The sequence below is a fragment of the Oryctolagus cuniculus genome, chromosome 9 (genome assembly GCF_051225735.1).
Source record: "Oryctolagus cuniculus isolate XC-2025 breed Fujian yellow rabbit chromosome 9, ASM5122573v1, whole genome shotgun sequence".
NCBI classification, from domain to species: Eukaryota; Metazoa; Chordata; class Mammalia; order Lagomorpha; family Leporidae; genus Oryctolagus; species Oryctolagus cuniculus.
Window position 1 is genome coordinate 42,146,081 of NC_142875.1, and position 144,179 is coordinate 42,290,259.

Sequence of the window (144,179 nt, forward strand, 5' to 3'; positions counted from 1 at the left end):
CTGCTGTGGTGGCTTTTCTCATTATACTATGACTCTAGATTAAGTGGGCTGTCTCTTTTGGTGAATCTCTAGAGGCTTGTGGTGGGTGTGGCCAGAGAGCTCTGTTCAGTTCTTCAGGGTTAACACCCAGGTTTTTGTGGTAAATCTTCTCTCTCGCTCTTTTTTTTTTTTTTATTCAGAAGGGAAGTAATTCTGCTCAGCTGAGCTCTTCTCCTTGATGGCAATCAGTGCCTGAGCGCTAGCCCCAGTGGGTATAATATTTGTCTGCTCTGTCCGAAGGACCACACAAAAGATCTGTTCAGTCTTCAGTGTAAGCTCAGATTCTCCTGCAATGTCTAAAACCGGGTAGCCAAAAGCCACCTGGATTTGTGGCATGTCCCACCGAGACTACTCACACCTCAGCCACACCGTGAGTTCTCCCACACACCCTCAGTTTTTTTTTTTTTTTTCAAAGTTCTGGTTCATAAGCTTCACACATTCACTGGGTCTTAGTCTCCTGTTATTTCTTCCCGCCAGAGACAGGTTTTTCTGCTTGGCTGAGGGCATAGCCCTGAGCTGGTGCAGCTGTTATGTATGTCCAAAATGGCACCTGCTCTATTGTCTCGCTTGCCTTTTAAGGTGTGTGGAGAGACAGAATTGTGTCTGTACTGGTCCCTTTTATTTTTTTTTTTTTCTCTCCTGTAGTTAGGCTGGTGTACTTTCCCCCATGGGGCTTCAAGCCTCGTTCCTGAAAGAGCTAACTTTCATAAATTCATCAGAGAAGCTGTCTTTTTCTAATAAACATGAATTTTCTTCTCCTTTCTCAAAAAATTAAACTCATTAGAGAATCATCAAATATACAGTCAGGCTTCAATTATACTAATATTAAAAATTTATACTACATATATCAATGTACTTAGCATTGTTAGTATCTCTTGGATTTTTTGTGTATATAGTGTATACTAATGTATGGAGTTAATATTTTGGATTGATGTGCATGTATGTTCAGTCACAGCTGTGTGTTATTGAGTCCCCAGTTCTCAGTTTTCTCCTGAAAATAGCGAAGATTATGACCATCAGTCATATGGAAAAATTTATTCGTATTTATCAAAACTTTTATTTGTTTGATTTTATAATCTGAATAAATAAAATTTAAATGGAACAGTTGTTTATAAGAACTTCTTAGTTAATTATTAGGTGAATAAACAATTATTGTTTTAGAATCAGGGAATCATCAAACCTTTTGCATTTCATTAAAACTGCTAAACTTTGACATTGCTGGTTGACAAAGCTGGTCTTGGAGGGGTCCGTGCCTGTCAGTATATCATTGTGAAGGGCTAGGATGTTGCAGACCAATACTTAGTTGCAAGGATGAAAAACAAAAACCTGGTAAGATGATATTTTTCTTATTGCTAAATTTAATCTGAATCTGCCTTTTAGATTTAAACACTGGCTCAAGGGGAGCATGGACATGGATAAAGACAAATACAAAGACTATCAAGTGTTAAAATCCTCTCAGAACTTGTTGCCTCAGCATAATCTCTGTGGAACTATGGAAAAACCACTAGACTATGCGTTGGAAAGAAATCCATGACACATGCTTCCAGATTGAGCTTGGATTTGTAGCAATGTATTGTCCTTCTCAAAGGAGACCCATGCCATTTTATGAGCTAGCTCTAGAATGATTACATACATCAGACTGCATCTTTGATTTATTGGATAAAGACCAGTTTTTCTCTCTTTCCTTTCACTTTTTCCTTCCTTCTTTCTTTCCTTCCTTCCTTCCTTCCATTCATCCATCAATCCATCATTTCTTTTATAGTATCATCTGGCACAATGAAGCAGTAGAATAAATGCAATTATTAACTATTACTACAAAAATTAAGACAGTTGCAACTATACTTACTCTAAAGGATTATGAAACATAACATGCTGATTAGAGGAAATTATATACAGTCCAGCGTTATTTCTAGCATATCGCTCAATAACTGTTCAAATACCAGGAACCTTGTGATACCTCTCTATATAATATAGACACCATCAATATAATTTCCACAAATCCTGAACTTTGTAATATGCTTTTTATCTTTGATGCTATGAGTTAATAACTACCATAGTCAGAAAGACTTAGATGCTATAATTTTTTATAAAATTTAGCTAAAATATAATTCATATTTCAGATGTTCCCTATGTAGATAGAGGAGACAGCAAGATAGTAAGAGGGAAAGGAAAATAAAAGTCATGCTTTCTGACACACTAGGGAGATCACCTCAGTTCTGTTATACCTGAAACTGGTAGATTTGCTGTGTATGATGTAATTGTTTAGTAAGCTGGAGGTCTGAAAAGGCAAAGATCAATGTGAAATGAGATTGTTTGAAGGAGTTAAGAAAAAACAAAACTTGAATTGGGATTATGAGGAATAAGTAGAATTATAGGCGTAAAGAATAAAAAGGAATATCTCTAGAGAGGAAAGCATGCTTAAATACAGTGAGCCCATGTTATATGCAGATGACTTGATGTTTTGGTGACAGGAAAGTTTCCCTTTGGGGCAGACACCAAGGTATAAATTAAAGCTCAGGATATTTGCTACGGGATGCCCTTGAAATCACTATCCATGGAAGGGCAAGGAAGAAGCAAAAATTGTCAGGGAAACTTTTTCAGCTTAATGCATTCTCAGTGTTGAACTCAGCTAAACTTATGGGGAATTTGAAATTTCAAAGGTGAACCAAATTGAAAAAATATAGCAAGGTTTTATATACCTGTTAAAATCAGTCATTGGATGCTACTGGCCTATGAAAGAGCTGTGTTGTGGGACAAATATTTCTTCATCTAAAACAGAAGAAGCAGGCTGATACCTGTGAGTCATATTCTTCCAAAGTCATACCAGCTGGGGATTAATGTCTTTATTTCTGAAGGGATATTTGGTGAGAACATCAGAACCCTATGCATCCTGTAAGGCCAGTTTTCCTTTTATTCATGATAACATACATTTCAAATATAACAGAACACATTCTTTCCACATAAATCGTTATTAAAAATATTCGTATGAAATCATTTAGCTTCCTCTATTTACATTTTGTTGACTATGATGTACAAATCAGTTTTCATTAACATTGTTGGAAGCACTGTTTCTGAAAAATTAACTGGCCTCTATCAAAATACTCTCATACAAGATACAGTATTTGCAAACATCATAATATGGTCAACAATATTTGTCAGCCCTATGCTGTTTATCATGGAACATGCTCTCCTCTCATTTAAACACAAACAGAATGTCATTTCTTCCTGAATCCCTGATTAATTCTGTTCTCAGACTCTTCATTCTTGGTAAAGTAGAATTTAAAAAAAAAATAGCCATCCTCCTATAATATTAACGTGATTAATAATAATAATACCTATCATTTTAGGATTGAAATATTCTGGAAATGTATATATATATTATTCTTCACAAAACTCCTACTTAATAAATGCAAAAAGGAACTTCAGAGAAGTTGATTATTTTGAGTACTAATACAGAACTTAGAATATATAAGGCAAACATCTGAATTCAAATCCATTTTGTGCTAGGACAGCTCATTTTTTACCATTATATTATCCTGACTCAATCAAAGCAATTGATTTAATATACAAAAATGTAAACCTTCAGGTAGATGTCCCTTAAGGTTTGCTCAGGCAAGAAGTGTAAAAGTAAGCCCAGAGACCAAGTGAAAGTATTTTGAAGTTATAAATTAAGTTTAACATTATAAATGAAGAGAACTTAAACAGCTCAGCCTTCTTTCCCTTCCACATGGATAATTCCCCACCATGAGTAGCCTCAGGTAGATGCACAAAGACTCCCTGATTTTGGTTTGATCTCTGTCCTTCCCTTATCACAAGCAATGTTCCTTTGAACCTTTTGGAGGTCTACAGTTCTTAGCACCAGACATGAGGGAAAAGCCTATATACATCTTGAATATGGACTTGGAGACGTTTGAGGGAAAATTTTAGAGCCCTGGGTGCCTGGAGCAGTAGAGACTCGGTTGTGTTTCAGCTGAAATGATATACTATTTAGTTGCTATAAACTCCTCTTCCCGTGAAGAACTGCAGAGCTAGACAGAGGCTCTGGCAAGATCTTCTAATGCATGGAATCCAAAGAATACTAGGTCTTGCTCAGTTCTCAGGCCAAAACAGACAATTTTGAACAGAGTTTTAGGAAGAATTCCACTGTTATAAGGACCCCTAAAGTCATTTAACTGAATCCATTCATAGGCCTGCTCATTAGGCAAAGCGTTAGTAAAGATTAATAAAGATTTTCTATACCACTGAATAATTAGATACTCTAGTCTTAATGAATTTTTCTAATCTTGTATTTTTTGAAAGAATAGTGAAATGTAAATTGTGGAAATGCACTACTGTAATGAAGGAAATTTGAAGTTAAACAATGCACTGAATTGGGGCATCCTTTAGTGATCAGCTGGAATTTTATGAAGAACTATTAGATCTTGGTTTATTTTCTAATTCTTTATTACTGGATAAAGAATATTAAGAAAAATCCAATATAAACCAGTGTAAACAGAACTCTCATTCCTTGATTCATACAGTTGAAATCAATGAAGACAGATGAATGATAAGTTCTTTAAAAATATGCTAACATTACAGCCTCCTCAGGTACAGATGGTGAGAGCCAGGCAAACCTAACACATATGTCAACAGTGAAGCAATTCAGTTTTCTATTCCTACAGCAGTTCTGAGACAAAGATATATGAAAATGTATTGACTTGAAAAAAAGAAATTAATTAAAAATGGGAAATGCATAAATGTGGAGGCTGAAGAATTCTCTGGGGTCACTGCATTCTTGCCAAGGAAAGTTTCCTTGGGTTCTTTCTCTGAATGATACTCTCTCCTTTCTAACTTAGTGTGACTGAAATGATTGTCCCAGGCAGCTTTGTGGCTTAAATGTTTTTTCACTACCTGTTCAGGTAATCAGTCAGTGAACAATGTGAATGCAATTGCCTCTGTCAATTAAATTAGGTCAAAAGTGTAACAGCAGTGAAAAAAATGAAAAGATTAGACAGTTAAGTGAAAGCCCAAGACACTAGAGCACCTTATGGTTTGAGCAAACAATTCACTACACAATTTCTAGAGAGAGTAAGCTCACAAACTGTTAAATACTGTTTTCCTTTGGGTAAAATTTTAATTAAAAAAGCAGCATGGATGCAGATTTCAGATCGTCACTATTCAAATAGCCGAGAAAGCTAAGTGAATGTTAAAACCTTACAGTATACAATTTGAAAATATATTTTGCATGTATATCAGTGTGATTTGATCAAAATTTGTAATACCACAGAACAACAGAAAGCCAGGATAAAGTTAATCTTTGTGTGATATACCATGGGGAGCTGTTAGAGGTTTGGTCCCCTTGGTTTGGTAGGAGTGGTTCCAGAGAAAATTATAATGATAATTAAGTAATTCTAAAATTGCTTTCATAGAACCTATTCAAATGTCTTATTTGTCTGAAAAGCAGTTATCAAATGAAAAATGATAAATGATAAGAAATTTTACAGTATCGAGGAGATCTTAAGAATTATCTACATAAATAACTCACAGGACAGGAAAACAAAAGCAGTAAACAATGTAAAATAAATAAAAGTTGATTAATTAAAGAGTTTTCTTTATTGAAGAGATTTAATTCTTTGGCATTATTTATAATGCTGAGTGAAAGTGGCTCTCATTAAATGATAGATAAGCTCCTAAGGAGCCTAAAATATAAGAAACACCTTAAATATTTAGAATTGTACTTTCATAATTCTGAGCTTTAGTTCATATAGTTCATTTTAAAATACTGTACCATTTCTAGAAATAAACCATACAAACTGCCCAATAAACATAGGCCTTATTTTTCTGTTTCAAGAAGTTTCATTATGCCCAGAGAAATATTTATCATTCAAAAAAATGCAGTGCATAAGCATTGAATTTAGCGTATATATTACAGAGCTTTCCTTGTTATACCTTTGATAGTGTTGCTAACAAAAGCATTTTCCACAATGGAAAATGTAGGTAGTCAAAAATTTATTTATATGAATTATACACATACATAAACTAGGCATACAGATTTATGTTTTGTATGACCCTTTTAACTCTCTGTACTTGCTGTTAAGTTGTATATTTTTCTATGGGAGCACGTAACTCATGAGAAAATGACTAACATTGAAAACTCAGTTAAGTCTCAAAAATAGGCATTAGTTCTCAGACATAACTCTCCTTTTGGGAAATCAAAGTTTTTATTGCTGGATAAATTAATGTTTCAAATGTATGAATACAGATGCTGTTTGCAAATTTGTCACAATCTGTCTCCCAGCAGAAGAATTTATACTGTATACAGTAATAGAAAACAGAAAACTGCATATTTCACTAAATTGCAGCTGTGTGTGGAAGATTTATGTGATTATTCTTTGTCAGTGAAACATGTAGTGAAACACCCATGTATTTCACTGGAGTGTTGTAAATGGACCATGTATATTTATTTTTAAACTTATTCTACATTTATTCCACAAAATATATAATGCCCTTATCACACTAAAAAGTACCGTACTAAATCTGTTCAGAGTAATTTCATTACTTCAGAAGCCAGTTTATATTTAAAATACCAAATAAGATTTTAACATTCAACTTCAGAAGTATAACTTACATCATTTTCTACTCTAGCATTTTTAGACCTTCAAACTTTGTTAACATCTAACAAAATGAATTCTAAATATATAAAATAATCCATCAAGTCAGTTGTTATTGCTAATTAAATCTGAGCGTTGTGGGTACAAAGGCAAATATATAAGGAGAGAATTGCCTAATTGTTCATGTCATGTACATATACTTATACATATACATATACTTACATGTGAAACTCAGTCATTTTGCATAAATGGATTATATCTTGTGTGATTATTGTATGGGAGAAGCTTAATATTAAACAGTATTATCTCATAGTACTGGAATAATTAAAATATGTTTTTGCTGTTCATATTCTAAGTCAGCAAAGAAGAGTAGCTGTTTTCCCAAGAAATTTGGAAGTTAGACCTCCTCCAATATCCAAAAACATTAACCTATAAGATGAAATTGATGTCACTAGAACACATGCCCAAAAATGTCATAATACCCAAGAGTCATGAAACATTACAGTTGGAGATCCAATATCAAAGTCATTTCTAAATTTTTTAAATAGACCATAATTTCTATTTTAAATCAAATTGAAACTAAACTTTCAAAAACAATTATTAATCTGTAGTTTGAAAGGAAACTTCCTGAGAAAACTTGAAGAATAAATTAGATCATAAATATTTTTGCTCCAGTGTCTAACAGATTAAATTTAAAAATAGTCATGTTTTGAAAATACTTGCTGGAAAAAAAAAAAAAACACCAAGATCATCCAAATGAGGAATGGTTAAAACCTTACATTATAAAACTTGCAAGGCAGCAGCAGAAGAAAGAGAAGACTCTTGTTGTAAGACACAAGACTGTTCTCAAACTAAGTCCTGCTCTCCAGAATAGGTATTTAAAAAGTCAACAAAATCATAAGCAATTTCAATAATGCCCTATTTTTTTTTTAAAGTGAATCATTAAAGTCACTGTTTTTTTCCAAGGGAAAAGGCAAGGACCAGATGGGAGAAGAGAATGATAGAACAGGTGATGTGCCCAACCTAACCACACATTTACTGATGGAAGTGTAGGATACAGAACATCACAGTGAAGTGAATAAAAATAACAAGTCATGACTCTAAGCTTCTACATATGAAATAAATACAAGCTATATTAGTAAAATGAATCAAATCAAATATATCATATAATATCAGAAACAAAAGAAGAATCCATGTCTCAAAAAAAGCACTTCTTAGATATTAAAAAAAAAAAAGTGGGTTTGGGTAGGGAAATGGGTTTAACAAAGACCTAACGGGAACCATATAGATAATAATGAATATATCTTCTCAGTTTCAGCTCAAGTAGTTTGCAAGACATAATGTAACAACATCTTAATAAAGAAAAAAAAAGACAATACAAAAGTAAAAAGAACAAGAAAGTATTTTTGTCCCTAAAGGAAGAAAATAGGCAAAGAAAAGGAAGAGAGAGAAAGAAAAAAAAAGGGAAAAATGGAAGAAAAATATGTTCCATGTAGAGGAACACCAGCAAGATGTCAGAAAAGGAAGCTTTGGACCCCTCTTCCTGCCCCCAAAGACACTGATGAAGGCAGGATGATTAATAGTCAAATTTCCTTTGTGAGAAATTCAGAAACAAACTGAAAGATTTGCTATGTGTCTGGTCCGTTTTGTCACAGCCTGAGTGGAACTTCAATTGAAGGCTTGTGGTTCTTCATTCTTAAGAAAACAATAACTGAAGTAAAACATTTATAAGAGGGATTCAGCAATGGACTCCACCAAGCAGAAGAATGGATCAGTAAATCTGAAAGTTACTCAGGATCATTCAGTCAGAGGAGTTCCCAAATACTCAAAAAATGAAGAAAACGTATGAGCATAACCTAATTGACCAATATATGTAATATGAGAATCTCACAAGAAGACAAAATGAAACATTTATAACTGATTTAAAAATTAATGACTGTGGATTCCTGCATCCCGTATCAGAGTTTCCGAGTTTGATGCACAGCTCTGGCTTCCAATTCCAGCTTCCTGATAATGTAGAACCGGGGTGGCATTGTTGATAGCTCAAATTATTGAGACCTGGACTAGATTCTGATTTGGGCTCCTGGCTTCAGCCTGGACCAGTCTCAGCAATTGCAGGCATTTAGGGAGTGACCAGTTCATAGGAGATACTCCCATTCATGCATTCTCTCTCTCTCTCTCTCTCTCTCTCTCTCTCCATCTCTCTCCATCTCCCCCTTCCCTCCTTCTCTCCCCTCCCCTCCCCTCCCTTCTTCTTCTTCTCCCTCTCTCTTTTCTGCCTTTCAAATAAAATTTTGAAAAAATGACTAGAAACTTCTGAAATCTGGGTAAATAAATGAACATTTGGAACCAAGAAGTCCAAAAATCCCAAATAATTTCCACTCAAATACACAGTAAAACAAAGAAAAGTAATGTATATGAATATAATTGACATCTTGAGATTTGATTATTATTTATAGCCTTGTCTATACACCTATGAAATATGGTCTTTCTACTTGTTTATTTAGTAGAAGATTGAGTCTGTGTTCAAAGTACGTTATTGCAAAAACTAAAAGGAAAAACAGGAGGAGAGAGGGAGACAAAGTGGGAAGGTATTATTAAAGACTTAAAATTGTATATATTTAAATACATGAAATCTGTTTATATAAATAAAAATACACATGCCTAGTATAAGAAATACTCAAAACTCATTGTGAATTTTGAAAACAGCATGACAAAGGACACTTGTCATATATAAGAAATCTGTAAGACTATATGAACATTTCTCAGAGGCTTTGCAGGCTGTAAAAGTATAGGCTGACATATTCAAACTGCTGAAGAAAAAAAATTATCAACTGGGAATACTAAGGGAAAATTCTTCAAAAATTAAGGAGAGATAAAATATTTTCCAGAAAACTGGCTAATCTCAATCATAAGATATAGAGTGGCAGAATGGATTAAAAAATGACTCAAGTATATACTTTCCATAAGAAAGTCATTTTAGGATTTAAGTACATAGGGAGGATAGAAGTGAAGGAATGGAAAGAGATATTGTATGCAAATAGTAACCAGTAGAGCAAGAATGGTTATACTTACATTATGCAGACTGACTTTGAGTAAAAAAGTTCTACAAGACAAAGTAGTATATTATATAATGATAAACTTTCAATTATACAGATATAACAACTATAAATATATATGTACTCAACACCAAAGCACTTAATTATATAAAGGATACATATACAGAACTGAAGTAAGATATAAACAGCACTACATTAATATTAGGAGACACCAATACTCCACTTTTGATAATGAAGAGAACATGGATGGAAGATCTATAAGGAACAGAGGAGTTAAATATTGCAGATCAAATAGACCTAACAGATATGGAACGTTCTACTCAAAAGCATTAGAATATACATTTTCTCAAGTACACATAGAATATTCTCTACTGTAGGTCAATTGTTAAGTCTATAAGTCTTAATAATTTTAAAAATACTCATGAAGTATGTTTTCTTATAAAAACCAAATGAAACTGGAAATCAGTAGCAAAAATAATGAACATTTCACAAATATGTGAGAATTCAACATATTCCTGCAAAACCAATAGCAAGAAGAAAACAAGGTAAATTACAAAATGTCTCAAGACAACTGAGAATAAAATGCAGCACATCTAGATTTATGGGATACAGTCAAAGTAGTACAAATAACGAAGTGTAGAGTGGTGAATGTCTGTATTAAAAGGAAGAAATCTCTCAAGGCACTGGTGTTGTAGGATAGTGAATAAATAAGCTGCTGCCAAAGATGCTGGCATACCATATGGGCAGTGATTTGTGTTCTGTATTCTTTACTTCTGATCCATTTGTCTGCTAATGGTCTGAAGACAGCAGTGGAAGATGGCCCACATTCTTGGGCCTGTGCCACACACATGGGAGACCCAGATAAAACTCCTACTTCCTGGTTTCATCTTGGCCCAACTCTGGCTATTGTGGTCAAGTGGTGAGTAAACCAGCAGATGGAAGGTTCTCTCTCTCTCTTTCTCTCTGACTCTCCCTCCCACTTTTCCCTCTCAGTAACTCCAATTTTCAAATAAATAAATAAATAAATAAATAAATATTTTTAAAAATTAGAAGTTCTCAAACCACCCACTGTTACATGTCCATGAACTAGAGAAAAGAAATACTCAAAGCAGAAGGAAGGAAATAAGTATTACAGAAGATACAAAGAAAATGGAATATAGTAAAACAATATGAAAGAATCAACACAATGAAGAGACATTATTAAAAGGTGGAAAACTAGTAGGTAGACATACTAAAGAAAAATCAAAGTGAAAAATGAGAGGCTAAAGATGACAATTGATGCTACAGAAATAAAAGGATTATAAAGGAATACTATGAATAATGATATAACAACAAATTGGATAACATAGAAGGTACGAATATATTGTAGAATCTTAAGATATGCCCAGAATAAATGATGAAGAAGTGGAAAGTTTGACCAGAACTATGTAGTAGTAATACATCAGTAATCAAAACTCTCTCAGAACAAATGCCTTTTGTTTGGAAACTATTCCAAAAGAATTAAATAAGATGGAACGCTTCCAAACTCATTTTATGAGGCCTCATTTTACTGTGATATCAAAGCCTTAGAAAGACAAAACAGAAAACTGCATTATAAAATCTGTTGTGAATGGAGTTGCAACAATCCTCAACAAAATATTAACAAATCAAATCCACCAGTGGGTTAAAAGCATCATACAATATTGCCATCTAACATTGATTCCTGGGAAGCAAGGATAATTCAACTGAGAAAACTCTATTAATATAATAACATCACAACAGAATGAAATACTATAATTTTGCTTAAAGGGTAGAGTTCATGTTAAGCCTTTTCATATATTTTTAAAATATTACCTTATAGTGTACAAAAGTAACAGAATGGATTATATAGAAGTCCTAGAATTGCAGAAAAATTCATTCCAACTTAGCAGAAATTTATTACCTCATTCTTCAGTCACTTCCTATGCTATTTCTTACATTCATTCAATGCACACTATTTGATAACATGTTAGTGTTCTGAGGTAAATAGATAATGGTTAACAGCATCATATCATCTAATGAAGAAAACAGTCAATAATAATTATTATCAATGCTTGAGGATTTATTCAAGACTATGGTGATCCTAAGTCTTTTGCATACGTGATCTCATTTAATTCATACTACAGACTTCATACTACAGTAGAAAAATGGCTGGTTAGCAGATGGGAGTATATGGAAAAAAACAATGTCCCCTTCTTCTTTCCTAACAGAAATCAACCATAGTTAAAAACAGACTCTTAAACATTTTGAAATATTTTTGCAAATTCTTTTTCTGTCCGTAAGTGGAAATGTATGGAAATATTATTGCTTAGATACAGAATCTTTTTAAATTTTTATAATTCCTTTAATAGCATTTTTAGCCTTGATGAAATTGAAGAAATATTAAAAACTTTAAAATTATACCAAAATATGCCATATAAAATTTTACATTCTTTTTGTTTTTACTTGTATTGTTTTACATATTAGCATGCTTATTTATCTATCCCAATTGTTCTCATATTTATTGGTTTCAGGATCTCTTTCCTGCCTTAAAAATTATTGAGGACTTTAAAGAATTTTTGGTGAACAGTGTATATCTATGGACATTTTTCAATTAGACATTAAACTTGAGAGTTTCTAAAATAGTTTTTTAATCTATGTAGTCTAAATAAGCCAGTCTCGAGACAAATATCATATATTTTCCCTGAATCATGGTAACTAATATAGAGAGTACAAAAAAAGTAATATATATGAGTGAAATTGACATTTTGAGATTAGGTTATTGTTTATAATCCTGAGGAATGATGCTTATTTTACCTGCTTCTTACTGAATTCTTTATTTAGTAGAGGTTAAGCTTATTATTTTAAAATACATTGAAATTATGTCATTGCAAATATTACAAATAAGAAATGGAGGCAGAGGGATGTGAGTTTGAGGGAGGGAGTATATGTGAGGAAGTATCATTATGTTCTTAAAGCTGTATAAATGAAATGTATGGAATATATTGCCTTTATATAAAATAAATTTAAAAATTAAAATGATATCCTAAAATTAGTATATGTTACCAAATCATTTTATGAAATGACTATTTTCTAAGACAGCATATGTTGTGAGAACAGTAGCATTTTTGCAGTTCTCTGGAATTATGATTTAACTGAACCAGCTTCTGCACTTAATCTATTGCAGTCTGTGTCAGCATCTGAAATAGATGATGAAAGTCTAGGTTCCTACAGATTTGCAGTTGGAAAGGGAGAGAGAACACTTTACTAAATCAAAGCTCAAGGAGAGTATATTTCTTGATTTCTAGATGAAGTGTGAAATTATATCAATGAACTTTTCATATTCTGTTCTGTTAAAGTATGTTGGTCTGCGTTAAAACTTGAGTAGAACTTTAGTCAAGCCTGGTTTCTAACAGCCTACCTCAGTGATCATTTGGAAAATATTTGTTTCATAGAGTTGTATGATTCTTACAAATATCTAATAAGTAATTTAGCCTTTGTTCTTATGGAGGCATCTTTTTGTAGTAAAATATTGTCAGTTCTCAGGAGCAGACACAAGGTTTCTATAACTTTAAATTTTACTTGAAAGCTAGAATTTCATCATTGCTAATAAATGTTTTATCATTTTACATTAGAGGAAAATTCTCATTGAGCAATTTTGAGAAAAAGTCTGCCAAATACCAAGCAAATAACCGCTTTGTCAAGTATTCTTTGGATAAAAAGGTAAATTGTTGCTAGGTTAGTATACAACTCAATCAAGCATATTAAGACTTTTCTTCAAAAAATCCAATATATTTGATATGCAGCAGAAATGCATTATGTATATGTCTTATTTTGTTCCTTAGAATATTACAATGAGGTACCATCAAGGATAGACTTTTTTTTTTTTTTTTTTTTTTTTGACAGGCAGAGTGGACAGTGAGAGAGAGAGACAGAGAGAAAGGTCTTCCTTTTGCCGTTGGTTCACCCTCCAATGGCTGCCACGGCCGGTGCACCGCGCTGATCCGAAGGCAGGAAACAGGTGCTTCTCCTGGTCTCCCATGGGGTGCAGGGCCCAAGAACTTGGGCCATCCTCCACTGCCTTCCCGGGCCACAGCAGAGAGCTGGCCTGGAAGAGGGGCAACCGGGAAAGAATCTGGCGCCCCGACCGGGACTAGAACCCGGTGTGCCGGCGCTGCTAGGTGGAGGATTAGCCTATTGAGCCGTGGCGCTGGCCCAAGGATAGACTTTTAATAAAACATTTTTTTTTTCAATTTTCTTTCTTTTTTGAAAGGAAACTTTTTTTTTTTCAACTGAAATCTAGCTACATGAACAACCTTTAAAATACTATTGAGTGACACAGCCTTAATAAGTGCAAAAGAAGAAATAGTTTCCCTGATCCCTCTGTCAGGATTATCAATGCAAATTATATATAGTTAAGAACATGAATATTGTCTTAGTATTCTAATGAAAGTAATTTTGACTTTGCCCATTCCTTGAAAGAATCTCAAGTACTCTCACTGCATTATAGAATTTGAGAGCTGCTAGATGTTATATCTGAAAGGGCATTCTTCTTCTGAATTTAATATTGGTAATTTCTTGTTTATAAGAACTGAGATATCCTTTATTTTCTTTGTACTTTGCTATAATACTTCAGTAATACATAATAAGTAATATGCTTAGAAGATATATTTATTAGAGAGGGAGGGAGTGAGGAGGGGTAATCAATCTCATCTATTGGTTTATTCTCAAAATGATTACAACATCCAGGGTTGGAGCCAGGCCTGAGCCAGGAATTCATTCAGAGTCTCCTACATGTTTGGCAGGAATGCAAGTATTTTTTTGAGTCATCGTCTGCTGTTGCCGAGCACATTAGCAGGAAGCTGAATTGGAAGTGGAGGGAATCCCTAATAGTAGGCACTCTGGTATGGGATGTGGACATTCCAAGCATCAACTTGACATGGTACACCTCAATGCCTTCTCCAATAAGTTAACAGTTTAATAAAACAGTGATGCCATTTTCCTAAAACAAAGAGAATCCGGACTGGCACTGTGGTGTAGTAGGTTAAGCCTCCGCCTACAGTGCCCACATCCCATATGGGTGTGGGTTTGAGTCCCAGCTGCTTCATTTCTCATCCAGCTCCCTGCTAATGGCCTGAGAAAGCTAGTGGAAGATGACCCACGTGATTGGGCCACTGTACTCATGTGGGAGACGTAGAAGAAGCTCCTGAATCCGGCTTTCCATTGGCCCAGCTCCATCTCATGGGACTATTTGGGGAGGGAACAAGTGGATGGAAGATCTGTGTTTCCCTCTCTTTGTCTAACTCAGCCTTTCAAATAAATAAATAAATTTTTGGGAGAAGGAGCAGGAGATGGGAGGAGTGCGAGTGGGAGGGAAGTTATGGGGGAGAAAAGCCATTGTAATCCATAAACTGTATTTTGGAAATTTATATTTACTAAATAAAAGTTAAAAAAAAATAGAAATAGAGAAACCAGGAGAGATTCATTACCTAAAATGGTTTTTAATGAATAAAAACAAAGAAATGTTAAAAGTGAGGAATCAAGAATATTTTATTCTAGATAAGACTAAATAAGCTAGTTAAGACTAAAGAAGAGCTACATAAGAGATATCAAAGCAGAGAAAACTTAAAGGATTCATTTATAGACACTAGGATGCTAAACTCTTATTGAAAAGGAAGAAGTGTCAGACTATATATCACTTATTGTTCATGCTATTTTGTAGATATTTCTTAAAGCTTATAGAATCAGTCATCTTAAACAAATTTTTCATACTAACAAGAATTCTGGTGAAAAAAATCATTCTAAATGTCAAATTCTGGTGTCCTCAGTGACCAAATCTATGTAAGTTTCTTTCTGTCATGTCTGTATTCTTCTTCTTCCACAGGAACTTACATGCACAAGCCTTACAGAACTGTTGAAATTAGTGTAATTTGTTTGGGTATCAACATGCATCATATGGGTCAACAAAACATTCCTTATTTTTGACTTAGGAATATCACATTACTTTTTGACTATAAGTTAAATAGGTAAGGTACAGCATTCAATTTATTGATTAAAAATATAAAATTTAAATGACTATTGTAAATGGTCTTGAAGTGTCCCTAACACAGTCACCTATTTGTTATGTTTAATCTCAACAATTGCTTCTTATACAGTACTTACAGCCCTCTTGTTTTCTTGTGTCATCCTTTTAGTAACAAAGATTAAAATTTGAAGCTAACATTTTTCAACTGTGAAGTACTGGATCCAATTACTCACAGCAACTAAAAGCAGAGTTTATTTTAATAGGATTTGCAGTAAAACAAGGCATATAAAAATCAGATGCATAGGCAAAGACTTTTTCATCTTTAATCATTAAGCTACCAGTACAAATTGAGCCCTGAAGTTATTTCATTCCCAAAGGAGATCAGAGATTTAAAGAATTCAGGGGGATTAAACATTCGTGTTTGAGTGAACATGCAAAGTGTTTTTGTGCTTACTATCATTAAAATAGTATTTTCAGTGCTTTATTTTGAATGCATATACCATATACATTTTTTTCTTTCTAAAATGATGCCATGCAATTTTATCTAGGAGGTACTTCTAAGGGCTTGAAGAGTGACTGTTTCATAATTTACTCTCCCATATATTAATTTACGCATATTTAGATAAAAATTTTCCTCAGAATTTCCTTCTTTCTTAGACATTTCTAAGTCTGTAATTGTCCTGTTTACCTTTAATCTCAATTTTTGTGTGTGTGCTAAGGAACAAATTTGAGAAAAAGCCCCCATTAAGTTCTGGCTTTGAAGGTTGAGTTTTAGTGCCTGACTTTACGGGGACCTAGAAATCAACACTTAGAAAGTTTCAAAGTTTGTAAGTAGATAAAATGTTAGCAAGGGAAGACTTCCCTCTCTTTCAATATATTATTAATTTTTAAAAATGTGCTTTCTAATGTGCATAAGTGAAGTATGTATTTGTCAGCAGCGGCAGCTTAACAAACTAGATGCATAAGTAACGTAAGAATCATTATTATGTGTTGTAGGAGTCATGCCAATAAGTTCCTTCTTTTAAAAATATATGTTGAATGAATTTTATATTCTAGATCCCATTTTAGTGATAGCATTGTAAAATATAAACTAATTGAATATCAGTGATATCTAAGGACCAAAGTAGATATGAAGAGCTGAGAAAGAAGGCAAATATGTTTGAATATTACGCAGATTGACAGAAGCAACTTACCTGAATGCTAAAGGCTAAAGCAATGTATTTACAAAAAAGACATAAGGACCATTCAGTTCTAGCTGAAAATATTCATGTACTGAGCACTGTGTAAGGTGCATTACAAATTTTTTCTCATTTATTTTTACTGTTTAATATATGAGATAGTGTATCAGTTATTGTGTTCTCCAAGTAACAGAAAACACAGAGTCAAATTGGTTTAAATATTAAAGAAATTTAATATCTCACAATAATTGGAATTTCAGAGATAAGGCAGGCTTTCAGTATGGTTCTTTCTGTGACTCACTCATGTCATCAAAACTCATGATATTTTTGTGCCTTTGTTCTGTTTAGTTAACCCTTCATCTAACTTCAATCTTCATAGTCCAGTCCATGGTATAGATTGTCACCAGTGGATAATAAAGTCAAATGACTCCTTCTTTAGTGCCACTTAAAAGGGAATGGAAACAATTAAGAATATTAAATAAGACTTTTTCTTTTGTTGTGACTTGGTGTCTGTAGGTTACATGCCTACTCATGAATGACTGGCAGGGGCTAGTATAAATGACATAGGTTAAATTAAAATAACCAAGGATTGAGGATGTGGTTTTCTGAGCATTTTTTTTTTAGTTTGTAGATTCTGGAACAAAATTAATACAAATGAGGTGAGTAAATTGTGAATGGAGGATGATCAGGAGTTGATGGAAAAATATTTTATTACAAATGTTATATTATAATTAAGTAAACTGGGCCATATAAAAATTGAGTAATGTGCCCAAGGTCAGATATCTATATGAAGGAAATCTTGAATTTTAAATCAAAGTGATCTGGTTTCAGAACTTGTTGTTCTGAAAACTATTGTTGTTAGACAATAGCCATTAGGTCAAGATATGTCCTAGGACAACTCTGCTTACCAAGTCTCTAGTAGCCAGAGGCAAAGAAATCTTTGCTTCCAAAGATGGACAGAATAGTTTGTGAGTACAGAGCAGCATGTTGGATCTGCTGTGATCATCATATCATGGCACAATAAAATGATTAAATCAGCTTTATGCCCTATGCTGTTAGAGTATGATGAACTCAAATCCTCACTTGCCATTTGATTCCTGGCTTTTCCTTTACAATGTGGTGTTTCATAAGAAAAAATATATGACACCTAGCATTGTAATTTTAACTTTTGTTTTAAGTTTGTCTCCTATCTTGCCTTAAAAAGTGAAGCATTACAATATTAATAACAACATTTAACTATCTCAAATCAATCTCATTCATCTCTCTCCATCTCTAAGTTTAACTGTTTCCCTGGGTCAACATTTATCTTAGTCCTTTCCAAGTGCTATTACAATATAAGCAATAAAAATATATTTCTTACAATTCTGGAACTGGGAAATCCCAGATCAAGGCTCAGGCAAATTCATTGCTTGATGAATTATACTTTCTTACAGCTGGCACTTTCTCTGTGATCTTTTTTAGTAGAGGGGGTAAAGGCGTCCCCTGGAACCTCTCAGGACTTGTTTCCCAAAGGCCCCACGTCTTAATACTGTTATATTGACAATTGGTGAGAATTGTCCCAATGCTCAGGATCATAGATATTTTCATACTTTTTAAAATTTGCAAGTTGAAGAATATGAAATAGTATTTTCAAAACTTTAACTTTCAATTTCTATATTACCACTGAGGTTAGGAAATTTTTCATTCTTTTAATGAGTTTACTATTATTACTCTTTGTCCATTTTTTGGGCTACTGATTGTCTGCAATTTTTTTATTATGTTTTAGAAAGTATTTACTCTGGTTGGAAATCTTTTATAAATATACACTGTTCATATTTTGCGTTTTGGTTATGTAGGTTTTTTAAAAGTTTAATACATGCAAATTTAACAATACATTCATTGATTTATTTTTCAAGATCCGTCTAGTTAGCTTCTGCTATATTACATACACAGATCTGTTGATCAAGGCAGTCCTCCAAGGCCCCTGTCCACTGGGCCATGTTCTATTTATTCATTCATTCATTAATTTATTGATTGATTTCTAGGCAGAGTTAGACAGAGAGAGAGAGACAGAGAGAGAGTTATAGACAGAGAGAGACAGAGAGAAAGGTCTTCCTTCTATTGGTTCACTCCCCAGTGGCCGTCATGGCTGGTGCTGTGCTGATCTGAAGCCAGGAGCCGGGTACTTCCTCCCAGTCTCCCATGCGAGTGCAGGGATCCAAGCACTTGGGCCATCCTCTGCTGCCCTCCCGGGCCACAGCAGAGAGCTGGACTGAAAGAGGAGCAACTGGGGCTAGAACCCGAGGTGCTGACGCTGCAGGCAAGGATTAGCCAAGTGAGCCACGGCACCGGCCCTGGGCCATTTTCTTTATGTGTATGTTTAGAACACAAGTTCTGGATTTTTTTTTTTAAATAAGCCAGTCCTTAGACTTATTTTACAATGATTGAATTTAAAGGGACATCTTAATGTTTCCCTTTAGATAGAATGGAGGCTGGCTTATCACATGTTATACAATAGGAAAATTCATGAAGCTCAATATTCTTCAGCTTCAAAACAAATCCACAGTTTGTAGTATCTACCTGGGATCATGTTACATCATCCCCATGAAACGTGGAGGTAAGGGAAATTTTTCATAAACGTGCTGATTCACTTGGTGCTTGTTATGCCATTAACATAAAATCCTTTCCCTCTGGTCTGGAGTCTTTGGTCTTCAGTCATGAGTGGTGTTGATGTTACCTTATAAGAGACATAAAATTGCAAACACCTAGTGTGTTTGGTACTTGGAATACATCATAATATAAAAGAGACAACACCTTTTTTTTTAGTCATGGAATTGGTATTCTGGCCGAAAGGAAAAAAAAAGATAACAAGCAAATTGTGTAGAATACAAGAGGGAGTTTAGCGCAATGGAAAATACACAGTATGAAAGCAACTGGAATTGACAGTTCAGACACAGGGGATCACATGTTTTAAAATTTTGTTTATGAAATCTTTATCTTGAGGCCAAAATAATGCAAACCTAATTTCTTCTGGAAATTTCCAAGTTTTTAATTGAATTTTAGTTTACAGATCATCTTAAACATATTTTGTAGGAGTGATCAAACTTTATTTTTTCATGAGGATAACCATTGTCTTAGGTTCATTTATCAGATTGACTTAAATTATTTTAAATTGCAAGAACATTCCACAATGATAGATATGTTAAGTGTTAAAATATTGATACTAGGTGAATTATATTTTGGTAAAATTTGGCTTCAAATTAAAAACTAGTCATTCAGAGGGTGTGGTAGTTGTGGAGCAATAGATTAACCCACAACTTAGGACACCCACATCCCATATTGCAATGGCTGATTCTAGTCACAGCCCTTCTGCTTCAAATCTAGTTTCCTGCAGATGTGATCCTGGGAAGCAACAGGTGACAGTTCAAGTGGTTGAGTCCCTTCCACCAGCAGAAGACCTGGATGGAATTCTGGGCTCTAGTTTGCAGCCTGTTTCAATCCTGACCTTTGCAGGCATTTAGGGAGTGAATCAGTGGGTGGAGAATTGATCTGTTTCTCTTTCCTGTTTCTTTTTTTTTTTTTTTAATTTTTTGACAGGCAGAGTGGACAGTGAGAGAGAGAGAGACAGAGAGAAAGGTCTTCCTTTGCCGTTGGTTCACCCTCCAATGGCCGCTGCGGCCTGCGCGCTGCGGCCGGCGCACCGCGCTGATCCGATGGCAGGAGCCAGGAGCCAGGTGCTTCTCCTGGTCTCCCATGGGGTGCAGGGCCCAAGCACCTGGGCCATCCTCCACTGCACTCCCTGGCCACAGCAGAGAGCTGGCCTGGAAGAGGGGCAACCGGGACAGAATCCGGCGCCCCAACCGGGACTAGAACCCGGTGTGCCGGCGCCGCAAGGCGGAGGATTAGCCTAGTGAGCCGCAGCGCCGGCCTCTCCCGTTTCTTCCAGATGCTCTGCCTATGAAATAATTAAACTTAAAATAATAATTTGAAAATGTGTATACTTGACTATTGACACAACAGGTGTTCTGTTCTTTTAACAAAAGAAAATAATTAAGATGGTATTCAATCATTAAACTAATATTTGCTGGCCACGATCTTATCTTTTTACCTTGATGCAGATAGTATATCTCGCTTCCCTTAAATACTATCCACTAGACAAATTACATTAAATTTGGACAACCTCTTGAATATCAAATGACAAGAAAAAAGTTTAGTAGTGTCCTTCAACTGTATGTCACTGTACATATTCAAATCAAACTCAGTGCTTTTAAATTGAGTTTTACAGTTCTCAACACATTTAATAATGTTGGATTTTGGTAGTTCAATTTATTTTAAACAAAGAAGTGACATATAGTGTTTATTCTTGCCAACTAAAATATTTTCATAGGTATTTTATAGGGGTGGATGTTTGGTCTAGTGGTTAATATGTTACTTGGGACATCTGAATCCCATATCAGAGTCCCTAGGTATACATACTAGCTTGACACCCGATTCCAGAATTCTGCCAATGCACACCCTGAAATGACTAAAGTTAATTGTGTACCTGCCACCCATGTAGGAAACCCAGATTGATTTGCTGGCTCCCAGCTTTGGCCTGGCTCAGCCTGGGTTGTTACAAATGTTTGGGGAGTGACTGAGTGGATGGATCTACTTCTGTCTCTCTTGCTCTGGTTTACTCGTTCTCTCTCTCTGATGGTGCTATGGATTCATTCTGAGAGGAGGAGTGTGGTGGGGGCAAGAGGTGCGGAGTTACCACACAGACCTGGGGAGTTGGCTGAAAGCAGGCCAGAGCTGAGCAGCCCGCAGACTCATTTATTTCAGTTGGTACAGCAGCTTTAATAGCCAAGGCAGCCAATCTGGTCAAGGGGCAGTTTTTGCCCTAACCAATCACAGCCGGTTGCCAGGCAATATCCAAAGCCATTCAATCACAGCCTGTTGCCAGACAGACTCCATTGCCAGGTGGGTTTCTAAGCCATTCCTGAGTAACTGGCACTCACTTGCCAGCGTCCATCTTGGCATGGCCTTCTCATTCCACTACTCTCTCTCTCTCTCAAGTAAATAAATAAAAATTTTAAAATTATCTTTAAATGAAATCTAATCTCAAAATAATTTTCTCTCTTCAGTTGTATCTGGGTTCTCTTCAAATGCAGTTTTACAGCCAGCCCATTATTGAGGTGTTTTGACTACAGAAGATAGAGTGTCTACGTTCATCACAATTATTACCGAGGTGCTTATTATAGAGCCAAACATTGCACATATACTAATCCTAGAAGTTTGCAGTTTTCAATTTACTATAAATTGCCAACTTAGAATCAAAATGAAGACATTAAATAGAGGCAGGTATTACCCATTTGCTAAATCTTGGAATTTCATACTTTTCCTAGTGTCTTTGAGAATTATGGGCTAGTTCTAAAGCTTGAATTGAATTCCTTCAAAGTCCTGATATGTAAAGATTACAAGTCCTGGATTGCGCCACGGCTCAATAGGCTAATCCTCCGACTGCGGCGCCGGCACCCCGGGTTCTAGTCTGGGTTCTAGTCCCAGTCAGGCACCGGATTCTCTCCCCGTTGCTCCTCTTCCTGTCCAGCTCTCTGCTGTGGCCCGGGAGTGCAGTGGAGGATGGCCCAAGATCTTGGGCCCTGCACCCATATGGGAGACCAGGAGAAGTACCTCACTCCTGGCTTCAGATCAGCATGGTGCGCCGGCCACAGCGCGCTGGCCGCACCGGCGGCGAACCAATGGCAAAAGGAAGACCTTTCTCTCTGTCTCTTTCTCTCACTGTCCACTCTGCCTGTCAAAAAAAAAAAAGATTACAAGTCCTGAAATCTTCCTTATGTTACATTGTCCCCATCCAGGTTTGCAAACTGGAAACAGGTATCAATGATCATTTGAATAGTTTGGTGGTATTCAAAAACCAATGAATTAACACTGACCTATTACTTAACTTAGAGCTCTGCTTCAACTGTTGCTGGCTAGGCACCTTGCTCTTAAGCCACATGGAATTGACTATCTTTAACATCTCCTGTGGTTCCAAGATATTTTTAATTCTACAAACTGGGTGGAATATATCCAGAAGAGGAGTTTGAAAAAAGATGTACCCATTTGTTCAAGAGGCGATTTTAACCTTTTCATCTTTGTTTAGAAAAATTAATATGATGGGAACATGCATTCCATCATTCCATATTAACAATGCATTTCATATCAAGGTCATCTGTAATACCTAGTGCAGATAGTACACCTAGCACAGAAGTGTAGAATATTGGCCATGGGCACATAATTCAAGTTGAGCTGAAGAATTACATCCCCAGGTCTTTCCTCAAACTATGAGAAAAAGGATATATTACTTGATCTGGGGGCCCTGAAAAAAAAAAAAAAAAACAGAAGGCTAAATTGCATATGGTCATATCGGTCACTTCATATAGGGAGCTGCCTAAAAATGTAGCCACCATAGAGAACAGAGCTAGGAAATATGGAAGAAGGGAGCAAGGTAGGGGGGAGGAGGATGGTGAGGAGGAGGGAGAGGGAGAGGGAATATCATAGATCCTTGAAGGCATATTTTGGTATTTTTTCAAGCCACATCTTTCTTTTGAACATCTCAGTTACATTAATAAATCAATACATTCACTCTAGTTGCTGCTATTAAATTACCTTTTTTTCCCTTTAATTCTACTTCCCAAGGAAGCTGAACTAAAGAGCTTCCTTTATAAAATGTTAAGAAAATGTCATTGTTTCTGGAGCGAGACATCAAAGTCTCCTGGAGGTTATGATGGTTTAACTTAAAGTGTAGTCTCACCCAGAAGGGTTTTTTTTAAGCTTTATTTATTTATTTGAAAGTCAGAGTTAGAAGGAGATACTGAGAGAGAGATAGGGAGAGAGAGAGATCTTCCACCCTCTGGTTCACTCCCCAGTTGGCTGCAAGGAGCCAGGAGCCAAGAGCTTCTTCCAGGTCTCTCAGGCAGGTGCGGGGGCTCAAGGACCTGGACTATCTTCTACTTCCCAGGCCACAGCAGAGAGCTGGATCAGAAGTGGAGCAGCCAGGACCCAAACCGGCACCCATATGGGATGCTGGCTCTGCAGGTGCCGGATTACCCGCTACACCAGCCCCATACAGAAGTTTAGGTTACTTCTCTATCCCATACCATAAAGTAGGCACAAAATTATGATGTCCCTTTGAGAATTTTATTATGCACACAAATCATCAATTTAGGATATTTTTTAGGAAATAAGCATTATAGTACTAGGAAAAATAGGTGATGTGCACATGGAAGTAAACACACTGGAAATTACTAGAGACAGAGAGAAATGCAGAATGTTATGTAGATGAAGTTGAAAAAGCCCTCTTTGTGGTTATTTGTGCCTTTCCTGTGTTTAATCGCTTCAGTGGCTGTATTTATGTTGCAAATCAAGGAGGTATACAATACAGCTCTTTGAGCACTCATCAGAATGGAGAATTAATACAGCTGTGTATTTTCATATATTTTGATCATCAGTGTTGCTAACAGAAGATGCTGCTGCTCAAGTAGCCATAGATCTAGAAATAAGGGTAGGGGTCTGCTTAGAATGTACAAGAGGGGCTGGCGCTGTGGCACAGTGGATTAATGCCCTGGCCTGAAGTGCTGGCATCCCATATGGGCACTGGTTCGAGACCCGGCTGCTTCGCTTCCTACCCAGCTCTCTGCTATGGCCTGGGAAAGCAGTAGAAGAAGGCCCAAGGCCTTGAGGCCCTGCATCTGCCTGAGAGCCCTGGAGGAGGCTCCTGGCTTCAGATTGGCACACTTCTGGCCATTGCGGCCAATTGGAGAGCGAACCAATGGATGGAAGACCTTTCTCTCTCTCTCTGCCTCTCATTTCTGTGTAACTCTGACTTTCAAATAAATAAATAAATCTTAAAAAAAAAGAACATACAAGAACTGTATTAACTCTGGGATGAATTTTATCCTAATCTCACCATTTTTTTCCTGGCATCTGACTGTATCTTTGGGATGACAAAAGGTTAAGGGACTCATAGCTTGAAAGAAATATAACAGTGTCACTTGGGTGACCAATGAAGATGTGCATAGCCACAGTGTTTTCCCAGCCATGGTAGAGGGATACTAAAAACTAGTTGGAGAAGGTCAGTTGTAAAGTAATGGATAGAAGCATTAATAAAAATGTAGTTTACACTCTCACATGTCTTTTCAACATGTACTTATTTTTAAAATATAAATTTTCTAATAAATTGCATGTTACTTGGACCAGGAGCCATATTAATCTCTGTTTCCACTCAAGTTTTAATTTCATAGTTAATGAAACTTAAACTTGGAGAAATCTGATGATTTAATAAAAGCTAGTATGGTTAACATAAACCCAAGAGACTGCATCCACCAAAATAGCTATCTTGCAAGGTCGTAAAACCATGGGTCAACTGCTAGTCTTTTCCTAGCATGAGTGGAGGTATCCAGTTACTTGAGGCATCCACTGCCCTTCAGAGTCCAAATTGGCAGGAAACTAGAATCAGTAACTAGAGTCAAAAATTGTACCCAGCTACTCCCATCTAAGATTCAGATCTCAACCACTAGGCTAAATATTGACCTCATTTTTGTAATTTTGAAGTTTATGCAGCTCTTGGCAGGGGGCCCAATGAAAGTCTTTCAGCAAAGCTCCATAACCATGACTCCTTTCTCCCTTTCTCTTCTTGTCTATTGGAATGGGTATGGGAATTCCACCTCAACTAACCTGAAAATCTCATGACTCGTGTGGGAAAAAATTGAAAATGAATCTTGATGAAGAATGGGATGGGAGAGGGAGTGGGAGATGGGATGGTTGCGGGTGGGAGGGAGGTTATGGGGGGAAAGGCCGCTATAATCCAAAAGTTGTACTTTGGAAATTTATATTTATTAAATAAAAGTGGAAAAAAGTGAAAAATAAATAAAAAAGGAATGATGCAAAAAAGATTAAAAAATCATTTGTAAAAGTAGATTTTTAAATTTGGAATACTTTATATTGAAGTTTAAGAGAGCACAGTTATATTAAGTATCAAAATAAGCCATCTTTCTATATCAGAATTTGTTCTCAGTGTAATTAGTAGAGAATAACTTGTCAATATCAGAGCACTCTGTGAAATTTTGCTAAGCAATTTAAATGATTTTTTTTTTTAATTTTGAAGCTTTCTGTTCTTGGCTTTCTAAGTTCGCATTTAAGGGAAGTCTTTAATATTCCTAAAGAAGAAATTCTGTAAGTTAAAAACTCATTTAACAAAAACAGAATATGGTATAGTAGTATAATTTTTCTTCAAAACACAGAATTTATCTGAGGTCATTCCTAATGGTGTTTGCTGCTTTTCTTATACTTCACTGCATCTGCATTATTCCAAAAGTAAATTCTCAACATAAAGCCTAGTTTAGAATCCCACACTACCTAAAATTACTGGTTTAAGATGATAGTTTTATGTTCATTTTTTTTCCCAGTATGGAATTTACTAATGGAAGAGATAATAGTTCTACTTGGTATTTCCTTTGGTTTTAGTTGTCACTATAATATCTATTGTGAATAAATGTTTAGGAGTAATTTCGCCTTTTAAGTATCATAAACATTAACAAATGCTGTTTGATTCACTTACAAAATTACATGGGAAGAGCCATGAAATTTTCCTAACCTTTTCTGTAGCTCAATAAATCACAAACAGACAAGAAAGTTAAGCACTACTTCAGTGGAAAATCAGCAGACAGATGTAGCACACATTCCCCTCAAAATAATTCAGAACCTGTTTCAATTTATCAAATGCCTACTTTATCTGTCAAAACAATGTCCTTTCTCAAATAAAGGGCATTGTTTCTGTAGCAAGAAAAAGGTTCTGATGTATTGTTATCTGCAAATGGATGGCTGAATAATGGAACAACAGGCAGTGTTTCAAACTAAGAGATCAAAGGCCAGAATGCATTACAAATCTTGTTAAAATAAATGAGAGTAAAAGCATAATTCCAATAAAGACATTTATAGTCTTAAACAATCTCTCACTCTTTTTAAAAGAGATCTTTTAAAATGATCTCAAATCCCCTCACAGACACCGAAAGGCTTTTGCTGCTTCCCTCAAAGAAGTTCAATATTCAAAGCAATAGAAATCTGTAGGATTCTCATGTGTGCTTGGTATCAGTAACTTTTTTATGTGCTGGCATTGTAGAATTTTACCAGTGCTGCTAATCTAGCTTTTGCATTTGTCCATGTACATGCTATTCGAAGAAGAACATTTTTGTTTATACAGTATTCAAATTAAAGCATATTTTATCATGAAAATGCCTAACTTAATAAAGGTGTTTATTTTATGAAATTAATCTAAAAAATAATCTGCCTTATTGTAGGCAATTTCAAAGTAATCTCATAACTTGAAAAAATAGCATCTACAATGATTCTTGTTGTAACTTAAAGTGAAATATTTCCTACTTTGATAGCATCAAGGAAATTCAAATATAATTATACCAAGAGTGAACATTAAAGGTATGCTTTAACTTAGGCACACTTAACTGTCATGTGTAACTGTGGTAATGCTCAAAATATTTGTTTTAACCCAAACATGTCAGATATTTGTAGTGATTCCTAGAATCGTTGATACATGACAGACTACCCTGAAATTCTTTTTGTAGAATAGTACATTGTCTTTTTCTCTATTCCTGGGATTTGTTTAGGGTTTTTTGTTTTGTTTTGTTTTCAAAATGTGGCTATGATCTTTCTCAGTGACCAGAATTTATTATCAATGCAAACATATACAAATCTTGTCTAGAAAAGAAATTCTGCATTCCAAAATAACATGTGGCTTTTGATGATTATTAAATGCATGGATTCCTTACCATCTTATAGCAAAAGACTATGTTACCATATATAATCACACCATCCTATAGTTGAATAGTCTTCTGTGGAATTAGGAATGTGTAATTGACTACAGCAGTTAACTGAGAACAATTCCTAGAAATAAAATACCTTTTGATTTCAAATTAATATATAATATAGATTGTGGTGTTTCCTGCTTACCATTAAGATTATAAGATTGTGTAATTAGTTTCAGCTATTAAAACTTAGTTTTCTTACTTGTACCAATAAATACTTGAATTAAACAAGAGCTATTAAAAATATGAATAAATACGTCAGGAAAGAATGGCATCAAGTAAAAATTCTGACCATGCTAACACAAATGTTCCTGTAGTCATTAACATCCTAGGACAAGAGAGGTTTCTGTTAATTTATTTTTCCTGTTAATTTATTTTCTATTCATATTTCCATATAACTTATAAAAGGAGAATACTAATGTCCTTTAAAAATTCAGATCAAAATTATCTGTTGTCCAGTAGAATTTTTTTCAAAATGCCTCAGTATATAGCATAATCAACAATCCATGCAGTACAAATAACCCTTAATTTCTTGTTATGTGCTATTCACTGCACCAAGCATTAGAAATATAAATATTACTAAGACTTCATTCTGCCTTTAGAGAGACCAAAAATGCAGATTAAAAGAGTGCCTTGAAATTACTTGGTTCACATACTCTCTCATAAACTTAGGCATCTGAATTTAAAATAAAAATCAGGCTTCAAAATATTTTAAAGACTATTATTCTGCGTATGTTTTTATTCATTTTATTTTATTCAAAAAATAAATAATAAATGAACATTATTTTGTTCATAAGCCAATTTTTATATGCATATATTGTAGAGTATAGATGTGTGTATAGATATATTAATACATATAAGGCGCCGGCACCCCAGGTTCTAGTCCTGGTCGGGGCGCCGGATTCTGTCCTGGTTGCTCCTCTTCCAGTTCAGCTCTCTGCTGTGTCCCGGGAGTGCAGAGGAGGATGGCCCAAGTTCTTGGGCCCTGCACCCATATGGGAGACCAGGAGAAGCACCAGGCTCCTGGCTTCGGATCAGCACAGTGCGCCGGCCCCTGTGGCCATTGCGGGGTGAACCAATGGAAAAAAGGAAGACCTTTCTCCCTCTGTCTCTCTCTCTCACTGTCCACTCTGCCTGTCAAAAAAAAAAATACATATAAGTATTAATGTTAATTCATTCACTGATTTATCCACACATTCAGTTAAAATAATTGAGACTTTAAATCTTTAAATAGATGTGAATTCAAATTCTGCTTCAACTCCTTTGAGCTATATGACTTTAAATAAAGCAGTAAAAATTTCTATTCTGCAGTTTGTCTGTTAGAGAAATAGAAACCATATTATCTATTTCAATGCATTTTATGAGGTTTAATCCGAAAAATGCATGAAAAGTAAGTGCTTGATTAAATACGTAATTTGTATTTAGCAAATGGTTAACTATTGTAATTTTTCTTTCCAGTTATATTCTTATTTAGGCAGCTTAATGTTACATTTCCAATTTGGAACCAGATTAGTTTGCTGGGTTCAGATTTCTTTTGAGACATTTATTATCTGTTTGAGTCTGGCAAAACTCCTCTACATTTTCTGTCTCAGTTTCCTCAGCTACAAAATGGGAGAAATAGTTTCTACTTAATAGAGTGACTGATAAGCTATTTGTGTGCTTAAATTTGTACTCTTATTAACCATTCTAGGTTCAACCCTTTGCTCGCCATAATTCTCTTTTTAGGAATCTGGGAAGTTTTGAACATTCATTAAAATTCCTTTTCCACTGCACTGGTAATTGCTTCCCAGGCAGGAGGAAGCATTCTGTCTCTCTCCATTGCATGATATAGGGCAGAAGTGGTGATCATGACAACTTTTGTTCATAACACCATTTTATGACATGAGATACTGTGGAGAGGAGCAACTGGTCTCACTTTCTTAAGTAAGCAGAGAAGTTTTTCTTAGGAAATTTTCAAGTGTTTTAGTTTTTTGCAGTAGAAGTATGTGAAATTTGCCATGTATGCAGATCCTTGTATGATGTCTTGATTAATCTCATTTCTTCCCAGTTGTATGGTGAGTGCTAGAAAATTATATACTTCTAGGGGGGAAATTTGACCAAGAGTGCCCAAGTATGTCTATTTAGCAGGATACATTTTACAGAAACACCAGTGTCCCTTTTATCTACTACTGTAAGCTCTGAAGAGTGAGATCTTTTATTCTGTTTGCAGGGGTCTGTTTGTACTTAAGAAAAGTTATCTAAAGTAGAACTGGGTGTGAGAGGAGTGAGCAGCTAAGACACACTGTGGGAAATTCTTCATCATAGCAAAGTTTCTGTCTGGAAGACCTCTGGCCGTGCATTACTATTTCTATTGAGAAACATTTTGACACTCAGGGAAACTCAACAGCAGTCCCGATACCTCTAAGTACCCGACAATGGAGTAGAACCTGAAAGGACTGACTCATCAGGCTCTGAACACCTGTATTTAGAGCTAATCTTGATTCCGTCCAAAAGCTAAGGACAAGTTAAAAGGCAGGTATATTACTATTTGAAATGCTGTATTAATCCACTATAAGCATTAGCTTTTGGAAAACAATCAAGTTTTTCAGATTAATAAAGCAAATTCCATATAAAATTAATTCCAAGATAACTTTATATTAATTCCAGATTAGGAAAAAGTCAGTGTAAGAGAAAACAAACTGAAGGCTGATGCTGTGGCCCAGTAGGTTAATCTGCCTGTAGTGCCGGCATCCCATATGGGTACCAGTTCTAGTCTCCGCTGCTCCTCTTCTGATCCAACTCCCTGCTGTGGTCTGGGAAAGCATGAAGCTACTGGCTACTGGCTCTTGAGGCCATTTGGGGAGTGAACCAACATATGGAAGACCTTTGTCTCTGTCTCTCCCTCTGACTATCTCTAACTCTACCTCTCAAATAAATAAATAAATAAAATCTTTAAATAAAAAAAAAAAAAAAAAAAAAAAAAACAAGAAAACTGCCTCTTTCAGAAGTACTAGCCTGGAAGAGGCACGATATTAAAGCCATAAAGACACTGAAGACAAGGAGAAAGGATTTATTCAAGAAAGTATCTTTATCTTGGTCTGTAACCTTTATTCTCAGTCTGCATCTACAAACTGAGCAGAAAACACCTGGGTTGAGTTTGGAAACCACTGATACATATTAAATACCATTTACTATGCATTTGGTAATTTAAAGAAAGTAATTATAGAAAAAATTGATCTTATAAGTTTGGAATATTTTGCAGCACAAATTACTAATTAATTGATTTTTCAATTTTAGCCTTTTAAAATTACTGCATTAACACTTTATAATTTCATTAAAAACAAGGTAGAAATTTTAAAATGAATGTCAAAAGCAACTATTGTGTAATATTATTTGTATTGAGTGGATTTTGTGACCAAATGAAAATGGATGAAGGCTTTAGGAATTATTACAAGTGCTGCTTATTTTTCTTTAAATATTATATATTTTTGAAAGTCCAGCCATCATTTCGATCAATTTATCTCTTATTTTGGTTGTAAATTTTATGGAAAACTTGAAAATATGTTCTTTTTTTAACATTAATAATTTTGACAGTTTGCCTAACAAACTGTAGGAAAATATAAGATACTTTTTAATTGTAAGGACATTTAATGATGTATGTGCTATCTAAGTTTCTGGTTATTATGAAGGAAATATTAACAAGCTAAAGCAGCTATAATAATGCAATTTTTAAACCAAAAAACGCCTCTGTAAATATTGTCAATAGTTTTCTTCTGAAATGTAAAATATACCTGGTACAAAAAATTAATGATTTCTTGTATGTAAATCACCATATTTGAAACAAAAGATATCTTCAAGAACCATTTTAATTTCTGCTATATTTTACTTATAATATTTTCAAATTCATATTTCAGTGTTGACATATTTCAAATAAAGAAAATGGACTGTTGTAATCCTTTGTATAGTGTTTTCATTCAATTAGCTCTATCTTTCTTTTTCTAAGTAAACAAGATGGCAATTTACTCAAAGTCAACCCATAATAACACATATCAGCCAGAGTCGAACAAACAGAGCACTGCTCATGCTACACCTTTTAAAATCAAACAATTTTAAATAAAAGCAAACATGGACATAAATAGTGTTTCCCTTTGGAATTTGACTGTTGACAGAAAAATGATAAAAACATAAAAATGGTTTGAATTTGTAAGGAAGTTAAATAATTCAGGAAATGTTTTATTAACTGATAGCAGAGGGAGGAGGATTTGGGTCTTTGCATTATGCAGTAATGAAAGAATAAAATATATGGTATGTGGGTTAGTCTTAAAAAAACTCTTCCTAACTGTATTATAGTTTCACAAGGTAGTTGAAAACCACATTCTTATCAAGCACTTACAAAAGTAAAATTCTGTTTAAATACCTATTTTTTCTTTTAAATATTAGTTGCAATATTTTCAAAGGTGAATGAAAAAGTTGTATGTCAGTGCACAGTTTTAACAAAGAGCTTGTGGTTTGTATTTTCAACATACTATAACAGAAACTCAAAGGAAGTAGTGTTTGAAACCACAAATAGATACACTTACTATTAATATTTTTGGTTTGGTATCTTAGACTAATAGTTACATAGAAATACAATATTATCAAACTTAAGAAATGAAAATAGATAGCAACATCTTCAAAATATTGTTGCCAAGGTATTTTTTTCATTATTTAGACAAAACATAAGGAAACATAATGAAAGCATTCTATGGCAAATGGAAATGTTAATAAATATTCATAACTATTTATATTAAATTCATTAATATTAAGAAAAGGTGAAATTCCTTAAGTTTAATAATTTGCTAATTTTGATAAGTTCATCATTATGTGCCCCCAAAATATAGTCTAAGTAAATATATTAAAATATGAAAGTCATATTTTTTCATACCTACCCTGATAAAATCTAAATCAATGCTACAAAAGTATGAATTGCATGCTCTCCAGCTTGGGATCTAAATATTTTATTTACTCACTATGATAATTAGTATGTTATTTTTTTAAAGATTTATTTTTTGCTTGAAAGAGGAGAGAGAGAGAGAGAGAGAGAGAGAATGATTCTTCCATCTGCTGGTTACTCCCCAGAAGGTCTCATTGGCTGGGACTGGGTTAGTCTAGCCAAGAGCCTAAACTCATCTGGGTCTCTGATTTGGGTTGCAGGGGCCTGAGTGCTTGGGCCATCTTCTGCCAATTTCCCAGGAGAATTAGCAGGAAACTAGATTGGAAATGGATCAGCCAGGATTTGAACCCGCCTCCTTATGGTATGCTGCTGGTGTTGCAGGCAGAGGTTTTATTCACTACACCGCAGTGCAAGCTCCTTGTCATTTTTTGTCTTTTTTTTTTAAACCAGTTTTCTTATTGGAAATATAAAGCACAATAAAATGTGGTTAGAATGAAATAATGAAATGTATACAGAAGACAAAAGAGAGGCATTACAACTTGGTCAGTCCTGTCTAACTCAGCTTGATTTCCTTGCATTCCACAAAATGCCTGTTCATGACAATGATCAAGGTATGCTTTGAAAAACTAAAGACAAAAGAAATTACTTAGTAATATAACAGTTTTAGTGAACTGTATTTCTTTCCTTCTGTGAGCTAGGTATTTCACTTAGAGATGTGATTTGAGTTGTCCATATGGTTATAGAATATTTTCTTGAACTTGTTTCACCTTTAGTATTAAAAGTAGAAATAGCAAATGGGATGCTCTTGTATAAAGTTAGTAACATCATAACTTGCTATGGTTAGTTAGGTAGATGTAACTTTGTATATTTCTTTTCAGTTGATCTTAGCCAAAAGGTTGAGAAGCAATGTATATTTCTTTTATAAAATATGCAAGCATGCGGATCCAACTGAAAAGCCCATGAGAGTATTTCAGGCATGGAAAGCCAAGACACTCTGGGGGGGGGGGGGGGAGGAACCTAAATGAAAGATCTCCACGTGTGAGATCCCAGTGGAAAGAACGGGTCATCAAAGAAGGAGGTACCTTTCTCTGAAGGGAGGAGAGAACTTCCACTTTGACCATGGCCTTGTCTAAATATGATCAGAGTCGGTGAACTCAGGGGGCTTCCATAGCCTTGGCAGCTCATGACAAGAGCCTAGGGTGATTACTGATGCCATAAACAAGAGTGTCAACTTGTTAAGTCAACAAAAGGAGTCACTGTGCACTTACTCCTCATGTAGGATCTTTGTCCTTAGTGTGCTGTACATTGTGATTTAATGCTATAACTAGTACTCAAACAGTATTTTTCAGTTTATGTTTCTGTGTGGGAGCAAACTGTTGAAATCTTTACTTAATGTATGCTAAACTGATCTTCTGTATATAAAGAGAATGGAAAATGAATCTTGATGTGAATGGAAGGGGAGAGGGAGTGAGAAAGGGGAGGGTTGCGGGTGGGAGGGACGTTATGGGGGGGAAGCCATTGTAATCCATAAGCTGTACTTTGGAAATTTATATTCATTAAATAAAAGTTAAAAAATATAAAGTACCCAATGTGGGAATTGAAAAAAATATATACAAGCATGCTTCAGAAAGTTATTTTTGGGAAATGGAATAAAAAAATGCATTTCCCACTAATTTTTTGAGGACTCCCATGTATACCTAAACAAACGAAGACTCTTTTGTAACTACTGGCCTCACAATTCTTCTGTGATGCCAACCTCAAAATATAATAGATAATATGTAAAATAATATGTGCACACTTGTCACCATGACACTATTTGATTAAGGAATCTCCTGGTATAATATTAAAAGTAGATAGAAATGCATACAAATTTATATGACACATGCTATAAAAAGCAAACATGGGAATATATTTTTTTAAATATAGGGTGGTTAAATTTGCAGTGCTTCTTTTTCATTTTTAATTACTTTTATTTATTTATACAAAGGGATCATATTTCATGCATTTCATATATACAGTTTTAAGAACTAATGACTTTCCACTCTTCCCTTCTCTTACCCTCTTTCTTCTTCATTTCTTATTTTTTTATTTTATTTTTTTGTGATGACTTCCTTTCATATTAACTGAGGAGCAGAAACAACATGTAATAAATCTACAATGGCTGTTATAATTGTCCTTGCATCCACCTACCAAAATGCCAGTCTTAGAGGTATTTATCTTCAAAGCTTCATTTTACTTCCTATCTGGAAATATTTATGGCTTTGATTCAGGAAAAAATAATGTTAGCATAAAGAAAGGAAATGTAAGGATTTTCATTACTTTCAGTTGCTATTTGAAGTGGAGAACGTATAGGTAGGTAGAACACAAAATTCCATGCCACTGTTTATTTGTTCATTTTAACTTTAAAAATTATTGTTCACTATAATACTCGTACTTCCTTGTGGAGTACAGTACAGAATGTCAACACTTATACATAACATCAACCAAACTAGGCAACTAGATTTCCATCTCCTTATCTTGTCTATATAGTAATCTAATCAAGTATATATGATATCATAAGCATGTATGATTTTCACATTAAGAAGGTTTATCGAGGCATTTTCAACAATGCTCCTTTAATTCACCTTCCTCTTAAGTAGGTTCTTTTTTTGTGTAATAGAACCTCAAGAAAGGTATTCTTAGATAATTTTGCAAACTGATATTTCAAAAAAAATTAAAGCATAAAAATTATGTGAGTTCTGTAAATAGCTCACTGTTGGTGGAAAATCTAGTACAGGAGAGATTCTTAGAATTATTGACACAAATTTGTGTGACTATAAATAAATGTAATTGAATATGCTTTGTTTCTTAAAATGTCACCTATCCACTTTACCCTTCAACTAATTTAAATTTTGGCTGCATCTGACATGCCCCAAGTTTAGTAATATCTGCAACAGGTTTCATGAACAAGTATATTATTGTATTATTAATGTACATTTTTGTAGATTGCTAGATTTTCTCCCAGAATTTTGTCTATGTTCCAGTTTGTTGACTTCTTATCACAGTCTGCTTCTATGTAATGTCATTTAAATCAAAGAAAAAATGGAGTAATGTAAAAATCACTGTAGTTTCTTTAATTTTGCATAGTAAAGTTTTGTCTGCAGGACATAAACCGTAAAACAAGGAATATTTACAAAAATGATAATGAAGAATTACTGAATAAAGGCCAAGGAAGATAGTGGGGTCATTTATGATTTTGACAATTTGCCAGGCACTCATTTATGAATGAGCAAAAAAAATTATTAGTAAATAAAATGCCATTTTAAATTTATATTTAAAATAATTGTAAGGAAGATATAGGGTTTTTTCTTGTGATTGTTTAGAGGAGGGTTTAAGACCCAGAAGTTTTAATAGCTTGCTTTATGTTTCTCAGGAATTAAAAACTTGATTCAATGACACCTGTTATAAAATAGAAATACAATTTATTACAACACAAGATATTGGCTATTGCAGAATATGATTCAAGTGAATATAAGTGGTGCACTTTGCATGTGGAGTTACTGTGTTAAAACTGAATGCAAATACAAATGAAGGAAAGCAAAATGTATATTTTTCAAAAATTAAATAATTACCTGTTACTCAAAAATATTTAAAAGATTTTCAGACTAGTTTTAGGTGTAAAACATGAAAGAGTCATAATTTGTAAAAATTTTAACTTTAATTGACATTAACATTCTACATATTTATGGGGTACTACATGATGTTTCAGTAAATGTATACATGATGTGTTCCATACACATAATTGATACTTCATAAGTACAAAATAGTAATAATGTAAACTAAATGTTTTGAAATGAAATTTGAGAACTGTATATTCCATTTAGTGCACCCAGATTTTTACCTTGAAGTTCAGAAAGTGAACAGCATGTGTTATTCTTAGAAGAATTTGTACTGGCAACCATTTATCTTCCAAGGCAATACTAACCTTGACACTAAGTACCATAGAATTTGGAAAGATATACAGTAAAAGCGATGGTTTAATGACAACTTTAAAGTGAAAAATTTCTTAACTAATTAAAAGCATGATAATTAATGGTATCCATATTGAACTCTTCTGGAGTTTGTATCCACTTCGAGGTACAAATCAAAATCTAGGAATGTACTCTGTGTGTGTCTTCAAGACAGGAGCAAGTTAGTGATATGATTTATTCAACTATGTTTTACTCAAAACTCATGGAATAATTTTGGGATTATCTGACACAAAGAGTTCTATTATGATACCTGAAGCTACCTTCAGATCTAGTCCATGGCCCAGGTCCAAGATTTAAATGATGATTTTGCTATCTTGAAGATTAAGTACTGACCATATTTGGTATGACAGTATTGTGAAGAGAGGTAATTCTGACAATTAATGCTAAATCAAAATTAACAAATAGCCAAAAAGACAAAGCAACAGAGCGTTGCCTCCCAGACACGAATACACTGTCCACAAACCTACGTCCCATCATGAAATCAAACAAAAATGACCAGCATTGCAATTCAACACAGCATTTTGAATACTCATTGTCCTCTGTAATTTATAGCGATCACTATTTCTTTTATATTTACTTTAACCGAACTTTATATTGTATGCTGTTTTCAAGAATAATTCGTTCAAATTACTAGAAGATAAAGAGAATAATATCAGTAGTGACCATAGTAAGGCACACATACAAAGGTTGATGTCTGAAAACTTTGGGTGGGGGTGTTGTCTAGCTTAATAGTTATAAGGCCTAAATTCCATGTCCTAGGATCTGAGTTCAATTCCTGGCTCTGTCTCCTGACTCTAAATTCCCACTAAAGGACAGCCTTGGAGGCAACTGTGATAGCTCAAATAACTGTGTTCCTGCTACTGACATTGGAGATCTGACTTGCATTCCTTCTTATACACAAGTTCAAGGAAATTCTGTGTAGTATAGAGGAAAAGTGACCTGCAGAATTTTGAAAAGAGTTCTGAATCCAGGGAGTTTAAATTTTCACAAGCCACTTGGATATTCTAGCTGCTAAGGGCGGGAGGGTTTTGTCTACTGACTTGCTTCATATAACCTACTACTTGTAATACTGAGTATAGGCCGGCGCCGCGGCTCACTAGGCTAATCCTCCACCTTGCGGCGCCAGCACACTGGGTTCTAGTCCCAGTCGGGGCGCCGGATTCTGTCCCGGTTGCCCCTCTTCCAAGCCAGCTCTCTGCTGTGGCCCGGGAAGGCAGTGGAGGATGGCCCAAGTGCTTGGGCCCTGCACGCCATGGGAGACCAGGAGAAGTACCTGGCTCCTGCCTTCGGATCAGCGCGGTGCGCCAGCCACAGTGCGCCGGCCACGGCAGCCATTGGAGGGTGAACCAACGGCAAAGGAGGACCTTTCTCTCTGTCTCTCTCTCTCTCTCACTGTCCGCTCTGCCTGTCAAAAAAAAAAAAAGTACTGAAGTACTGAGTATAAAGCTGTTGACTAACAGTAGAAGATATAGTTAAAGCTTTATAAGTGTTACTCCAACTGGAAGGAAATTTGACAAAAATGACAACATAAGGCAGAGATGACAGTAGTACCTTACCATTTTAACTACCACCCAGGCCCAAATAGTAAGTCTGGTGAAAAGGCTTCCCCAATTTGGCAGTCTAAGGTACATTTTAAATTAGAGGCTAATTTCATCCTGTAGTTCCACATCAAAGGAAGAAATTCTGAGCGAAGATATACCTAAATGTCATTAATGATGGTAGAGATTGAAATTAATTTTTTCATAACAATTAAAAGTAAACAATATTGCAAGATACTTATTAGTACAAGTATACTTAATATGGAGAAAGGCATGTTTAACTTTGGCAAGAACATGTACTTTTTAAAAAGAGGATCTAAAACACAAAGTGATCTATTTTTTCTATAATGTTAATAAAATTATATTTAGAATAGAATGGGAAAAGGAAAGACAGGAAGATACCTTGTTACCTATCCCAAAGAGTTTTTAAATCTCTAGGAATTTCTGATCACAAAAGATCAGTACCACCTCAAATACATTCTAGAATACTTTTATTTTCTCATCAGTGTCACTGATACATGGGAACTCAACTGCATGGGGGGGAAAAAGGCATGTGCTAAAGGATATAAATGTAAGTTCTTAAAGATTTTATGGTTTTTAAGAATTTGGTAATTGTCCTAGCAGGAAAGTAAGTAGTTTTGCAAAATCAGTGCAAATGTTTTTCCTATCTTTTACTCTCAGCAATGACTCACTGTCGCATAAACGACTAAGTAAGATTTGGGTGTCATTCCAACAGGCCATCCCATCACCAACTTATTCTGTACTCAAATTAAGCTGTCTTTCCTAAAATGTGGTTGCATTTTCTTGTTATATCATTGCATTTCACCTAGATCTCAAAAAGTATACTTGAAATGTATTCTTTTCTTTTTTTTTTTTTAAGAAAAAGATAATTTATTTGAAAGAGATACAGTGAGAGACGGGGAGAGAAAAAGGGAGAAATCTTCCAACTGCTAGTTCACTCCTCAGATGGCCCCAATGGCCAGCACTGGGCCTGGCTGAATCCAGGAGCCAGGAGCTTCTTCCTAGTCTCTCTGATCTCCCACATGGATGGAAGGGCCCAAGCACATGGACCGTCCTCCATTGCTTTCCCAGGCACATTAGCAGGGAGCTGGATTGGAAGTGGAACAGCTGGAACACAAAAGTCGAAAGTGGTGGCTTCACCTGCTATGCCACAGTGCCTGGAAGGCGGAATATAATGGCCCAAGTGCTTTGCTCCCAGCCAGTAAAATAATGAGGTACAATGTTGTACAGTAACTCTATAAAGAAATAAGCCAGGTACAGAGGCACAAATACTACATGATCATTGTTATATGAAGTCTTCAAAATAATCAACTAATAGAAACAGAAGAATGGTGATTGCCAGAGCTTTGTGGAGGAGAATGTGGGGAACTGCTGCTCAATGGTTATAAAGTTTTAGTTATATAAGGTTCAAGAGTGTTAGGAAGTGTTCTGGAGTTGCTGTCCAACAGTGTCTAGACTTAGCAATACTGTATTGTGCACTTTCAGTTATGTTTACAGCATAAATATCCTGCTTAGTATTATACTAGTGAAAAATTAAAATAATAGCAAAAATTCAAAATTGGGTCATTTTACCATATTTTAGTAATTACCAAATGTAAATGTGTTGCTAAAATAAATGTAGTCTGTATTTTGAAGCATTAATTGAATATAGTTTTGTAATTGATAAAAATTATCGACCAAAACTACCTGGTTTGTTTATGATTATTGTATTGGAAATACTTAAATGTTTAAATTTGAATTTTTAATTACATAAACGACCTTTCCTGCATAAGATTTCCATTACTCATATTTCTACAGATTTTTAAATATCTTGGAATTTGGGAGCTGAAATGAATTTTATGGGTAGATTATATAGTATAGTTTACTCATTACAGCAATGAGTAACTTGACCAGAATTACAACTATAGTCCAGAATTACAACTATAGTTGGTGTATAACACAATGATAAATGTAAGGTCTTTATCTTTTGCATAAAAGGAAAAGACGGAATCAAAAGTCAACAAAGTGTCTATAAAATTTCTGCATGTGAGTTGTTTCTTTTGTTAATTATTTCTTTATTCATCTTATGTATAGGTTTTTATTATGTTAGACATAGTAACAAGATGAGGAAAGAAAGCCTGATTACTTGTATTCACATTCATGAGAAGACAAAGTATTTGGAGATTACTAATCATTGGTATGTAGAGGGACTTTGTGACCTCTTTGTAGCACCTCCATTTTAAAATAATTTTCTATTGCTATTGTAAAAGAGGGTCTCACAATCTTGATGGATGTTTGTCCCCACAGAAGTGCTCCTTATCCCAGTGTTCACAAAATAACAAGATTAAGTAGAGCAATTCTAGACATGGAGATTCAGGAAACCCAGAGTATTAGCAAATAGGGAGACCAGCTACTTTTAACAGAGAGTTTAAATAATAAATAATGGATTTAAAGAATACAACTCTATTTTATCATATTTTAGTGAAACTAGTCCAAATGTTCTGCATTGAAAGAGGAGACAAGATACTTCAAACATGATTTGTCTATAAAAAAGAAGGAATCTTGAGCTATCATAACAGAATGTGATAAAGATAAACAGGATATGTAGGTAAAAAAGTAGATAGGTTGGTCATTTTGGTCGTTGGATAATGAGATAATTTACATATCATTCTTTCATTTTTCTTGAAAATAAGTTTACAATTATAAGTAGAGCAGTGCATTAGCTCTTTGTACATATGGAGAAAATGGGGTTTAAACTAGAGACCTAAATATCTTCATTCCTAGCATTTTTTAAAGATATATTTTATTTCCTTGAAAAGCAGAGTTACAGAGAGGCAGAGGACAAGAAAGGAAGATCTTCCATCTGCTAGTTCACTCCCCAGATAGCCACAGTGGCTAGAGCTGAGCTAATCCGAAGCCAGGAGCCAGGAGCTTCTTCTGGGTCTCCCATGTGGGTTCAGGAGCACAAGAACTTGGGCCTTCTTCTGCTTTCCCACGCCATAGCAGAGAGCTAGATGGAGTGGAGCAGCCAAGAGTTGAGCCAGCGCCCACATGGGATGCTGGCACTGCAGATGACAGCTCTACCCGCTATGCCACAGCACTGGCCTCCCTTACTAGCATTTGATATAGTTCATGTTGCTAGAAAGTTTGTTGAGTAAATGCTGTGCATCATTAAAGATTATCATTAAAGATGTATGATAATCACATTTTCTTGACATTGTCTATTGTGCCTAAAGATAATATTCTGTTTATTGTAGGTTTCTGTATAATACCTACTAAAATACTTACACGACGTTGTCCCTGAAATTCCAGAAAAAGGAGAAAATTGTTCAAATAGAGTCTCTTATTTTGTTGTAAGTTGAACAGTAAGCCACTACTGCAAAAAAAAAAAAAAAAATGACCTCAGACATCCATAGTTCTACATAGTAGTGAGTGTTACTGTGTTTTAAAAAAGATGTCTTATAACAGGCTTCTCTGTTTCTCTTAACCTGAACTCTAAATATAGCAGTTGGTTTTTACCTTTGTAGGTAGTATCATTGAGTTCCATGGAGTATCCTTTAAAGAAAGAAAAGAAAAAAAGAAAAATATTAAAACAATGCCAAGGAACTCTACTAAATAGCCATAAAATCCTTCAGAAAATGGAAAATGGACTTGTTATATTGATTATTTTCATGCCAGTGATGTTGCATGGTTGCAGGTTTGGCACCTTTTGAAGTTCCATTTTCTCTTTTAGGCTGTTAAGGCACTATTTAATGAATCAATTCAGTCATTTAGTCAATAAGAGTATTCCTGCTTCCTAAGAGTAGATATACATTTTCAGTGGTACTTATAAAAATAAATAAGTAAAGCACATGACAAATTTGAGTTAATATTATTTAAATGAACATTTTTCAAAAGTATGAATGCTCCTCTTTTGTGTGCAAAGTCATAGACCCACAAAGCAGGAAGCATTCTGTTTAGAAATGTCAATGGCATGAAACACTGCCATAGAATAATGATCTCTTGTTCTTGCTTAAATATCTAGGGAAAACTAAGGTGTTCATTTTCAAGGCAGGAGACATTGATCCACTATGTATGTCTTATTAAAACAACTTTATTTTATTCCATCAAATAGCTGATGTAAATTCAGTCATTTGTTCTGATGTACTATAATATTACTAAATAATTAAAATCATTGCATTTTGCTTTGGATTATCGGTCATCAAAACAGATATAAGTTGTTCAGAACAAGCTAACATTTGATTTTTCTTTGATTTCTTTTAAGTAAACCTTTTCCAGTTTAATGGTGATTCAATTACATAATTATGAAATATATGTGTTCTATTGAGAATTCTATATGTTGTTACACATCAGAGAGTAGGCCCTGTACCATAACATCTGATGATTTGTGGCCAATGAGTGTTCAATTGAAGGTAAATGTTACCATAATAAAAAAAATGATGGAGAATTATGCCTGCTTTTAATAGAATTTTAATTTGAATAGGAAAAAGAAGAGATGGTCAGGGCTCCAGGGAGAAAAACAGAGATTTATATGTTAAAATAAGGTATATGCACAGTCATATGTTGGTGGACACATTTTGCATAATGAGTAGTCATATGAGCCCTTAGGAAAGATTTTTTAACTGTCTTTAATGTGGAACACATTCTGTCTTGTTAGCAGTTCAGTTGGTTTTAGTAATATTTATTAGTGGGTTTAATATAAAATTTTATATTATCACTTTCTTTTATCAAAATCTAAGTTCCTTGTTAGCATCATTTGCATATCAGGTCAAATATAGTGATTTTTTGGCATCTGAGCACATGAAACTACAAAAATAAAGATTAAGGGTCAATGGAGAAATTATGTTGAAATAATGTCTACTTCCAGTCAAAATGAATTCATAAACACACAGCATTTCTGAAATAAAAACTTTAAGGGATACTGTTGATGGAAGGAAAGCTGTGTACAATATAATAAGAGATGTAAGCTTATCTTAGGGTGTAACATGTTGCTTAAAAAATGTTTCTCATTCCATGCCACTGTATATTAAGAAAAGAGAGGGTCATGTCACACGTTTACTACAGGTGTCCCTCGCTCAAGCCACTGAGCATTTTCACATTTTCTCCTTTATCATACCTATAACAACTGGCAAAGCGTATGTTCATTTTTCTGTATCTTCTTCTTTCATTTAAAAAAAAAAAATTTTTGTTCAAATAGCATTTTCCAATGTAGCCAATGTCTCATGAAGAGAATAATGCTGTTCTGTGTAAATAGAAAACCCTTGTACCATAAGGAGGGGATGACTGATCAACCTGGTAGATTACACAGGTACATCACACTGTAAGTAGTTAAATGTAAAGCAAGGCTCTAAGAGTAGACTTGCCATAGGAAGTGAAGCTAGAACTTGGTTACACTGATTGCCATACACTAGAAAGCAAGACTTAGCAAATATTAAATCAGGATTTGAGTGGCCTCAGACTCAAAGACAGGCTCTTCCTATCTAAAGACTAATAGGAAAGCATACCAACAGTCACATTCAGCCTACAGATGCAATTAAATGGCCCTCCCTTCAAAAGAGATCATTGATGGAGCAGAAAGCCACGTACATCTGTCCAGGTCAGTGTTTGTTGGTTTAGTATATTGTTGCCTGTGTGCTTGAACTTAACACAATAACAAATACTGCATTTTATAAGCTAGCGATGTCCCTATACTGGTCAGTCCTTGACCTGTTAGTGATGCAATATTACGCATACCCAACTTAATCCTATGGAATACACACACACACTGGATATTAGATGAAAGAATCACTCTGTGACAGATCTGCGATTCAGTCACAAAATAAAGAGGATTATAGAAGTAAGACTTCTATCTTATTTTGCCATATTTCTTTATTTTTCTCATTTTGGTCTTCAGATTTTGACATGCTGTACAATTGACTCAAATACAACTTGATTCTTGAAATAGATAGAATAAACAAATAACAACACTTCTTCTGTCTTTCTCCAGTGAGACTCTCCACCCTTTGTATTTCTACCTCCTTAAAAATGGCTCTGGGCCGGTGCCGCAGCTCACTAGGCTAATCCTCCACCTTGCAGCGCCGGCACACAGGGTTCTAGTCCCAGTCGGGGCGCCAGATTCTGTCCCGGTTGCCCCTCTTCCAGGCCAGCTCTCTGCTGTGGCCAGGGAGTGCAGTGGAGGATGGCCCAGGTCCTTGGGCCCTGCACCCCATGGGAGACCAGGATAAGTACCTGGCTCCTGCCATCGGATCAGTGCGGTGCGCCAGCCGCGGCGGCCATTGGAGGGTGAACCAACGGCAAAAAAAGGAAGACCTTTCTCTCTGTCTCTCTCTCTTACTGTCCACTCTGCCTGTCAAAAAAGTAAAAAATAAAAATAAAATAAAGGCTCTGAAAACTTGAAATCCTTAGAAATGTTTTATCATAATATATGCTATTTTATAAAACTTTCACTATTCTTTGATACAGTTTATTATCAGATCATTTCTTGGAATTTCTTTTAAATTCATGAATCAGAATAAAAGGTACATTTTATTTTAATGCCTGAAAGCTCAAGAATCATTCATGAAATGTTATTCACTTTACTACCCACTGATATTTTTACACATTTCGTCAAGAGCTATTTTCTCCAAATCATTCTATCTTAGGTCTATTAGGACAAAGATATTTCCTATTAAAACTTATTTTTAGTGACTCTTCTGCTCTGCAGGAAAAAAATCAATTAGGATATACTTAAATACTCTAAATTATCATCAAAAATTACAATCAGTAAGACTAACATTTTCCTTGATTATATTTCTAATAGAAAAGTAAAATGAGAGTATCTATTGGCACTTTAACTGAATCAATCAATACAATTTCAAATCATTCTCTTTTATTTAAAGTGCCTTTGTTAGAAAAATCTATGGTGACTAATTTATGAACTGCTAGAGCAATTTTATAACATTGTTCAACCTTGGAAATGTTTCATAACTTTAAAAGGCCCAATGAGTGCTATAATCTCAGAATTACTAACTTCCTTTGAAGTAGTGGAGTGGAATACTTAGAGCAGGACTGGATCTTCCTTAATTTCAGTGAAAACACTTCCTCATATGACCCTTTATACACCTCCATTATTTCTGCTATCATAAGTCAAAAAGCCAATTAAGCTTATTAATGCTGACTGCAAGAGTGGACTTGTTAGAGCTTGTATGCTTATAGTAAATGAAAATACGCATTGCAAGGAGATAGAAAAATATTACAGATGGCCCCTATAGGCAGAACTTCGTTGCTTTTTATTCACCAAATGTCTGTCTGTTTTCTACTACACATCAGAAACTGTATGAAGAAAGGATATTTAAAGTACCTTGGGACAGATAAATTGCTATATACAAGATAGGTGATTTTTTCATCATTAATTTAGCAAATTGTACACAGAGTATAAGTGTGTGTATGTATGTGAGTGACTCTTGGAAATTATATTTATTCAGTGAGCATGTAAACTCTGTTGGTTTTATAGGTGTTTTATTTATTTATTTGAGAGAGAGAGAGCTGTGGTCAGAAAGAGACAAAAAGGTCTCCTATTCTCTGATTGATTCCCCAAGTGGCTGCAACTCCTGGAGCTGAGCTGATCATAAGTCAGGAGCCAGGAGCTTCTTCAGGGCCTCCCATATGGCCACAGGGGCCCAGGGACTGTGCCATCTTCCATTGCTTTCCCAAGCCATAAGCAGAGAACTAGATAAGAAGAGGAGCAGCCAGGACACAAACCAGTGCCCATATAGGACGCTGGTGCCACAGGCAGAGGCTTAGCCTAATACGCTACAGTGCTACCCCCCAAAACTCTGTTATTTTAAAATTTATTTGTATTAATATAAGGGGAACAAATTTCATATAGTTCACAGATACAGTTCTTAGAGTATAATAATATAACTTACTTCCCTCCTCTTCCTTTCTGTCTTTTCCTTTAATTTTTTTTTTTATTTGACAGGTAGAGTTATAGTCAGTGAGAGAGAGAGAGAGACAGAAAGGTCTTCCTTCCGTTGGTCCGCTGCAGCCGGTGCACTGTGCGGATCCTAAGCCAGGAGCCAGGTACCTCTCCTGGTCTCCCATGCGGGTGCAGGGCCCAAGGAATTGGGCCATTCTCCACTACCCTCCTGGGCCATATAGCAGAGAGCTGGACTGGAAGAGGAGCAACCGGGACTAGAACCCAGCGCCCATATGGGATGCTGGTGCTGCAGGCGGAGGTTTAAAATTTTTGTGATAACATCTTTTTAATTTACTTTATTATCATAGGCTTAATATTTCACTAAATAAAGAGTTCAACAAGTAAAAAAGTAGACCACTGTTCATCAGGAATATTTACAAGCACTATAAATAATAAATCCTGAGATACTAATTTCACTCAATTTTTTTGCATTCTATGTATTACATAGAATATATAGAAGACACACATAAAAGACATATATATATATATTTCCTAAAATCAAGTATGATGGTACTTCAAAATGTTTGTGTAAAAATGCAATAAGGTATCTACCATTTACTTGTAGATCTCTTTGTTCTAACAAAGAGATCATAAACTGTGATCCTAAACTGAAAGGAAGAAGGAGGGAATGAAAGAAAAAAGTATAATTGTATTCTTAGAATTGTATCTGTGATGGCCAGTGCCGCGGCTCAGTAGGCTAATCCTCCACCTGCAACGCTGGCACACTGGGTTCTAGTCCCGGTCCGGGCGCCGGATTCTGTCCCGGTCGCTCCTCTTCCTGTCCAGCTCTCTGCTGTGGCCCAGGAGTACAGTGGAGGATGGCCCAAGTCCTTGGGCCTTGCACACACATGGGAGACCAGGAGAAGCACCTGGCTCCTGGCTTCAGATCTGCGCAGTGCCCAGGCCACAGCGTGGCGGCCATTTGGAGGGGTGAACCAACGGAAAAGGAAGACCTCTCTCTCTCTCTCTCTCTCTCTCTCTCACCGTCCACTCTGCCTGTCAAAAAAAGAAAAAAAAAGAATCGTATCTGTGAAATTTTTGAAATATGTTCTCTATAAACCAATAAATTCAAAATGTAAAAATATGTAATTTCTGTAAATAAACCCAATAATACAGTATCTACACATTTTAAAATCTCATCTCTCTCTTGCTCTCTGTATATACACACATAAACACACACACACACACACACACTCATATAACACAATATAACACGTTGGCTGTTCAGGAGGCTTTGTGTATATGGAAATTATAAATTTTGCTTCACTGAATTATAACCCTTACATAATAATATATCCTTCTTTATATATAAACTTCATCATATGAGAGGAATGGTGTACTATGTGTCTAGATTGAGTCACCTGGCTTAGTGATCTATATGTTTTTTCATTTTGTGGCAAATGTCAATATTTCATTCCTTTTATGCCTGAGTAGTATTTAATTGTGTATGTATATGTGTGCGTGTGTGTATATATATATATATAATTTTCTTTGATTGACACATTCTTTGAGGGCATTCTAGATTGATTGATATCTTTCCTATTGTGAATAGTGCTACAATGGGAGCAACATATTGCCTGCATGGGAGTGCAGGAGTCTAATAGGCTATCTTCATTTTTTTAAGATACAACCCTAAAGGTGGGATAACTGAGTCATATGGTAGATCTATTATTGGTTATTTTCCTGCAATCTCCATACTGTTTTTCTGTAATGCTGTACTAATTTGTGTTCCAACCAACAGTGTATTAGGTTTCCTTTTTCTCCATATCCTAACCTGCATTTCCTATTTTTTGGAATTTTTGATAATAGCCATTCTAGCTAAAATGAGATGATGCCTCATTATGTTTTTTTTTATTTGCATTATCTTGATGACTCATGATACTGAACATTTTTATGTGTTTCTTGGAAATTGAAATTTATTCTTTTGAAAAATCTATTCACATCCTTTTCTCATTTCTTATTTGTTTTTTTTTTTTCTTGTAGAATTTTTTGAGCTCCTTATAGATGCTGGATATTAATCCTTTATTGGATACATAGTTTGAAAATATTTTCTCCCATACTGTAGGTTCTCTGTTCATTCTGTTGATTATTTTCTTTGTTTTGTAAAGATCCCTTAATTTGATATAATCCTTTTGTCTATTTTTGCTTTTATTGCTTATGATTATGGTGTCTGATCCAAAAAATTGTTGCCTAAATCAATGTCTTGGTGTATTTCTCTGTATTTTCCTTTAGAAACTTTATTGTTTCAGGTCTTATGTTTAGGCCCTTGATCCATTATGAGTTGGTTTTTGTATAGAGTGTAAAGTAGAGATCTTGTTTCTAAGTTCTGCATGTGCAAATCCAGTTTTCCCAACACCATATATTAAAGACTACCCTTTATAATTCAGGAACTTTGTCAAAGATACATTGTTTGCAGATGGGTGAATGTATCTCTGGATTTTCTGTTGTGTTGAGTTGTTCTGTGTGTCTCTGATTAGTACCATGCTGTTTCGATTACAGTAGCACTGTTCATGTCTTGAAATCTATTATTGTGATGCCTCTGGCTTTGTTCTTATTGTTCAAGATTATTTTGGCTATTTTGGGTTCTTTTATGTATAGATATTTATAAATGTTGCTTTCCTTGAATTATACCCATTAAATTATAATATACACTTATTTCCTCATCTTATGATATTCTTCAAACCCCAGATAATATCATATTAATATATCCATACCTGCTTTCAAATAAAAATAGTTCATTTGTCTATATATATGATGTTTACAAAAAAGCAAATCTGAAAAAAGTTAAACATCATTAAAATCAATGTATATTCATTTAAAATAATATTTAAAATCAAAATTTTTTAAAGATTTATTATTTATTTGAAAGAGTTACAGAGAGAGGTAGAGACAGAGAGAGAGGTCTTCTATCCACTGTTTCACACCCCGGATGGCCACAACGGCCGGAGCTATGCCAATCTGAAGCCAGGAGCCAGGAGCCAGGTGCCTCCTCCAGGTCTCCCATGTGAGTGCAGAGGCCCAAGGCCTTGGGCCATCTTCTGCTGCTTTCCCAGGTCATAGCAGAGAGCCAGATCAGAAGTGGAGCAGCCAGGACTCAAACTGGTGCCCATATTTGATGCTGGCGCTTCAGGCCAGGGCTTAACCTGCTGCACCACAGCACCTGCCCATCAAATCATAATTTTTTGAAATCTGTCCATAATGTTTTCAAAATATGCATTTTCTTTGAAACATTTGAAGGTTCCTCATAAATAGACTCAGTGAGGAAAAATACAACATAAATCATAGGAAAATAATGATTAAATGAATCATCATTTATTGTCTTGCTAATAGCCTAATAGTTCTACAGCAACTAACAGGAGATGAAGATAAATACACAAAAGTAAAAAGCAAGGTAAGCTGGTAGTATTTTACTTCGTATTGAATGAACATAGAAAGTATAGGCTAGAATTATAGGGGTGAAGTTCCTAGATTATGAAAAATATAAGATGAAGATCTCTGCCTCTCTCTCTCTAACTGCCTTTCATATAAATAAATACATCTTTATAAAAAAAAAGACATGAAAGTATGAAATTGCTAGAAAGAAACATAGGGAAAACATTTCAAAACATTGGTGGAAGTTATAGGTATTCTTGGATAAGACGCCAAAAGTGAAACCAGAAAAATCAGATTATATCAAATTTAGTAGTGTATACACAACGCTGAAAATAATCAGTAGAGTGAAGAGATACCCAAAAGAATGGAACCAAATATTTGCAAGCTAATTATCTGACAAAGGGTTAACATCCAGAATGTATCAGCAACTCTAAAAACTCTACAGTTACAATTTAAAAAAAAAAAAAAATCCTAGCTAGTCCAGTTAGAAAATGTGCAAAGCACCTGAAAAGTCAGTTTTCGAAAGAAGAAATGCGAGTGGCCAACAGTATATAAAAAATGTTCAGCATCATTAGTAATGTCAGGGAAATGCAAATAAAAGCCACCATGAGACATCACCTCTTCCCTATCAGAATGGCTAGTATCCAAAATGACTGATAGAACGACAATGGATTTTTCAGCATCCCATAACCATGCTGAAATTTTTTTTATTAGGTATAACAATTTTATTTGCTAGATTCCCTTAGGATTTTCTGTATGGATTACTCTGCCATCAGAGAAAGAGAGAGTTTTATTTCTTTTCCAACCTTGATGTCTTTTATTGGGTTTTCCTTCTGGTTGTCTTGGCTAAATCTTCTTGGGTAGATATGGCAAGAGAGGACAACTTTGTCTCCTTCCTGACATTTGGAGTATAGTTGTCAATATGTCAGCATTATGTATGATGTTAGCTATGGACATCTGAACTTATTTCTATTTTTGAAACTAAGATATTTCTTCTGTCAATATATATTTGAACATATCTTTTTGCTCAATGTTATAATCTCTGCATTTTGGTTGATTGTTCAATCAATTCACATTAATAATATTACCAATATGATTTGATTCAAATCTGCCATTTCCCATTTTCTCTTCTATATGTTTTAGAAGTTTTCTGTACTACATTTTGTGTTTTGTTGTCCTTTTTTGTGTTAATTTAATGCCTTCTAAAGAAGCATTTTTTTCAAACATATGATTGTAATCATTAAGTTTTTCTTAGCTATTTGAATTATTTTGGGGGCTTAAATAACTTGTCAATAACTGCTACAGATTTATACAAATTTAATTCCAGGGAAATACAGAAATTTTGCTACTATATAACTCCATTCTCTCTACACCATACTATTATCATTACACAAGTTGTATCTATACATTTATAAAATTATTACTTTAGGGGTGAAAATCTGGTTCGGTTTTTAAGATGCAGTTTTGGATTCCCATAGTCCATATAGGAGTTCCTGGTTCAAGTCCCAGTTCCTGCTAATGCAAATCCTGGGAGACAGCAGATGTTGGCACTGTTGCAGGTGTTGACACTGTCACCTACATGGGAGACCTGAATGGAGTTTTGGACATCTGTCTTTGGCCTGGACCAATACAGTTGTTGGGGCATTTAGGGAATGAACCACTGTACATATGATCTCTGTCACTATCTCTGTCTCTCTGCATTTGAAGTAAAGTAAAATAAAAAGAATTAAATTAATATGAAGTAAAGTAAAATAAAAAGAATTAAAATTTAATGTCTATCAAAAATGTTGAAAAGATGAGTATGTATTTATAGAGTTAGTTATACCAACCATTTCAATTAGAGATTCTGATTCTCTTTCTTTTCCTCTAGTGTATTCAAGCCAAATTGTGGTATTGCTTACTTACAGTATTGATGAAACCAATCTTTGAGTAATTATGTTATAAGTATACTATTTATATATATATCACAGTCCCAACTATATATATATATATATATATATGCAATTATGTTTTATTTTATGATAACATAGCTAGGTACATAATTACATATACTAGTATTCTTTATCTTTTTAACCTATTTATTTTTCTGTATATTTGAGTTATTATCTGTTTGTACTTCTAGCCTATGTAATTTCTTTAGTATTTCTTATAGGGTACACAAGCAACACAAGATATACACATTGTCTGTCCTGTTTATGACTCACACTTTTTATTTCTTTTGAACATTCTTGTTCTTATTCTGTTTTGCATGTCTTACAACTTTTCTTCAAAACTGGATATTTTAGACAATATTTTGAACCAGCTCTGGATGCTGACACCTAAACTTGTATGTTGATGTTATTGGGTACTTAATGATTTATTTATTTAGTAACTTGTCTGAAGTAACGTTTAAGAAGTTTGTTTTCTCTGAAGTGTGAAACCTTTGAAGTCTCTGCTCAGATCACTTTTTAAAGATTTATTTTTGAAAATGTATATGAGCAAAATGGACATTTTGAGATTTTATTATTGTTTATAGTCTTTGCCTATACTTTTGAGGAACAGTGAATTTCCTTATTGTTGACTTCTTTAGCGGAAGGGTAAGCTTGTGATTATAAATAAAACTGAAAGTATGTCATTGTAATAATTAAAAATGAGAAAATAATTTGAAGGAAGTTAAGAATGAGAGATGGAGAAAGGGTATAATGGGAAGTATCATTATGCTCTTAAAACTGTATATATATAAAATACAAGAAATGCAAAATGAGATTTATTTTTGTTTACATGAAATGCAGAATGACTGAGAGATGGAGAGAGTGAGAAAGGAAGAGAGATATATATAGAGATAATCGTCCATCTGCTGTTTCACACCTCAAATGGCCACAATGGTGGGGTTGGGTTAGGTCCAAACAGAAGCATGAAATTCATCTGAATCTCCCACATGGGCATCAGGATCCAAGTTCTTGAGCCATCTTCTTTTGCTTTTCAAGGTACATTAGTAGGGAACTGGATCAGAAGTGAAGCAACTGGGACTAAAACGCAGCCAGCATTCTAATATGAGATACTATTATTGCAGGTGGTGGCTTTTCCCACTGTGCCACAGTGCCAGCCCTAATTTAGTTTTTATTTACATCTTAACAACTGACTGCTTGGGTGTCACCTCTGAGTGAGTGTAAGACACAAATTAGAGAAAGGTTGTGCTTATTCATAAGCCTCATCATTGTCCTTTACCCCTGGATGTGTGCATCTTTGTGTGTATGTGTCTGTGTGCATGGGTTTGTGACTTAGAAGCTTCCATCATAGTTCATCAAGTTTATGTTTTTCGTCCCTGTTTAACCAGAGATTAGTAGGTTGGATTTTTTCAAATTAATAATTTCTAAGAGGTTTCATCTTGTGGTAGGCTCCAGATATTCAAGGATTTATGTTGTTTTATTTTTAAGTCTGGCTTCCAAATGATTTCTCCTGGGTTAGAGTAATTTCATTTCAGGAAGTTTGGTCAGATTGAGCCTAATCCCCTAGTTCTAACAAGGATTCCACTTTCCATTTGTCTACCTGCATGCAGTATGTTGAATGTTTTCAGTTGTTCCCTGTGACCTGTTCTGAGTGCTCCTGAGTGTGTGCTGCCCAGTGCTTGTGCACAGACTTCCACATCACAGAAGGACTGTGATTTCAGGATGTCTCTTCTTGGCTGTTTCTTTTTCTTATCTCTCTGTAAAACTCAACAATCTGAAGGCATCCTCTTATTTCTCTCCACAGTTTTGAGCATTGCCTTTAGGCACAGAATGCTTCATGCTGTGTTCCAGATGAAACCAATACCCTCAAGCAGAACTTCTTGGTCCTTACAGTTTACCTCTGCATTAATAGAACACCTGTAACACTTCACTGGAACTTGGAGTGGAATTGAAGCTCCCTTCCCCTAGAGTAACAAAGGTACTATGTGATTGAGCCCTCATGGGGTGGATCGTTGTCCTCATAGTTTGCCCCTCCTGCCTGGAAAGTATACCATATAGGCCAGGTGGAGTGTGGCTATTCATATAGCCCTGCATTCCTGTCCTACTGTACCTAGAATAAAACTTAAGCCAAGTAAGCAGAAATAGTGTAGAAGCTGGCAATCCCAGAAATCTCAGTTGTTGGAAAGGGTTGGAGATGAGTGGAGAAGTGAACAGAAATATGTATGAAGGAGAGCAATGTAAAATCTGTTAAGGGGCCGGCATCGTGGCAAAGCAGATAAAGCTGCAGCCTGTGCTACCAGCATCCCACATGGACTCTGGTTCAAGTCCCAGCTGCTCCACTTCTTTTTTTTAAGATTTTATTTATTTATTTGAGAAGTAGAGTTATAGAGAGAAGGAGAAGAGACAGAAAGGTATTCCTCCTGCTGGTTCACTCCCCAAATGACCGCAACTGCTGGAGCTGCCCTGATCTGAAGCCAGGTGCCTGGAGCTTCTTCCAGGTCTCTCATGTGGGTGCAGGGACCCAAGGACTTGGGCCATCTTCTACTGCTTTCCCAGGCCATAGCAGAGTGCTGAATTGGAAGAGAAGCAGTAAGAACTAGAACCAGTGTCCTTATGGGATGCCAGTGCCGCAGGTGAAGGATTTACCTACTGCTCCACAGAGCTGCACCTCCCTGCCTGCAGCTGCTCCATTTCTAATTCCACTCCCTTCTAATGGCCCGGGAAAGCAGCAAAAGATGGCCCAAGTGCATGGACGCCTGCACCAATGGGGAAGATATGGAAGAAGCTGCTTGCTCCTGGCTTTACTCTGGCTGGCCCTGGCCATTGTGGCCATCTGGTGAGTGAACCAGTGGATGGAAGATCTCTCTTTCTCTGTCTCTCCCTCTCTCTCTGTAACTCTGACTTTCAAATAAATAAATCTTTAAAGAAATAAAATCTGTTGGAAAAAATAAAAAGCAAAAAAAAAAAAAAAAGAAAGAAAAGAAACACAAAAATGAATTTGAAGGAAATAGTATTTCCGGAAACATGTTTGATGAGCAGTTAAGATATCTACATTCCACACCAGAAGGCTGGACATCAGTTCCAAGCTCCACTTCCAATTTCAGTTCCTGCTGATGCACATCCTGGGAGGCAGAAGTTGATGGGTCAGATGTTTGTGTCACTGCCACCATATGGTAGATCCAGACTGAACTCCAGGATGCAAGTTGGCCTACCCTCAATTGTTGTAGGCACTTGGGCAGTACAGCTCTTTCTGTTTCTGTCTTTTTCTGTCTTTGTCTATCTGCATATTAAATGAATAAATAGTATTTTAAAAATGAGACTTTCAATTATATTATTAGAATTATCAATAACCTTTCTCATAAATATTTGTTAAAACAGTTAAGAATATCACTTGTGACCTTTTAGACTATTTATAAAATTCAAGGGAATCATACTTTAAATATCAAATTATCTTGAGTTTTAAAATGTATTTCCCATACCTTCAGAGAAATATAAACTTTCTCTGCCCTTACTATTTGTGCATATTAAACACGGGTTTAGTCTATCCCTTAGTTGGTAGTTTGTTTTTCCTAAAGTACTGCCTCTAGAGAAATTCCTAATGACAACCAATCCTCTGAGCACTTTATTACAACTGTGTATCAATTAATTAATGAACAGAGGAATATCTTTAATGAAGCTTCTCACCTTTTTGGGAAGGCCAAATTAAAATCAGAAATCCCCTCTAGTGTGAAATAACAATTTTCCACTTTAAGCTAAATGAGGTTATCAGAACCAAAGTACCAACCTGTGTGTTTCCATTTATTGGCCACTGTTTTCAGTGTCCATCATTTTCAAAAATTACAGCACTGTATGTATATCATTGGTAATTCTAGCCACATAACTCACTAGATTTCAGTCATAAACATAGTGAGTATGGTTATTTGTAAGCCATTGTTGGACAGAAAAATATAGTCTCAATATAAAGAATTTCACAGCTTTTTGAGTATAACTGTCCACAATTTTTGAAATGTAAAGAATTGTTGCAATGGCATTAAAATGGTAAAACAATAGAGAAATCTGTTTTCTAGATGGAATAAACTTTTCTACTAGAATGTATCTTCTAGCTTTCATTGAGAAGGTTTCTTACCAGAATAGTGAATCAGTATTATATAATTTCTGTCCAGGTTGCTAATGAGTCACTGCATTTAACCAAAATAAATGCTGGATAATTTAGGCTTCTAAGACTCTCTTGCCATGTTTATGAACAAGGGATCAGCAGGAGAGAGAAATAGTCCATGTTATTTTCCCCATAAACCTTTTATTCAAGGTATACAAGCTTCACACATTTCATAAATACAGCTTTAGGAACAGAGTGATTCTTCACACCCAACCCATACTCACACCGTTCTCCCTCTCCTATTCATATTCTTATTTTGACCAAGGTCTATTTTCTGTTAACTTTATACACATAAGATTAACTCTATACTAAGTAAATAGTTACATGAATAATATGAATAAGAAAAAAAAATCTGTTCTTCAACAGTCGATACAAGGGTTGTTCCCAGTCAGTGAATCTCAAAGTATCAATTTCACTTCTATAGATTACCTTTTACGTGCTCTATTAGTAGCCACAGATCAGGGAGAATATATGGTGTTTATCCTTTTGGGACTGACTTATTTTACTAAGTATAATGTTTTTCAATTGTATCCATGTTGTTTCAAATGAAAGGATTTTATTTATTTTTATTGCTTCATAATATTCCATGGTGTACATATCCCATGATTTCTTTATCCAGTCATCAGTTGACTGATATTTGGGTTGATTCCATATCTTAGCTATTGTGAATTGAGCTACAATAAACATGGGGGATACAGATAAGTTTTTTTTATATTTATTTATTTGAGAGGTAAGGTTATGGAGAGAGAGAGAGAGAGAGGTCATCCATCCACTGGTTCATTCCCTCTGGCCTCAATAGTCAGAGATTTACTGATCTGAAGCCAGGAGCTTTTTCGGGTTCTCCTACATGGGTGCAGGGGCCCAAACACATGGTCCATTCTCTGCTGCTTTCTCAAGCAATAACAGAGAGCTGGGTAAGAGAGGAGCAGCTGGAACACAAACTGGTGCCCATATGGGTAACTGGCACTGTAGGCAGAGGCTCTGCCCACTATGCCACAGCACCAGCCCCAGATAACTCTTGCTATATGCTGATTTAATTTCCCTTGTGTAAATTCCCAGGAGTGGGATATCTGGGTCATATAGTAGATCTATATTCAGAATCTGAGGTATCTCCATACTGTATTCTACAGTGGCTATACTAGTTTACATTCTCACCAACAGATTAGGGTACCTTTCCCCCCTCATCCTCACCAGCATTTGGTATTTTTTGATTTCTTTATGAAAGCCATTCTAACAGGGGTGAGGTGAAACCTCATTGTGGTTTTGATTTGAATTTCCTTAATGGCTAGTGATCCTGAGCATTTTTCATGTGTCTGTTGGCCATTTGCATTTCTTCTTTAGATAAATACCTATTTAAGTCCTTTGCTGATATCGTGGTTGGTTGTTTTACTGTAACTGAGTTTCTTAAACTTGTTATATATTCTGATTATAAGTCCTTTATCAGTTTCATAGTTTGCAAATAATTTCTCCCATTCCCAATTTTTCCCTTTTCACTTTGCTGAGTGTTTTCTTTTGCAGTGCAGAAGCTTCTCAATTTGATATCATTTCATATGTCAATTTTGACTTTGATTAACTGTGTCTCTTGGGTCTTTTCCAAGAACTCTTTGCCTATGCAAATGTCTTGCACGGTTTCCCCAGAGTTTTCTAGTAATTTTATGGCACTGCACCCACATGGGAGACCAGGAAGAAGCACCAGGCTCCTGGCTTTGTATCGGTGTAGCTTCAGCTGTAGTGGCCATTTGGGGAGTGAACCAATGGAAGGAAGACCTTTCTCTCTCTCTCTCTCTCTCTCTCTCACTCACTGACCAACTCTATCTGTCAAATAAAAAAAAAATTGATGGTAATGGGTCATAGATTTAGGCCTGTGATCCATTTTGAGTGGATTTGTGGGTATGGTGTAAGTTAGGGAATTTGTTTCATACTTCCACATGCAGAGATCCAGTTTTCCCAGCACCATCTGTTGAGCAGACTGTCCTTGCTCCAAGGATTGATTTTAGCTTCTCTATCAAAGATAAGCTGGTTGTAGATGCTTTGGTTGATTTCTGGGGTTTCTAATCTGTTCCATTGGTCTACATATTGGTTTTTGTACAAGTACCATGCTGTTTTGATTATAACTGCCCTAGAGTATGTCTTGAAATATGATATTACGATGCCTCTGGGTTTGTTTTTATTGTATAAGATTGCTTTAGCTATTTAGGGTCTCTTGTATTTCCATGTACATTTCATCATCATTTTCCTGTATCTGAGAAGAATGTCCTTGGTATTTTGATTGGTATTGCATTGAATCTGTAAATTGCCTTATGGACATTTTGATGCTATTGATTCTTCAATCCATGAACATGGAAGAATTTTCCATTTTTATTGTCTTCTAATTCTCATCATAGAGATCTTTGATTTCCTTAGCTAAATTTATTCAAAGCTATTTATTTTTTGCAGCTATTGTGAATAGAATTGATCTTAGAATTTCTTATTCAGCTATGACATTATTTGTGTATACAAAGGCTGCTGAATTTTAGGTGTTGATTCTATATCCTAAAACTTTGCCAAACTATTTAATGAGCTCCAGCAGCCTCTTAGTGGAGTCTTTTAGATCATATATATAGCTAAAGATAAAGATAAAGATTAGATATAGATATAGATATAGATATAGATAGAATCATGTCATCTGCAGTTAGGGATAGTTTGACATCCTCTTTCCCAATTTGTGTCTCTTTGATTTCTTTTCCTTGCTAATGCTCTGGCTAAAACTTCCAGGACTATAATAAATAGCAGTAGTGAGAGTGGGCATCTTTGTCTTGCTCTGGATCTTAGTGGGAATGCTTCCAACTTTTCCCCATTCAGTAGGATGCTGGCCATGGGTTTGCCATAAATTATCTTGATAGTGTTGAGGAATGTTCCTTCTATATCCAACTTGCTTAAAGTTTTCATCATGAAATGATGTTGTAGGCCGGCGCCGCAGCTCACTAGGTTAATCCTCCGCCTTGCGGCACCGGCACACCGGGTTCTATTCCCGGTCAGGGCACCAGATTCTGTCCCGGTTGCCCCTCTTCCAGGCCAGCTCTCTGCTGTGGCCATGGAGTGCAGTGGAGGATGGCCCAAGTACTTGGGCCCTGCACCCCATGGGAGACCAGGAGAAGCACCTGGCTCCTGCCATCGGATCAGCGCGGTGCGCTGGCCGCAGCGCGCCAGCCGTGGCGGCCATTGGAGGGTGAACCAACAGCAAAGGAAGACCTTTCTCTCTGTCTCTCTCTCTCACTGTCCCCTCTGCCTGTCCAAAAAAAAAAAAAAAAAGAAATGATGTTGTATTTTATCAGATGCTCTCTCTGCATCTATTGAGATAATCATATGGTTTTTATTCTTCAGTTTATTAATATGATGTATCACATAGATTGATTTGCAAATGTTAAACCATCCTGCATACCAGAGATAAATCCCATTTGGTCTGTGTGAATGATCTTTCTGATGTGTTGTTGAATTTGATTGATTAGTATTTTGGTGAGAATTTTTGCATCTGTGATCATCAGGGAAACTGGTCTATAATTCTCTTGCTCTGTTGTTTCTTTTTCAGGATTAGGAATTAAGGTAATGCTGGCTTCATAGGATGAGTCTAAGAGAATTCCCTTCCTTTCAGTTGTTTTGAATAGCTTGAGAAGATCATCCACCCAGACCAAGTGGGATTTAACCCTGGTATGCAGGGATGGTTTAATGTGCGCAAAACAAATTGATGTGATACACCACATTAACAGACTGGAGAAGAAAAACCATATGATTATCTCAATAGACGCAGAGAACGCATTTGATAAAATACAACACCCTTTCATGATGAAAACTCTAAGCAAACTGGGTATGGAAGGAACATTCTTCAATACAATCAAAGCAATCTATGAAAAACCCACGGCCAACATCCTATTGAATGGGGAAAAGCTGGAAACATTTCCACTGAGATCTGGTACCAGACAGGGACGCCCACTCTCACCACTGCTATTCAATATAATTCTGGAAGTTCCAGTCAGAGCTATTAGGCAAGAAAAAGAAATTAAAGGGATACAAATTTGGAAGGAAGAACTCAAACTATCCCTCTTTGCAGATGATATGATTCTTTATTTAGGGGACCCAAAGAACTCTACCAAGAGACTATTGGAACTCAAGAAGATTTTGGCAAAGTAGCAGGGTATAAAATCACTGCACAAAAATCAACAGCCTTTGTATACACAGGCAATGCCATGGCTGAGAAAGAACTTCTAAGATCAATCCCATTCACAAGAGCTACAAAAACAATCAAATACCTTGGAATAAATTTAACCAAGGACGTTAAAGATCTCTACAATGAAAATTACAAAACCTTAAAGAAGAAATAGAAGAGGATACCAAGAAATGGAAAAATCTTCCATGCTCATGGATTGGAAGAATCAATATCATCAAAATGTCAATTCTCCCAAAAGAAATTTATAGATTCAATGCAATACCAATCAAGATACCGAAGACCTTCTTCTCAGATCTGGAAAAAATGATGCTGAAATTCATATGAAGACACAGGAGACCTCGAATAGCTAAAGCAATCTTGTACAACAAAAACAAAGCTGGAGGCATCACAACACCAGATTTCAGGACATACTACAGGGCAGTTGTAATCAAAACAGCATGGTACTGGTACAGAAACAGATGGATAGACCAATGGAACAGAATTTAAACAAGAGAAATCAACCCAAACATCTACAGCCAACTCATATTTGATCAAGGATCCAAAACCAATCCCTGGAGTAAGGACAGTCTATTCAAAAAATGGTGCTGGGAAAATTGGATTTCCACATGCAGAAGCATGAAGCAAGACCCCTACCTTTCACCTTACACAAAAATTCACTCAACATGGATTAAAGACTTAAATCTATGACCTGACACCATCAAATTATTAGAGGGCATTGGAAAAACCTGCAAGATATAGGTACCGGTAAAGACTTCTTGGAAAAGACCCCAGAAGCACAGGCAGTCAAACCCAAAATTAACATTTGGGATTGCATCAAATTGAGAAGTTTCTGTACTTCAAAACATACAGTCAGGAAAGTGAAGAGGCAACCAAGACAATGGGAAAATATATTTGCAAACTATGCAACTTATAAAGGGTTGATAATCAGAATCTACAAAGAAATCAAGAAACTCCACAACATCAAAGCAAACAACCCACTTAAGAGATGGGCAAAGGACCTCAATAGACATTTTTCAAAAGAGGAAATTGAAATGGCCAACAGACACATGAAAAAATGTTCAAGATCACTAGCAATCAGGGAAATGCAAATCAAAACCACAATGAGGTTTCACCTCACCCCAGTTAGAATGGCTCACATTCAGAAATCTACCAACAATAGATGCTGGAGAGGATGTGGGGAAAAAGGGAAACTAACCCACTGTTTGTGGGAATGCAAACTGGTCAAGCCACTATGGAAGTCAGTCTGGAGATTCCTCAGAAACCTGAATATAACCCTACAATTTAACACAGCCATCCCACTCCTTGGAATTTACCCAAAGGAAATGAAATTGGCAAACAAACATGCTGTCTGCACATTCATGTTTATTGCGCCTCAATTCACAATAGCTAAGACCTGGAACCAACCCAAATGCCCATCAACAGGAGACTGGATAAAGAAATTATGGTATATATACTCTATCGAATACTATACAGCAGTCAAAAACAACGAAACCGGTCATTTGCAACAAGATGGAGGAATTTGGAAAACATCATGCTGAGTGAATTAAGCCAGTCCCAAAGGGACAAATATCATATGTTCTCCCTGATCCGCGACATTTAACTGAGCACCAAAGGGGAAACTTTTTGAAGTGAAATGGACACTATGAGAAACAGTGACTTGATCAGCTCTTGTCCTGATGGCTGATGTACAATGTAATACTTTATCCATTTTAGTATTTTTTTTATTCTAGTACCATTGGTTGAACTCTGTAATTAACACACAATTATTCTTAGGTGTTTAAATTTTAACTGAAAGGTGATCCCTGTTTGGAATTTGGAAAACATTATACAGAGTGAAATAAGCCAGTCCCAAAGGAACAAATACCATATGTTCTCCCTGATAGGTGACAACTAACTGAGCACCAAAAAGGAAACCTGTTAAAGTAAAAGGAACACTATGAGAAACGGTGACTTGATCAGCCCTTGCCCTGACTGTTGATGAACAACTTAATATGTTATCCCTCTTAGTATTTTTTTTGTTTGTTCTACTTAATACTTTTGGTTGAATACTGTAATCAATGCACAATTCTTCTTAAGTGCTGAAACTTAACTGAAAAGTGATCGCTGTTAAATATAAGAGTGGGAATAAGAGAGGGAAGAGATGTGCAATTCAGGACATGTTCAAGCTGACTTACCTCAAACGGTAGAGTTAGAAACATACCAGGGGATTCCAATTCAATCCCATCAAAGTGGCATGTACCAATGCCATCTCACTAGTCCCAGTGATCAATTTCTGTTCACAATTGATCATAATGATAGGACTAAGAACCAAAGGAGTCATATAAACAAGAATAGTGTCTGCAAATACTAGCTGATAGAATAAAAAAAGGAGAGAATGATCCAACATGGGAAGTGAGATACACAGCAGACCCATAGAATGGCAGATGTCCTAAATAGCACTCTGGCCTCAGAATCAGCCCTTAAGGCATATGGATCTGGCTGAAAAGCCCATGAGAGTATTTCAGGCATGGAAAGCCAAGACACTCTGGGAAAAAAAAAAAAAAAAAAAAAAAAAAACCTAAATGAAAGGTCTCCTGTCGCTCCCCCTCTTCGTGGAGGAACGACACAGGACCCTGCGCTGTTCTTTCGTCTGCTCGGCCCTCCCCGGGTTTGCTGCTGGTTCTTCCCGGGTTGGCTACTATCCCTTCCACCTCCGTGGAAGGGCAGTTCCCCCTGGCCACATTCCCCACTTCCGCAGGGGAGCGGCACACCGCCGGCCGGCTCTTCTCGGGGGCTGCACGGGTGTTCCTTCAGCTAGATGTTCCCCATAGATGTTCCCCATAGATGTTCCTGGTGCATGCCGTCTCTCTCCTCCTTTATAGTCCTCCTCCGCCAATCCTAACTCGGCTGCCCACACGCCGAGTACGCTGCTCTCCTCCAATCAATAGCAAGTCCTACAGTTTATTAGTTGAACTGGAGGCAGCTGTGCGGAAGCTGTTTACTTCTCTCCCAGCGCCATATTGTGGGAGAGCAGATGCATAGAATAAGTCCTAATTCCAGTAACTCAGTCCAGTCCGGTTGCTCCCCACAGTCTCCGCGTGTGAGATCCCAGTGGAAAGAACAGGTCATCAAAGATGGAGGCAACTTTCTCTGAAGGGAGGAGAGAACTTCCACTTTGACCATGGCCTTGTCTAAATATGATCAGAGTTGGTGAACTCAGGGGGCTTCCATAGCCTTGGCAGCTCATGACAAGAGCCTAGGGTGATTACTGAGGCCATAAACAAGAGTGTCAATTTGTTAAATCAACAACAGGAGTCACTGTGCACTTACTCCTCATGTAGGATCTTTGTCCTTAGTGTGCTGTACATTGTGATTTAATGTTATAACAGTACTCAAACAGTATTTTTCACTTTATGTTTCTGTGTGGGAGCAAACTGTTGAAATCTTTACTTAATGTATGCTAAACTGATCTTCTGTATATAAAGAGAATCGAAAATGAATCTTGATGTGAATGGAATGGGAGAGGGAGTGGGAAAGGGGAGGGTTGCTGGTGGGAGGGACGTTATGGGGGGGAAGCCATTGTAATCCATAAGCTGTACTTTGGAAATTTATATTCATTAAATAAAAGGATGGAAAAAAAAAGAAAATTGAAATTATTTCTTCTTTAAATGACTCATTCAGCAGTGAAGCCATTGGGACCTGAGCTTTTCTTTGTTAGAAAGGTCTTTATTACTGATCCTGTTTCTGTTTTGGTTATTTAGATGGATATATTGTGGGCATCAAGTGGATTGGTCTTGTTTTTTAATTCTTTCAACCAGTTTGTATCCTGTAACTTGAGAGCTGAGGCCATTTACATTCAAGATCATTATCAATAAGTAACAACTTGGCCCTGGCATTTTTCTATAAATATTCCTATTGTTTATTTTGTATTTCCTTTATACTTTTACAGGAAGATTTTCTGCCTTCACCTTCTTGCATAGTGATGACCATGTTTCTGTGTTTCTGTGTGTAGGACATCCTTAAGCATCTTTTGTAAGGCTGGATGAGTAGTGACAAATTCTTTCAATTTCTGTTTGTTTTGTAAGATCTTTATTTCCCCTTCATTCATAAATGAGAGCTTTGCAGGGTACAGTATTCTGGGTTGACAATTTTTTTCTCTTAAGACTTGGAATGTATCTTTCCATTCTTTCCTAGTCTGCAGAGTTTCTGATTTGAAGTCCACTGTGAGTCAAATTTGATATCCTCTGAAAGTAATATGACATTTTTTTGTGAACATTCTAGAATCCTTTGTTTCACTGTAGAGAGTTTGACTGAAGTGTGTCATGGTGAAGATCTTTTCTGGTCATGTATGTTAGGAGTTCCATGTGTTTCCTGTACTTGGACATTCCTTTATTTCTCCAAATTAGGGAAATTTTCTCTAATTTTTTCAGTAAAAAGGCCTTTTAGTGCATTTTCTCTTTCTACTTTAGGAACTCCTAGGACCTATATGTTGGGTCATTTGATGATAGTATCCCATAAATAATCTCCAACACTGTTTTTTGGTTGTCTAATTTCTTCTTCTTTTTTATTTTTAGTTTTTGGTCTGACTGTAAAATTTCCAGAGGTTTTTCTTCTAACTTGGATATTCTTTCTTCTTCCTCACTGAATTTGTTAAGGCTTTCCAGCACAGTTTTTATTCTGTTGAATTCTTCATTTCTAATATTTGATTCTGATTTCTCTTTAAAATAGTTCATGGAAAAAATTTTCATTTATGTCATGTATGGGTTTCTTTAATTTGTGGATTTGCTATGTTTACTTCTAATTAATCCTACAATCAATTTTTGAATTATATTTCTGGCATTTCTTCAGTCTCTTCAGTCTTCACATGCCAGTACTAAAGTGTTGTGTTCCATTGGGGGCATCATGTTTTCTTCCTTATTCTTGTTTTCTGAATTTCTGTGTTTATTTTTAGGCAGTTGTAGAAATCCTTTTTGTTTGTATGTTTGTTTTCTCTTCACCTTCACCTTTGATGGCTTTTTAAAATTTTTTTTTGGACTCTGTGCCTTAGCAGAGTGTCTGCTCTTTCAGTGACTACCCAGAGGCATATGCTGGGTGTGGCCACTGAGCTCTCTTCTGTGATTCAGGGTGACAGGAGTATCCAATATAGCACCCAAGTTGGGCTTGGTGAATCTCCTATTTTTAAATTTAAATTAAATTAAATTATTTTCATCAAAGGGGAGGGTTTGATCAGCTCTGTTGGCTTAGTCTCATGCTTACCTTCTCTCCTCTTAGGAGACCAGTGCCCAGGCACTAGCCACAGTAGGTACAGTATTCATTATTGTTGCCATAAGAAGCACACTAAGGATCCATGTATTCCTCAATGTGAACCCGGATCCTGCAACAATTACTCCAACCAAGGAATCAGGGAGCCCCTATATGTGGAGCTCAGTGACTGCCCAGAGACCAACCACACCCTATGTGCTCTCCTATCAGTCACAGTTTCACAGTCTGTTCCAGCACACAAGGCTCTCTCAGTCACAAAGAGTCCAGCCCCCTGTTAATTCTCCCAACCAGACTCAGGCATCTCCTCTCAGCTGGTTGATGGGCATGCAGACAGAAGCTGGCTCAGCTGCTAGGTAGGTCCAAAATGGTGCCCACCCTCTCTGTGCTAGTTACAGAAGGCAGCTGTGGGGTCATCAGAGAGAGAGAATCATGTCCCCCCTCCTGTTTTATCCCTCTGGGTTGGCAGGTACACTGTCTCCCACTGGTCTCCAAATTGGACTCAGGGCCAGGCTCTTCCCACAGCTTTATTGCCACTGGCTTGGGCTGCTGTAGTCTGGTCTCACTTCACTCTCCAAAGCTGGTGCTGAGCCTGTCAGTTGCTAGAGTCCTGAGTTGTGTATGTCAACACTCTCCACATAGGTCCACTGTATGGAGTTTCCTTTGCAGTTTTCTCCCCTAACTCTTCCATGAGATTGCACAATTTCCACTTTTTTAAAAAACTCTTTCCTTCTAGATTAGAACAGTAAGCTCTCTCCCTATTCCACCATGTTGGAATCTTTCGTTAGTGTAGATTTAAGTTCATGTTTCTATTTCTCAAGCTGCGCTACCTATTTTTTTTGGAAAAACAAAAAACAAAAAACAAAAAACCTCCAATACTTTCCATTTGATTTCTTTTCAGCCACAGGTTTTACTACAAATATTATCAGAGAATTCAAGTACTAACTGCTGCTACACAATTCGTTCTATACAAAATTAGTCATGTAGTCTTGCTTTTAAGAAGTTCTAATTAAGTATGGCCATGGCTTATCTCAGTGTAACATTCATAATAACCCTATTTATATTACTTTTAAAAATTGTTATTAGGGGGCCGGTGCTGTGGCGCAACGGGTTAAAGCCCTGGGCTGAAGTGCCGGCATCCCATATGGGCGCCGATTTGAGTCCCGGCTGTTCCTCTTTGGATCCAGCTCTTTGCTATGGCCTGGGAAAGCAGTAGAAGATGGCTCAAGTCCTTGGGACCCTGCACCCATGTGGGAGACCTGGAAGAAGCTCCCAGCTCCTGGTTTCAGATCGGCCCAGCTCCGGCCATTGCAGCCATCTTGGGAGTGAACTAGTGGATGGAAGAACTCTCTCTCTGTCTCTACCTCTCTCTGTATCCCTTTCAAATAAATAAAATAAATCTTTAAAAAAATTGTTATTAGTGACTGATAATCTCCCTTCTGATTGAAGAGAGGAACTTAAGTCAGTAAAGATACTGTGTGCTAAATTTCTTTTTTTTACTTCTAAAGGTATTCTCATTTTTATTGCCTTACTCTTTCTTGTCTCTAAATATGCAGTGTATTCTTTTTTCTTGTGGCTTAATGCACTATTGAAAGTCCTTGAATGTCATATTTGAAAAGTCACATAATATTTAGGGGGAATTAAGAGTCTCAGGTCTTTTTAATCATAAGAATGCAAAACAATCTGTTGATATTTATTATTATTGTAAATCTTAGTATATAATATAATTAAAGATTACCTACTCAAATCAAATGCAAAACTACCATTTGATCCATTTGATATTTGTCTTTAAAAGCAGTGTGAAACCAGTAACAATGACCAGCAATATTTATATCTGGCTCATTATAACACTTCTGAGATTTCATTTCTGGTAAGAGCTATTGTTTTCCTATTTGATTTCCTGATTAAGTTATATAATAAAATAAGTATGAGTTTATATAAAAATTTGTGCTGTAAGAAATATTGCACAAGTATTAAAATATTTGAAGTGAGTGACTTAAGTTATACTTTTATAGAGATTGTCATATTCTCATATTGTGTAATTTGCATATACAGATAAATATTATAGTCTTTATTCTCACAAAACATAGTTGAATGGGAGATATGATGGTATATAAATATAATTAAGAAAATGTAATAAACATTTGAAAAGAATTATTTTTCAGTGTGGTTTTATATTATTTTAAATAGTAATGTATCTCCTCAAAATTCTGCTTTTCCAATTGTTGTCACAAGTCCATACATAAGTTACACTTTTATTAGCAAAGTACACTCTTCACTGTTTTATTTTTATTAAAAATAGTTCCTACTATAAATTTGATTTTTGAGTATGAAATAATGTTTTTAAATGTTTTCTTGAACCTCATGGAGTTTAAATACAGTGTTTGTGTGGTTCTATCTTCAAAGGCTAAAAATTCCTCGTTGAAATAAATGTAGTCTGATCAACAACAAATACTTCATTGAAATAAATAAATTAATGGGTTTAACAGTGATTCATCCTTACTGGAATGAATAGCATGCATAGCTTTTAGATCATGCAGTTAGAGAAGGAAGCGGCCTAGTAGATGAGTAATTCTAGGTTGCCTGCTTGGGTAGAATATATTCCCCAAATAGAGGACAAAGCATTTGATCTTAGCCAAAAGGCCATGAACAAAAGCTATTTTAATTTATTGCAATTAAAATGAATGGGATTCAATCTAACACATTTATGAGGATGCGATAACTATCGAATCACATTCATTTCAGTGGGGTGTGTTAGTCATCCAATTCTATTCATTTCCATGGGGATCCATTATTTATCGAATCACATTTATTTAAATGGGGATTCATTAGCTAAAAAATCTAATTAGTTTCCATGTGCATGCATTAGCTATCATGTCATCCTTCCTTTCAAAGACAATTCTCTAGTTATCAAATCCCATGCATTTATGTTTGGATTGGATTCTAGAGTTTGAAAAAGCTGTTACTCTTAATTAAATGGATGCAATAAACTGTTATCGTTATTATACTGTTCCATATTTTAGAGTATTTTCTACATATTGGAAGACTTACCCCCATTTTCAGTAGCTAAATGAAATGCTCTTTCAAACAATAAAACATTTAGCAGATGTCCAAAAAATAATATTATTTTTAAGATTTGAGCATAATATATTTCTCTAGGTTCGATTTTATTATTATTATTTTTTGAAGCTTGGCTCTTAGATGCAGTTTTCATGTTCAGAGAAATTTTCAAAATGAAGGAAGAAATGTCAACCTGCCAAGAGGCCATGAGGTTTTTTTAGGTCCTTAGATTTATGAGTTATGTACACTAAGCTAATTCAACAGTATATGTGTCATTAGAATCATAATTGGATGGATTCCATTGTCATTTCTTGGCCACAAATTTCCCTCCTCAGTTATTTAAAAAAAAACCTATGCTTGGGAGAAACCAGGTCTTTCTTTTGCCAGTTTCGTAGTACAAAGTTAAAGAGCACACTACATGTTATCCATTGTTGATAGATTAGGTAACAAATAAGTTACCTTAAACCAACATGCACACCTTTCTTACTTTAACATGATACAGCTCCAATATATTCAGACAAATATAATTTTCCCAGCCCTAAAATAAATTATTTTTCCGGAAATAAAATGATTTAAATAGCTTTAGTTTTTGAAAACTGCAGGAACATACTATAATGTGAAAATTTTTTTGAGTAATATGTTAACACTATCTTGCGCAAAAGAGTCTTTTGGATTACTATGTATTTGCTACTTTGAGATGGTTATGGAGCTATTTATCTCTTTTTCTAACTTACATTCTACATTTCACTTGTTAGATGGCCATGATCCCTGTTTTTTATTTACTTTAGATTTTGCAGTGCCAGTTGTTGTCTAAATGAAATTTTATTGAGAAAAATATATGAAACATGAAGAGGTAATTACGTGTAGCTAGTACTTCATAGGAGCATAGACCAATAAAATTCTGTGTGCCAGCTGCTAATCATTGTATTTTTCAAATACAATCTTCTACAATTAAGATGAATAGTCTCATATTACTGGTATCAATTCTTTCCTCTGAGTTCTTTGTAATTCATTTTCTGATATAGGTATTTTTTCATCCATAAAATGAAGGTTACAAGGATAGATATCTTGTAGATTACTGTTAGTAATTACATAATTTTTGTAAACTGCTTACTGTAATACTTGCATGCATGCTTATTGTAATAAATGTATCTGTGTAAATATGTCATACCCTTAAGAATATGGTATGTGCTCAATATAAATTTTATGTTTGCTATTTTTGTTAAAGAGAAACAGAGATGGACATTTAGTCTAGTATCTGAGAGTTCAGCTTACACCTATGTCTTACATTGGAATACCTAGGTTCGAGTTGCAGTGAAATGTCTCATTGAAGATCTTCAACAATATACTGAAATGATTAGTGTCTGGGTCGAAGGTAATAAACACAATCATGTTTCCTAACGGTCACCCATGGTCAACTAGTGGTTTAGAGGAGCAATTCAAAGTAAATCTCATAACCCACACTTATCCTTACCAGCTGTCTTTTAAAATTTATACCCAGATATTATGTTGGTTAGAAACAAAGAGAAGAGATGAAATTCTGAAAGACCAAACACCTGAAAATCTAAGTGAAGTTTAAATTATAAGATACAAACTAAATGATCAAATTCTTTTAACTTGATCTCCTCCCTCCTTCCCAGCTTGTGAACTATAAAACAAGAATAATTAGAAAAATAGTTTTCATTTTTAATACATCATATATTTATATATAATTATTTGTAGCCATACAACTCTTATGTAATTCAACAGGTATTCTATATATTGTTTTGGAAAACATGCATCCCAGAAATCACTAGTTCTTTAAGCTGTATACCCTTTAAGTCCACATCCCGTCTCAGTAGTAAGAATTCAGTATTTTATTAGATTGTTCTCCAGCTATTTCTGGAAGGGTTAAATAAGTTTGTTCATTATACTTAATTGTCACTAGATAATTTTTTTAATTTAGTATTAAGTGATTCTTTCCAGTGTACTTTAAGTCCAGCACAAAAATAGTATTGTTATTGAACAACACCGCAAACTGGTTTGAATCATTGCTGTAGAATCCACAAACTGGATCTGCTCCTCTGACTCACAGCCAATCACTGACATCAGGGTGATAGAAGAAATTAGATATTCATTGCAAAGTGGGGAACAAGGAACTTGTTAAGTTCCTTGTTAAGTTAAGCTTTTGCTTAATTTCTGTCTCCCTGGAGTGAAGGTTCTTTCTCATTGAAATTGAAGCTGAGCACATATCCAAGTCTGGTTGGTCAGTTGAGCTTGTGACCTTCTTTTGATTGGTTAGTGATCTGTGCACTTTGGGGAATTCAAGATGGCTAAGTAGGCTCCAGTTGGTCTGGGGGTTACATCAAAGTGGCAGTTCATTCTGCTCAGAACTGAAATTCCCCTACACAAATCACCCCAGGACAACATGGGTCATCACAGTTCTTTTTTTTTTTTTTTTTTTTTTTTTTTTTTTTTTTACAGGCAGAGTGGACAGTGAGAGAGAGAGACAGAGAGAAAGGTCTTCCTTTGCCGTTGGTTCACCCTCCAATGGCCGCCGCGGCCAGCGCGATGCGACCGGCGCACCGTGCTGATCCGATGGCAGGAGCCAGGAGCCAGGTGCTTTTCCTGGTCTCCCATGGGGTGCAGGGCCCAAGCACCTGGGCCATCCTCCACTGCACTCCCGGGCCACAGCAGAGGGCTGGCCTGGAAGAGGGGCAACCGGGACAGAATCCGGCGCCCCGACCGGGACTAGAACCCGGTGTGCCGGCGCCGCTAGGCGGAGGATTAGCCTAGTGAGCCGCGGCGCCGGCCCCATCACAGTTCTTAACTATTGGACAAGCAAATGACTCCTTGAGTCTTGTGATTAGAATCTTATAAGGCCAGCCAGATCACTCCCTTAAGTCACTGAATTCTTTTTGATAAAGCACAGGCAAGGACACCTTGGGTTAAGAAAGACAAACAAGCGGCTGCTGGGTCCATCTTTTACATTATAGGGGGTTAGGTTTCAGTCCCAAACCATATTGACTAACAGATGATCATTCCCTTCAGCTTGACTGATAGCCTATAGATTTCTTCCTGATTGCCATGGGCCTTTGACTTTCATTTTTTTCCCCAGCAGTTACTTTAGAATCTTGTAATTCTAAATTCATTTTAAACCACCATTGAGATGTAAATTTTTCCCAGTCTACTAATGATTTTCACTAGGACTTGGAAGACTTCCCTTTGAAATATAATCACTGGGGCCAGCACTGTGTCATAGCGAGTTAAAGCCCTGGTCTGAAGCGCCGGCATCCCATATGGGCGCCGGTTCTAGTCCCAGCTGATCCTCTTCCAATCCAGCTCTCTGCTATGGCCTGCACCCATGTGGGAGACCCAGAAGATGCTTCTGGCTTCGGATTGGCGCAGCTCCGGCCATTGCAGCCAATTGGGGAGCAAACAGTGGATGGAGGACCTCTCCTTCTCTCTCTATCTCTCTCTCTCTGCCTCTCCTTTTTCTGTGTAAGTCTTTCAAATAAATAAATAAATCTTAAAAATGTAATCACCAAGAATGTTTTTGTTTCTGTTGGGAGTGTGAGTACTTAACTGATAATCACCAATTACGAAAAAAAGATTAGGGTGTATTCTAGTACTTTCCCACTGTCTCATCCCAACACTTAAAAACTCCCACATCTTTCCAGCTTCCCTCACCCCTACATGGTTGAGCTTTGTCTCTCCCTCTTAACTAGTCTTGAATAACATCCTTATCTGCCTGTTAACACCCAGCAAGTTTTTCTTTGGCAATATCATGACTCTGTACCCATTACTTAGATTCTGTTACTGTCTGCCTGCTCTGCAGCATGCGGGGGAAGCAAAGAAATACAATCTAAGCTCACCTTCTCTCATAAGTATTTCACATCTGCTAGGACAAACACACAAATTAACCAAAGATCATGTTATAGCTTTTTTTCTAGTAAGTGACCCACTGAGGTCCATAAAATAAACATTAAAATATAAAGAAACTATAGCTGGACACACAGAAGCCCAAATAAATGAATTAAATGTTAAGCATTCACTCTCTTTTGGTTTCCCCTTTGTAAGCATGTCAACTACCTTTGAGTTTCTCTGGAAGAATATTCCAATAAAGTTCAGACAAGGAGATTATTCTGGCCTTAGTATAACTTAATATTTGAGTTATATAACTAACATTTATAACTATAAATAAATGTAATATAACTAACATTTGAATTCTGGAGTAATGGAAAGCCCACATTTAGTTATTTTAGTCTAAATTTGGATATAATATATCAAAGACTATGCTTAGATGAGAATATTTGTATTTACGCCTATGTTAGAAATATAGGCAGGATTTCTTCTAAGATAGAGAAGTTGTGAAGTTGTAAGATCTGCATTCAAGTGCAAGTTCTTTCCAAAGTAACTTCAAGACCTTGGGAGAACCCATTAGCTGTATGAATTTCTGAATATTCTGAGTAGTAAATTGAGCATGTTGAACTTTAACTTTGAGAGAATCTTGACCAAAATAATCACCATCAGACTAAAACAAAGAAAGTCTTATTCCAAAAGGAGTCTTGTATGGGACTTTTACTGAGGCTGTTTTTCTTAGCAGTTGAAACAGAAACATGTACCGGCAATGACCCACAAAGTATTTCTTCCCAGACAAATGTAAAATCTAATCAACAAATAGCTGCATCGTTCCATTTTGAATTTTGGGCTCATTTTGCCACTCAGGATCCATTAAGAAGGTTTAGTTTTTCTTAGAGTTTACAATGCCATATATATAAAATTTCACTGTACCATTCCAGAAAACTGATGGACAGAAAATAATTAACCATGTGTCTGTTGACAACTTTCTATCTGTAGTTTAGGAATTTTCTTTGATTTTAGTGGTTTGGTCCTCCATTCTTTACTGTAACAGAAAGCTCTTAGAATTCTAGTTTCAATCTATCTCTATAGCTTCATCTCTCCTACATTCTTTTCCTATTCTCTGTGATCTGTTCATCCTGATTATTTCATGATTATCTCACAAGCCAGTGCTTTTTCTATTTCCTGTGTTGGAATTCTCTGATCATCTTATTTGCCTGACAAAAGTCTTCTACTTTCTCACACAACACAATGTCTTTTCCCACTATTAGCCAGCCTTGACATGTTTGCTTTAGACAAATTTGAGGAGCTGCCTTTCTTATGCATTGTTAAAAACTATGAGAGGACATTGTTTTGGATAAAATGCCTTTGGTAGGTGCCAGTGGGTTGAATTTAATCAAGATGAAGTCATTATTGCTAAGCATCTTATGATCAAACTGAAACTTTCAGGTAGCAGTTAGATGAGAATACAGATTTTTTTCATCCTAAAAAACAGGAGATTGCAGTATCTATGAATCAACCTAATTAGGAAGTCCCTTCTACTTTAATCCTTAAAAAATGTAGCCTGATATATCACAGTCTTAACCAATCAGCTTTTTTATTGTTTTTTTTTTTTTTTTCATTCCACCATACAAAACCCACTATTTTTCTATCATCTAGTTAGAGCCCAGGTTCTGTTTCTGTTTATTCAGGATATGTTAATTGGGCAAGCAGCATTATCTTATATACTTTTATGTTTTCCTCACTTCAGAGTAACTAGAGTTCTAATGTCACACTCTGTCCTTGCAGAAACATTGTAATTGTAATTTCTCAAAACACTTATCACTTAGTTTATGAAGGTCTCAAAGCACAGGTTAACTACCTTGGTACTTCATTCTCTCTCTCTTTCAAATCCTGGGCTGTGATGGATCACCATGGCATTTGCTATTCCACAGTGAAAGTCTTGGCTGGTGTCACGGCTCAATAGGTTAATTCTCCGCCTTGCGGCGCCAGCACACCGGGTTCTAGTCCCAGTCGGGGCACTGGATTCTGTCCCGGTCGCTCCTCTTCCTGTCCAGCTCTCTGCTGTGGCCTGGGAGTGCAGTGGAGGATGGCCCAAGTCCTTGGGCCCTACACCCCATGGGAGACCAGGAGAAGCACCTGACTCCTGCCATCGGATCAGCACGGTGCGCCGGCCACAGCGCACCGGCAGCAGTGGCCATTGGAGGGTGAACCAACAGTAAAGGAAGACCTTTCTCTCTGTCTCTCTCTCTCTCACTGTCCACCCTGCCTGTCAAAAAATAAAAATAAAAATAAAGTGAAAGCCTTTACATTGCCATGAGGTTTCCTTGGTCTATAGAATTGAGTCGTTAGAATACACAGTTGTGATGACAAAGCAACTCCTGCAATTACCAGGAATAATTTCCAGTTGTAAGGAATCCAGAATAGTAAATACCCATTCACTGAAAAAATCATGAAGTAACCTGTTGCATTGATGTTCCATTTTGGAATGAGAATTTAAGAAAATGGTTAGAAAATGAGTGAAGGCTTGAGGTCCTAATTGAAATTATTTGTACAAACAAGTCTTGAAACATCAAGTAGTTGACATTGGCATCTTGGAAACAACCTCTCACAGGCTAATACCCAGGGTCACTCACACATCTTTCATTGTGTCTCTGGTCCACTTAAGACCCCAAAAGCACCTGAGGTTCTCCAAAGTTGTCTTTTAGGTTTTCATTCACATTCCAGGGAGATTGATGCAATCACTGACCACCTTGAACTGGTACAGACCCTACTACCAAGGCAAACCCATTGCCAGATGGGTCAAAAAGAATCCAAAGATTATCCTTTGCTTCATTTTAGTACTAAGATCTTTGCCCTCAAAAGAATTAAAGACTAATTACCATAATGTCCAACACATTTTGTGAACTGTTACTCTATGGACTTGTACCCACCTCTACAAGTGATTGCAAGACCATCTTCTCTTCTTTTTATTTGACGGATTGAGTTTTAGACAGAGAGACAGAGAGAGAGACAGAGACAGAGACAGAGACAGAGAGAAAGGTCTTCCTTTCGTTGGTTCACTCCCCAAATGGCCGCTACTGCCAGCACTGTGCTGATCCAAAGCCAGGAGCCAGGTGCCTTTTCCTGGTCTCCCATGCGGGTGCAGGAGCCCAAGCACCTGGGCCATCCTCCACTGCTCTCCCGGGACACAGCAGAGACCTGGACTGGAAGAGGAGCAACCAGGACTAGAACCTGGTTCCCATATGGGATGATGGCACACTGCAGGTGGAGCATTAACCAAATGAGCCACAGTGCCGGCCCCAAGACCATCCCCTCTTACATATTCATTTCCCCCTTATAGTGAAGGATTGCTTTGTCCCCTTCTTGTGGAGTCACAAGTTTGGGAATTACTCCTCATGGTCTCATTATTTACCGCAAATAAACTACTTTGCATGGCAGTTCTTTCTGATGCATTTCATACAAGACCAGGAAACAGGCCCACAATTTTGGGTTGCTCACAAGTTATGTCTTAAGGAGTATGATGACAATAAAAATCCCAATATGTTGATGGGTTTGGGTTGTAAACCCAGTAACAGATTTAATTGGCTTATAATTGTAGGAGGCAATTTAGATACTGGAATTATAAAACTCTTGGTTATATACCCATTGAACATAAGTCCTGGTAAGGGAAGGTTTCATTTTTAAAATGAGATAATGTAATTCAATTACAGGTATTAATTACCAGTAAATTTAGTAAAGTAAATAGGTATTAAATGAATATGGAACAGCAAAGACATTTGTAATACACAATGATCGCTTACAGACAATGTTAAAACATATATATTAGTATAAATTCAACCAATATGATCTTATGACTTTACAGGTATTTTATGTAAGCACATTTTTCACCATGGGACTGTAACATATGCAATTGAAAATGGAAAAATAGATCTTAGTGTCAGGGTCAGAATATTCATGGCTTCTATTGGTAACCGTTTGGTATTTTCAAAAGCAGCATAGTTCATGTCTAAATTCTCAAGGACAGAACCATATGAACTATCATTTTATATGATTTTAATTAGCAATTTTTAATACCTCATACTGCAGTGATGACTCTTGTATGCTAGAATACCTTCTCAATTACTTCCTCCTGAGAAGGTGCACCACATATCATATGGCCAATTCTTGGTATTTTAATTTCAACCACTCTAGCTTTTGAAAAGTACTAGGTAGCACTCAGTTTCTGTTTTCCATCACCGTAACATATTTTTGAGCTATGCAGTAATATACACTAAGTATTTTATATTAGAAAGTATCCTTTTCACCTCTACCACCCCATTTCATTGTTTTAACTTTCAGGGGATATCATCATTGCTATTCATGGAGAAAAGAGGGTAAAACATTGTACATTCATCATACACTATCTCTAGTATAACGATATTGGGTCATATGTATGATGGTACCTTCATTTCAGTATATGTTTTGCTATTCACCAAATAGTAAAGAGGTTTTTTTCAACTAAAATGTTGATAACATAGAGCATTTATATTTGGAGTTTGTGTTACCTGCACACACTTCGTTCAGAAATAATTTCCATTAAATAGGTCTGCTATCTAGTGTCTTAACGATTCATCATTCATTCAGAATATACATTTTGTCATTAGGTTGGTGATTTTACTTTAACCAGAAATCAACAATTTAAGGTTATAAGCTAGTCTGAAAAACTGTCTTTAAGAAATCTTACACTTTCAAAATAACATTAAAATTTCACCCTTCCAAATGTTTTTATAGTAACAGAGAAATCACAAAATTCTGCTTTTAGTTTGTCAGTTCAGGAAGAATTTTGATTATTTTATTTTTTAACTTTTTATAATTTTTAAAGATTTGATTTATTTATTTGAAAGAGTTACAGAAAGGAGAAAGGGAAGGACAGAGAGAGAGCTTTTATCCACTTGTTCATTCCTCAAGTTGCTACCACAGTCAGGGATGGACTAGAATGAAGCCAGGAACCAGGAGCTTCTTATGTGTCTTTGTGTGTAGCAGCCTAAGCACTCGCGGTGTCATCTACTGCTTTCCCAGGTGCATGAATAGGGAGCTGGATTGGAAGTGGAGCAGCTGGGAATTGAAACAGTGCCCATATAGGATGCCGGCATTGCAGACAGTGGCTTCAACTGCTATGCCACAGTGCTCATCCCTTGATGATTTTCTTTCTTTCTTTTTCATTTTGACAGGCAGAGTTAGACAGTGAGAGAGAGAGAGAGAGACAGAGAGAAAGGTCTTCCTTTCCATTGGTTCACCCCCCAAATGGCCGTCATGGCCGGCGTGCTGCACCAATCCGAAGCCAGGAGCCAGGTGATTCTTCTGGTCTCCCATGGGATGCAGGGCCCAAGCACTTGGGCCATCCTCCACTGCACTCCTGGGCCACAGCAGAGAGCTGGACTGGAAGAGGAGCAACCAGGACAGAATCCGGTGCCCTGACCGGGACTAGAACCTGGGGTGCTGGCGCTGCAGGCAGATGATTAGCCTAGTGAGCCGCAGCACCAGCCCCTTGATTATTTTCTAACTCAATAATAAGACCCAAAGAACAGTAAATGCCCTTAATAAAATATTTTTCTAAAAAGAATTTGCCATACTTCTATAGGCAATATCTCTGAAATCTCTTGGGGAGAGTATTAGAAGACAAACTATACATTACATACTCAGTACAATTCAGTGTCAGTTTAAATATTATATTTTTATTCAGCCAAATTACTACGTATTCAAGAAAGAAGATGTAAGAATTTTGAAAGTTTTGCTATTCTGAAGAATATTTTTCAAAAATACACTTTCCAAAAAGATTCAGTCATTACCACAGTAATGTAATGGAAACATTTGGGAATGTTACATTCAGTCATTACCACAGTAATGTAATGGAAACACAGTATTAATGGAAACATTTGGGGTACATTTTTGTTTGCAGATTTCAAAAAAATATGAATCAAAAAACAAAATTTATGACCAATAGAAAATTTGAAATTTGTGCTGTCTGATTTCAAAAGCTCTGTATATTTTCCTGAAACTCTTAGTTTTATTTCCTCTTCAGAGACAATGCTAATACACTAATCTTCATTGTCAATTTTATTCTCTATGAGTTAATATAAATATAGACATATGGGACTCATAAAATGAAATGATTTTGTATATTAGAAGAGTTTTACCAATAAGGGGCAAAGCAACATGAAAAAAACTGGCTTAGGTAATTCCTCAATTTGTACTGCTACACAAATATCTTCATTGAGGAAAAAGAAAACATGACTATGGTAAACTATACAATGATGAGATGGACAATAGATCTAAATTAGGAACTGTGACAAAAGGAAAGCATGCAACATTTAAAAAAATCTGTTTCAAGCAGAGCAGAACTTAGTCTTCAAAGACTCCAAAGTCAAGTCATTAAATAATAAGGTAGTTTTTATTGAGTAGAAATACAGGATATCCAGTATAATTAGATAGTAGGCCCTGGAGGATTTACAGGATTTAAGACTTTTTAGAGTCAAAGAGCTAAATAAGTCAGTACTAAAAGACCTACCCATGATATGAATCAATCCCACATCTGTAAGCTGTTTCGGAATTTGGCTTTGAACGTTTTGAGGTGCTGTGTTAAACAACAGCCTTTTCCCTTCCAAGGTTTCCTCTGTGTTTAGTCATATGGGACAGTTGTGTCTTCTGTCTCCTCTCTTTCCATTGAAAAGCATCATTTTTTTAAGTTGTATGCACGCTTCTTTCCTAATCATCTGAATTTAGTGCTATAATATTTCTAATACCAAGAGATTATTTTCAAGTTTAAAAGTAGTGTAATGGAGGATTTTATACTGCCCTTTTATTTCTTAGTATTTTTAATGGAAATAAATTTTTATATGTTTGCATTCTCAAAGGTTTAATTTTCAAAAGTGGTCATAATGAACTGTTAATTTGGGGGAAAATAAACTAATGTGAGTCAACATATGATGAAGAATTTTATAGCTAGAAAATTCAATAGCTGACCAAGATATGTTTTTTACTCTGATAGACAGTCTGAGGCATTGTTTAGATTTATTATATTTCTCTCCAGCTCAATCTCATCTTGTAGCTTTTCTTGTCTCCCATGGGTCCATTTCACTTGGTTTGCTTTGTCTTCCGTGTCTAAATCTGGAAATCTCCTTTCTTTACTTTTCCCTATTATTTCTTTATAAAAGGTTTCTGTATGTCAGGGCTTTCCAGTCATTTTAATTTTTTAAACAAATAAAAGAGAGCGGCATGCATGTATTAATCCATTTTTAATAGCCACCACTGAAAGACAGGGCATTTTCTTGGTATTGTTTTGAATTGCTATTATCTTAAAAGAGTTTTATTTTTATCAATATCTATTGTGACATCCAGTTAAAATGACAAAGACTCCCATGCTGGGCATAATGAAAAAAACCCTTTAGTTCACTGAATGAAGGGCTGAGACTGGCAGCAGAGGACTTTCATAAAGTATTTTTGTTCATATTCTATTGATGCTATAGTTCCTCTTAAATAATTTTCATGTACTATTAAGGGAACATAGTATTTAGTATACAGATAACTTTTTCAGTCTCAAGAAGTTATCTAAGATTTGGTACCTTGCTGCCATCTACGGACAGAAATGAATACTGTTTTTTTAATGTTAAATGTGTAACACATTTTTGCATATATGTACCTTACTTATATTAACCTGCTAAAGTATAATCATGTATTTATGTATATACTTGTCAATATCTATTAAAATACTAAAAACAATCTGAGAGAGACAGAGTCAGTGAACTTAAGTTCTGTCATAAAGTCATAGAATTTTAAGACTTCACAGTTAATTATATAAACTTTAAAAAATTTTATCTAAGGTGAACAACTTTCATGTATTTCTTGTATGCAGATTTAATACCATAATGATATTTCCCACTGTATCTTCCCTCTCACTGATGCTCCTGCTCTCCATCCTCTTTCTTTTCTTATTTTCTTTTGCTTTTTACAATAAAATACTTTCAGTTTTATAATCACAAGCTTAGTTCTCCACCAAATAAATAATTACACGAGTAGTAAGTAGAAAAACCTCAAGAGTATAGACAAGTGCTTTAAAAAATAAATGTCAATTTTACTTATATACATTATATTTTTGTGCTCTGTATACATAAACTTTAAAACTTTTCACATACCCATATCTCAAGATTATGAGTGGAGAAAATAGAGTGATATTTATAAGTCATGTATGATAAAAGAGGAAAATGAGATGGATACTATCAATGATGTGTTCAAATCACTGAGGTAAATTTATTTGAACTCAATCTTAAAGATTCCACTCTGGGATTTCCCTTCAATGCACTGCAGAGCCTGTGCATTCAAAACTCTTGTTCCTCAGGTCTTCCTCAAGCTCATCATTACATAAAAGCAGCTTCTATAAAATTAGAACTCTGCTTAACCATTCTTTCAACAAATACTTGAGGGCCTAGTCTGACACAAGAAATGCTCCAGGAATTGAGAAACTGCTGGGATCAAGAACTGCAAGGTCTCTGCCCTCTTGGAGTTCACAGTGTAGTGCAGAGACAAAACAAAAGCATATGCCTCCATGCGTGAGCAAGATCAGTTTAGGGAAGGGTAAAATCAATGCAAAAATTATAATTTGGTGATATACAGTGAGGATTGGCTACTGTAAGTTCTTAAGGAAATATAAAAGAAATAAAATGTGTAATCATTGCTTTCAGGAAATCATATCCTAGTTAAGAAGGCATAACAAATGTTGCTGTGAATAACAGTAAGGCTGAATTCTAGCTAGAACACAAAGAATGACTTAACAGATGACAGAGGTCTCAGCTGAGTCTAGAAGAGGGCATTTGATTTTTACAGAGACTACCAAAGCAGGAGAAATATTTTTGCAAAGGCAAGAATTTGGGGAATAAGAAAGAATTGAAACAAATAGGATCAGGTTAGAGGTAAAGCACCCATCTTTTCCTAATATGGGCATTTAGTGCCACCTCAGGCACTGCTAGATAATATACTTAGACCCTTGCTGGTTTTTTGGGCCTTGGTCATGTCCGGAACTATTAGGTTTCCCTTAAAATATATAGCAAATATTAATTATTCTTATCCATTATGATTTATATTTATGAAATATATAAGAAATCTTTACTAAAAATGTCAAAAGTAGCATGTCAGCAATAAAAAATAATGAAATGCTGACATTTACAACAAGATGAATTGAACTGGAGATCGCTATGCTAAGTGAAATAAGGCAGACATAAAAAGACAAACTCCACATATTTTCTCTCATGTGTGGAAATTTATGTCTATATCTATACCTATATCTGTATATACCTATATATAAATACAAAAAAGTGTAGATATTATTTGGCATTTATATATTTGACAATACTGTCTTCACTGAATTCCGCTTCTGTAGTAATACATCCTTCTTCACTTTATGATATTCTCATCAATCCTATGTTATGTGATATCAATATATTTAGCCCTGATTTCAAGAAAAATAACATATATGTCTGTGCAAATATATATGTAAATGCATTATATGTGACGAATATGAAAACTCTAATTCTGAAAGAAAAAATTGATCAAAAAATGAAAACTTGTAATAAAAAGTACAGTGGCTAGAGATCATGATCAAAGATTATTCATCAAACTATGAAAAAAATTAGCACATAAACAGAAAAATTATGTAATAATAAAAATAATTTATTAGATACCATGTGCTGCTTTCTATAGGAAACATTTCAACTAAAATGTTTTCATCTTCAAAAATCTTTCTTGTAATTGAATTTTCCTTTCTATGATATATGTATCTTGAGCTGTGTTACCCTTTTTAATCAATAAATTCAACATTATTTCAGCAGACTTCAATCACTTTCCCTTATTTGCAACACTCTTTTTTTATTCCAGTATTGTTCAACTTTTCCCAGGTTTACTTATACTCATTTGTGTTAGTATATGTGTGCAATTATTAGTTCTAAACGATTTTAACAAATATATATATGAGGTCATCCATCACACCATCAAGATACAATAGTTCCATAACCCCAAGGATCCCTTATGTTGTCTTTTTATATTCATACCATCTATATGTATAGCTTCTTACTCCTTCCTGCCAGATCCTGCACCTTTGGCATCCACTGAACTCTATTATTTTGTCATTTTGAGGGTGTTATATAAATTGATTCATAGAGTACTGAGCCTTTTTGGATTGGCAATTTCTGCTTAGCATGATTCTCCAGTGATTCATCCAGTTATTTATTAATTTTTAATGTGGAATAGTTTTCTATGGTAAGGATATGCCACAGCTTATTTAACCACATACTCACTGAAAGACATCTGTATTGTTTCCAGGTTTTAGTTATTATGAAGTTGCTATCAACATTTATGTACACCGGCGCCGCGGCTCAGTAGGCTAATCCTCCGCCTTGCAGCGCCCGGATGCCGGGTTCTAGTCCCAGGCAGGGCGCCGGATTCTGTCCCAGTTGCCCCTCTTCCAGGCCAGCTCTCTGCTGTGGCCCGGGAGTGCAGTGGAGGATGGCCCAAGTCCTTGGGCCCTGCACCCCATGGGAGACCAGGATAAGTACCTGGCTCCTGCCATCGATCAGCGCAGTGCGCCGGCCACAGCACGGCAGCCATTGAAGGGTGAACCAACGGAAAGGAAGACCTTTCTCTCTGTCTCTCTCTCTCACTGTCCACTCTGACTGTCAAAAAAAAAAAATTATGTACAGATATTTGTGTGCATACATAAGTCTTCATTTCTTTGAGGTAAAGGATCAGGATTACAATTGTTAGATTTTATGTTAATCACAAGGTTTGTTTAGATTTTTTTTTAACAAATTGCCAAAATGTTTTCTAAGGTGGCTCAACCAATCAACGTACTCATGAATAATTCGTAAATTATTCAAATTTTTTGCATCCTTGTTCGTATCTGTTGTTCTCATGACTTATTTAGCCATTTTGATATGAGATTGGTGATACTTCATTGTGTTTTACACATTTCCCTAATGCTGGTAAATGCCAGATATTTTAACTGGGTGATTTGCTGACAGATCATCCAGTTAAAAATGTTCATGTATTTATAAGTTTTTGAGTCTATAGGCAAGTTAGATTATTACAATAAATGACAGAAAAGGATGTGGGCTCATACTAGAGAAGGATTAGGTGGATGAAACAAGAGAATTAATTTTGAATGATCTCTAAAGGTTGAATATTTGGAGGTGAGGCTGTAAAGATGAGTAAATACTAAATGACTCATGGATCTCTCTCCAGTTCATAAGTTGAGTGGCCAATTCAGCTGGTTGAGGTGAAAGTCTAAGCATACAATTTGGCACGTGCTCAATCGGACGTGCCCCTGATGGTAGAGTTAGAAACGTGCCAGGGGATTCCAATCCAATACCATCAAGGTGGCATATACCAATGCCATTTCACTAGTGAAAGTAATCAGTTTCGGTTCATAATTGATCATAATGATAGGAATAAGAGTTAAAGGGACCACATAAACAAGACTAGTGTCTGCTAATACTAACTGATAGAATTAAAAAGGAGAGAATGATCCAACATGGGAAGCGGGATACACAGCAGACTCATAGAATGGCAGATGTCCTAAACAGCACTCTGGCCTCAGAATCAGCCCTTAAGGCATTCGGATCTGGCTGAAAAGCCCATGAGAGTATTTCAGGCATGGAAATCCAAGACACTCTGGCAAAATAAAAATGAATGACCTAAACAAAAGATCTCTGTGAGTGAGATCCCAGTGGAAAGAACAGGCCATCAAAGAAGGAGGTACCTTTTCTGAAGGGAGAAGAGAACTTCCACTTTGACTATGACCTTGTCTAAATAAGATTGGAGTTGGCAAACTCAAGAGGCTTCCATAGCCTTGGCAACTCTTGACAAGAGCCTAGGGTGATTACTGACACCATAAACAAGAGTGTCAATTGTTAAATCAACAACAAGCGTCACTGTGCACTTACTCCCCATGTAGGATCTCTGTCCTTAATGTGTTGCACTATGTGAATTAATGCTATAACTAGTACTCAAACAGTATTTTACACTCTGTGTTTCTGTGTGGGTGCAAACTGCTGAAATCTTTACTTTGTCTATACTAAATTTTTCTTCTATATATAAAGAGAATTGAAAATGAATCTTGATGTGAATGGGATGGGAGAGGGAGCAGGAGATAGGATGGTTGTGGGTGGGAGGGAGGTTAAGGGGGGAAAAACCCACTGTAGTCCAGAAGTTGTACTTTGGAAATTTATATTTATTAAATAACAGTTAAAAAATAAAAAAGAAATAATTTTTAAAAGAGTAATAACTCAAAAGATTTATTGTAAAAGTTTTAGATAGCTATAAATATATTTGAGATGATTATTTTATTTAAGGGCTGTAAACATCATTTGGAGTAGGTAATAATTTTTTCATTTGGTTTGGTCATTTTATTTTATCATTAAACCATGATTGGTTAAGTTTTTCTGGAAAGGGGATTTGAAGTGGAAAAACAAATTACTAAAAGTAAAGCAGAAAAACAGATAATCCATATAGGAACATTTGAAAATATGTCATACATAAAAGATAAATTCTTTGATCTCTTACAGAGTTTAATAAGAGTTAATCAGTTGATCAATACAGACTCTATGTTTATTTCATGGATTACTATACAATTGTATAACTCCCCAAACATAAACACATGCACAAAAACATGAATCATGTTCTAGATGTAAAATAACAAAGAGTGTAAAATATTTCCTTAGAATTTCATATGGATTTTTAAAATAAATATTGGGGGCTACATAATCTAGAAATTTGAAATGATTTTATGCTGCAACTGTGGAAAATATTGTCTTCTATACAAGAAAATTGGAACTTCAGGCAGCTTTTTTCTGTTGTTGTTAAACTTTCCTTTTCATATATAAGAGCATGTAGTTTGGGGTTCTTAAAGCATACAGAAACAAGCTGCTGGGGAAAAGATCAAAGGTTGTAAAAAACAAATGAATATTTTCATAGGTAAAACTTTCCACTAAAACAGCAAGATGAAAATGGTTCAGTTGATGACACTGAGTAAATGATTGTACTCAGGAGGAGCTGAGTAAGATGTAAAGGTTAATGGCTGCTTGAATAACTTCCTGCATTGCATTTTCACAGACATCATTCCTGTTATAAGGAATAGTTCCAGTGAGACTAGTAATTTCTAGTTACCAGGCTGCAAACTTAGTCCTAAGGTATGATGAAGGGCAGAATATCACAAAGAATGTTCACATCAGATCATCCTCTTTGATCTTAGTAACTGTTTACTTAATGTGCTCAACATTAAGTTCTTACTTTATGTCCTCAACGTTTTGAACACGAAATTAATGAAACAGAAAAAGTTTGGAAGATTTAAATCCACAGAACTTTGGTTGAAATCTGGGTGGTGGCAGTGGATTGGATTTTAAAAGAAAGGGGTTTGGTGGGAAGTGAGGGAAGTATGACTGTCTTCTTGGAACTGTCCCTACAGAATGCATAAAATCTGTTCTCTATATATTAATAAAAAATGTAAAAAGAAAATAAAAGATAGAACAATAAAATATAATTAGGCTTTAAGTACTTAAGTGTTTCTTATTGGAGGGACTAGTTTGGGCCCGCTCTTTAGTTTTAGAATATTGGAACATATTTTTTGTGCAAATAGTGTAATGATAATTAAAATATGCTAAGCGAAGTAAGATTATAAAAACAGAAATTAAAGAAAAAAAGGAAAGGTTCTAGTACTCTTACCCATTAGTCACTATCATTTACATTTGCAAAGCATTTCCTTTTTAAAATTTGCCATGTAATATCACTCTATTTACAGTGCACTAACTTTTGTGTTTATGTTTTATATATATGTATATATTTAATTGAAAATTTTATGTTTCATATAACAATTCAGGAAAATAGATTAATAAGCAATTTTCATTAACTTCCTTCAGTTTACATTTTATATTGTTTTCGATGTGTAACTTCTCAAATCTGTGAAGTTTTGTGGAAATGTTAAGCTTTTCAGCATTCCTGAATTTAGTTATAGAAGCCCACCCCCACCCATAAGTTTAGCTAATGACTTTAGAATGGCTGTCCTAATTTGCATGTAGATATTGATATGCCAGGTATTTCTTGGATACTGATCTGTCAGTCAAATCCTTTATCTCAACTATAACATCTAACTCCCACAGTACAGAAAGCTGTCCATTTATCTAAGACAGTCCCAGGCAGTCAGGCATATGCTGTCTCAAACTACATTCTTTCCTTAATATATAACCCATGTCTCTTGAATTGTCAGGTAATTTGAAAGGAAAAGTATCACTGTACATCTTTCTCATTCAAATTACATTGTCCGTCTTCTTTCTCTCAGCCTGTACCCTGCCTGTATCTTTAGGAACTCTTTCAGCATATAAAATTAACTACATCAAAAAAAAAAAAAAAAAAGAAGAAGAAGAAGAAGAAGAAAGGAAAGTAGTTACCTATACTAGTTACTAAAATATAATCCTAATCCTAAACTCTTAGTCTAATTCCTTTTCATAATTTAGCATTTTATAAGACTACCAAAGCAATTTAGCCATTGTTTGATATCTAGGCAGTTGAGATTTATGAAAGAAAAGCTTATCTAGTAGAATGGCCCAGATTTTTATCTCGGGGAAAAAGAGGATAGAGTAAAAGGAAAGTTTTTGCAGAGTCTCAGAGGTAAAGATTGGAGGTCTTAGAATATACGGCTTATGTTTGTACTAACGGAGGAATAAAATCTTGGAAGAGCCAGGTTAGAGTGTCTACTCTATCTTCAAGTTGTTTGTGATGCCTGTGTATGTGTTTTCAAGTGTACCACATGTATGCACATTAAAATATTTTTAAGAAAAATTTTATTGAGGAAATGGAAGAAAGGATCCATGTGTGGCAAATTCATCTCACAGCTAGTTAGAGAAGTTTTATATAGGAGTTTTAAGTTCCTTTGGGCTATGGAGTTCCTTGGGGAAAAAAGTGAAAATCTTCCTTGTGAAACAGCTCTAGATTTTAATATGTGACCATGATAACTTAACAATCACTGATTTACTATAAACAGAAACAAATTATTTTGTATATTTTCTTTGGGACTTCTGTTCTCTAATGAAGTTGTAAAAGTCAGATGTCATATATGCAGTATGAATTTTGGCAACAATAAAGAAGGTTTCTTTTAAGTGGATTGGATACTGGAATTAGGTTCCAGACAGTTCCACAGATTGGAACAACAAGATTAGGCACCAAATTAACTTTTATGAGGAAGAAAGGATAAAACAGAATGTGAAAGAAATTTGTGGTAATTTCTTTAGTTAATCTTTTCCTTGTATAGTTCATAAAAATTTTATTCATTTCCAAATGGGTATTTCAGTTTTTTCCTTGGCAGAATGAGGATTACAAATGTCTTAAAGAACCATTGGTCTAGGAAATGGTTTTAGAAACTAGGCAAATTATATTTGATTATTATTGAAAGGATTCATTATTTTTAGAAGTTAAAAATAGAAAAAGTTTGTATAGGTTTGAATTATGCATGAAAGAATACTTAGGTATTTTTCAATAAATTGTTCAATCTTGGAAACTATTAGAAAATGAGCAATTTAACATGTTTGATGAGCATGGAATAACATGTTTGAATAAGAAACATTTGCTCACCATGCTAACACATGCAGATTATTTTTAAGGAATTATTTTATCAGATTCACATAGTTTACATATTTTATCACACGTTTTAATGGAGATTATATTTTTGGAGTATACTTTTTGTTAAATAAAAATATATTTTAAGAATGCCATTTTTCAGAGAGGATTATATCCTGCTAACAGATTAAAGAAAGCAGGAAAGTGAGAAAGAAAAGAAGAAAGGAAAAGAAACTTAACCTTACAGTCTATGGGAAGAGCAACAATGAGCTCTAGTGGCAAGATGTTATAATGTCAAGCGTGGGTGAAATTCTGCAGTGATCATCTCCCTTCATACATTAGGTAAACATTTTCCAGTCATCAAAATGAAGATTAATTTGTGGAAATAAGCATTCCTCTAAATCAGAATCTCATTAACTTCCACACAATTTTAACCATATTTAACCATATCCATAATTTATAGTTTATCTATTATAGTTTTTACAAAACAGCATCAGCAAGATTATTTTATGTTTCAGATGACAGAATTTATACTGTATTCTCATGAAGTCATCCCCAGGTTAAACCTGGATTTTCAAAAACTATTGATTCATGTGTGAACACTTGATAATATATGTGTACCATCTCTTACTTCTGCTCTACCATCTGCTTCCTTCACATAAATGGGCAAAATATTTAAACAGGAAAAATGCTCCTTTTCTCTAACTCTGACAAAAATATGTTTTAACATTTTTAGTTAAGTACAGTGGTAATGTTCAACTATAACTTGATAAACGTACACCTGAAACCAGTTTAAAGAAGGCTTTATTTTTCATAACTTTGGACAAAAATGATTTTCTTTATTTTTATTGCTGCCCATTTATTTTAAGACTATTATAAACTAGCTGCTTCATCATAATAGCAACTATTTTGTACCTCCATGTAGAATGTTATACCTGTTTATTCATAGAATATATTTTAAGTATTAAAAACGCAGCAGGAACTGGGGCTAGTGTTGTGACACAGCAGTTTGAGCCACTGCTTTCAAAACTGGCATTTAATAGAGTGCTGATTGGAGTCCAATTACTTAGGTTATAATCCGGCGCCTGCTAATGCACCTGGGGAGGCAGTGAAGGGTATCCAATTGCTTGGGCCCCCGGCACTCATGTGATCCGCCTGGATGGGGCTTCTGGCTCTTGGCTTTAGCCAGACCCATCCCTGGATGTTGCAGTCATTTGGGCTGTGAACCAGTGGTTGGAAGATCTCTATATTTTTCTCTGTCTTTCCCTCGTTCTCTAAGACAGTCTATCAAATAAATTAATATTTTTAAAAATGTATACCAAGAACTATTAGATTTTAGGTGATGTTTACTCGAACGCTTCATTGGATTTTATCTGAACATCAATGCTTATTTCATTAACACTATTATTCTTACTTTCTGAAAGAAAATGCTAACGTTCAGAGAGGGTAAGTGAAACATAGTAAGTTTCTGATCTAATATGTTAACTCAGGTAATCTACTTTCACATCATGGCTTCTCTTTCTACCACACCTTAAACTGCTGTCTTGGTTCCTTTTCAGAGCAATTTATAATTGGTATAAAAATACAATTAGCAAATATAATTTATATTGCATCAAACTTTGCTATTTATAAACTGTTCTTACATATATTATTATACTTGATCCTTTCAGAGTAACCTTTGGAAGTAAGGTCAGGACATGTGTTTCACTTAAAAAATTTTTATTGTGAAATATCCACTGCTATTTAACAAAAAATAATGTAAATATTAATGTTCTCAGCTAAATTTAGTCATTCCACCATATGTATTAGCATCAAAATGTTATGTTATACATGGTAAATATACCCTTTTTGTTTGCCAATTTCAAAAATAAAGTCTTTAAAAATTTTAAACATAATTTATCTGATCTAATCACACAAAAGAAAATTACAATAGCCTTGATCCTTGAACAAAACATAGCTGCACCTGCTGATCTGAGAAAGAGGAAAATGCAGTAGGGAACTTAGTCGTAAGGGTATGGCATTTTGTTCACATTTCTTTCCAAGACTCCAATTGCAGGTCTAAATTGAGGATTTTGATCATATGCAAATAGAAGGAATTTTGCATGTGGGCAGTTCTGCCATATGGGATAACAGCATGGGGCACATGACAACTACTTCCCACTGGACAAGAAGGTAGAGAACTGTTTAATACCTGCTAAATACATCAATTAAAAATCCTTACTACTTGTAAAAAAAATGCCATTTAAGAATCACGTTATTTCACAGCTGTTACATTACTTTCCCTACAGAATTACAGAACTACAAATCCCACATCAGCTAAGTCTAGAGAGATTACTTGTCATGTATTGCCCAACAGGCATATTGTATCCCAGAAATCCTTCTGGACCATTTTTGTGACTAGCCATAAATTAGCTTCTAGGTCAACACACTTACATAATTTTGCATAATCAAATTTTGTATAAAATAAACATATAAAGAGGAACAATAGTTGAAGTCCAAGCTCAGTAAGTGTAGTACGGTTTGTAGTTTTTCATTCTCACACAGCCTTCTCAGTTCTTACTTGAAAGCTTTCATTGGAAAGAAGTTTGCCACTGCATAAACAAAGTATAGGAAAGGTATCTTAAGCATCATTTCCGAATCACCAGCTTGCTTTTTGTTGTTCACCATCAAACAGTTTTGAACAACTACTCTGCATGTGGTCCCATGCTGAGTGGTGGAGGTTACCTGATGTGCTTTCTTTTCATGTCTTCAGCAGCTCACCAAGAAACATAGAATCTAGGTAGGAGAAGGGTCAAACAAATACATTGAAAACTTTGTAAGGCAGTTTCTCTTTCTCATTCAACAAATTTGGATGAGTCATTTACTTCTTTACATTTCTGTAAAACCATGATTTATTTTGTAATGATTTATGCAAATTTATTCATTTTCAATCAGAAAATATTCTAGTCATCATTGCTGTTTGATATTAACTTTATTTCTTTTCTTAAGATTTATGTTATTTATTTGAAAGGCAGTGTTGAAGGGAGAGGTAGAGACAGATATCCTCCATCCACTGATTCACCCCCAAATGGCTACAATGACCAGAGCAGGGCCAGGATGCAGCCAGGAGCTTCATCTGGTCTGCCACATGGGTGCAGAGGCCCAAGGACATGGTCCATCTTCCACTGATTTCCCAGGCACATTAGCAGGGTGCTGGATTGGAAGTAGAGCAGCTGGAACTCCAACCAGTCCCTATATGGGATGCCAGCATCCCAGGGAATGGCTTTGCCTGTTATACCACAGTGCTCAGTTGTTTAGTAAATTCCGAAGGATCACTTACTAGTCAATATAACTGAATTTAAGAAGAAGAAAATACATTTTATGTTTTTGACTGCTCACAGCTGGGTATCATTGAAGAGTTTAAGTGTGAAATTGATGGAATTAGAGAATACCTGGAGTGAGGATGTTTCTATAAGAGATAAGTGTGTGAGTCTGAGTGGAACAAGTTGGAAAGAGTGTCCTAGTGTGAATGGGCACTGTTTAATCAGCTGGGGTCTGGATAAAACAAACACCGAAGGCAATTGTTCTCTCTCCTCTGAGGCCTGGGATAGGTTACCTTTACACTGCCTTGGACATGAGAATTCCAGGCTTTCTGGTATTTGGACTCCAGGATTAATGCCATTGGTCTCCTGGGTTCTCAGATTTTGGGTCTCAGACCGCGAGTTATACACGAGCATTTCTGGTTCTGAAGCCTTCATATTTGGACTGTATCGTACTATTGGTTTCCTGAAATCTCTTGCAGGTGACTTATAGGGGGACTTTTGTGCCTCCATAATCATGTGAGCCAACCCCCTTAATAAATCTCTCATATATCTCTATGAATAGCCTATTGGTTTTGTCTTTCAGGAGAACCCTGGGTAATATAGTGCATTATTATGTAAATATCACCCTTGCCATTACCCTGGCATTATTGTTGTCTTGCTCTTGTATTCGTTCTCTATCTCATTTTCTTAATTTTTTTCACTGATCAAATTCTTTTTTTTTAAGATTTATTTTATTTATTTGAAAAAGTTACAGAAAGCGGTAGAGACAGCAGAGAGGTCTCCCATCCGCTGGTTCACTCCCCAGATGGCTGCAACAGCCGGAGCTGTGCCCATCCAAAGCCAGGAGCCAGGAGCTTCCTCCAGGTCTTCCACACAGGTGCAAGGGCCCACGGACTTTGGCCATCTTCCACTCTATCCTAGGCCATAGCAGAGGGCTGGATCATAAGAGGAGCAGCTGGGACTAGAACTGGTGTCCATATGGGTTGTAGGCGCTTCAGCCAGGCCTTTAACTCACTATGCCACAGTGCCAGCTCCTCACTGATCAAATTCTAATCTTTTCTAAGTTAGTAATTCTAAACATATGATATTAGAGATGGTCAAATTTTACTTCTACACTGGGTAACCTTACTTCAGTAGCTTCTGCAATGATACTTCATCACTTCTTTATAATGACCATTTGAGAAAGAAAGGACAAAATCTTCTAAAGCTTAGCAATATATGACTGCTGTGCGTATCATGAGTCTGTCTCAAAAATGTTTTTTTTTTAATTAAGTATATAAACCTGACATTTTCAGGAACAGAATTTACTCAGTGCAACTAAATCTTTTTATAATAAATTTAAAATATTATTGCTAAAATTATTATTATTGGATATTACAATCATACTCTTTTATCATATTGTTAAAATTGTCATAACAAGTATGAAGAAATGATGGCAAAAGTTAATACATGCAATTCTATTTAGACAGCACATATGTGAATTGAGTATTCAAAAATTCTCTTTCTTTGCTTTCATTCCACCGTAAATCAGTTTATTTTTACAAAATATAATCAGTGTTAACAAACTATAGGTACTATGTGCTCACCACAATGCTCTTTGCTCCTTGGCAAACACAATGCTTTACTCAGAACTGTGGAAGTTCTAATCGCTCTAATACACTGATTTGTTTTTGTTATACTAGAATTAATCTCTTCCTTGCTTCCCACAGCAAGGAATGAAGTGATGCTTCTTTTGGAACTCTAAGAAGTTGACTTCTTCCAGGTGTATATACAAGTTAGTGATTTTTTTTTAAAGATTTATTTTTATTGACTTGACAGGCAGAGTTATAGAGAGGGAGGTCTTCCATCTGCTAGTTCACTCCCCAAATGGACTCAACTGCCAGAACTGGGTCAGGCTGAAGCCAGGACTGAGGAGATTCATCTGTGTCTCCCACATGGGTGCGGAGGCCCAATCACTTGGGCCATCTGCTGCTGCTTTCCAAGGTGCATTACCAGGGAGCTGGATCAGAAGTGGAGCATCTGAGACATGATCCAGCACCCATATGGGATGCTGGCATCACAGGCCGCAGTTTTACCTGCTATAGCACAACACTGGCCGCATCGTTCATGATTTTAAAGAGCTGGATTTTTGGTAGCTGGTATTATGGTGTAGAGGGTTAAGCAGCCACCTTCATTGTGGCAACCCGAATGGGTGCCAGGTAGTGTCCTAGCTACTCCACTTCCAGTCCAACTTCTTGCTAATGGCCTGCGAAAAGTAGTGGAAGTAGTGGAAGATGACCCAAGTGTTTGGGCCCCTGCCACCCACACGGGAGACCTAGATAAAGCTTCTGGCTTCAGTCTGCAACAGCTCCGGCCATTGCTGCCTTCTGGGGAGTCAATCAGCAGATGGAAGATCTCTCTCTTTGTCTCTCTGGCTCTGTCCCTAACTCTGACTTTCAAAAAAATAAAAAATAAAGATCGCAAGAGGTATTTTTGAAAGTTTTATTCTGAACTACCTACTCTGCAAAAGATACTATGTTAGTTGGTCACATGGCAAAATTATACTGTCCCATACACCATCATCTCTAATATCAGATCAATACATAATCTAGGTATCACTTCAAAATTTACCTAACTGGATAAAAGATCTAGAAATAAATACCAAAATTCCAGCAACAGAAAATATAGCATGTAGAGTATATTTTTGTTCATCTCAAGAGTTCTTCAAATATATATAGAAATTAAAATTAATGTAAATTGTGAGGCACTGTACTATTAATAGTTCAATAGGACTGAGTGTGAAAGTAGTGATCTATCAAGCAATAAAAATCTGCCAGTTCATTTTAATTGATAGTCTCCAACAAAGTTTTCGAGGGCATCTTTAGTGGTTTGTACATTCTTTAAGCTAGACCATTTGAGTCAAGGCATTGAGATTTAATAGTAAAAGTTTGAGTATGCATTTTCTTTTTATCTCATGACATCAATGAAGATTCATTCTCTGGAGGGATAGAGACTTTCAAACCATTTAATGCTAATAAAAGTATAAATCTGTAATTAGGGAAGTTAAATTTTAGATTAAACTAGTAATACATATTTAAAGACATATCCTAAGATCCCTCCTTCTTTTTTATAATTGGAAGTTTTAGGAATTTCAGTATTGAAATTTTCAGTATGGTTTGATTTCTCTGAACATCCTCCTACCCCTCATTAGACTCCTTATCATACTGTTGGCATTTACACTATTAATTTAAGATGGAAGAGACAAACTTCTTCCTAAAGAGTTGAATGCTTGAACTTGAGACATGACATGCCTAGTTCAAATCGCAGCTGTTCTGCAGTTCTGATCCAGCTTCCTGCTAATGTCCCTAGGAAATTATGACTCATGTTTTGGCACCTGCCACCCATGTGGGAGAATGAGATGGAGTTCCTGGCTCCTGGATTTGGCCTGGCCCATACCTGGCTTTTGCAGAAATTTACTGAGTGAACTAGAGGATGGAAAATCTGTCTGAGGCTGGTGCAGTGGTGCAGCTGGTTAAAGCCCCGGCCTGAAGTGCCGGCATCCCATATGGGTGCCCGTTCTAGTCCCGGCTGCTCCACTTCTGATCCAGCTTTCTATTATGGCCTGGGATAGCAGTGGAAGTTGGCCCAAGTCCTTGGACCCTTGCACCCTTGTGGAAGACCTGGAGGAAGCTCCTGGCTCCTGGCTTCAGATAGGCTCAGTTCTGGCCATTGCAGCGATTTGGGGTGTGAACCAGCAGATGGAAGACCTCTCTCTCTCTCTCTCTACTTTTCTCTGAGACTCTGTCTTTCAAATAAGTAAAGATAAATCTTAAAAAAAAAGAAAATCTCTGTCTCTTCCTCTCTCATTATCCTCTCTGTCTTTCAAATAAATAAATAATCTTTAAATAAAAACAAGAGAATATCATCTGGTAATGTGTTTTCACAAAAGCACAAACTCAACACCTAATATTCACGTGTTCAAATCTTGAAGTTATTTTTTCTTCCTCAAATATTTTACATAACAGTCACCATATTTAAACTCAATTTGACATTTCCATTAAGACATGACTAACTTGTAAGTTCTCTGTAGTTCCCAATGTTATCAAATGGACTTGAAAAGCTGGCCCATAGAAGACTACTTTCACTGTTACAAAGGGAGTTGAGTGTGAGAATGTCATTGCCAGATGGTAAATAGCATCTTCCTGAACTATTGTTCTCTCAGGCTTTCGACAGGTGGTTGGTGATATGTATTCAACCAAAACAGCAACAACAAAATTTCACACTGACTGCAGAATACCAGAATTATTTTAGGCTTTAAAGAGAGTTTCAGATAGAATTAGATCAGTTTATACTACAGGTCATGATAAGTATCGCTGCCTTTTAAAGAAGGAAACTAAAATAAGTGGTTCTTGATTTGGTGACTTGCTAATATCAATATTTTCACCCTGAGAGACTAAACAGACCTCCTATGGTTGTCAGTGATCTTTAATAGAGTGCATAACCTGATACCTTAGTAATTGCTCAAGGAAGTGGTTGAATAAACCAAAAATGGACATATAAGCAAAAGGCTCAATAAATTTTTACCACTCATGAAATTATTTGTCCAAGGAACTTTTAGTTTATTTATTTTTCCCAGCTTTCTGATAAGTGAAATAGACAATATGTCTATCTCAGAGTGAATGTTAGTTAGACTTAAAGAAAAAGGTATGTGAAAACACTTATCAGATAAAAAAGGTGACAAGGTCATTGGGATAGCTGCAAAAATATTATTATATATTTCTTAAAAGAAAAGATTTATTTGAAAGGCAGAGTTAGAGTGGGAGTGACAGAGAGAGAGTCTTCCATCCTCTGTTTCACTCTCTAAATGGGTGTAACAGCTGAAGCCAAGAGCCAGGAGCTTCTTCTGCATCTTCCATGTGGGTGTAGGGGCCCAAACACTTTGTCCTCTACTGCTTTCCCAGGTGTTTTTGCAGGAAACTGTACCAGAAGTGGAGCCCCTGAGATTTGAACCTGTGCGCATAAGGCAATGGCTTTACCTGCTACACCAAAGTGCTGCCCCCATTATATATTTCTTAAAATGTGGAAGTAAACATTTAATATTAGAAAAAATACATTTTAATCATTTAAAAATTAACATAAGATTTAAGGCCTTTAAACATTAGAATTGGTAGTATTTATAAAACTTATAAAAGTTGGACATGCAAAATTTAGAGGAGGAAAAATTAGAACAGGTAATAATGGCATTTGACTTTGCACATCCCTGGAGTAATGTCACAAGTCTGACATCGTTAAAAGCTAAACAGAGAAAAACACAGAGCAACAGTTTTAGAATATAAAGTTGAGAAAACATTAAGTGTGTAAAGCAACACCGTTTTTCTTAATGCTGGGCATGTTTCATAAAGATACAAAGTAATTAATGAAAAGTCCTTGAAAACAATTTTAGAACAAAAGCATTAAAGGATTTGAGTGATTTTGGAGTCCATCTCTAATAGAGACAGGTATTGAAAATGGAGCTCTTTGAGAATCTAGATCACTGCAGTATTTTATTCTATTTCTCTACAGTGACTATTGAAAATAAATCACATTTAGATGTCATTTTAATCTCTTCTAATACCAGTAGTGAATAAAGAAAAAATAATTTGAATCCTTTTTGTTTTTAAAATATGTGTGGGCAAGGGGAGGGTTGCGGGTGAGAGGGACGTTATTGGGGGGAAGCCATTGTAATCCATAAGCTGTACTTTGGAAATTTATATTCATTAAATAAAAGTTTAAAAAAAAGAAAAGGGGGTCAAAGAATAATAAAATTAAAATATTAAAAATAAAAAAATATTTGTGTGGTAGAATGGAAATTAACTCAAATAAGTATATAAGATAATTCCAAAGTGTGATTAGTTGTATGTGTGAGATTTGGAAGAGCCATGAAATAAAGTGGGAATGGAATTATCTGTGTGGAAGGTATTTGATGGCTGCATTAGCAAGGATGATTAAACAAAATCCTTAAGGAGCTGGAGTTTGTGGCATGGTGGCTTAAGCTGCCACTGAGTCCTCGACATCTCATATGGACATCAGATCATGTCCTGCCTGCTCCACTTGTATTTCAGCTCCCTGCTCATGTGCCCGGAAAAGCAGCGAAGATAACCCAAGTACTTGGGACCTTGCCAATCTTGCAGAGACAGAAACTGCTAGATCCTGTCTGATGTAGCCCTAGGTCTCATTTGGGGAGTGAACCAGTGGATGGAAATTGGGCTTTCCCTCTCTTTCTTTCTCTAACTCTGCCTTAGGGAAAAAAAAATGATTCTTTAAACAAATAATTAAAATTTAAGTAAAATTTTAGCCTGAAACAAAAAAAAAATAGTATAAGCAGCCATGGTAAATCCAGAGGAAATGCCTTTCAAGGTGAGAGAACAGAATGTTGAAAGGACCAGAACATAAATGAGGTTGTTATAGTCAAGGAAGAAATAAGGTAAAAATATGTAGAGTGCAACAGATGGAGGGGCAGTATGAGATGAATTTGAAGAAGTGGACAGAAATCAGACCACGTGTGACCCTGCTTAGCAATTTTACATTCCATTTTATTTTGTGATGGGAACTTAATATGTCTCTGCAGATGTCCCAAATACTTGGGCTATCTTCCTTCAAGGACAAGTACAAGCAGATCTTCTTGGGGGGCGTGGATCGGCATAAGCAGTTCTGGCGCTACTTCGCCAGTAACCTGGCCTCCGGTGGGGCAGCTGGGGCCACCTCCCTCTGCTTTGTCTACCTGCTGGACTTTGCCAGGACCAGGTTGGCTGCCAATGTGGGTAAGGGTGCCGCCCAGCGTGAGTTCAGTGGTCTGGGCAACTGTCTGACCAAGATCTTCAAGTCTGATGGCCTGAGGGGTCTCTACCAGGGTTTCAATGTGTCTGTGCAAGGCATCATTATCTACAGAGCTGCCTACTTCAGAGTCTATGATACTGCCAAGGAGATGTTGCCTGACCCCAAGAATGTGCACATTATCATGAGCTGGATGATTGCCCAGAGCGTGACGGCGGTGGCCGGGCTGGTGTCTTACCCCTTTGACACTGTTCGTCGTAGGATGATGATGCAGTCTGGCCAGAAAGGTGCTGACATTATGTACACGGGGACAGTTGACTGCTGGAGGAAGATTGCAAAAGATGAAGGAGCCAAGGCTTTGTTCAAAGGTGCTTGGTCCAATGTGTTGAGAGCCATGGGTGGCACTTTTGTATTGCTGTTGTATGATGAGATCAAAAAATATGTCTAATGCAGTCAAAAATCAAGTTCGTTGATTCACAGGGAACTTGGATCACCAGTTCACAGATCCATTACGTGGTTAAATAGACAATTCTGGGGGGAAGTAAAAAGATCTGAAATACCAGACTGAAAGGAATACCTCAGAAAAAAACTGCTTCATTAAGTGTTCGTTGACCCACAAATGTATTTTGTATTTATTTTACATTTGAATCCCCACAGCAAATAGCAAATAACTTATCATACTTGCATGATTGTCTGAAGAATTAATAATGAAGAAATAACTGAATGTAAACATCAATAAAGATCACTTAATGCATCTTATCCAAAAAAAAAAAATATAGTCAATGGAGGTTAACACCAGCTAGTCAATTGTAGTTCAATAAAATCTGTATTTTCTCTCATTTTTATTTCATAATTGATCAAATCTTTTCTACATGGATGTGAAGAAGTAATTTAAAATATTGTAATTTTGTCTGCGCATGTGGGAAGATGGCCAAGAAGATTCTCAAATCTGTGCTGTTTGTGTGTATAGTAAAATGTTGTTGCAGAAGCTGTTTTCAAAAAGCTTGTAACCAGTTAATACATTCTATACAGTATGGCTGTTATCACTTAAGAGATAGGAAACCTCCTGTCTATCGAAAGCAGGCATGTTGTACCCAGGAACCACGTGACCTAAGAGGTTACCAAAGAAAACTTTGCCACATTTCAATATGCATCATGGATAGATAACAAAAATTGAAGAGATTTGAGTCAAAAATGAATCGTTAGAAACTGCAAATCTGAAACTGAACAACTTGGGTACTGTGATACACAGAAATAGTGTATCCCCTATTATTCTTTCAGATAGTGTAGGAGCAGTGTGTCACCTGCTGCATGGACTTCCTATAACATCTATTGCCAAATAAATATGGATGTATATCAAAAATTATTGTTTTCAAAATAAACTGGGAATTTAAAAGATATTGCCATTATATTATATATATATTTTTTTCAGAAAATCTGTAAATCAAACTAGTTTGAAACCCTGATACTGAAATGAATAGGTGAACACCTACAAATACTTGGGTAAAATGTTTCATGAATGGGTTCATGATTTATAGTACATCTGCAAACTTTTGTCAAGTGTTATCAAGATACTTCACAATGATCTTTATAATTAAGCTAATTGAAAAAATCTGGAGGAGACACATTGACAGCAGTTTATTGTCTAAATAGAATTGTAAATTGGGCAGTAGCTATTCATGCATCCTTTTGACACTCATAGACAGCAATATGCTCTTTACTTTGCTCAGTAAGTCAATTTTATAAAAAGTGAGTCTTTAAATGTTCATCTCTATACAACTAAAATAAGCATTCAACCATCAGCTTCACTGTTAACTCCAGTAAGACCAAGAAAACATGATGTAGTTTCAGCAACTAATTTTAACTCTGGTTACAAACAATTTGTCATTTTTATACTGATAATTTTAACAGAAAAATAAAATACAGCTCTCTAGGCAGAGATCCTGTTAAAAAGTGTATAGACCTTGTGTACCCAGTGACAACACAGATGATAAATATGGACCAGGCCCATGAGAAAAATTCCCCAGCTTTGCTGCACTAGTGTACTCATTATGCTGGCATATAAAAAGACCATGTGCTCTGAAAATGAAACCTAAGTGATCTACTCGTCATCTTACTTCTTCATAGGTCACATGAATATTTTTCTATCAGGAAATAGGGAGTTCTAAATGTACATTTAAAAATTCAATTTGATATTTTTTAAGTGTACACTATATGAAAGGATCTTTGCTAGGCATGGAGATAAAAACCATGTAGGCTATGTCTTTTATTTAAAATTTTCAGTCTAGAAATTTGTTAAGATGTTATACTTTTAGTTAATTAAATAAGAGATAAATTTCAGCCCTGATTTTAGGCCAAAAGTTAAAACTTTGAAGACCATCAGTCTTTTTACTATGCAGATCTGTCCATAGTAATTTGTATGTATATATATATATATAAATATTTAATATTCATTATAAGTATCTGAGTTTTCCTAAGTAAATATTTGCATCATGACTTCTAATACTATTGAGCATTTCATCAATTTGTTGAAAGACACACAGGAAAGATTCTTTGGAAATAAGAATACAAATATATGACATTTTACCTTTTTACAACATTCACTCTTTACATGTTTTTAGCATAGCAGATTAACAGATGCTAAAAGAATAAACCTAAGTTTTTGCTCAACTTATTTCACATTATTAATTATTATGGTCATCTGTGAAAATCCAATGCCTTCTTCTGTTTAGACCGGTATAAACCTATGGTATGTTTGCAGCAGCACTGTAAATTTAAAATTATAATCCTTTCCTGATTATCCATACTACTGCCAATGCTTATTATTAAATAAAGCTATAGCTTTTATTTAGTAAAATCAATTTCTCTTGTATTCATATTGGACTTCATAGAAGGCGGCATTGGCTTTTCATAGATTGCCATTAATGATTAATAATGTGCAACATGTTGGGCAAAAACTTAGGTTTATGCTTTCAGCATCTATTATTCTGCTATGCCAAAAACTTGTAAAGATTGAATGCTGTGGTACAGCAGGTTAATCTGCCACTTGGGAAGTCTGCATCTCATGTTAGAGAGTCAGTTGGAGTCCTGGGTCCTCTGTTTTCAATTCATCTTCCTATCAGTGCACCTGGGAAGTCAGTGGGAATGGTCCAAGTGCTTGACTCCCTGTCACCCACATGTAAGATCTGAATGGAGTTCCTGGTTCTTGGTTTCATCCTGGCATAGCACTGCAAAAACAATCAATGCCTTAAATTATATTTTAAATGCTTAAATTAAAAGCAAATAAATAGTGCAAAAGAATAATTTTGGTTTTATGTAGAAAATAAAAATTTTGGTTTTTCATTAGTTTTTCTATGACTATAGGCAAACAATTTTATCTTCAACATGCTTGGTTCATTTGTTGTTATTTGAATGTTCTCTAGCAACATTTTATGTTAGGATTTGACTACAGAGACCACACTCTTATCTAGCAAATTCTTGAAATAAGAGGAAGATTTCTTCAGACTTCACAGTGACTTGGTGAAAAAAGCTTCCACAATAAACCTCCTTGCTTAGATTCAATAATAAAGTAAGAAACAGTCATCTGATTTTTAAGACTATTGCCTGTTGTGATAATTCAGTTCATGAAGCAATCATTTATGGGTGATGATATACTACATTTCTGAAATCTGGCTAAGATCCTGCTTAAGACACTTGTGTTCCATTCCAGGGTACTTGAGTTTGAGTCCTGCTCTGCTTCTGACTCCATCTTCCTGGTAAAGCAGACCCTAGCAGGCAGTGCTTATGACTCAGTTAGGTACCTGCTTCTGAACATGGGACACCTGAATTTAGTTCCTAGCTCCCAAATTTTGCCTCCCCCAGTCCTGGCTGTTATCACTACCTGGGTTGTGATCCAGCAGATGAGAGCTCAATGTGTGTGTGTGTGTGTGTGTGTGTGAGAGAGAGAGAGAGAGAGAGAGAGAGATTTCTTTATTATTCTGCTGTGTCAACTGGCTAAGGTACACAGTCTTTTTGACATGGTCTAAAATCTTGTGAAAATAAAAGTTAAACTGGCAGCAAATTGATTGTAATGTATTCTGCAGAGTCTCTGGAAATTTTCAATGTTCAATGAATTAACCATAATAAGAATATTATAAGAAGAAGTTGACCATAGTAAGAATATTAATCTTGTTGGTATACAACTTCCTATATTTATTCACCCATTACTATTTCCATCAACTTTCAATGTGCAACTTCAGATGGCCAGAATAAATTTGAGGAAGATGGCCCTAAAACTTGGATGTTAGAATGCTAAAATGGAGAGCAAAAATAATTTTCTGAAATTGCTAGTATTCAGAAAAAAAATTGTATTTCCAAACCCACAAAGACTCATCTTATTAATATTGATGTTTCAAGTTTTTTCTTGTATGCTAAAAACCTTATAATCACTTATTCATTCCCTTAAAAATAAAAGCAAAAATAAAGGACCAGTGTTGTGGTGCAACAGGTTAATCTGCTTTCTGTGATGCTGGTATCCTATAAGAGCACTGAATTGAGTCCCAGCTGCTCCACTTCCAATCCAACTTCCTGCTTATATACCTGGGAAAGAAATGCAAGATTGACTGCCTGGATTTCTGCAGTCTCCCATGTGGGAGAAGTGGATGGAGTTCCAGGCTCCTGGCCTCAGTCTGGTCCAGCCAGCCATTTGGGGACTGAACCAATAGATAGAAGATTCCTTCTCTCCCTCTCTTCCTTCCTCCTTCCCTCCTCCGTCCTTTTCTTCCTTCCCCCCACTCCCTCCCTTTTTCCCTCTTTCCCTCACTCCTCCTCCTCCTCTTTTTCCTCCTTCTCTCTGCAGCTTTCAAGTAACTAAATCTTTTTAAAAAGAGCAAAAATTAATGGAATATCATTCTACAAAACAAATGAATACAGATACAAATACAAATGAAATCATTGATGGAATTAGTTTGAGGAAGTAAAACATTAATTTTGTCAATATTGGATGTATTAAAGGCTTCTAACTTGAGACTGTAAAGCTCCCTTTCATGTTTTGACATGACACTTGTATAGATCAGAATTTAAAAAACAGTATAGTAGCAGTCTTTTACATATAGAAAATATATAAAGGGGTTCTTCAAAGTGTTTATGGAAAATGTGTATTATGAAAAAGTGCAAGAAATTCAAAAATTTTGCACCAAAATAAACTTATCCCTTAATCTATTTTCCATGCACTTTTTTAAAAATTTATTTGACAGGTAGAGTTATACATAGTGAGAGAGAGAGAGACAGAGAGAAAGGTCTTCATTCCGTTGGTTCAATCCCCAAATGGACGCTATGGCTAGAGCTGCACCGATCCAAAGCCAGGAGCCAGGAGCTTCTTCCTGGTCTCCCATGTGTGTGCAGGGGCCCAAGCACTTGGGCCATCCTCTACTGCCTTCCCAGGCCACAGCAGAGAGCTGAACTGGAAGAGGAGCAACTGGGACTGGAACCTGGCGCCCATATGGGATGCCGGCGCCACAGGCAGAGGGTTAGCCAAGGAGCCACAGCGCCGGCCCCCTCCACGCACTTTTGAAGTAGGCTCATATATATCCCCAAAATAATTATCTCGGAAAGGCATAAATCTCTCAATAGGGAGAATATTTTTTAGGAAGAGCCAATCTGTCTATTGCATTTCTTGTGTTGTACAGCACAAAAAAAGCATGTTTGATTTTGAAGATGATAAATCAGGAGCATTAAAATGTGTTAGTGCTAACATTTATACATGTATAGTATGTATTACTCTGCAGGGTGAAATCTGAATTAACACTTCATGAATTTAATAGAGATTATAATTTATGTTGGTATCAATATTCGCTCATAGGATTGCCATTAGTTTTGATTTGTTTCTTTCCGTACCTCTACCTACAGGTTCCTGTGCTGTCACTTTGAATTATACTAATTTATTTTGTTTATTTTTTGTGCATTTGATTTAACATTTTCAAACACTCTGGAATAGTGTGAAATGGGCATAAATGATATTGTAAGGTCAATTAACTCCTGTTAACATACTCATAAGCTTCTTTCAGATTTCTTTTTAATTTATTTATTTGAGAGAGTTACAAAGAGAGATGGGGGTGGAGAGAGAAAGAGAGAGAGATCTTGCATCTGCTGGTTCACTCCCCCAGATGACCACAACAGCTGAGGCTGGGCCAGGCTGAAGCCAGGAGCCAGGAGCTTTATCCAAGTCTCCGACATGGGGGATAGGGTCCCAAGCATTTGGACTATTTTCTGCTGCCTCTGCCTATTCATTAACCAAGGAGTTGGATTGGAAATGGAGCAGCTGAGACTTGAACTGGTGCCCATATGGGATGCGGCTTCACAGGGAGCAATAATACCCATATGCCACAGTGCCATCCCCTTCTAACAGGTTTCTGCTCTTGATTGCGAATATTTATATTTGGCCTAGTAGGAAGAATTTAATTTCTTCAAAGATAATTAGATCCAAGAAATACTCTGATTTTTCTGTTGCCATGTTTCATGTATCTCAGATTGTCATTGTGAACAGATTGTGATCTTATTCTAAGGCACCAGCAGTGACTCAAGTTTCTCATGTTCTACATCAAGACCCTGGCATAGACTTGTTGTTTAGTTGGTTACTGCCTGCTCTGTAGGTGTATTTGACAGATTTTTTACTAAACATTGAGGAAACACAGGTAAAATACAAAAACTTCTGCCCTTAGAAACACAGAGGCTAGCTGGAATTAGAAAAATCAACATGAAATTAAATGAAGTCTAGTCAGTGCTGTTGTAAAAGTACCATACAGTGATAAGACGAAAGCAGCCAATCCCCTATATACAAACTTAAATTTTTTTCTTCCACTTGATTAAAAAATGTTTTCTAAATGGAAAAAATACTGAAAGGGGTTGTTATCTGAAAATTTCTCATAAAGGTCAATGAAAAACATGGAAAACAGGTTCTTGAAAGACATGGGAAATTATGAGTTGTGATTTATATAGTATATTTGAAAATGGGAGGATAGATTCATTAGCAAATTCAAGATTAGGTGTTGATTTGTTTAGTGTTGAGATTTGTAGGAATGTCCAAAGAATTGCAAATAGCACATATTCCTCTTAGAAGGAAATCTATGTCTCTGGCGCAGTAAGTTTCAAATATGACACAAAAAAATCTAGTACCCTAGGTTTATCCAAATGCCCTTTCATTGAATATTTACTATATCTTTCATGTACATGTACACTATTAGAACCTTGTGCTAGGCATGTTGCATTAAAATGATATTTGATAAAAGGAATAATAAATAGCCTATGACTTCTAGTGTGGCACGAAGACCAAAATACACATATGCAGACCATATGTCATGATAAATTCTGTAAAATTAGAAGAAGCAATAATTTAATTTTGTCTAGTTGGTTAGGAAAGATGTGCTGTATAGAATAGTGTGAAGATGTAATTTGTAGGTTAGAATATTTTTAGTAGCATAGAAGGTGGGCAACAAAATACGCCTTGCAAACGTGTTGGAATTAACACTACAATAGAATGAATATAGGATTTCAGAATTTGAGGGTTTTCAGATATTTTCAGTTTGAGTCATTTAATTGATAGATGACTTACCTAAGGAACCTAGTTAATAAATAGAAGTTTTAGTGCCATTGTTATTTCTCAATTGTCAATCTTGAACATTCACTGTTATTTTTCTCCTTTATTTCCTCTGCTGATGAATACACAACTTTGCAACTTTTCATGAACAACCATTCAATATTATGATCTCTAAGGTCTTTCTTAGGTTATAAAATCTCATAAGTTACTACTTACAAAATAAAATATTCATAAAATATTAAGACAGTAGTTTCAACGTTTAAAAATATACTGTACTCTAGAGTCATATAACAGCGATCTAATGATTTTGAACTATACTACATGGTGACCACTGTTAGCACCAATTTATAACAAGGATTTTATTTTTCCCAAGGCAATGAGAGTAAATTCCCACACAATTTGTCAGTCTAACTTGTTCCAAGCAATTTAAAGTTGTGGATTAGTCAATGAAATGTGGCATCCTTTTGAGGCACTGTGTGATGAGAATTGGAATGAGTTGAAACAAATAGACTTAATTTGTCATGGAACATATGTCCTTCAGTTGCTGAGAGTTTGGGTTTTATTATGTAAAATGTAGGTAGATAAAATAAACACTTACGACAAATGATTTAAGCATCATGATGTAGTATTTATATCTTCCTGAGCCCTCCTAGGTAAAATAGCCTTCAATTGATTTACTTGCATTTCTAGATGGATTGCCAATATCATCTAAAAGTGTTGCTCACAGTGACACAAGGAAGCATTATAAAGGAAATGATTAATTTTAATACACTGTTTTAATATGCGGAAGTTTGGGGCTACACTAATCTGAAATTGGCAATAATAATCCTATAGAATCATTGAATTTATCTAAATTTTCCAATTTTTTTAACTTTTATTTAATAAATATAAATTTCCAAAGTACAGCTTTAAGATTACAGTGGCTTCCCCCCCCCATAATGAAATGACCAAACCAAATGAAAAAATTATCACTTACTCCAAATGATGTTTAGAGCCCATAAATAAAATAATAATCTCACATATATTTATACCTATCTAAAACTTTTTTGATAAATCTTATGAGTTATTATTCTTTTAAAAATTATTTCTTTTTTATTTTTAACTGTTATTTAATAAATATAAATTTCCAAAGTACAATTCTGATCTTATTTAGACAAGGTCATAGTCAAAGTGGAAGTTCTCTCCTCACTTCAGAGAAAGGTACCTCATTCCTGAACAGCACTCTGGCCTCAGAATCAGCCCTTAAGGCACGCTGATCTGGCTGAAAAGCCCATGAGAGTATAACAGGCATGGAAAGCCAAAACACTCTGGCAAAACAAAAAAAAACAAAACAAAACAAAAACCTAAATGAAAGATCTCTGCGAGTGAGATCCCAGTGAAAAGAACAGGTCATCAAAGATGGAGGTACCTTTCTCTGAAGGGAGGAGAGAACTTCCACTTTGACTACGACCTTGTCTAAATATGATCAGAGTCGGTGAACTCAGGGGGGTTCCATAGCCTTGGCAACTCATGACAAGAGCCTAGGGTGATTATTGATGCCATAAACAAGAGTGTCAATTTGTTAAGTCAACAACATGAGTCACTGTGCACTTACTCCTCATGTAGGATCTCTGTCCTTAATGGGCTGTACATTGTGATTTAATGCTATAACTAGTACTCAAACAGTATTTTTCACTTTGTGTTTCTATGTGGGTGCAAACTGTTGAAATTTTTACTTAATGTATGCTAAACTGATCTTCTGTATATAAAGATAATTGAAAATGAATCTTGATGTGAATGGAAGGGGGAGGGAGAAGGAAAGGGGGGGTTGCAGGTGGGAGGGAAGTTATGGGGGGGAAGCCATTGTAATCCATAAGCTGTACTTTGGAAATTTATATTCATTAAATAAAAGTTTAAAAAATATCATTTTGTCTTTTTTTTCAAAGATGTGTTTTCTAGGTATAGTAATCTTGGTTGACAGTCTTTCTTTTTAATCATTTAAATATATCATTGTTATTTCAATTTGTTTCAGTTGAGAACTGTAACAGTATATACTAACTTTAGTAAATTAAGTTCATTAGTCAGCTTATTCAGTGAAAAAAATCCTTGTCTTTATACTTAATTCAAAATATTTCACTCATAGTATCCATTTCATTGTGCTCCACACTGTTCTCTATTAAGAACATAACATGAACCTTGTGACTCTTGAATGTTCCTGACAGTTGCTGTAAGAGAAAATGTGTGTGTGTGTGTGTGTGTAGTGTCTTGTTCCACTTCCTCCATTATCTCAAGGTGGTTCACTTCAATTGCAAAAAATCGCTATTACCAGAAATGGAACATTTACCTCTTTTTTAATGTATTCTACACAAAGACCTTGTGACACATTTTTGATAATGCAGTGTAATGTAGGAAAAATTAAATTTCCAGGAAAAATTCTAAAGTACAATATTAGTTTGTACTCCTTCTTTTTACCATTTCACATGTATTTAAAAAACCTCTGGAGAAGCCCTTCCCATGATCTATCATCATGAAAGTCATCTTCCACTAAGGGAAATGCTCATTCTGTTATGATTTTCCTGAGAAAATTGTCTAATATGGTGTGTAGGTTTTTCATGCTGGATTTTAAAAAAATGTTTCTTCATTTTGACATTGACTAACAGCTATGTTAAAAAAGAATACAATGTCTTTTGGTGTGTAGGAATGAGTGAAAAATTATGTATTGAGTTCTAATCACAAAGATTGTTTATGGAATGAGAGGTTTGCTTAATATAAACACCAAAAGTACTGTATTCAAAAAAGTGATTTATTTGCATTAATGTTACTTTGTCATAATGCAATTACTCAAAGTGCAATCCATGTATAAATCAAGTTAATTAATCCCATAAACAATGACCACAATAATTCCAATTTTTCTAGTAATCTTAATTGATAATATGAAAATGAGGAACCAAATGAAAATACAAAAACAGCTGCTGTCAAAAGTAAGTAAGCACTGCAATCTAGAAAAATCAGTTACCATATAAACGTTTTTTTTTTTTACCATATAAACTTGATTTATTCATTGGATGGTATTTTATTATTACATTTTCTTAACTATATAAAAGTAAAAGTAATTGTGAGACTACTTTAAAATAAGAAATAAAATATTTGAATAAAATAGTATGTTCTTAAATGTTTTTGAAAAGAAAGGGAGGAATTAAGGAATCAAGAAGGAAAAATGAAGGGGAAAAAGAGGGAGGGCAGAAAGAACAGAAAACTCACATAGGACTTTAATTCTGACCTTTTACTGAAGTTATGTTTCAATTCCAATAATTTTATGAATGAATTTTCTGTAAGATTCTATAGAATTTACAATAAATTGAGATTATAAAATAACATTATTTACCAATGTGCTCAATTGTATATAAAGGTATATATTACTTAAATAAATATCAATAATTTACAAAATTAAGAGTCTATATGCAATTCCACTCAATAGGTTTGATCAACTTTTGACCAGAAATCTAATTTTCAGGTGTGAAAGGATGAACATTTTCTGAATTAACTTGGTTTCTAATTTTAGTCTATAACATATTCATGTTTAAATCAAGAAAAAATAGTAATTCAAGCTATTGATTAAAAACCTATCAATTACTTTCTTTCTCATAAATGGGGAATTCTAAAATCAAATTCTTTCTTATTTTATTTTATTTTTTTTCTTTTTTTTATTTAGTAAATATAAATTTCCAAAGTAGATTTTATGGATTACAATGGCTTTCCCTCCCCATAATTTCCCTCCCACTCACACCCCTCCCATCTCCCGCTCCCTCTCCCATTCCATTCACATCAAGATTCATTTTCAATTATCTTTATACACAGAAGATCAATTCAGTATATATTAAGTAAAGATTTCATCAGTTTGCACCCACACAGAAACACAAAGTGTAAAATACTGTTTCAGTACTAGTTATAGCATTACTTCACATTGGACAACACATTAAGGACAGATCCCACATGAGAAGTAAGTACACAGTGACTCCTGTTGTTGACTTAACAATTTGACACTCTCGTTTATGACATCAGTAATCTCCCTAGGCTCTAGTCATGAGTTGCCAGGGCTATGGAAGCCTTTTGAGTTTGCTGACTTCGATCTTATTGAGACAGGGTAATAGTCAAAGTGGAAGTTCTCTCCTCCCTTCAGAGAAAGGTACCTCCTTCTTTGATGGCCCCGTTCTTTCCACTGGGATCTCACTCGCAGAGATCTTTCAATTAGGTCCTCTTTTTTTTTTTTTTTCAACTTGAAGTAGTATTAAAGGAAGAAGTGGTGTTTCACATTTAATAAAGCTTCTTGGTATTTTTCTAGAATCTTTTTTAAGGATACTTTATTTTTCCTATATTATTAGTAGCAGTAGTCTTGATTTTTATTATTCTAGAAGCAAAAGGCACTAACAAAATTATTGTTTTATTAAAATGAAAATATTGCTAGTATTAAGAGGAAGTCCTGGGTGATGTGATACAGACATAAGCCACCACTTACAACACTGACATCCCATTTTGGAGGGCTGCTTTGAGTCCTGGTGGCTATGCTTCCTATCTAAGTCCCTGCTGATGTAACTGGAAAGGTCGTGGAAGATGATCCAGCAGCTTGGGCCCTTGCTGTGCAAATGGGGGCCTGGGTGGAGTTCCAGGCTACTGGCATTGGTGTGGATCAACCCCAGCCATTGTAGCCATTTGGGGAAGTGAACCAGTAGTTGGAGGATCTTTCTGTCTCTACTTCTCTATCACTCTTTCTAAATAAATAAATAAATAAAATATTTTAAGCTATTTATTTAATTTTGATAATCAAATATAACAGATGTTTCTCTTAATTTTTTAATGAATTGTGTAGTGTCAAGCCTATAACTGCTTTTTCTTAGAATTAGATTCCAAGTATTTTCTTTCATAATTTTTACTGAAAGAATATAATTTTACTTTTCTCATCTATTGGACGTGACTCATTTGAGTCAATTTTTACTTAAAACATAGATGGAATGTCTGTCTTCAAAAAGGGTGGCTGTGAATCTCCAATTTATTCAATAACTTTTGCTAAAAGGGCATCTCTCCTCTCTTTGGTCACTGTTGGTATCTTGTCAGAAATAAGTTGGATTTGTGTAGGTCTAATTCCTGGATTGTGTTCAACTGGTCTATGTAGATTTCTTCCTATAGCAAAAAAAGTCAGTTGAGCTAGAATGATTTATGCTATTTTATTCTTTTTTAAAATGTGATTTACTTTTTCTATTCTGCTTGCCTTTCTGTACAAGTTTTAGAGTAATCTTGTATATAGTTACAAAAAATTACTGGGTTTTTGATGGAAATTACATTAAATCTGTATAGAATTTGAGGAAAATTGATATCCTTATTTGACTCTTCTAATCCATGCACCCTATATGACTCTCCATTATTTAGATAATTTTTGATTCTTTCATCACTATACAGTATTCAGTATACAAGTCATGTGTCTTATTTGTATGTTTATTTTTTAACTGGAAAATTTACTGAATTGGTTTATCAATTCTAACAGCTTTTTGGTGGAGTGTTTAGATTTTTCCATTTACAATATCATGTCATTCTCAAACATGGATACTTTGACTTTTCTAATTTTGATACCATTTCTTTCTTTCTCCTCCCTAATTTATCTTGCTAAAACTTTCAGTACTGTGTTGTATAATAGTGGCTAAAGTGGAAATCCTTTTCCTGCTCCAGATCTGAGGGGAAATGCTTTCAGCTCCCCCCCCCAGAATGATCTTAGCAGAAGTTTTGTGATATATAGCCTTTATAATTTTGAGGAATGTTCCCTCTATACATAATTTGTGGAGGGTTTTTCATAAAGTGAAGTTAAGTCTTATCAAATGCTTTCTCTGCATCTATTCACATGACCATATGATTTTTGTTCTTCATTCTAATGAAGTGGTGTGACGTTTATTGATTTGCAAATTTTTGAACCATACTTGCATTTCTGGGATAAATCGCACTTGGTTACTATGTGTGATCTTTTTTATATGGTTTTGGATTCGATTGATTATTATTTTGTGGATAATATCTGCATCTGTTTTTGTTAAGGATACAAGTTTCTGGTTTTCTTTTCAAGTCATATCTCTTTGGTTTTGGATGGAACTCTGCTAAACTCTTTCTATGAGGCCCACATCCTTTTTGGATGTTTTAGAGGAATATGCATAGCACATTATGATTATCTATAATCACCCTATTGTGTAATAGAACCCCAGAACTTTTTACTCCTTTCTAACTTTAACTTAATATCCATTCATTAACCTTTTGCCTTTCCTTCCAATCCCTTTTATTTCCCAGCCTCTGGTGAGCATCATGATACTCTTATCTCTCTTTTTAGTTCTAGCAGGTTTTTGTTTGTGTGTGTGCATATGTGTCTTTTACAATAATCAGTATACAGGCAATCACTGCATATAGGACAATTGCATATAGGACTGTCTTATTTCCTTTTCTTTTCTCATTGCACAAGCTATAACTTCCAACATTACATTAAGTATAGTAAGGTTCAACCATTTTGCCCTGTTAATAATTTTAGGGGGGTAATTCAATCTTTTTACAATTAAGCAAAATGAAAGGTATAGATATTTTCGTAGCTACACTTTATTAAGTCAAGGAAGTTCTCCTCTACTATTTTCCTTTGAGGTTGTGTGTATGTGTGCCTATACTTCTTTATCACTACATGTTTTGGTCCAGAGGGTTTCTTTCTTGGGAGGGGAGATAGATTATGAATTTACTTTCCTTAATAGTTATCAGACTATTCACATGATCTATGTCATAGTCCATAAGTTATCAAATTTTTTGTTTCCAAGGAATTGTTCCATTTAATCTAAGTAGTTTAAATTTATCTGTGAAGATTAAATTTATTTAATCCTGTGATGATTTTGTTATTGGCAAGATTTGTAATGATAGTTCTTTAGTATTTGCAATGGTTTTTGACTATATAATGTGGTTATTTTTCAGAAGAATTTTATCTCTGAAGCTACCCCTTTCCTTATCCTTGGGATAGAAAGAGGAGGCTTTTGTTAAGATTTTTTTTTGTTGTTGTTGACACCTTTTGGCATTTCCAATATGCAGGTTTATTCAGTTCCAAGTGTGGGATATAAGCAGTAGTAGGAAAACCCATAGAGTAAGCTGTCATGCCATTCATTAATTACCAAGTTCCAGGGAGGGTTTGAATTCTTCTCTGCACCTTTCAAAGTCTGTGGATATTTGTCTTGTATATAATCTCTAGGATGCTTAGTTGTACATAGAAGGAATAATAGAGAAAAGGACATCTTTTCCTCCTTCTTGGAAATATTTTGATCAGGTTTTTCATTCAGTCCATCCAAGATTATACTGGTAGGTAGGAGTACTTCAATAGAGCACTGTTAAAAGTGTCTTACTCACAGTTCCTGACCCTTAGTTTGCGCATGCCCTTTGAAAAAGGATTTACCCTTTATGACACTCAATTTCTCTATTATAAAACTAGAATCATAAGTCCACTGTCTTTAGATGAATATGTGAGGATTGATGGTGCATCTAAAAAACCTTACATATGGTATTATCTCCCATTTGTTCTCCAAAAATTTCTCCCAATTTTATAGGTAGCAGATGTTCAGCATAAAAATATATGGAAAAGTCATAAAACAGAGAAAGATTGAAAAATTAATCAGCCTTTTTCTCTAGAACTTAAATCATCCACTGTTAAAATTTTAATACATTCCTATCATCCCTACTATAAATGCTTAATGTTATTTCATTATGTAATAATATGCCTATGTAGAAAAACAATTTAGCTGTTAGGTAATTCTTATGATTTAGACTACTAGATTTGAAGCAAGTCTGTTACAGTAAGACCTCTGTTTCAAAATAGATTCTTAATAAATAGTGTTCTTAGACATGTAAACTGCTTTTCAGTACAAAATTAAAAAGATTTTATTTGTGTCAGAAATAAGTTGTTTTTCTTGTAATAAGAATTGCTATTTGATTTCTTACGTGCCAAATGTTCTGTCTTCAGAATATTCCTGTGATGTGATTAAAATTATATTACTTTATTAGATGGGAGTAAATGTAAGAAAAAGAGACTGTACTGTTGTCTACGACCACAAGCCTGAAAAGTTGTGGGACCTGGGTGTAACAGATCTAATGTATATGAGAGGTCTTCAAAAAATTCTTGGGAAATGTGAATTATGGTAGATACATTTTTAAAATTCTGTGCCAGGGGACCAGCTCTGTGGCTCACTTGGTTAATTCCGCCTGTGGTGCTGGCATCCCATATGTGTGTGGGTTCTAGTCCCAGTTGCTCTTCTTCCAGTCCTCTTCCAGTCCAGCTCTCTGCTGTGGCCCGGGAAGGCAGTGGAGGATGGCCCAAGTGCTTGGGCCCCTGCACCCGCATGGAAGACCAGGGGGAAGCACCTGGCTCCTGGCTTCAGATCAGCGTAGTCCTGTCGACGGCAGCGGCTATTTGGGAGGTGAACCAACGGAAGGAAGACCTTTCTGTCTCTCTCTCTCTCTCACTCTCTAACTCTATCTGTCAAATAAAAAAAAATTCTGTACCAAAATATACTTATCTTTAAATTCCATTTTTCCAAAAAACTTCCTGAGGTACTCTTGTATTTGAAACATGACTATACACAACCATTGGAAGGACTGAGAAAGTGAATGCCTGTCAGAAAATCAAAAACAACATTGCTGACTTTGCAGTATAGCTAGGGTTCCTCCAATGGTCATTTCAGGCATCATGATGTCCAAGCAAATGATCATTGGTGCTGGCGCTGGCAACCTTGTTACCTATTCACAACTGCTACCACAGCGCAATGGTTTATCCTTTCCTTTTACATTCATAGCTCAAGTCAACTTTGCTTATTCGTCTATATGAAAACAGACAAGCAGGAGTGGATGTTTGGTACGGCAGTTTAGACCTGCTTGGGACACCCACATCACATAAAGGAATGCTACAATTTAAGCCTCAACTCCGTTCTGATTCCAGATTCCTGCTTATGGGTACCCTGGGAGGTAGCAAGTGATGGCTGAAGTTCTCAGGTTGTTGAAGGGGGCCTAGATTCACTTCCTAACTTCTAGCTTCAGCCCTACACAGCTCTGACTTTTGTGGGCATTTCAGGAATGAACAAGGGGACGGCAAATCTCTCTGTCTATGTCTCACTATATGCAAGTCAAGTAAATATTTTTAAATAGAATATGCAGTGTTACTGATCTCTCTTTTGGTTGTTGTGATGGTGTTTTGATTACCAATTCAATTTATTTTTCTGTTAGAATCTGATTTTTTTTTTTTTTGACAGGCAGAGTGGACAGTGAGAGAGACAGACAGAGAAAGGTCTTCCTTTGCCGTTGGTTCACCCTCCAATGGCCGCCACGGCTGGCACGCTGCGGCCGGAGCACCGTGCTGATCTGATGGCAGGAGCCAGGTGCTTATCCTGGTCTCCCATGGGGTGCAGGGCCCAAATACTTGGGCCATCCTCCACTGCACTCCCTGGCCACAGCAGAGAGCTGGCCTGGAAGAGGGGCAACCAGGACAGAATCCGGCGCCCCTACCGGGACTAGATACCTGGTGTGCCGGTGCCGCAAGGTGGAGGATTAGCCTAGTGAGCCGTGGCGCCGGCTCTAGAATCTGATTCTATATTATCCTGATTTTTAATTCAACTAAAGTGTTTGAGAAGAGCTTCTTGGGAGAGAACATACTTATTTAAGCTTACAGTTGGTAAGTTAATGTTCAAGATCAAGTAGCTACATAGTCTGTTTTCTGTGGAGACTGAGGAACAATAACGTGGTGAGTCAGGAAGCAGAGAGACAAAAAAGCTGGGATTAAACTCAAATAATCAAACCTCTTGCTATAAACCTGTAAAATCAAAGACAAGATATGTTCTTTCAAGGTACAATTGTAAGGCAGGAAAGGTTCCAGACCACAGAGACAAGGAAATGGGAAGGGTTCATTGGTCCAAAGTAAGACTGAAATCTCACAGGGCAAATATTAACACCCCAGATCCCATGTCCAACATCTCACAGGCTGTTGAGGGCTGGGTTCCCAACATCTTGGATAGCTCTATCGCTGTTCGCTTGCGGGTCACAGTCCATGTTTCAGTTCTCACAAATGGAATTCTCCTCTCTGTATTGTCAGTAGGCATTGCACTAATGGAATCTCCTTATACTGACTCCTCCTCACATGGTCCTGTTGGTCTTTGCCCATGTAACCTCTCTCTCTGGCTGCTTGCAGAGGCCTGTGGCCTTTCCAGACTAGCCTGCCACCCTGCTTGCAGCTTTTCTTAGTCAGTATCTCATGTTGCTGGCACATGGACTCTTTTAGGGTTTCCTCTGCAGCTCTGCTCTCATAGCTTCACAATGCATTGTTCAACAAAAGGACTCCAGCTGTGTAACATCACTCTGCATGGTCTTGCAGGCTTTCCTTTGAATCTCAGTGGAAGCCACTATGACCCCTAACTCCTGGCTTCTGCATGCCTGCATGGACAATGCCAAAGTCTGCAAGTCACAATCTGGAGCTGGTCTGGAGTGAGCAGGGTCCCCTGGAATTCCTTCATGAGAGGATTCCAACCTAGAAGATCTTTGAAACCAAACCAATTTGCACCTTATTCCCTGTGGTGTGCCTCTTTTGGAAATGGCATCCTCAAAGATCTTTGAATTGCATTCAGAGGCCTCACATTATTTTGCTCCGTTAACACCTGGTATCCTGTAGTATGAACTCATCTCTTTAACAAGCCATGTCTTTATGGTGTTTTCCTGAACCAAATACTCTACTTTGTTTTCATTCCTTTTCTTTTTTTTTTTTTTTTTTGCGTTTGCTCATTTTTTTTAATCTTTTAAGAAAGCTTTTAAAATTTTATTATTGAATTGTAAGAGTTTTTTTTTATTTTTTAGTTTTTATTTTATTTTTTATTTTTTTAAACTTTTATTTAATGAATATAAATTTCCAAAGTACGACTTATGGATTACAATGGCTTCCCCCCCATACCGTCCCTCCCACCCACAACCCTCCCCTTTCCCACTCCCTCTCCCCTTCCATTCACATCAAGATTCATTTTCGATTATCTTAATATACAGAAGATCAGCTTAGTATACATCAAGTATGGATTTCAACAGTTTGCTCCCACACAGAAACATAAAGTGAAAAATAATAGATGATTTTTTTTTAAATGATGATGAAATCAGAGCAGACCTATTGTCATGTTTAATCCCAGTGAGAGTCAAGTTGGGAATTGATAATTTCTTTCTTTTTTTTTTTTTTACAGAGGATCAGTTTAGTATGCATTAAGTAAGGATTTCAACAGTTTGCACCCCCATAGAAACACAAAGTGAAATATATTGTTTGAGTACTCGTTATAGCATTAAATCTCAATGTACAGCACATTAAGGATAGAGATCCTACACGAGGAGTAAGTGCACAGTGACTCCTGTTGTTGACTTTAACAGTTGACACTCCTGTCTATGGCATCAGTAATCTCCCAATGCTCCAGTCATGAGTTTCCAAGGCTATGGAAGCCCTCTGAGTTCTCCGACTCTTATCTTGTTTAGACAAGGTCATAGTCAAAATGGAGGTTCTCTCCTCCCTTCAGAGAAAGGTACCTCCTTCTTTGAAGACCTGTTCTTTCCACTGGGATCTCACTCGCAGAGATCTTTTGCCAGAGTGTTTTGGCTTTCCATGCCTGAAATACTCTCATGAGCTTTTCAGCCAGATCCGAATGCCTTTAGGGCTGATTCTGAGGCCAGAGTGCTATTTAGGACATCTGCCATTCTATGAGTCTGCTGAGTATCTCACTTCCCATGTTGGATCACTCTCCCCTTTATTTACTCCATTGGTTAGCGTTAGCAGGTACTAGACTTGTCTATGTGCTCCCTTTGACTCCCAGTCCCTCCACCATGACCAACTGTGAACTGAAACTGATCACCTGGAACAGTGAGATGGCATTGGTACATGCCACCTCGATGGGATTGAATTGGAATCCCCTGGTATGCTTCCAACTCCACCACTTGGGGCAAGTCAGCCTGAGCATGTCCCAAATTATACATCTCTTCCCTCTCCCATTCCCACTCCCATGTTCAACAGGGATCACATTTCAGTTAATTTTCAACACTTAAGAATAACTGTGCATCAATTACAGAACTAAACCAGTCATATTAAGTAGAACAGATAAAAAAAAACTACTAAGAGGGATAATGTATTAAGTTGTTCATTAACAGTCAGGGCTATGCTGATCAAACCACCGTTTCCCATAGTGTCCACCTCACTCCAACAGGTTTCCCTCTTGGTGTTCAGTCAGTCGTCACCGATCAGGGAGAACATATGTTATTTGTCCCTTTGGGACTGGCTTATTTCACTCAGCATGATGTGTTCCAGATTCCTCCACCTTGTTGCAAATGACTGGATTTCGTTGTTTCTTACTGCGGTATAGTATTCTAAAGAGTACATATCCCATAATTTCTTTATCCAGTCTACCGTTGATGGGCATTTAGGTTGGTTCCAGGTCTTAGCTATTGTGAATTGAGCTGCAATAAACATTAGGGTGCAGACCTCTTTTTTGTTTGCCAATTTAAATTCCTTTGGGTAAATTCCAAGGAGTGGGATGGCTGGGTTGAACGGTAGGGTTATCTTCAGGTTTCTGAGGAATCTCCAGACTGACTTCCATAGTGGCTTGACCAGTTTGCATTCCCACCAACAGTGGGTTAGTGTCCCTTTTTCCCCACATCCTCGCCAGCATCTGTTGTTGGTAGATTTCTGCATGTGAGCCATTCTAACCGGGGTGAGGTGAAACCTCATTGTGGTTTTGATTTGCATTTCCCTGATTGCTAATGACCTTGAACATTTTTTCATGTGCCTGTTGGCCATTTGGATTTCCTCTTTTGAAAAATGTCTGTTGAGGTCCTTGGCCCATCTCTTAAGTGGGTTGTTGGTTTTGTTTTTGTGGAGTTTCTTGATCTCTTTGTAGATTCTGGTTATTAACCCTTTATCTGTTGCATAGTTTGCAAATATTTTTTCCCATTCTGTCGGTTGTCTCTTCACTCTCCTGACTGTTTCTTTTGCAGTACAGAAACTTCTCAATTTGATGCAATCCCAATAGTTGATTTTGGCTTTGACTGCCTGTGCCTCCCGGGTCTTTTCCAGAAATTCTTTGCCTGTGCCAATATCTTGAAGGGTTTCTCCAATGTTCTCTAGTAACTTGATGGTGTCAGGTCGTAGATTTAGGTCTTTAATCCATGTTGAGTGGATTTTTGTGTAAGGTGTAAGGTAGGGATCTTGCTTCATGATTCTGCACGTGGAAATCCAATTTTCCCAGCACCATTTATTGAATAGACTGTCCTTGCTCCAGGAATTAGTTTTAGATCCTTGATCAAATGTAAGTTGGCTGTAGATGTTTGGGTTGATTTCTGGTGTTTCAATTCTGTTCCATTGGTCTATCCATCTGTTTCTGTACCAATACCATGCTGTTTTGATTACAACTGCCCTGTAGTATGTCCTGAAATCTGGTATTGTGATGCCTCCGGCTTTGTTTTTGTTGTACAAGATTGCTTTAGCTATTCGAGGTCTCTTGTGCCTCCATATAAATTTCAGCACCATTTTTTCCAGATCTGAGAAGAATGTCTTTGGTATCTTGATTGGTATTGCATTGAATCTGTAAATTGCTTTTGGGAGAATGGACATTTTGATGATATTGATTCTTCCAATCCATGAGCATGGAAGATTTTTCCATTTCTTGGTATCCTCTTCTATTTCTTTCTTTAAGGTTTTGTAATTTTCATTGTAGAGATCTTTAACGTCTTTGGTTAAGTTTATTCCAAGGTATTTGATTGTTTTTGTAGCTATTGTGATGCAGCACTGAAAGAGAATTACAGACCAATATCCCTGATGAACATAGATGCAAAAATCCTCAATAAAATTCTCACCAATAGAATGCAACAACACATCAGAAAGATCATCCACCCAGACCAAGTGGGATTTATCCCTGGTATGCAGGGATGGTTTAATGTGCGCAAGACAATCAATGTGATACACCACATTAACAGACTGCAGAAGAAAAACCATATGATTATCTCAATAGATGCCGAGAAAGCATTTGATAAAATACAACACCCGTTCATGATGAAAACGCTAAGCAAACTGGGTTTGGAAGGAACATTCCTCAATACAATCAAAGCAATCTATGAAAAACCCACAGCCAACATCCTATTGAATGGGGAAAAGTTGGAAGCATTTCCACTGAGATCTGGTACCAGAAAGGGATGCCCACTCTCACCACTGCTATTCAATATAGTTCTGGAGGTTCTAGCCAGAGCTATTAGGCAAGAAAAAGAAATTAAAGGGATACAAATTGGGAAGGAAGAACTCAAACTATCGCTCTTTGCAGATCATATGATTCTTTATTTAGGGGACCCAAAGAACTCTACTAAGAGACTATTGGAACTCATAGAAGAGTTTGGCAAAGTAGCAGGGTATAAAATCAATGCACAAAAATCAACAGCCTTTGTATACACAGGCAATGGCATGGCTGAGGAAGAACTTCTAAGATCAATCCCATTCACAATAGCTACAAAAACAATCATTCCTTTTCTAGCCAGGCTGCAATTTTTGCAAATCTTTCTAGTCTGTTCTCTTTTGCTCCTTATTCTTACAGGGAATCTTAGTAGTCATTAACACACATGCTATAGACCGAACTCTTTGCTGGCTTGAAATCTCCTCCACCAGGTACCACAGCCTACCATCTTTAAGTTTAGTCTCCAACAAACTCTGGACAGGGAAACAATACAACCAGGCCCCTTGCTACAATGTAGCAAGGGTGGTATTATTATGCCCAGTTCAGTTGTTCCCAAAGACTACCAAGGAGCCGATACCGCTGTAAAGCGCACCAGAGTCTTATTGCAGGTCTGGGCTTGGACTTTCAATCAACACCGACGCAGCGGATCTGAATTGAGAGCCCCGACCCTTCAGTTTACAGGGTTTTTATAGGGTTTTCAGGGACATTCTATACATCATGGTACCATTTAGCAAATCATCTCATCCCGCGGGAAATTCAAAGGTCATCTCTTAGAATTGATTGGTGCATCCAGTGGCGGGAACAGACCTACCAAAGGTGGTTGGATGGCTTTGGGGTTGATGCCTTTTGAATTGATTGGCCGAGCATAGGGTCCGAGCTGCTGGGGTGTACGTGCCGAACTGCAGGGTCTCAGGAAGCTATTAATGACCTTATCTGCTCTGCGAAGACACCAGAACTCCAGGTATTTCTCTGTTATCTGTTAATCGGCTGTTTCTAGGAGAGTTTATCACAAGGGGAGTTCATTTATTTACTTTTAGGAGCTTCTGGCTTAGGGTTCAGGGCCTGGTCAGACCCAAGTTACAAGATGGAGGCCTAATTTAAAATAGTTACACCTTGATCCAGGCTCAGGTCTCACAGTATTTAGTCACATTCCCATAGGTTCCACATTTCCATCTCCAATGTCATCAGCATGTCCTTTTATCATCTCATTTCTACCAGCAGTCTGGTCTTCTGAGCTCTCATCAGAATTTCTCAAAGCACTCAGATTACAACATCCCAGGCATGATCTAGTCTGCTCCATCCACTATACTCTTCTAGCACTTCATAGTAAACTAGTTCCAAAGGCTCCTCCATATTTTCAGATATAGTTAATGGTAGGAACTTTACTTCTCGGTACCAATTTTTCTGCTTTTTGTTATTTAACTAAAATACCCGGTAATAGATTATTGGGAAGGGAAAAGTTTATTTCACTGTACAGTTTAAAGGTTTCAGTTCATGAGCATTTGGCTCCATGTCTTCTTTCTATGGAGACTGGTCAAAACACTGTGGAAGAACAATCACATGGTAAGCCAGGTAGCAGAAAGAGAGAGAGAAACTAAGCCATGCTTGAATCCAAATAATCAAACCTCTCTTGAAAACTGAGAGCATGCCCCCTAGTGATGCCACATATCACTGGCCCCACCTCTCAGGTATTATCATTAGGTCAAGTGTCCTCTGTCATCAACAGCCATTAACATTAAGACATCAAGGTTAAAGATCTTCATGAGTTTTGGGAGGCTTGTAACAACCCCAAAAGAGGAAATTCAGAAGCACAGAGAGAATCTTCATTGGAATGGGCTTGAATTTGAGATAAAAAATGAAGAATTTTGCAGAAAATCATGAATGTAGACTACTGTCCCCTCACTCCTTCTTTCCTCCCCCCAGTTAGGCTGTACCTGGCACTCATTGCTGTATATTAGCACAGGACCCATATTAACAGGAATGTGTGAAGTATAGCTTAGCAGACAGCAGTGAAGAGCACCAAACAGAAAAGAGAAAGGTTATTTATGCTCCCTCTTCCTTCTACAATCTACATAAATTTTCTCATGAATTTGTATATTACCTTGGGAAGCTGGGCAAGGGAGAGTTGAAGAAAAGATATTTCAAGGGGATAAAAATAAAACAGGTAAGTTTAGAGTTTGTATTGATTTCCTTACAATCCCTGTTGGATTCTATTTCTCTAAAATTACATGGACTCAGGTAACATGCTAATAATATCATGTATGGTAAGTAATATTTCTTATACACTTGTAATCAATGCTATTCCACAAAAAATGGCAATAAGAAATTTTTAAACTTGTTCCTTTTTTTATTTATTTATTTGACAGATAGAGTTAGACAGTGAGAGAGAGAGACAGAGAGAAAGGTCTTCCTTCTGTTGGTTCACCCCTCAAATGGCCGCTACGGCCAGAGCTATGCCAATCCTAAGCCAGGAGCCAGGAGCTTCTTCCTGGTCTCCCTTGCGGGTGCAGGGCCCAAGGACTTGGGCCATCCTCCATTGCCTTCCCCGGGCCACAGCAGAGAGCTGGACTGGAAGAGGACTGGAAGAGGAGCAACCGGGACTAGAACCCACACCCATATGGGATGCCGGTGCCACAGGCGGAGGATTAACCAAATGAGCCACAGAGCTGGCCCCTGGCAATAAGAAATTAAAAGCAATATTATCTTTTAGTTAAATGTAACTATGTTTCTATTTAGCAAATAACCTAATGTATTAACTTTCAAAACTCTCAAAACAAATCAAAGATTTCTTCCTTTAAGAGTACATCATTCATGCAAGTATTTTTAAAGTTACATGTGTATTACATAAATTGAAGACACAGTTAATCAATGTTTGGACAATGCAAATGTTATTGGTTTACCTAATTTAGAATGAGTTAACCAAAGAGAAACTTCTTAAGTAAATCTTTTATTTTATGTTTTTATTTATTTTATGGAACATGAAAATAAGAAAAATCATTTGAGGGAGAAAATTTACCCTTTCCATGATAATTACATTTAAAAATCCATTTAAAATAAGCTTGTAAATTGAAATTGTAATTTAGCACAATTACCTTATTTGAGTCATACCATGTTTAACCACCAGATGGTGGTAGAAGATTAACTAATACTAACCAATATTTGTACATATACCTGGCGTTCTTTTTCTCGTTTAGAGCCTTTTTTCTTGTCGAAATGTTATAAACAACTTCCTAATCCTGTAATCTTTTTCTAAACATAATCCTAAGTCTATTAGTTATTGAGGTTATAGCAGAATAATACTAAGCAATATAAATTAAATAAATAAATTTTAAAAGGTTGAATAGTTAGGAAAGACATTTTAAAAATAAGAAATCATTTGTTAGATTTTATATTCTCAAAGATCTGTAGAAAATGTACCATGTGTTTCTATATACCATATATATTCTTTTGGTGTAAATTGTCTGTAACAGAATTATTTGTAAAGAGAATGAAATAGGGGCCAGGGTTGTGGCTGGCAACTAGTATGGGTACCAGTTCGAGTCCCAGCTGTCCCAGCTGCTCCACTTTTGATCCAGCTTCCACATAATGTACCTGGGAAGGCACTGGAAGATGGCCCTCATGGGAGACCCAGATGAAGGTCCTGGCTCCTGGCTTCATCCTGGTCTAGCCCTGGTCTTGTGGCTATTTGGGGAGAGAAACAGCAGGTAGAAGATCTGTCTCTGCTTCTCCTTCTCTCTTTCTAACTCTGCCTTTCAAATAAATAAATAAATAAATCCTTCAAAAAAGGGAGTGAAACTATTCAATATGTGGGAAGCCACTCTAGCATATACAAAGTAAGCCTGGAATGATTTCAACGTTCATTAGTAATTCAGTATTTGTCAACTCACAGTATTTGATTGTAACTTGCAAAATATGTAGTTTAGTAACATTTTCATAGTGGATATATCATGCAAATGTGGCGTTTTTAGGGCTCCAGGGAAGAAATTTGAGGGAAACCGGAGTAACATTCAGAGACAAGTTTCCCAGGGATGTCACTGAAAGACTACATAGGAATTTCATAATCTCTAACTCTTCCCTTCTTTTCAAGATTTTTCACACTTTGATGCAAGACCTATAAACCATTCGCTCTATCTTCAATTTGTATCATTTATATATGTTTCCATAGAAAAATTCAAATGTTTAAACAATTTGCATAATTTAATCTGAGCTTTTAGGGAGGGACTTTTGTCATTTGCCAGTGAAATCTTTCAAGTGATTACTGATAGTATCCTGAGGAATAAAATGAAACATACCACAGGGTTTTTTTTTTTTTTAATTAGGCCTGTCAAATGTATTCTAGAGTAAATCATTTTCTGCCTTTTTTTGTACATTAAATATTTTCATAAAATAGCATATTTCAGTTTTTTAAGATGGTTTTAATTTTTTTTTTGTGCAAAAGTATATTACAAACCCATTCATTTCAGTCAGTGGTCACGTTAAAATTGTGTGGGAAATGGCAGTAAAAAAAATAGGTTTTATTTTAGGGTGGTTGTTTGGGGCAGCAGATAATCCAGAGCTTGGGATGCCTGCATCTCATATGGGAGTCCCAGAACTGGTGCTCAGCTGAGCACCAGGGTTGCCAGCAGCAGCAAAACAATGCCAAGGCCTCACTGTAGTTTAGATTTGCATTAAATTAAAGACTAGAGATGCTAACTTTTTTTTAATGTAATAGTCCTAATTTGTCTTTTTTTTTTTTTCAATCTAAAGAAACACAATTAGAAGAATGTCAAGTTTGCAAAACTGGGAGCAGTCAGATATGCTGCTGGAAGTCTGGGTCCAGCTCCTCAAAGTTCTTGGAATTTTCTTTTGGATAAATAAAAATGATTTTGCATGTCAATTATTATTTATTATCATATTATTAGTACCGCTTTTTCTAAAGTCTGTGAATTCTTTCTCAATATTCATGTTTCTTTTTTAAAAAAGATTTATTTATTTATTTAAAAGAGCTATGCAGAGAGAAGAGGAGAGGCAGAGAGAGGGGTCTTCCATTCGCTGGTTTACTCCCCAGTTGGCCACAATGGTCAGAGCTGCACTGATCTGAAGCCAGGAGCCAGGAGCTTCCTCTGGGTCTCCCACATGGGTGCAGGGGCTCAAGGACTTGGGCCATCTTTTACTGCTTTCCCAGGCCATAGTAGAGCGCTGGATCAGAAGTGGAGCAGCCAGCACTCGAACCGGCACCCATATGGGATGCTGGAACTGCAGTAAGCAGCTTTTACCTACTACACCACAGCATTGGCCCCAGTCTTCATGTTTCTAAGAAAAATGGAAAATAAATATAGATCATGAAAGAAACCATTACTAATAAAAATGAGAGAAACCTTATTAATTTTTGTTACTGAACAATATTTGTGTGCACTGATTAATATCAGGTTATCTCCCAAGACTACTGTAGGAACAGATTCTGTGACTCCTATTAAAAACTTATATTGCATGATATCACATTTTAAATTTGCCTCTTCCAAGAAAAATTTTTTGCTTACATACATTTCCAATGATATAGTTTAAGAAATCGTTTATAAGTTGTTGGTAGAAAATTCAGGTACTACAAAAATACTTCTATAAACCTTCAGGAATTCTTTGACTCTCTTTAGACTGCTGTCATTTCTTCTTATTTCATGTAACATGCAATCATCTAAGCTGTAGTTTTCTGGAATAGATTGTGGTTGGCCTTCTACAGGCACAAGTATATTTGAAAATTTCAGGTACTATAGCAGTAGATAAGCTACCTTGTGGAGAAAAACAACTTTTTTTTTAAACTGCATATAAGATATTCCAACCAATTTTGAATGACAGGATATTTTTATCTGTTAGTTTATCTTTTTAAATTTTCAGGAGTTAACTTCCTTTTATATTTTGAGTGCTAGTCATAGAAAACTGCTAATAATCCGCAGGTGTGTCAGATATAATCATACCTCCAAGTACTTTCTGCTCTTATTCTTGGAATCAGGAATACTTCTAAACTTCTACCAATCCATGAAAATCCAGTTTAAGTATTCTGAAAAGTATTTGATGCTTCACTTCCAAATATTGCTAGTTTTCTCATCTGTGTGTTCATATTACATCATTATAATTTTAATTATATAGATCTTTGCAATGTACTTACTCATTTTAATGTTCATTTTACATTCCACACTGCAATGTCCTTGCACTGAACATAATACATGGCACATGATAGGGTTTAATTTATTTGTAATCTAGCAAAGGATCAAGGTATGATCATTTTAATATCAAATTCAAGGGAAACAGGATAAGCGATTAAATCTAAGTTCTCTTGTTTTCTGCTGATATTAAATGTACAGACTATAAAGCCTGGGTATAATTAGTAATTGCATTCTAACTATATTCAAAGTCATTTTTCTGTATAGTTTCTTCATTGACAAGATGAGGATAGCCATTGATTCTCTCTCTCTTTTTTTCAGATTCATTTATTTATTTGAAAGTCAGAGTTACACAAGAGAGAAGAGGGGGGGGGGTTCCATTCGCTGGTTCACTCCCCAGTTGGCCACAAGGGCCAGAGCTGCGCCGATCCAAAGCCAGGAGCCAGGAACTTCTGGGTCTCCCACACTGCCTTCCCAGGCCATAGCGGAGATTTGGATCCCAAGTGGAGCAGCCAGGTCTTAAACCAGTGCCCATATGGGATGCCAGCGCTTCAGGGCAGGGAATTAACCCACTGTGCCACAGCGTCAACCCCTGATTCTCTTCTTTAAAGATTTATTTATTTATTTGAAAGAGTTACACAGAGAGAGGAGAGGCAGAGAGAGGGAGCTTTCCTATCCACTGGTTCACGCTGCAGTTGGCCGCAATGGCCAGAGCTGTGCTAATCCAAAGCCAGGAACCAGGAGCCAGGAGCATCTTCCAGGTCTCCCACACAGTCGCAGGGAACCAAGCACTTGTGCCATCTTCTACTGCTTTGCCAGGCCATAGCAGAGAGCTGAATCAGAAGTGGAGTATCCGCGTCTCGACCTGATGCCGAAATGGGATGCCAGCACTGCAGACAGTGGTTTTACAGGCTACAACACAGCACTGGCCCCATGCCATTAATTCTTATATTTTGGATTGTAATTATGATTAAATAATTTAATACATGTAAAGAGTTTAGAATAATGCGTAGCAATAATGTATGCTTTATAGGTATTTATTGTTACTAATGTTATAATTTAAAAACCCTTCATTTTAACACACTGAGTATTTTTATGGTTAATTAAAAAATCAAGGAATGATATTTGTCCCTTTGGGCCTGGCTTAATTCACTCAGCATAATGTTTTCCAGATTCCTCCATCTTGTTGCAAATGACCGGGTTACATTGTTTTTGACTGCTGTATAGTATTCTATAGAGTACATGTCCCATCATTTCTTTATCCAGTCTACTGTTGATGGGCATTTGGGTGGGTTCCAGGTCTTAGCTATTGTGAATTGAGCTGCAATAAACATTAAGGTGCAGACCATTTTTTTGTTTGCCAATCTCATTTCCTTTGGGTAAATTCCAAGGAGTGGGATGGCTGGGTCATGTGAAAGGGTTATATTCAGCTTTCTGAGGAATCTCCAGACTGACTTCCATAGTGGCTTGACCAGTTTGAATTCCCACCAACAGTGGGTTAGTGTCCCTTTTTCCCCACATCCTCTCCAGCATCTATTATTGGTAGATTTCTGAATGTGAGTCATTCTAACTGGGGTGAGGTGAAACCTCATTGTGGTTTTGATTTGCATTTCCCTGATTGCTAGTGATCCTGAACATTTTTTCACGTGCTGTTGGCCATTTGGATTTCCTCTTTTGAAAAATGTCTATTGAGGTCCTTGGCCCATCTCTTAAGTGGGTTGTTTGTTTTGATGTTGTGGAGTTTCTTGATTTCCTTTGTAGATTCTGGTTATCAACCCTTTATCTGTTGCATAGTTTGCAAATATTTTTCCCATTCTGCTGGTTGCCTCTTCACTTTCCTGACTGTTTCTTTTCTAGTACAAAAACTTCTCAATTTGATGCAATCCCAAATGTTAATTTTGGCTTTGACTGACTGTGCTTCTGGGGTATTTTCCAAGAAGCCTTTGCCAGTACCTATATCTTGCAGGGTTTTTCCAATGCTCTCTAATAATTTGATGGTGTCGGGTCATAGATTTAAGTCTTTAATCCATGTTGAGTGAAATTTTGTGTAAGGTGAAAGGTAGGGGTCTTGCTTCATGATTCTGCACGTGGAAATCCAATTTTCCCAGCACCATTTATTGAATAGACTGTCCTTGCTCAGGGTTTGGTTTTGGATCCTTGATCAATTAAAAGTTGGCTGTAGATGTTTGGGTTGATTTCTGGTGTTTCCATTCTGTTTCATGGTCTATCCATCTGTTTCTGTACCAGTCATGCTGTTTTGATAACAACTGCCCTGAAATCTGGTATTGTGATGCTAATACTACCTGATAGAATCAAAAATGGAGAGAAGGATCCAACATGGGAAGCGGGATACACAGCAAATTCATACAATGGCAGATGTGCTAAATCGCACTCTGGCCTCAGAATCAGCCCTTAAGGCATTCGGATCTGGCTGAAGAATACATGAGAGTATTTTAGGTATGGAAAGCCAAGACACTCTGGGAAATGTTTTGACTGCCAGTTCTCCTCGTAAAGCAGGACTCTGTCTACACATTCTACATGCAGCAAGTACAACTTGGAAAAACAAATAAAAAAATGACACATATATAAAATGTCCATGAGGATATTGACTATATTAATGAAAAGAATTTCAGGGACAGCGCTGTGGCTCACTAGGCTAATCTCTGCCTGTGGCGCTGGCACACCAGGTATCTAGTCCCAGTCGGGGTGCCAGATTCTGTCCCGGTTGCCCCTCTTCCAGACCAGCTCTTCTGTGGCCCAGGAGTGCAGTGGAGGATGGCCCAAGTAATTGGGCCCTGCACCCCATGGGATACCAGGATAAGTACCTGGCTCCAGCCTTCGTATCAGCGCAGTGCGCTGGCCGCAGCATGCCGGTCATGGTGGCCATTGGAGGGTGAACCAATGGCAAAGGAAGACCTTTCTCTCTGTCTCTCTCTCTCACTGTCCACTCTGCCTGTCAAAAAGAAAAAAGAAAATGAAAAGAATTTCAAATTCAAGAAAAAGATGGAGAGATTCTATGGGAAATACTTAGCAGAAAACTAAATAAAACTTGGAAATAGGAACGCCTGTCTAATCATCAGGAAATGTTTTGACTGCCAGTTCTCCTAGTGAAGCGGGACTCTGTCTACATCTATCCTTTTACAATTTGTAAATGAGGTGTTCAACAAACATCTGTTCACTGCTGGCTTATATGTCACTTTATTCTTCTGTTTTGGAAAACCCTGCCCAGTATTTTTGTCAATACAAAAAAGAAAAACATGCAAAGAGGCAACCGACAGAATGGGAAAAAATATTTGCAAACTATGCAACAGATAAAGGGTTAATAACCAGAATCTACAAAGGAAATCAAGAAACTCCACAACATCAAAACAAACAACCCACTTAAGAGATGGGCCAAGGACCTCAACAGACATTTTTCAAAAGAGGAAATCCAAATGGCCAACAGCACGTGAAAAAATGTTCAGGATCACTAGCAATCAGGGAAATGCAAATCAAAACCACAATGAGGTTTCACCTCACCCCAGTTAGAATGGTTCACATACAGAAATCTACCAAGAACAGATGCTGGCTAAGATTTGGGGAAAAAGGGACACTAACCCAAAGGAAATTAAATTGCGAAATAAAAGAGCTGTCTGCTCCTTAGTGTTTATTGCAGCTCAATTCACAATAGCTAAGACTTGGAATCAACCTAAATGCCCATCAAAAGTAGACTGAATAAAGAAATTATGGGATATGTACTCTATAGAATACTATACAGTAGTAAAAAAATGAAATCTGGTCATTTGCAACAAAATGGAGGAATCTGGAAAACATTATGCTGAGTGAATTAAGCCAGTCCCAGAGGGACAAATATCATATGTTCTCCCTCATCAGTGACAACTAACTGAGCACCAAAAAGGAAACCTGTTGAAGTGAAATGCACACTATGAGAAACAGTGACTTCATCAGCCCTTGTCCTGACTGTTGATGAACAACTTATTACTTTATCTCTTTTAGTATTTTTTTATCTACTTAATATTATGGGTAGAACTCTTTAATTAACACACTATTATTCTAGGTGTTTAAATTTAACTGAAAAGTGATCCCTGTTAAATATATGAGTGGGAATAAGAGAGGGAGGAGAGGTACAGTTCAGCATATGCTCAATCAGACTTGCACCAAACGGTAGAGTTAGAAATGTGCCAGGGGATTCCAATTCAATACCATCAAGGTGGCATGTACCATTGCCATCTCACTAGTCAAAGTGATCAGTTTCAGTTCATAATTGATCATAATGATAGGATTAAGAGTCAAAGGGACCACATAAACAAGACTAGTGTCTTCTAATACTAACTGATAGAATTAAAAAGGAGAGAATGATCCAATATGGGAAGCGAGATACACAGCAGACCCACAGAATGGCAGATGTCCTAAACAGCACTCTGGCCTCAGAATCAGCCCTTAAGGCATTCTGATCTGGCTGAAGAATCCATGAGAGTATTTCAGGCATGGGAAGCCAAGACAGTCAAAAAGCAAGCAAACAAACAAAAAGGCAAAAAAACCCAAAAGCTAAATGAAAGATCTCTGCGAGTTAGATCCCAGTGGAAAGAATGGGACCATCAAAGAAGGGGGTACCTTTCTCTGAAGGGAGGAGAGAATTTCCACTTTGACTATGACCTTGTTTAAATAGGATCAGAGTCTGCAATCTCGAAAGGCTTCCATAGCCTTGGCAACTCATGACAAGTGCCTAGGGTGATTACTGACACCATAGACAAGAGTGTCAATTGTTAAGTCAACAACAGGAGTCACTGTGCACTTACTCCCCATGTAGATTTTCTGTCCTTAATGCGTTGTGCTATGTGAATTAACGCTATAACTAGTATTCAAACAGAACTTTACACTTTGTGTTTCTGTGTGGGTGCAAACTGTTGAAATCTTTACTTAGTATATACTAAACTGATCTTCTGTATATAAAGATAATTGAAAATGAATCTTGATGCGAATGGAATGGGAGAGGGAGCAGGAGATGGGAGGGTTGTGGGTGGGAGGAAAGTTATGGGGGAGGGGAGCCACTGTAATCCAGAAGTTGTACTTTGGAAATTTATATTCGTTAAATAAAAGTTAAAAAAAAGAATCCTAAGAAAATGAAGACTTGCAGTTTGAACCAATATAAATATTTGGTTGTTTATTCTACTAATTTAATGTAACATTGTCTTTAACAGACAATGTTTTCACTGGGTGAAACAAGCATGAGACTTTCTCTGTATTATTTTACTTTAATGTTTTTTAAAAAAAATATTATTTTTCTGAAAGATAGAGTTACAGAAAAAGAGAAGGAGAGACAGTGAGGGAGATAGTCCATCCTCTGGTTTCTTGCTAAGTGGCCAGAGTGGCCAGAGCTGGCCCATTCTGAAGCCAGGAGTGTCTTCTGGGTCTCCCACATCAGTGCAGGGGCCCAAGAACTTCCATCTTCTGCTTCCTTCCCAGGGAGCTGGGTAGGATGTGAAACAGCAGAGAATTGAACCAATGCTCATATGGGATGCTTTCTTGCAATGCCACAGTGCTGGCCCCTACTATTTTTGAACATTTTTTTATTTATATGAAAGGAAGAGCATCAGAGTGAGAGGGAGAGACAGAAAGAGAGAGCTCTTGTATATACTGGTTCATTCTCCAAATGACTGCAACTGCTAGGCCTACTCTGGCCAGGCCTGCTTTCCCGCATTGTGCGGGGGCCCAAGTACTTGGACATCTTCTGCTGCCTTTTTAGGCACATTAGCAGGAAGTTGAATTATATTCACTGTGGGACTCAACTAGCCCTCCCTATGGTGTACTCACATTGCAAACAGCAGCTTAATCCACTATGCCACAAATGCTGGCCTCTCTATATAAATTTTACTATGTATGAATTCACAATTATCTTCAAAATGTAAAGCTTCATTATAAACTATTTGGGATGAGGCTTGTGATTGGCTCCGAAATATTTAAGTACTTACACAGCTAAATAGCTCTTTCTATTGAAGGAAAACAAATGGCTAGATGGAAAAAAAGAACAATTTAAAAAAAAAGTATCATATTACCATCTTCTTTTGCTTTGGCTGCATTTTCATAAGCAATATGTAACAGAAAACAGGAAATTTAATGGCATTTATGTAATAATGGCCTTAAAATAGTCTGTGGAAATTTGTATCATGAAAAACTATGTATGATTTCAATTTTTTGCACTGAGGTAAACATTTAATTCCATTTTTCAAAGAATTGCTTGAAGTACCCTGGTATCAAATCTAATGTTATTAAATATAAACAGCTCATATTTATTATAATATTAATTAATTTAAATCTGAAGCAAATGTTCCTGCAGTTTTCTAGCTGATTAATTGCTTTCTCATGTGAGAAACCGCCATCTTTGGAGCTTAATATTCAGCTTTTCTCTTGAGTTGAGGAATAATCAAATGAAACCTGATCCCAAGCAATGGCCAAGTATAGCAGAGCATGCATTTGTTTCGAATTTAATCCAACCAGTGATTTGTCTGGACGAGGTCTATTTTATTGTTGACACTGTCTTAATGTATTAGACCATGGTAATAATACAAAGCAGGACATCTTTTAAATGATTTTAAATGATTACTGTGTTAAGTTCTGTTACAGATAAAAGCTCACACCTCTATATCCTATATCCCCCCACTGCCACCCCCCAGACCTTAGCCCCCTAAAGATTGCCATCACTTACTTCCTGGACCTCGGCATATCATTGACCCTATGTCAAAACAGTGAGACAAAAATCATGTGTGTCCTAGTGCTAGACCAATCATATTGTGGAATATTACAAAAAAGAGTCAAGAATCTAACAGTGTCCTGTGATAGGTCAGATAGGAGAGTAAAGGAGCTGGGGACCAAAAAAAAAAAAAAAAAAAAAAGAAGAAGATAAAAAGAGTATAAGGACTTAAATAAAAATGTCTAAAAGTTACCTAGAAAGGTAATAAAATAAGATCGTGGATCATGTTTGCTCTATCAGCGGGTCACTAGCCTTAGATTTTTCAGAGTCACTTAGTACTTAGAATCATGGATATGAGGAGGGTAAATGATGCATCCTGATTTTCAACTAATGAGATTTATTCCCAATACTTGGGCTCTTTCCCTTGTTAACTCATTAACTTAGAGATTCTTTTTGTCCCTGGAATAAATACCCCCTAAATAAATACATCTTACAGTTTTGTATAGTTTATACATGAGACAACAGAATCTGGAAAATTTTAGGAAGAAAACGTATTAACTAATTTTACTGTTATTTTAGCTTCATTTGCAAGCAAATACTATCAATAAATTGAGAAAAAAAAAGCCTATTCCTTCTTTCTCCAGCGTCTAATATCGACTTTATTTATTGTACAGCCTCCTGAGGCAAGGCCCATTACACTCCTTTATGTGCAGTGAACTGACTGTCTTCTGAGCTGGCTCACTCTTGGGCTTTTTACCATTTGACCCTTTGTATCTCATTGATCCAAGAACCATATCAGAGTCCTTCCTGGAAAAGAGGTTTAAGAGTTTTAAGATCCAGAGTGATATAAATTAGAGTGAGGCCTCCGAGGGCCAATAAAGCCAAAGCCATTTTAACTCTGCTTTTGCTGACCTCTTGAGCTTGAATTTGCAGAAGAAGCACTACTCTGTCAAGGTACTCTTTCAAGGTGTGGGCTTCCAAGATGCCATTGAAATGGACAAACTGAGCTTTTGACTATTTCATTAGAATATTTTTTCTACCTATCCTGTGCATACATCTATTGATAAGATTGTTGTTTGAGTGAATTTTAGAAAGGTTCATATAAATGTGTTTTCTAACTTTAGTTTTCTGGAGTGCTTTCTTTGGGGTTTGATGATCATACACATTAAGTTCTAAGTGCAACACAGAAGGCATTTATTTCTATGGATGGAGACAATATTCCTGAGATAAAATAGATCAAGAAGGACCTAACCTGCATCTACTGATATAAAATATTAAGGCATTCATTTTCAAGCATTAAAATTGGAACAGTATCTTAGAATTTCAGGAAAGGTCTCTTGAGGTTGATTTGCTTTAGAGAAAGATGTGGTACAGAAATATTTCCTGAGACAGCCTACCTCCATTATCAATTTTTTAGTGACTGAAACCAGTGTTTTCAGACTCAACATTTTATAAGGATGTGCTATAGTAAAAGAATATAATGTAAATGATAAATATAAACTTCCATGGGAAACAAATTTTAGAAAAATGATGTTACCAATATTTTATATATTAAACATTATATTGTGAATGCAGTGGAAACAAGCTTTTATTTGGTATAATTTGGTGTCTCTCTATTATGATTGGTCATAACCAGGTTGGATGAAAGGAATATTTCTATAAGCCAATGCCAGATTTTTAAAAAATTATATACATTGCACTATGCACAACTATAGAAAGTATTCATCTTTGGGCATTTCATGAAAATAAACACAGATAAAAAGTTCCATGCCTTCAAATATATTAATGTAGCAAAATTCAGGCAGATTTGTTAAATATAAATGGATCCAAGAGAAAATCTATAAAAACTTTTGCTTTAAATTTTTCTGAAAAATTGGCTGCTCTGCTATTCTTCAAGCATTTAATGATAATAAACATGAAAGTTGTAAAAATGACAAAAGTTATCTGGAAAGTTTTCCTAATTTTTATCAGTGATTATTTTATGCCACTTCTGAGTAAACTAATTAAATGTTTGCTTTTGGTACTTTCAATATAATGAATAACATAAACACAATTTTTCCTATGTTGGTCTTTGTATGTTCTTCCATTTACAGTTTCTTAATCCATTTGGTGCCTGTTGATGTTTATTCTTTGTCAGAAATTGTGTCAAACACTGACGAAACACAATAAATTAGACAGCCAAAATCTTTCTTTTATTGTTTATGACATAAAATGGAGTGTAAATAAAGTACACAAGTGCTTTCCAGTGTGATATATAATCATTGAAATTCATTGGTGCTATAGAACCAATAGACAAAATGGCTATTGGGGGTCAAGAAAGGTTGTCAGCTAGATTGCCATCTGAAGGTGGAGCAGGTTTTATAGGTGGCCAAAAGTAGGAAGGGTAGGCAAGACAGAACGCAAAGCAGCAAGAGGTAAGAAACAAAGGGTGAGTCATAAGTATATCTTAAAATATGGAATGTTACTCAAGGCATGACGACATTAAAGAAGCTTATAGACTGCAATGTAAGGCAAAAATGAGTAATAAAACATGCAGGAGCTCAAGCAAGTATGTTCTTTTGCTCAGGTGATTGATACAAATATGGAAACTTTTGTGTTTATAATGTATGTACCACATATAATATTTAGGATATCAGATTAGGATTGAGAGAAAACATGTCTATCATTCTGTGTTGCCAGATGGAAAAAAGGAATCCCTTCAGGGCCCTGGCTCTAGGTTTATCTGTGATAATGAGTAGTTATGTTTAAGGTAGAAATTACAAAGATGAATGCAAGAGAAGAAAACTCTTAGAATAAAGCTAGGTATAGTAATATCAAGATCAGTAGCATTTTACTTTGCATTTCAATAAGATATTTTCCTCTGGAAATTAAAAAAAATCAGAAAAGTTTTTCTCATGACTTGTATCCGTGGACTCTGCTATTTGGACATCTGGTGATATGATTATTGTTTGCAGCCCTTGTTTATACATCTGTGGAATGGAACTGTGATCTCCCTAATTTTTAGTTGTTGACTATTTTGGTTAGTGGTGAATTAAGCCAGTGATTATAGAGTGTATTAAAATTATGTCTGCAAAAATTAAAGAAAAAAAGGAAGGAAGGAGGGGGATTGAGGGAGAGAAAGAGAAAGGGAAGGAAGTATGGTTATCTTCTTAGAACTGTACCTACGAAATACATGAAATTTGTTCTCTATATTAATAAAAATTTAAAAAACAAAAATATATACATATATTTCTCTGTCTCAGTGTCTATGTATAGAGGTATTACATATATTAAGAAAGATATAAGTTTGTACAGATACAAAACTATACAGAATTTTATATATATGTAATTCAGAAAGCATTTATAGGAAACAAATTTAATTATTTTTGAGATACATTATTTTTGAGAAATAAGAAATTACAACTTAATGCTTTTGTACATTCAGGAGCTATTAAGTACGATTTCTGAAGCATTTTAAATAACAGATCCACCATTAGTGATAGGCCAGTATTGACAGGTAAAAGACCATCTGCATAAAGTTTTGAGTTCCATTGCTTTATAATTTACAGTATGGCTATTGTCAGGCTTTTTTGGTTTTACCTAAGGCTGCTTCTAACTTCTGTTTTAAGAACACTGGAATTAGACAATTAACAACATTAAGATAGTTGATGGTCTTGTCTGTAAGAATGGTAATAGGTTTCAGAAGATTAATAGCATGAGTAGAGTTTTATAATGGAACATCTGCAGAATAACCATTAAGCATATTTGTCATGGTAATTTTATTTGTGACTCTTATAACAGAATCCTCAGTAACCAGCTAATACTTTAACTGACCAAATACACATTTGAATATCTTATGCCACTATGAATATAGCCTGCATAATACTGTCATAATACTTGGGTTATGGATAATTAAAATATAACCAATTAATATTATAGCAATATTGTAATTATAATTCACCTATATTGTGCTTTGAACTGAATATTTACCAGAAACAAAAATTTAACTAATTGTATTTTAGGAAGAAAATTACATGCACATTTATCCATTATAAGTACTAAAAAACAATTAATTCAAAGTTATCTGGTGATAATATACTTTCAGTATGAACTTTTTTTTTCTTTTCAAATAAGGGATGAGATAATCACTGTATCAATATAATGATACATGAAGCTGATATGATATTTTCAGGATCAATGGGATACAATGATGCATATCAGCAGGAAACATGATGAAAAGCCTCCATTTCTATCACAAATAACGTCTGATGAATTCATTGCATATATCCATGTGCTGATGAAAGTTCTGACTTTTTAATATTTCAGTTCCATAGAGGAAGCTTATTCTAAAATAAACAGAGTAAATGACTATAAGCTAGAGTCCACATGTGACCTCAAATTCTTATCTTTGTGTTTGATCTTGCCTTGGGTTCATATTTGTACCACCCTCAGAGAAAATATGTACTATTTTCAAAGATCTTTTTAACATTTCTGGTGGTGTCATAAAATCTATCCTTTAGAAGGTAAATACTTAAACTGGGCCAGGTTCTGCCATGGTAAGTTAAAAACCAGGAAGTAATTGAGATTTTTGTAGAAGTGGTAAGAAGTTCAGTGTGGTAGAGTGAAACAGTTAATGGTAAATTAAGTAAAGGATAGTAGGGCAAAACTTTATGAGAGAGAGGCTGAATCAGATTCTGGACATTGCTATTTGCCACGTTAATGGGATTTGATACTAACTTGAATGTAATGAGAATGATTATAAGGTAATCCATTAAGCATTAGGGTGACTATATGAAAAATCACTTGATTGAGAAAGTATTGATAGCAAAAGAAAAATTTAGGATGCTGTCAACTACTAGAATACTGTAAATATAATGCAAGAAGTGCAAATAAGCCAAGAAAGATCTTGTTAATAAGGATTAAGAGAGTTAAACACTCTTACTTAGGTAGATTACACAGAATTTGATGATGGACAATGGAAAATAGCAGTGAGTGAATGAAGAATCTAAAATGAGGCCAATTTTTTAGAGTTTAGGAGACAATGGAGAGATCGCTCAATTTGTACAACTGAAAAATTCTTGAGCAAAAAAATAAGTTTTATTGTGGATTGCAATTTAAGAATCCTACACAGACTTCACTGTAAATAAGAGTAGGTAGCTGATACTTTATGGAAATGAACTTTGGGAAAAATGTTTGACAACAACCTGAATGACTATTGACAGATAAATTGATAAAGGAATTATGCGTGTAGAATGAAACATCATCCAGCTTTAAAAAAGGAGTTGCCATTTGTGCCAACACAGATGAAACCAGAGGACATTGTGCTAGGTGAAAAAAGCCAAGATACAGAAAGAAAAATTGTACAATATCACAGTTATGTGTGGAAACCGAAAATCAAGCAAAAACAAAACACAAGTAGAATGGTGATTGTTAGGGGCAGAGGCTGGGAGAAGAATTGGTAAATGGAGATGAAAGTGTAAAAGTTAGTCTCATGTAGGATGAGTAAGGCAGGAGAGTTCTAATGTACAAAATAATGATTATAGTCAATAATATTATATATCCTCGTGATGTATTATGAAGATAGATTTTAGGTATTTTTATCACATGCTCTCAAACCCACACACACAGAGTAACTATGAAATAATGGATATATAAATTTTCCTGCCTATAGCAATAATTTCAGAACTTAAGTGTATCAAGACATCGTGTTGTATACCTTAAATGTATTCAAAATTTTAAAAAGACAAGCAGAACTGGAAGATCACTAATGGAAATCAGTAAAATGGTCAGAGATATTGAAGAAGTAGAAGAGGCAAAAGCTATACACAGATCAAAAAGGAGTAGAAAGAGACTTTTAGAAATTTGGTTAGTTAATATTTCTAAAGCTACAGAGTCCTTTAGGATAATTAAAAGATAATGTTAGCCCCTGGCTATGGTAATTAGCAGGCAATTAGTAACCTTAACAAGAACATTTTCAGTAAAGTAGTGGTGACAGTCATTTAGCATATATTTCACATGCTGGTTTTTAACTACTTTTACATAAAAAAGAAAATTCAGATAACCAGTTTTTCTGTTAGTCTATTGCACAAATATATAATGTGACTATAGCTAATATGGTGTATATTTTAAAACACTGGAAGAAAAAATTTAATATTTTCCCATTAAAAATGATAAATGTTTCAGTAGATAGGCATGTTTACCTTGATTTTAACATTACATTGTATTTAAAGGGACTTCAAAAAGTTCAAAAAGTGGAATTAAGATAGGTTTAGTTTGAATTTCATGCAGTTTTTTCATAATATGCATTTTCCTTGAACTTTTTAAACACTTGTGAAATGCATGTATCAAAGCATTGCATGATACTCCATGTATATATATATATATATATATATATATATAGTAATATTTTTCCCCAAAGCAGACATAGGCAAATCTGTCCACTTAAACAAGCTTAAGGATTTGGGACAGTTTAGATAGATACTGAAGTAATACTTATCTTACCAAGAATTTTCTTTTCTTTAAATTTACCTTTGGGTTATCTATGATAACGTAAATTATTTAAGTAATAATTCAACCTGGTGTGCATTATAGCTGCACTGATAATTATAGAGTGGTAATAACAGAAGGTGTAATTAGGTCATTCCCCATGTCTCTATAATATGCCACAACCAAGTGATTTGTATGCACATTGCTTTGCCTTTTAACCTTGCAAAATATTTTAGCACTTTTATCAAACTAGCCAATGGATGTACCATCCACGCTGCAAGGAGGACTTTAAGGAAAACGTTCAGGAATCCAAGGACCCTACAAAATCAATTCATCCAGCTCCTCAATAGAATTTAATTTAGTTGATCATAAATATTACTTAAATATGAGAAAGCTAGACTCACAATGCACATTACTGTCATTCATTGCCCTTTTTCAAAAGAAAACCAAAAGGCTTAGTATCTTGATAAAATAATATTTTTAAAAATATTTTTTAACTTTTATTTAATGAATATAAATTTCCAAAGTACAGCTTATGGATTACAATGGCTTCCTCACCCTATAACTTCCCTCCCACCCGCAACACTCCCCTTTCCCGCTCCCTCTCCCCTTCCATTCACATCAAGATTCATTTTCAATTCTCTTTATATACAGGGAATCAATTTAGCATATACTAAGTATAGATTTCAACAGTTTGCAGAATACTGTTTGAGTACTAGTTATAGCATTAAATCACAATGTACAGCACATTAAGGACAGAGATTCTACATGAGGAGTAAGTGCACAGTGACTCCTGTTGTTGACTTAACAAATTGACACTCTTGTTTATGGCATCAGTAATCACCCTAGGCTCTTGTCATGAGTTGCCAAGGCTATGGAAGCCTTTTGAGTTCACCGACTCTGATCATATTTAGACAAGATCACTAGCAATCAGGGAAATGCAAATCAAAACCACAATGAGGTTTCACTGCACCCCGGTGAGAATGGCTCACATTCAGAAATCCACAACAACAGATGCTGGCGAGGATGTGGGGAAAAAGGGACACTAACCCACTGTTGGTGGGAATGCAAACTGGTTGAGCCACTATGGTAGTCAGTCTGGAGATTCCTCAAAAACCTGAATATAACTCTACCATTCAACCCAGCCATCCCACTCCTTGGAATTTACCCAAAGGAAATTAAATTGGGAAACAAAAAAATGGTCTGCACCTTAATGTTTATTGCAGCTCAATTCACAATAGCTAAGACCTGGAACCAACCCAAATGCCCATCAACAGTAGACTGGATAAAGAAATTATGGGACATGTACTCTATAGAATACTATACAGCAGTCAAAAACAATGAAATCCGGTCATTTGCAACAAAATGGAGGAATCTGGAAAACATTATTGTGGGGAGCAACTGGGAGCAGCTCGAACTGGACTAAGTTGCTGGAATTGGGACTTGTTCTGTGCATCTGCTCCCCCACAGTGTGGTGCTGAGAGGGGAGAGACGGCTTCTGCACAGCCGCCTCCAGTTCAACCAATAGGCAGCAGGACCTGCTCCTGATTGGAGGAGAGCAGCGTACTCGGCATGTGGGCAGCCGAGTTAGGATTGGCAGAGGAGGACTATAAAGGAGGAGAGAGACGGCATGCACCAGGAACACCTGAGGAACATATGAGCAGCCCCCAAGAGAGCCGGCCGGCGGTGTGCCGCTCCCCCGGGGAAGTGGGGAATGTGGCAGGGGGAACCGCCCTTCCACGGAGGTGGAAGGGATGGTAGCCAACCCGGGAAGAACCAGCAGCAAACCCGGGGAGGGCCGAGCAGACGAAAGAACAGCACAGGGTCCTGTGTCATTCCTCCACGAAGAGGGGGAGCGACAATTATGCTGAGTGAAATAAGCCAGTCCAAAGGGACAAATATCATATGTTCTCCCTGATTGGTGACAACTAACCGAGCACCAAAAAGGAAACCTGTTAAAGTGAAATGGACACTATGAGAAATGGTGACTTGATCAGCCCTTGCCCTGACTGTTGATGAACAACTTAATATGTTATCCCTCTTAGTATTTTTTGTCTGTTCTACTTAATACAATTGGTTTAATTCTGTAACTAATACACAGTTATTCTTAAGTGTTGAAACTTAACTGAAAATTGATCCCTGTTAAATATAAGAGTGGGAATAAGAGAGGGAGGAGATGTACAATTTGGGACATGCTCAAGCTGACTTGCCCCAAACGGTAGAGTTAGAAACATGCCAGGGGATTCGAATTCAATCCCATCAAGGTGGCATGTACCAATGCCATCTCACTAGTCCATTTGATCAATTTCTGTTCACAATTGATCATAGTGAGAGGACTAAGAATTAAAGGGATAACATAAACAAGACTAGTGTCTGAAAATATTAACCGATAGAACAAAAAAGGGAGATAACAATCCATCATGGGAAGCGAGATACACAGCAGAGTCATAGAATGGCGGATGTCCTAAACAGCACTCTGGCCTCAGAATCAGCCCGTAAGGCATTCGGATCTTTCTGAAAAGCCCATGAGAGTATTTCAGGCATGGAAAGCCAAGACACTCTGCAAAAAAAAAACACCTAAATGAAAGATCTCCGCGAGTGAGATCCCAGTGGAATGAACAGGTCATCAAAGAAGGAGATACCTTTCTCTGAAGGGAGGATAAAATATTAATTTTTATAAAAAATTTATTTATTCATTTTAATGGAAGAGCTACTCAGAGTAAGAGGGAGTGACAGAGAGAGAGACCTTCCATCCACTAGTCTGCTCCCTTAATGGCTGCAACTGCCAGATATGCACCAGTCTGAAGTCAGGAGACTGGAATTCGGTCTGCATCTTCAGCGTGTGTGGCATGTGTGTGTCCCAATGTGCGGCAAAGGCCTAAGTACTTGGGCCATCTTACACTGCTTTTCCAAGCACATTAGCAGGAAGCTGGATCAAAAGTTTGGCAGCCAAGACTTGATGTAGCGTTCATATAGGATGCTGCCATCATAGGTGGCATAATTAGTATGGACAGTGGGAAGATTGCATGATTTGCCTGCTGTCATTGGAAGCACATGATTTAAGCATGGCAGTGAAAGGACACTTCATGTTGTTATTTTCACCTTAAACATTTGACATGGATTCTCCAGATTTTTTATGTTTAAAGGCTTACCACAATAGTTAATCTTTTAATTATGATACCACTTAACCTTATCCAATAATAAACCTCCATCGTTAGTCAACAATTTAATCAAAATATGCTTTAAAATCATAACAATTGGCCGGCGCCGTGGCTCAATAGGCTAATCCTCCACCTTGCGGCGCCGGCACACCGGGTTCTAGTCTCGGTCAGGGCGCCGGATTCTGTCCCGGTTGCCCCTCTTCCAGGCCAGCTCTCTGCTATGGCCAGGGAGTGCAGTGGAGGATGGCCCAGGTGCTTGGGCCCTGCACCCCATGGGAGACCAGGAAAAGCACCTGGATCCTGGCTCCTGCCATCGGATCAGCGTGGTGCGCCGGCTGCAGCGGCGGCCATTGGAGGGTGAACCAACGGAAAAAGGAAGACCTTTCTCTCTCTGTCTCTCTCTCTCACTGTCCACTCTGCCTGTCAAAAAAAAAATCATAACAATTTACTTTTAAAAATGAAGATACTTGAGAAAATTAATGTAAACCTTTAAAGCAATTTAGTATAAATACTACATTTATGTAAATGAGCAGAAGGAAATAATTTCCATCAAATTTAATATTTTAGAGTCAGCACTGTGGCATACCAGGTTAAGCCGCCACCTATGTGTTGTCTCCTGTGGTTCCATATGAATTTCAACATTGTGTTTTCTATATATGAGAAGAAAGTCCTTGGCATTTTGATTGGTATCACATTGAATCTGTAAATTGCTTTCAGTAGTGTGGACACTTTGATGATGTTGATTTTTCCATTCCATAAACGTGGAAGATTTTTCCATTTTTGATGTATTCTTCTGTTTCTTTCTTTAATGTTCTGTGATTCTCATCGCAGAGATCTTTGATGTCCTTGATTAGATTTATTTCAAGGTATTTAATTTTTTTGTAACTATTGTGAATGGGATAGATCTTAGAAGTTCTTTCTCAGCCATGGCATTGTCTGTCACAGTTTTACCTATTTAGAAATCAACCACTTTTCTCAATTTTCTTCTATACTCTCTCTCTACATATATGCATACACTTATACTTCTATACTATATATGTATATATACAAACGTATATAACACATCCATGTATATAAATATAGTACTTGAATATTTATTCTAATAGTTACATAAGAGGGGAAAATTTATTTTTATGCCACATACTCAAGGAATGGATCTGTATATACAATCAGACTCAAAACTCATTTTAAGTTATTTAACTGGAATAAATTGTGCTTTTATGAACTTAAACCTCTACTAAAACCTTGACTTTACCCTTACCATTGTTAAATATATGCAGCTATAAAATATAAAGGTTATCTGTCCAATTATATAGTGAAACTTTGGGGATAAAATTTTAGTAACAACCAAAGAAATGCAAATAGCATCATAAACACACTTCCTCTGATATGCCTATAAGAGTATGATAAGTATCTTTTCTGTATCAATTAGAGAAGTGTCGCTCCCCCATTTGCGGAGGAACGACACTAAACCCTGCGCTGTTCTTTTGTCTGCTCGGCCCTTCCCGGGTTTGCTGCTGGTCCTTCCCGGGTTGGCTGCCGATCTCTCCACCTCCGTGGAGGAATGGTACCCCCTGCCACTTTCCCCGCTTCCGCGGAGGAGCGGCACACCACCGGCTGGCTCTCTCGAGGGCTGCTCAGGTGTTCCTTCAGATAGATGTTCCTGGTGCATGTTGTCTCTCTCCTCCTTTATAGTCCTCTTCCACCAATCCCAACTCTGCTGCCCACACGCCGAGCACGCTGCTCTCCTCCAATCAGGAGCAGGATCAGCTCCTGCAGCTTATCAGTCAAATTGGCGAGAGGCAGCTGCGTAGAAGTTTACTCCTCCCCAGCGCCATATTGTGGGAGAGCAGATGCATAGAATAAGTCTTAATTCCAGTGACTTAGTCTAGTCTCAGTTGCTCCCCACAGAGAAGCATGTTTCTCTTTTGGGGAGAATTTTCAGATGGCAAATTATACACCACAGTGAGCATCTGGTGGGGAAAGAATTTGAGTAAGATACTTGAAAAATTATTGGTTTTGGAATGCCACCACTATTTACAACATTTGAAAATATAATATGTATGGCATGACGATGATTATCTTTGAAATTTAATAAACAGTGTATTGTTATATATATATAGTTGTTTACAACTATAGTAATCTATAAATCATTTACTCCTTTTTGTTCTTTGAATTGTTTATTTGATAAAACAACAGGTGTTTCAATATTGCAATGTA

General features: G+C 36.2%; 1 pseudogene across 1 annotated transcript; it reads left to right on the plus strand.

The window, feature by feature from the left end:
• Nucleotides 1-97,453: 97,453 nt before the first annotated feature.
• On the plus strand, nt 97,454-98,439 carry LOC100339730 (ADP/ATP translocase 1 pseudogene; annotated as a pseudogene). The gene has a single exon (XR_016212629.1). The product of XR_016212629.1 is annotated as an ADP/ATP translocase 1 pseudogene (transcript).
• The last annotated feature ends 45,740 nt before the right edge of the window (nt 98,440-144,179 follow it).